The 109,929-nt window shown below is 36.9% G+C and overlaps 9 protein-coding genes, 1 long non-coding RNA gene and 8 other non-coding genes across 23 annotated transcripts; 8 read left to right on the top strand and 10 right to left on the bottom strand.

Annotated features, from left to right (window-relative positions):
• Positions 1-16,419: 16,419 nt before the first annotated feature.
• ccl39.2 (chemokine (C-C motif) ligand 39, duplicate 2) lies at positions 16,420-20,103 on the top strand. Its single transcript, XM_003201411.7, has 4 exons — positions 16,420-16,545; positions 18,071-18,163; positions 19,686-19,788; positions 19,918-20,103. Exons 2-4 carry the CDS (start codon positions 18,088-18,090, stop codon positions 20,000-20,002), a joined length of 264 nt encoding a protein of 87 aa, XP_003201459.1. The 5' UTR covers positions 16,420-16,545; positions 18,071-18,087; the 3' UTR covers positions 20,003-20,103.
• Positions 20,104-22,683: 2,580 nt separating this feature from the next.
• On the top strand, positions 22,684-23,264 carry ccl39.1 (chemokine (C-C motif) ligand 39, duplicate 1). Its single transcript, NM_001113639.1, is given in 3 exon segments — positions 22,684-22,765; positions 22,924-23,047; positions 23,134-23,264. Coding segments are annotated over 3 exon segments (285 nt in total). The 5' UTR covers positions 22,684-22,701; the 3' UTR covers positions 23,231-23,264.
• A 14,930-nt stretch (positions 23,265-38,194) lies between these two features.
• On the top strand, positions 38,195-45,472 carry LOC103909828 (uncharacterized). Of its 4 annotated transcripts, XR_012400296.1 has the most exons (4): positions 38,195-38,355; positions 38,560-38,678; positions 39,893-45,198; positions 45,403-45,472. XR_012400296.1 is itself a non-coding variant. In XM_073942943.1 (3 exons), the coding sequence occupies exons 1-3, from the start codon at positions 38,284-38,286 to the stop codon at positions 43,221-43,223; spliced, it is 3,522 nt and encodes a 1,173-aa protein (XP_073799044.1). In that variant the 5' UTR covers positions 38,195-38,283; the 3' UTR covers positions 43,224-45,472. The 4 variants fall into 4 exon arrangements, 2 of the variants coding, with proteins under 2 accessions (XP_073799044.1, XP_068073604.1); XR_011008753.2 differs by having other exon boundaries at positions 38,560-45,198; XM_073942943.1 differs by having other exon boundaries at positions 39,893-45,472.
• A 2,495-nt stretch (positions 45,473-47,967) lies between these two features.
• ccl39.3 (chemokine (C-C motif) ligand 39, duplicate 3) lies at positions 47,968-48,529 on the top strand. The gene is given in 3 exon segments (NM_001115103.1): positions 47,968-48,053; positions 48,207-48,330; positions 48,417-48,529. Coding segments are annotated over 3 exon segments (285 nt in total). The 5' UTR covers positions 47,968-47,989; the 3' UTR covers positions 48,514-48,529.
• A 15,100-nt stretch (positions 48,530-63,629) lies between these two features.
• Positions 63,630-64,819, top strand: LOC100538242 (uncharacterized). The gene is made up of 3 exons (XM_003201414.6): positions 63,630-63,900; positions 64,055-64,178; positions 64,270-64,819. The coding sequence occupies exons 1-3, from the start codon at positions 63,837-63,839 to the stop codon at positions 64,685-64,687; spliced, it is 606 nt and encodes a 201-aa protein (XP_003201462.1). The 5' UTR covers positions 63,630-63,836; the 3' UTR covers positions 64,688-64,819.
• A 2,879-nt stretch (positions 64,820-67,698) lies between these two features.
• ccl39.6 (chemokine (C-C motif) ligand 39, duplicate 6) lies at positions 67,699-109,639 on the top strand. Of its 2 annotated transcripts, none has more exons than XM_073942941.1 (4): positions 67,699-67,922; positions 108,459-108,597; positions 109,139-109,265; positions 109,350-109,639. In XM_073942941.1, exons 2-4 carry the CDS (start codon positions 108,525-108,527, stop codon positions 109,447-109,449), a joined length of 300 nt encoding a protein of 99 aa, XP_073799042.1. In that variant the 5' UTR covers positions 67,699-67,922; positions 108,459-108,524; the 3' UTR covers positions 109,450-109,639. The 2 variants fall into 2 exon arrangements, with proteins under 2 accessions (XP_073799042.1, XP_073799043.1); XM_073942942.1 differs by lacking the exon at positions 67,699-67,922 and adding an exon at positions 93,209-93,533.
• Positions 71,175-76,636, bottom strand: LOC137489334 (uncharacterized). 2 transcript variants are annotated; one of them, XR_011008752.2, is made up of 4 exons: positions 76,555-76,636; positions 76,137-76,200; positions 75,725-75,850; positions 71,175-74,759 (listed from the first exon to the last, which is right to left on the bottom strand). It is a non-coding gene; the product is annotated as an uncharacterized lncRNA (long non-coding RNA). The 2 variants fall into 2 exon arrangements; XR_011008751.2 differs by having other exon boundaries at positions 76,137-76,636.
• LOC141380920 (uncharacterized) lies at positions 80,075-81,412 on the bottom strand. Its single transcript, XM_073942940.1, has 2 exons — positions 81,132-81,412; positions 80,075-81,047 (listed from the first exon to the last, which is right to left on the bottom strand). The coding sequence occupies exon 2, from the start codon at positions 80,702-80,704 to the stop codon at positions 80,093-80,095; it is 612 nt and encodes a 203-aa protein (XP_073799041.1). The 5' UTR covers positions 80,705-81,047; positions 81,132-81,412; the 3' UTR covers positions 80,075-80,092.
• On the bottom strand, positions 85,081-86,241 carry LOC141381042 (uncharacterized). Its single transcript, XM_073943487.1, has 2 exons — positions 85,248-86,241; positions 85,081-85,166 (listed from the first exon to the last, which is right to left on the bottom strand). Exon 1 carries the CDS (start codon positions 86,237-86,239, stop codon positions 85,421-85,423), a length of 819 nt encoding a protein of 272 aa, XP_073799588.1. The 5' UTR covers positions 86,240-86,241; the 3' UTR covers positions 85,081-85,166; positions 85,248-85,420.
• trnaf-gaa (transfer RNA phenylalanine (anticodon GAA)) lies at positions 87,962-88,034 on the bottom strand. The gene has a single exon. It is a non-coding gene; the product is annotated as a tRNA-Phe (tRNA).
• trnaa-agc (transfer RNA alanine (anticodon AGC)) lies at positions 88,454-88,526 on the top strand. Its single transcript has one exon. It is a non-coding gene; the product is annotated as a tRNA-Ala (tRNA).
• On the bottom strand, positions 88,918-88,990 carry trnaf-gaa (transfer RNA phenylalanine (anticodon GAA)). The gene has a single exon. It is a non-coding gene; the product is annotated as a tRNA-Phe (tRNA).
• On the bottom strand, positions 89,079-89,152 carry trnai-aau (transfer RNA isoleucine (anticodon AAU)). The gene has a single exon. It is a non-coding gene; the product is annotated as a tRNA-Ile (tRNA).
• Positions 89,872-89,944, bottom strand: trnaf-gaa (transfer RNA phenylalanine (anticodon GAA)). Its single transcript has one exon. It is a non-coding gene; the product is annotated as a tRNA-Phe (tRNA).
• Positions 90,033-90,106, bottom strand: trnai-aau (transfer RNA isoleucine (anticodon AAU)). The gene has a single exon. It is a non-coding gene; the product is annotated as a tRNA-Ile (tRNA).
• On the bottom strand, positions 91,486-97,754 carry LOC141380996 (uncharacterized). The gene is made up of 11 exons (XM_073943212.1): positions 96,958-97,754; positions 96,777-96,860; positions 96,592-96,695; positions 95,822-95,958; positions 95,430-95,630; positions 95,021-95,348; positions 94,141-94,942; positions 93,695-93,901; positions 93,204-93,556; positions 92,621-93,126; positions 91,486-92,536 (listed from the first exon to the last, which is right to left on the bottom strand). The coding sequence occupies exons 1-11, from the start codon at positions 97,736-97,738 to the stop codon at positions 91,486-91,488; spliced, it is 4,554 nt and encodes a 1,517-aa protein (XP_073799313.1). The 5' UTR covers positions 97,739-97,754.
• On the bottom strand, positions 99,458-99,530 carry trnaf-gaa (transfer RNA phenylalanine (anticodon GAA)). The gene has a single exon. It is a non-coding gene; the product is annotated as a tRNA-Phe (tRNA).
• On the top strand, positions 99,949-100,021 carry trnaa-agc (transfer RNA alanine (anticodon AGC)). Its single transcript has one exon. It is a non-coding gene; the product is annotated as a tRNA-Ala (tRNA).
• Positions 109,640-109,929: the final 290 nt, after the last annotated feature.

The following is a 109,929-nucleotide window of genomic DNA, read 5'->3' as shown; positions in this document are numbered from 1 at the left end:
CGTCTTACAGTGTGATGCATTAATGCATGAGTAAGGCTTGGTTCAAACCAATCAGCGCGCTCTATTGTGCAACTTCATTAATATTCATTACTGTGTTTACACGACATAGACGCCATGTTGTGTTGGCAAAACAAGCGTGAAGTGTTGCTTTTATAGTTTGCTGCAGTTAAGTTTTGTTTTCATTTTCTCTCTGTGAGAGCTCATCTGGATCACGTGTGGATTAACAGTGTACGCGACGCTCGACAACAATAACTTACGTGTCTAAGGAGGATTATTGTTTACCTGAGAGCTGTTCTCATCTGCAAACGCTGAGATCGGATTCGCTTGTAGTATTCTCTACATAAAGACGCGGCTCTAGTTGCTGGGGATTGTCCTGTCTCTAGAGATTTGGTAAGTGAGCGACCAGTGCTCTTTGTTTATTCAGTTTGTTTTACCGCATTTTGTGACTGGAATAACACACACGGCTTTCTGACGCTACCTGCCGTGTGCATCTAAGTTTCCGGAAAATGCTGAGGAATTCCCTGAATGAAAGAGCCAAACTGCAGTTAAAGTTCACCATTTAATAATTTGGCAAATAATTCGACTACAGATGTCCATGTAGGTTAAACACCATCACTTTCTCCTGTGTGTGAGTATTTTGACTGAAACTCGCGCGTGCCCAAATAGACACTCCCACACCCTCCCACTTTAGTTCCTCCGACACTCCCCCCTAGACAGAGCTGGGCACGCCCACTTTTCTGACTTTTTCCAAAGTAGAGGTGTGAAAACACCCTGCTGAAACGAGGGGGTTTCATGACCCTTTAAGGTCCCTATCATACAGCCGGTGCAATGTGGCGCAAGGCGCGGCGCAATTGTTAGTTGCTAGTTTTAGCTCGGCACAAGAGTCGTTTTGACATTTTGCGCCACGCTGTTTAAATAGCAAATGCATTTGCGCTCATTTGTGCACCCATAGGCGTTCTGGTCTAAAAAAAAGTAGGCGTGTTTTGGCACATTGCTATTTTGAGAAACTGTAATAGTCTGTTCTTAGACCAGAACAAAGCTGGTCTAAAGTCCGGCGCAGAGTGCACCTCGTTTACACACTGCTTAATACACACAAGATGTAGAGCAATACGCAAATATCTTTACATATGAAAAAGAATTAAATATTAAGGATACATATAGAATATAATAAGGATATATATAGGATATTGTTGTGATGAGTCAGACGGCATTGAATCCATTTGCAAGCTTTATGGAAAGCACACATACAAACAATAACAAGGGGCAATCCAGGAATCAAAACAACGGACAGGCTAGAGTTCAAAGGCAGGCAGATATCTTACTTAGTCGGAATAACAGGCTGGAGTTCAGGGCAGGCGGATGTCTTTCTTAATCGTAGAGTCGGGCAAAGGGTCAAAAGCACAGATCAATCGGAGATGTGGAGTAGAGAACGCTCAGTAATGACAGCAGGGCAAATCAAGACTTCGAAATGAGTCAGAGCGTGAGTGTGGTATATAAACGCTGAGCTGATGAGAAGCACCTGGACCGCAATTAGTGACAGGTAGAAGGGCTTATGGGAATTTGAGTCTGTGAGTCGAATTGGAATTCGGGCGATGGCTCCCTCTGGTGGTGCACGAGAGGATTGGCATTGCCATTATTTACAACAGATATAAATATAAAGGATTAAAATATTACAAAACATTATTTTCTAGCCTACATAAATTTAAAAACCACTGCCTTGAATCCTTCTTCATCTCGAGAGGCTTTTTCAGTTCATTCAATTTGCTTTTGTATAATGTTATTATTATTAGCAGTATTATTTATTATATGCATATTAATACTTGTTTTATTAAAAACAAGCTTAGATTTGTCCACCTGTCAGGTTTTACACCATATGGGGCATATCATGTGTAGTAGGATATAACTCAGTATATTGACCACACTTTGTTATTATTGTTCATTTATTCGTTTGTTTGTAAATTAAAAATGGATTTAGAAATAGTTTTGAAACAAATATTTGCGCTTAACAAACTAAATTAATTATTTATAGGCTAATTGATGTCTGTGCGTACAAGGTTTCCCTATCCACAAGAGCGAAAGTGAAAGTGAATTATGAGATGCCTTATCTCTCATTCTCGCGCTGTAGATGCTATGTTTAACAATTTTCTTGCTAGTGAAATGCTAAGTTTTTCCACGTACACTTACTTTACGTTATGTAAATAGCAAATGCGCTTATGGCGCGACGCAACTGGCTCTTAAAGGGAATGGGAGTTGAGCCTCTGATTGGCTTATTCTCAAAACACACCTATAACTCATTAAGAAAATAATCTCAACCCTTTTAGATCATGCGCCACGGCGCAAAGCGGATTTTCCCATCCTTAAAATAGCAAAAGTGGATTCTGACACGCTCTGAATGCATTTGTGCCCTGCGCTTTCCGCTTTGCGCATGGACCGTTAAAATAGAGCCCTAAATTTCTGAGCTCTGCCAACACTAGCTTAAGGCAATTTGACTTTTTGATTTAGTGGTTAATTCGTTTGAATTTCTACAATCTCATTTGTTCAGTTTAGTATGATTTGCTTATCCCCAATGACGGTTTGATTTAGAAGAGGGGTTTGGTGCTACGCCACCTTTTAAAATATTACATTTTCGTACGACTAAATTCACACAAATTAGCCACTAAACTGGCAAAACATAAAATAGTTGCATTAACTCATGGGAACAGGATGGCTCTGGCAAATTTATATAAGCTTGGTTATCAAAATGATCTACGGGATTCCAATGCCATTCTTATGCATTAATGACTGTGAATGCTGTGTTCACACCAGATGCAGAACGCACGAAGAAATCGTGCTGTTCGTGTGTAAATAGACAGCCTGATCTCACGAGAAAACGTAAGTATTTTACGTTTTGCCAGTTTAGTGGCTAATTTGTACGAACTCGTACGAAATGGTACGATTTTAAAAAGGAGGCGTGGCACCTGACCCCACCCCTAACCCCAACCATCATTGGGGGATAAGCAAATCGTACTAAATTGTACGAATTAGATCGTACGAATTCATACGAATTAGCCACTAAATGAAAAAGTTACGAATTGCCGTGAGATTGTGTTGAAATAGACGCATGAACATTTTCAGTTTCTTTGCTTCGATCGTGTGTCAAATTCTCTTCAGAATAAACGCAGATTCACATCATGGGCAGCGCTTCTGTCTGCCCTGTGATTCTAGCTTTGTTGCTTAATGGCTAACATGGATTTTACTGAGAGAGTAACTGTGCCTCGGGAAAGCTAAAAAAACAGCGTATATTTGTTCGGTGTCATGTCTGCGTTAACTAGATCCTTTCAGAGGTGCACCCAGCTCTGTGAGTTCATCAACTCCTCCAGAAACTATACTTGGATGATGTAGGCTTTCAGCTGTGCTTAGCGAGCCTAGTTTGATTAACTGTTGTCTGGTGTCAGCAAGAGGATTTCTCCTTGGGACACCAACAACAGGCACTGGGTCATAATCACTCCCCTACAAGAGCAAGCTCATGATTAGACAACGCAGCGCAAATGTCGACTGAAGTTTAGTGTTTGCGACTTGAGCGATTTGCACAAAATGTGCGATTTACGCGTTAAGAGAATCAAACGCGCAAAACGCTTAACTCACACCACAGGATGTGTATTTGCATCTTTGCATTGACTTAAGGTGTAAATAATTTGTGCTTTGCACATCATCCGCGTCTGATGTGAACACAGCGTTAGAACTTTGGTTAATTTGAATAAAAGGCAGCATAAAAGAAGGACTGTTATTTAATTAACCATCAAAACACTCTATATAGCTACCTGTCATTCAATTTGCTTGTTCAAAATAAAGACATTTCGTATTTGGTAAGCAGAAAGATTTTACATTTCATAGTTCAGAACACATGAAATGATCCTCTCTAGTGTTGTCATTAGCTTTTCAAAGGTCAAACAGGCCTAATAAGATTTTTTTTTTATCTAAAATTGAATAATGAGCCAAAAATAAGACCATAAATAAGCAAGATTTAAAAACTGTTTACATTTTAAATCGATGTAAGTGTTTCAACACGCATAAAAAGCAGCAGAAATTGCCCAGATTCTGCTATTCAGGTAAGAATAAATTGATTATGATAGCTTGCAAAAGAAGATTAAACAGCTTTTGGCTTAATGTTAAGACCTCGTGAAACATCCAGCAAATATAAATCACACAGACGAAAAGTTGCCTGGAGTAGAGGTTAAACCAGAAACAAGGCACACGTCCTTAATATTTAATGGGGCCAGGGTTTTCCTGCAGAAAGAATTATAAGGCGGCCATCTCCATTAAACTTTGTACCAACTCCTTCTTTTGACAAATCAGGAAGGCAGTCATGGCTACCAACAGACCCCAAGTGATGCTTCATGTATTTCATTACATTTAATGTTAGCCTTTTTAAATAAGTAAATGTTTAGCTTAATACGATAACAAGAATTATGCTAATTGTCTTTGTTTCAAGTAGCAAAAATGTCATGATTGGGATTCCACCTCATTTTAAACCAGGAAAAACCCTTGAGGCAGTTTATTTATTAATTCAAAAACAAGCCATACTGTATGTATCATTACAAGCCATCAACATTAGTATATTTTAATGGTCTCTAATGCATTTTGCGACATACTCCATTATGATAGAATAGTTTTAGCAAGCTACCATAAAAGGCAACCTATTACTATTTGTAAAGTACCACAGGGCCATTAGCCTACTGCTTACAATAAAACCATGATTTATATATAAAAATATATATATTTTTTTTTTTTTTTCGTTGTATTATTATGAATCTGACATAGAGTGACTGTTTTCAATGATGTATGTTTGTGGTCATGTAAAGTTCTACCAAATTTGAGAAGGCACATCTTCAAATAGAGCCAGGCTTTTTAGTTTAGTTCTCTTTTCTGGCCACAGACAAACGTAATGATGGTCATAGGAAGTGACGCAGTCTGTTTGAGATTCCATTACCTGTTGTATACGTATGAATAATAAAAAACTATATATGTACAGTATGAATTAATTTGTTTGATTGGACCACATAGAGAAAGTCAAGACCGTATGAGTAAGACAAGGATTCAGGATTAAGCCTGACTGATCTAGAGGGCTTAGTCATAATCATAATCATGCTGTGTATTTCCCTTTCAACAATAAATGATGATCAGCCTAACACAATCTTGTTCAGATTAAGGACCCTTGAGAGCTGCATTTTAAACAGGCCTGTAATAACATCTAGCATAGCATAATGATGGATTTATATTACATTGTAAAGGCATGAGAAATTACCAATACACACTTGTACTGTGTTTTACATTTAACCTTACTAAAAACCTTTTATAGTAATGTCACATCTGCAAAATGCACATTTTCTTATTTCCTCTTATAAGCGTTGGCCTAACCATTGGATTTCAAGTTGTTTATTTAAAAAGAAAAAAGGAAATGATGTGTTTGGGGGATGGATTTGTAACAGACTAGTAGCAGTTCCTAAAAAATGACAGAAACACTGCCTCGTGTATTTCTAGACATCCTCGGCTGACATCTGGCGATGTGTTTTCAGCAATTCCTCATCTTTTGTCAAGTAAACATACCAAGGATAATTCTACAGTTCTTTGCTGCCACCTGCTGATAAAAGTTTGAATTAAAGAATGAAGAAAGTAATATTGTAAAATATTTTATAGTCATTTAAATCATGCTTTAATTTATGGCTATGAAAGAGATTTGAGTAGGTCTGCAGCAAAAAGGTTTTTTATGCAATTTTTTATTTATTTTTTGCGAAAAAAACAAACACTATTTTAGTACAAATTGTTACATACTATCTTTGTTGTTGTTGTTGTTTTTACAAAAAAAAGAGGAAAAAATAAAAAGGGGGGAAAAAATAATAAGAAAAGAAAAATAGAAACAAGAGTGTAATAAAAATGAACAGAAAATTATGACCAATTAAATACAGTCATTCAACAATCAAAGTAAAATGTTCAGATACATTGTCAATGTTGAAAGAAACTATTTACAATTAAATAGTATAAGATAATAATAGTTAAAAACAAACAAAAAGCTAATTATTACAAAATAAATATATTTAAAAAGAAAGAAGAGAACATCTACTAAATGGAATGCAAAATAAGAGAGTTAAAGTAAGTTATAAAACATTGCCACTCAGAAATTAGTTTTTCAGAGCATCTAACCTTTTCTATTTTCCAACTTTAAAAATGCATAGTATCCATAAGTCATTGGGATGAAGTTGGAGGCTTATTTAATTTCTATAAAATGGACCAAATCTTTGGAACCTCAAAAATGGCTACATCAGGGGATATAGACATACATTCCATATTAACCTGCCACAATAGTTTTTATTTTTATTGTGTATATATATATATATATATGTATATATATATATATATATATATATATATATATATATATATATATATATATATATATATATATATATATATATATATATATATATATGTGTGTGTGTGTGTATGTGTGTGTGTGTGTGTGTGTACAGTATGTCACAAAAGTGAGTACACCCCTCTGATTTCTGCTAATATTTATTTATATCTTTTCATAGGACAACACTGCAGAAATGACTCTTTGACTCTTTGAATAGTAGTCAGTGTAAAGTGTGTATAGCAGTGTACATTTATTGTCCTCTCAAAATAACTACAAATACAGCCAATAATAGCTGAACCCCTGGCAACAAAAGTGAGTACACCCCTAAGTGAAAATGTCAAAATTGAGCACAATTAGTCATTTTTCTTCCCCTGTGTCATGTAACTCATACGTGTTTAAATTTGGTATAAAAGCTCTTCCACTCTCTCAACCTGTCAGGGTTCTGCCACTCTGGTCATGTAAAGTCTTGTTTTAGTGGCAGAATCCGGACACTAGTCATGTCTAGTCCTGTTGTGCTCGGCTCGAGTTTTCTTCTGTCTCTGTGTGCGCATGCGCCATCGTGGGTGTACGCAGAGTGTTTGTGTTTTCGTCTGTCTGCAGCGTGGTGTTTCATTCCCAGCGTCTCAGTCTAGTTGGTTTTGGTCGGCGCTGAGATGAAGCATGCACGCTGCGTGTGTGAGCGCACGGTGAGTGTTTTCATTCATCGTGTGCTTGTGTCTTGCGTCTGTTGTCAAAGCACGTGGCTATGTGTTTACATTGAGGTCACGTGCTTTTGTCGTGTGCTTCAGTGTTGTGCTTGTGTTGTCATGAACATGCGGTTAATGAGTTCTCTCATTGGCTGCATGTTCTTGTCCTGTTTTATGTGAGCGCATGGCTTGTCTTGTTGCTGTGTCTCCCGTCTTGTCTAGTCCCAACCTCCTTGTTAACCCATTATTAGTTAATTGTGTTCACCTGTTAGTGTGTTAATTTTCTACAGTTTATAAACCCCTCACGTTTGCTGTCCTGTGCCAGTTTGTCATCACATGTTGTTGTTTAAAGTCTTGTCCTGTTGTGTTTCCAGTCCTGACCCTTGCCAGCCTGCCCAGTCCAGTTTGTTTGTGTATGTATTTGTTTTGTTTATGTTTTCCCCCTTGGGGTAGTTTATTTTGCATTTTATTTTATGTTTATTATTTAATAAATTCCCCATTTTTCCTGCACTTGAGTCCTCGCTCCTTTTTTTCCCATTTCCCATCCACAACCCTGACACAACCAGGCCACTGAAAGTTTAACATGGCACTTCATGGCAAACAACTCTCAGAAGACCTGAAAAACAAATTGTTGCCTTACATAAAGATGGCCTAGAGCAGTGGTCACCAAACGTGTTCCTGGAGGGCCGGTGTCCAGCAGATTTTAGCTCCAACCCTTATCAAACACACCTGAACAAGCTAATCAAGCTCTTACAAGGTATACTTGAAACATCCAGGCAGGTGTGTTGAGGCAAATTAAACCCTGCAGGGACACCGGCCCTCCAGGACCGAGATTGGTGATCCCTGGCCTAGGCTATAAGATGATAGCCAACATTGAAACTGTGCTGCAGCACAGTGGCCAAGACCATTCAGTGCTTTAAGAGGACAGGTTCTTCTCAGAACAGGCCTCGCTATGGCCGGTCAAAGAAGCTGAGTGCCCGTTTTCAGCGTCACATCCAAAGATTGTCTTTGAAAAACAGACAGATGAGTGCTTCCTGCATTGCTGCAGAGATTGAAGATATGGGAGGTCAGCCTGTCAGTGCTCCGACCATACGCCGCACACTGCATCAAATTAGTCTGCATGGCTGTGGTCTTAGAAGGAAGCCTCCTCTAAAGAAGATGCAAGAAAGCTTGCAAACAATTTGCAACAGAAATGCAAACTAATGACCGGGATTACTGGAACCATGTCCTGTGGTCTAAGACCAAGATAAACCCACTTGGTTCAGATAGTGTGAAGTGTGTGTGGTGGCAAACAGGTGAGGAGTACAAAGACAAGTGTGTCTTGCTTACCATTGAACGTGGTGGTGGGAGTGTCATGATCCGGGGCTGCATGAGTGCTGCTGGCATTGAGGAGCTACATTTCATTGAGGGAAACATGAATTCCAACATGTACTGTGACATACTGAAGCAGTTCCCTCAGGAAACTGGACTGCAGAGTAGTGTTCCAGCATGATAATTTCCCCAAACATTCATCCAGGATGACCACTGGCTTGCTAAAGAGGCTGAGGATAAATATGATGGACTGGCCAAGCATGTCTCCAGACATTAACCCCATAGAACACCTCTGGGTTATCCTGAAAAGGAAGGTGAAGGAGCAAAAGGTCTCATATGTCTACCACCTCCATGATGTTGTGATGGAGGAGTGGAAGAGAATTTCAGTGGCAATCTGTGAAGCTCTGGTCAACTCCATGCCCAAGAGAATTAAAACCATGCTGGAAAATGAAGGTGGCCACACAAAACATTGACATTTCACATTTTCACTTAGGGGTGTACTCACTTTTGTTGCCAGGGGTTCAGCTATTATTGGCTGTATTTGTAGTTATTTTGAGAGGACAATAAATTTACACTGCTATACACACTTTACACTGACTACTATTCATTGTGTCAAAGAGTCATTTCTGCAGTGTTGTCCTATGAAAAGATATAAAATATTTGCAGAAATTGCTGGGGTGGTCTCACTTTTGTGACATACTGTATATATATATATATATATATATATATATATATATATATATATATATATATATATATATATATATATATATATATATATATATATATATATATATATAATTAAAAAATGGATGTTCTATGCAGATTTATGTCATGACATAGTCAGCCTTTTTTAAGACCCTTAACATAATTATTTTTTCTATGCACTGTTAAATTGTGAAATACTGTGTACAAAATACCAAGATTAGGTTATTTTGGCTCACTTATGTGGAACTCTGGTAAATAGACAAAATATGGTCAGCTGTGTCAGCTTTATCAAACCATCAGTGAAAATAGGACAAGTCCAAGGCCAGCGTTGCAAGTGAATAACCACACTTAAAGGGTAACTTATTGTAAAATAATTTCAGCAAAAATATTGTGCTTACATTAACAGCACTGTTTCCTTTGTATGTACTGCATTTACAGTATTGTAAATCTTTACTGTAAAAATACAATAATTTTTTTTACAATCCAATATTGAAATACAGTAACATACCGCATAACTGTCCTACAATAAATTTCAGATTCAAATTCATATTACAGTTAAATACTGTGTCATTTACAAAAGTCGTTAACAGTGTAGATATGATTTAATTTGGACATTTCAGCACAAAAGGCACAACTCCTTTTAATTATTAACTACTTCTGACATTACATAAACAGATCGGCTGGATAATGCAATGATTTATGTGATGAGGCAGGCTATAATTTTCAGGTTTTCAAAAAAAAAGTATAATTCTAATCCTATTGTATTTTAATTGATTAAAAGGGCTCTATTGTGTAATTTGTGGTGTTGTAGTTATCGCTAAAGTGTATGTAGTTATTAAATGCTAAGACGGAATCCCCCTGTGACCTTTGTGTTTTAATGTTAAGAATTAAAGGGATAGATCACAAATAAAATGATTTCTGTTATAATTTACTCACTATTTACTTGTTTCAAACCTGTTTGAGCTTCTTGCTTTAGTTGCACACAAAAGGGGGTTGGTATCCTTTAATTATTGACTTTCATAGTATTTGTGATTCCTATGGAAGATCTGCCAGGGGAAAGCCATCGCGAGGAGGGAGAGTTCTGACATCCAGGTCCGGTTGGGCCAGAGGGGCGCAACTAGCAAGACCTGCTACTCGTCCTCCCTGACCTTGCACAATAACTGTGCGAGCAGGAGCCTCTGAAATAATTTCAGTAGGACCACTATTTTGCTGTCGAACTCTCTCAGACAGTTCAGCATTAGCTGAGCACTCTCCGTAGAGTCACGCTGTCATGGTGACCGAGTCCAGCTCCAGCCTGAAAAAAGAGATCCTCTGCACGGGGGCGAGTTTGCTCTTTTCTCGGTTGACCTGGAGCCCCAACAGGTGGAGGTGCTGGAGCACCTTGTCTCTGTGCATAATTAATTGCTCCCGAGAGTGGGCTAAAATCAGCCAGTTATCGAGATAATTGAATATGCGGATGCCCACAAGCCGAAGGGGCGAAGGGGGCCGTTTCATGAAATGAATCACATAGCCGAGTCTGATTGTGCGAATGAGCCACCGCGAAGGGCTGGTCCGCGCTCACCAGGCAGGCAAAGCTCTTACTAATGGACTCATCGCTACAATCACTGACGTTCTAGCAGTGTGGCACTGCGGAGTGGGTGTGCTGATCAGGGAAACGTGAGGGCGAGACATTCATTCTCACCTCGCACACAAGCCCCAGTGGGGAGGCTTGAGGGGTGAGAGAAAGTAAAGGAAAACCTTCTTCCCAGGGCTTGTGAGCCACTGGTGAAATTCACAAAACCTGCGAGCTGGAAGGTATAGCGTCCCAAACTGGCAGAGTTCGGGCTGTCACATGCAGGGAAGTGGAAAAGTGCTCTTTCATTGATGTTTTTCTGGCACTCAAAAGTGCCGTTCGACATGGGGCCCGGCCCTCCAGTGGGTAAAAAGCAAATTCCCTCTTCTCTGGATGGCCTGTCTCAGGGACACTTCACGGTCCGTTTACCGGACTTAACAGTGCCCTGGGCAAGGGGGCTGCCTGCTTCCAAGGTGCTCGACCTGCTCGAATTCCTGGATGAAATCACCAAAGGTGTCGCCGAACAGTTTAGCCAGAGTTGGCACTCCTGGACCACTAATGAGGACATGAGGAAATGAGGACCCCTCCCCAATAGACATGCAACGGACTTAGCAAGCATGGGTCAGACCCACTCTCATGCACCTGTGCTTGGTAGTGCTGGTAGGTGGCCATAGTGTGCAAAGCGGAAGCAACCTGGCCTGCAGTCTTGTAGGCTCTTGCTCCGAGGGAGGCAGATAACCTACAGGCTTTGGACTGGAGATGAGGCAGACGCTGCCAAGAGGAGGCGCCACGTGGACAATGATTGACCGCAATGGCGCGCTCAACCTGAGGGATCGCCTCATACCCCCTGGCTGCTCCACCATCAAGAGTGGTGAGGGTGGGGGGGGCAACACAGCACAGGCAGAAACAGTTGCCCTTCAGGACTGTGTGAGCCTACAGTATGCCTCCGAGAAGAAGGGGACAAGAGGCTTCGAAGGCTCTCTTGTCTTCAATGTAGCACTTATCTAGTCAGTCCGGCCGCGGTGCAGTGGAACAGCTGGGGTGGTTCGCCCTTTTGCTTGAACTAGCGACGATCTTAACTGTGCAACTGACATGCCATTGCAATGACAACAGGAACTGCCCGCAAGCACAGCATTAACATGCTGGACCCCAAGACATGCAACGCAGTGCTCGTGCCCATCATCAGGGGACAGGAAACCACTGCATCCAGAAACGCACAGTCAGAGTGCCATCCTGAAAAGGACGTGCTACACGACTGTGTTGCTCTTTTAGGAAATTTGCAACTATACGCACCGCTCTGGATGACCAAACCCAAAGAACGCTAGTCAAGGGAGAAAGCCCAGTTTGACCCTCTGCCGCTGCATGTACATACTCTGGACAGGGAGACCTCTCTCATACTGCATCTTTACAATTTATTTTTTGTTTAACCAATCTGGATGACCAGATGACTTCCTTAAGAAGTTTTCAGAAATGTTTGTTTAAACTTTCTCTGTTTCAAGAGTTCACACTCTGAGATACATGAGCTCAGGGCTACCGCCTGGTCATGTAGCATGACAGGGGGTTCTAGATTAAATAGGTCTCAAGAGCTCCCTCTTGTAAGAGAGAAAAGGGGGGAGGTGAAGTGGATGGGAGTTTTATCAAAAATGAAGTTAAAAAAATTGGCTTATTTATTGGAGGCTAGAATTAATCTGATTGGTCTGTCAATGATATCTGATTGGACTATGAATATTGATGTGATATGACTGATCAATCATATCATGTGCTCTTCTCAAAATTATTTAGTAAAACTTCATGGCTTGTTCACAGTCAGATTCAAATACAGGGAACACATTCCTCTTTTACTAATCTTCAGTGTAGGTTTGTGCTTTGTTTTTTGTTTAAATAAAATTAGTAAAAAATTCAGAAAATAGATTATATAAGACTATAGTGTTTCGATAAATGTTTTGACATAACATTTTAAAGTGATTGTAAAAGTAATATTTTGTGTTAATGTGTGTTCCCAGTATTGGGTTGCAGCTGGAAGGGCATACGCTGCGTAAAACATAAGTTGGCGGTTCATTCTGCTCTGGCAATAAGGTTATAAGGTTATAAAGGGACTAAGCTGACAAGAAAATGAATAAATGAATGTTTATATGTGTTACAACAATTAAGTTGCCAGCTCTCCCCCAAAAAACATAAAAATGTGTAATCTTTTTAAAAATGTCGTTGTGTAAACATGAAACTTTTAAAATGCAATTAAAAAAAACCTTTGCATTTTGGGCTACATTGTTGTTGTGTAAACGTAGCCTTAAACGTAAACTGTAAGTGAATATTTTCAGTTCCTTCATTTGGAAGTTGAGAGTAAAAGCTCATGCAGTGCATAATGGGATTAAAACCAAAACCAGTACTGAGCACAGATTTGAAAAATCATGATCGGGATACCACCTTCGCCTCATTTTGAGCCTGGAAAAACCCAGAATGCAGTTTATTTTACTTAAAAACAAACAAACAATACAAGCCATGAATACCATTACTAAATACCATTACAAGCCATCTAAGTCAGTAAATTATTGTGATTTTGAATGCATTTTGGGACATACACTCATTAGGATTTGTTGGTTTTAGCATGCTACTGTTAGTAGAGACCCACCTGACAGCCTACAGCTTTCCATTATGTTTTTGAAAGATTTCTATTGCTTTTTTGTTTTTCCTGCAACAGCAGGAATAGCCCGTTTTTGCACATTTAGGTTATTTGTGGTAATTTTGTGGGGGAAAAACACATTTATTATAAATCTGACTTAGAGTGACTGTTTTTAAACTATGTACTTAGTTTGTTTTACTTTTAACCTTACTAAAAGTGTTATTTCCTCTTATAAACTAAAGTGGGCCTAACCATTGTATTTCAGGTTGTTTATTTTAAAAAAAAAAAAAAAAAAAAAGGAAATTATGTATTTGAGGAGATTCGTAGTAGACTTGTAGCACTTCCTTAAAAAATTACAGAAACACTGCCTCATGTGTTTCAAGACCTCCTCAGCTGACATCTGGTGATGTGTTTTCAGCAATTCATCAAAAATTGTCAAATAAATATACCAATGATAATTCTACAGTACTTTGCTGCCACCTGCTGATAAACTTTTTTTTGTCACATGGTACATGTGTGACACCACAAGCCAAGGATTTTTGAATGAAATGTTTTTTTTTTTTTTTTTGCAGTTCAGCAAGGCGACATTTGTGATCTGGACTTCAATTTTAAGTCTAGTGTCTAGTGTTTGAATTAACGAATGAAGAAAGTGGTATATAATACTGTAAATTTTTTATAATCATTCATAAAACATTTTTTAATTTATGGTAATGAAAGAGATTTGAGTGGATTTGAAGAAAAAAATGTTTTTTTAAATATAAATGTGATTAAAATATGTATTTTATATGAAGATTTACGCTATGACAAACTCATTGAAAAACCTTAGCATCATTTCTATGCACTGTTGAGTTGTGAAATACAGTGTAGCCTACATAATACCAAGAGTAGGTTATTTTGGCTCACTCGTGTTAGATAAACTCTGGTAAATAGACAAAATAGGGGTTACTGTGTCAGCTTAATCAAACCATCAACCACATGTTTTTAAGTCCAAGGTCAACATGGCGGGCGTATGAACCTCACTTAAAGGGATAATTCACCCTAAAAGAAAAATTAACACTATTTAACTCACTCTCAAGTGGTTATACTTGTGTTTATATAAATTTCTTCTGTTGGACACAAAAGAATATATTTGATGATAAAACCAATACTATGATGTCAATGGTTGCAGGTTTCCAGCTTTTTTCAAAATATCTTATTTTGTGGTCAACAGAAGTAAGAATAACCATTTGATGCTGAGTAAATAGAATGTAAATCTTTATTTTTTAAGGTCTGTGACCTTAAAAGTAAAAATCATAATCACCTTAAAAATCATAATCACAATTATTTTGGCCATAATTGTAATCACGATAATTCAAAATGATTATCGGTTGAAGTCAAAATTATTCGCCCTCCTGTGATTTTTTAAATATAAATATTTCCCAAATTATGTTTAACAGAGCAAATAATTTTAACAGTATTTCATAATATTTTTTTATTCTGGAGAAAGGCTTATTTGTTTCATTTTGGCTAGAATAAAAGCATGTTTAAATATTTTGAAACCTATTTTAAAGGGGAGATGAAGCACGCATTCAAGTTTACCTTATTTTGTACATTGGATTCCACTTTATTGAAAATATATTAAACAAACTTGATTAATGTAACCATTTAGATGAAACGGCATGTTTTACTATAGATTTTAGACCTAGGGCGCAGCCATCTTGAAATGTCGCTGTGTTTGACGTCACAGGGTTGGTTTAGTTCCCTCCGCTTAACAGATACAGTGGAAGGAGACTGTAAAGCCTAATTTAACCTAATGCGTGAAGTTGTGGGTGTGGAGCTGGTGCGAATACAAGCATCAGATGTGTGTCTAATGTAAAAGTATATATATTTATTCTATTTTTCTTTTTTCCCCTTTTAATTACTAATCATTTGATGCACTTTAATGCTCTCTGTATTACGCTATAATCATTAGAAGCCAAAATCGAAATTGAAACCGGATTTTCGATTAATTGTACAGCCCTAACAGTCAGGCTGTGTTAAGTGAAGTTTATTTATAAACTAGTTTCGAGAGGGTCATATGCTTGTGATTGCTTGCAGCCGGCCCCACATTATTCAATTTATGATTCACCAATCAGTTGATTCCTTAGCCACTATAAATAGAACTATAAACAGCCATCTTCGTTTTGAAGAATCCCCCCCTCCACCCCTACTCCTCCTCCCTTCCTTAATAAGTGGCACGGTGGCTCAGTGGTTAGCACTGTTGCCTCACAGCAAGAATGTCACTGGTTCTAGTCCTTACAATGCCAGCTGACTTTTTTGTGTGGAGTTTACATGCTCACGTGGGTTTCCCCCGGGTATCCCGGTTTCCTCCCGCCATCCAAAAACATGCAACTTAAGTTAATTGACTAATCCAAATTGGCACCATAGCCATGCTCCTGGTAAACAGTTATCTCTTAAGAGCAATCCCTATCTGTTCATTAGTTACTACAGCAGGGGAGTTCTCAAGATCTACCTGAGCTCAAACTCCCCTCTCGCCTTGCAAACGGGAGGAAGCCCCTGGTTCAAGAATCTTATGAGCTCAGGGCTCTCTCCCAGGACAGGATGCCAAACAAGCTTTAAGAAACTTGTATCGAAACATTTGAAACGGGAAGGCAGTCACCTCATAAGTCATGTTTGGATTCAAACTTTTGAAATTGGAGAGGATTATTGAGTGTCTTTGTGATGGATGATTTGTTACTTGCTGTTTTATTTATGTTTCATGTTGGTATTAGCTTTTTTTTTTTTTTTTGCATATTTTCAAAATTCTTACAGCTTATAATCAAGGCTTAATGACAATGCGAAAATGCAGGTCTCATGTCCAAACCTATCGGTCCAAACTAGTACACAGGGTAGTTCATTTTGCCATGTTTGTGTTGGAATTAATGAATACTAAGAAATCAGCATAAACTCTGTCAGCTCCATCAAACCATCATACATCATTGTTTATATAAGATAAGTTATAATCTGTTTTCATGAAATTCTCCTGTTTGCCTTATGTGAAATAATCCTACAACAGAAATTATCTTTTATTATTTGTGAATGAAGATCTTGAATAGTGTTTAAATTTCTATATGCAGTGCAGTAGAGTTGTGCAATGACTTTAGTATAAGGGCAAAGAGTAGTGTGTTTTGGCACACTTGTATTGAAAATCACACATAAAACAGATTCTCCCTAACTTCAGCAGCAGCAGAGGAGCTGTGAATGAGCAGACATTAATATCCTACTCTGTTTTATATCACCTCCTGTTCTTTTCCTACAGGTATGTTCCATTCATTTCTAACTAAAAAAAAAATACATTTAAAAAGATACAGAAACAATGTACAATGCATTGATATTTAGCAAATTCTGTAGATTTTTCATAATAAACTTTTTAGTGGAATAATCCAACAGAATCTCACGCCAATTCATATTTTTCATTTACTAGCCTTTTTTTATTCATTTGTACACTGTTAACAATTTTCTTTAGAATCTAAAATAACTTATGCTGTCAATTTTACAATGCAATTTAAAATACAGCAATGTACTCCATAACTGTCCTACAGTAAAATTCAGTTCATGTTACAGTTCAGTTCACCAATAACTTACTGTAAATTAAATACAGCAAAATACTGAATTTATATTTACAGCACTTTTCCTTAGTATGGATTTACAGTTTTGTATAGACCTTTACCCTAAAAATACAGTAATTTTTACAATGCTACATTGAAATACAGTTACATGCATAACTGTCCTACAGAAAAATTCAGTTCATATTACCGTTCAGTTCGGCAGTAAGTTACTGTAAATTATTTACAGCAAAAATATGGTATTTACATTTACAGCACCATTTACCTTCCTTTGTATGTATTTACAGCATTGTTTATCTTTACTGTAAAAATACAGTAATTTTCACAATGCAACATTGAAATACAGTAACATACTGCATAGCTGTCCTACTGTGTAATTTACAAAAGTTGTTAACAGTGTAGCTATGATCTAATTTGGATATTTCTGTAAGACTTGTTTATGCACTAGTGAATGAGGGGGTTTAAAGGCACAACTTCTTTAAAATATTAGCCACTTCTGATATTGCATGAAATAAATTGGGCTGGAATATCCAATGATTTATGTGTTGAGACAGGCTGTAATTTTGAGGTTTTCAAAACAATAACGGATATTACTAATCTTATTATTATTTGAATAAAGTGTAATGTATTGTCTAATTTGTTGTGTTGTAGTTATCGCTAAAGTGTATGTATAGGTATCAAATGCTAACACGAAAATTCCATGTAACCTCTGTGCTTTAATGTGAAAAACAAAGGGTTAGTTCAAGCAAAATATAAAGTTCTGTCATCATTTGGCCTACTCACCAATTACTTGCTTATACCTGTTTGAGCTTCTTTATTTTGTTGAAGACAAACGAAGACATTTTGAAAATTTTGGAATCCCTTTATCCATTGACTTTCATAGTATTTGTGATTCCCACTATAAAGTCAATTGTACAGGTTTTCAGCATTCTTCAAAATATATTTTTCATTTGAAAGAAAAATGAAACTCATAAGGTTTAAAATGAGGGTGACTAAATGATCAGTACATTTTCATTTTTGGTGAACAATACCTTTAACCCTCAGAGAAAAAGATAATTTCCACACACAAATTAATATTCCTCATTTGGCTGTTAATATTTTTTTTAAATTATTATTCGTTTTTTGTAGCTCCAAAGCCAATTTTGTTTTTGAAAAACCCAATATGTTACATTGACTCATAAGATGGTTACAGAATAAACCATGTTACTTTTTTTACAGGACAAATATCTTCAAGAATGAGAATCCCGGTGTTTCTGCTGTTTTTGGTGTTCACCATGTGTTCAATTCAGCTAGTTCCTGCTATGCCTGCTAGTGAGTCAACTAACAATTATTTTTAGATTATTTTATGAATGTGATATAATATACTTATATATCATTAAACTACTACATTTTCTAGGCTGGATTTCACAGCATTGGGTAATTCTCATTTAAAACACTTCTGTTAAAGCATAACTAAATGTTCACTTTTATCATTTGACTGTGTGTGATGATTACAACATCATTATCTCAATAAATAATCTGTTAACATGGTCTTAACAAAGCAATGTGCTTTTGCATGTCAAAAAAACAAATAATTAGGTCAGTGTTACAATGTTAAAGGGCACCTAGGTTACCCCTTTTTTTAGATTTAATATAAGTGCTTTGCATCTCCAGAATGTGTCTGTAAAGTTTCAGCTCAAAACACCCATCAGATTTTTCATTATACCTTTTACAAGATTCTATTTTATACATTTTTACACTAGGGGGCAGTTTTGTTGTACTGCGCCTTTAAGGCTAGTCCTCCCCGCCTACCATTTCTACGTGCCTTTCTGCATGCCTTAATCTCCACCCTCGGATGCGTCAGACAACAGACAGACTTAAAGGAAGATCTCACGTAACATTTGTGAGAAATACTACAGTAAGAACTTTACCAATGAGTATTTGTTGTGGAGCTGCATCGATGATAAATATAAATAATATAACCTATATAACAAAAATAAACCTGATTTAACGTCCACAAACCAGGATTGAAGTGTCTTCCTTTATAATTGTTCTGACACACGGCTGTGCTGATGAAGTAAAGCTGAAGTAATCACTGTACTTTATTACACACATGCACTGTTTAAAAACATTTGAAATGTGAAACTTACTCCTGATCACATTTGATCATAATTTATGATCCTAGCAAACTTAGCAACCTTAGTACCTTTCATTCCCAGTTGCTTTGCGCACGTCTGGTCTTGTTAATATGATTATACAAATGACTACTGGGACATGTTAATACGCGCAGTTGTCAATCATTTTGGTGGGCGGGGGGATCGCACTCCTATGTCAAGTTGCGGTCGTTTTAAAAACCCCTTCAATTGGTCCATCCATTTTTATGTTGTTCAATTAAAAAAGAGAACGGGATGTGTTTATATCACCCCAAAATGACAGTCTATACACTATATCTACACATATGTCTGTCCAAACAGCTTGAAAAGTATATTTTTCACCATAGGTGCTCTTTAAATTTCACTTTTGTGCCTCCATTTGGACATTTTACATGACATTATTTTACTGATCATTGACTTATACAAGGCTGTTAAATAATCTCCTTAGCCTTTAATGGATGGACAATTGCTTTATTTTCTTTTTTTAATAAACAACATTTTTAATATTAAACTATTTTTGTTTTTCTTTTATAATAGTTTTTTAGGGCAAGGCATCAATTTAAGAGATCAGGACTGATGCTGGTAAAAATAGAAAAAATAATTAAAATTTTTCACTAGGTCAAATTTAGATCACTCACTCACTTAGTTTAATATTCCATAATAATTTCAAATAAAATTCCTTATTATAATTTTTTTTTCAGTTCCAGAGTTTTGTTGCATCAATTTTATTGACTTCCCAATTCCAGCCAACAAAATTGTGAGTGCTGTGATAACGCCTTCACGTTGCTCTTCAAAAGGCATTATGTAAGTACTTAACTAAAATCTATGATTTAGAAAAAAAAATCTTAAAAATTTGTGGCAGATGATAGAAAAATTGATTTTATGTATGCCAGCAATGACCTAAAATCTGAATGTAAACCTTTCTGTGCTCAGGGTTACTACACCAAGGACTCAATTTTGTGTAAAACCAGATGAGGACTGGATAAAGCCTATAATGGAGAAACAGTATAAACGCTAATAGGAAAAGGCAATTTTGTATTCTATTTGTATGTAATTCTATGTAATCACGTATTCTGTAATCTAAATCGCATCTTAATGAAATAAAAGACCAACATTTGATTTTTTGGACTTGTGTGTTTGTACATTAAAAGCAAATTTTGATACAGGAGATACAGTGCAGCTCAGTCGATATAATGCTTTATAAAGTCAAAAATTAAGGATGTAGCATGTTTTTGTAATTTGCCATTTAAGACAATACTGTCTTGATGATTTTTTTAAATACTTCATGTTCTTCTAAACACTCACTGCATCTTCACAAGATTTTATTTCTTGGTACTTATTCTCAATGCCTGAATTGACCTGGGGAAATTTTCAGAAACGTTTGTTCCTCCTTTCTCTGTTTGTTGGACTCGTTCACTGTCAGATTCAAAAATAGGGAACACATTCCTCTCTTACTAATCTTTAGTCTAGGTCTGTGCTTGAATTTTTTTTTATTTAATAATTTACAATAGTAGAAATTTAATATTTATTTATGTAAAAATAAATTATATAAGTCCAAAGTTTCTCAATGAAAATCTTTGTCTAACTAAACATTTTAAAGGGCGCCTGTATTACCCCTTTTGCAAGATGTAAGACAAGCCTGCTTCTATTGCGTTACATCAGAAAAACAGCAGTCATAGAGATAGACACTAATGAAGCTGAAATATAGCTTGTTCGTTAAAAATGCATAAAGTTGACTTCATGTATTTGTGGTGGAGTTTATTCAAGCCTTTCTGAAAAGATGAGTCTCACACAAATGCCGTTTGTAGTACAAACACACATATGTGCGTTTACTGACCATACGGCTGTGGTGATCATAGTGGTTAAGAATTACATGGTGATTTTACTGTCTTTATTACAAACATGCTCGGTTTTAAAAACATTTTAACTTATAGAACTTTAAAAAATGACAGAGAGTTGAAACAGATTTTTGGTGTTATATTTGTGTATCCATGTTATTAGAGAAACATGCCACATGCCTGTTTCTCACTTTCATCACTTCAGTGAGCGCGGAAAACCGCACTACATCACATTGCAGCAGGCCTCAAAATCATTAGGATTTCGGTCCTATTTTACCGTCAGAACATTTTTAAAAAGAGACTTGTTGAGTTTATATCCCTCCAATATGACAGTGGACACACTATACGTGTGCGCTCAGCCACTAACTGTGAAATTAAACCACTTTTCCTGTCATTACATTTGCATTTTAGTTCTGTGAAGCAGTTTAGCTGGGTTATGCTGTGAAAATGCTGGGTTCTACACAATCCCTTCATGTTGTTCCAGCACAAATCAATTAAGTATTAACTTAATGTGTTTACAAAATATATTACAAATTTAAGTGTTACAAAAATTGTTATATTAATGTTATATTTAAAATAAAAACAGCATAAACACTAATAGGAAAGGTTAATTTTGTATTCTATTTGTATGTAAATCTGTGCAATGTATGTTAGCATAGAAACATGGCGCCTGTCAATCACTATAAAGTTGGGCGGGGGAAACCGCGCTCCTACGTCACGTTGTGTTATGTGGGCCTTAAAATCACTGGGATTTGGGACCTATTTTGATGTCAGATAATTAAAAATTACACTTCTTCTGTTTATAACACTTTAATATGACAGTGGACACACTATACCTTAACACAGTTCTGTCCAAACATCTTACAAAAGTTGATTTTCATCAAAGGTGCTTTAAAGATACTGGGTCCCACACAATCCCTTCAGGTTCTTCCAACACAAATCAATAAAGTGTTAACTTAATGTGTTTTTATTTTATTTTATTATTATTTTTTTTTTACAGATTTAAGTGGATTGAACATTAATAAATCAGTAAAGTTGCCACCACTCCCAATTAAAAACAGACAAAATTCAAGAATTGGGTTGTTTCCGCTAATTTTAAATAAGTTTGAACAAACAGCAAATACTTTGAGTGTATACTGACTTTCCTATTAAAATGGAAAAAAAAATACAAACAAGAACTGCTTGAGTTTTCTCAGAGCATGTCTTGTTTCTGTGGGCAAATAGTGGGAGTAGTGGTTTAGTCAAACCACAAAACTAATGAATCAGGGCCTTTACTAACACTGTACAAAAATGCTGGCTTCTACACAATTGATTTGTGTTGGACAACATGGAGAAATTAAGTTAACTTGTGCATTTTTACAAATTTAAGTGGATTAAACATAAAACAATTAAGTTGTTTCCACAAATACTCAAGAAGTGTGTTGTTTCAGCTCATTCTAAACATATACATTAGTTTGACCAAACAGCAGATGTCTTTTTTGGTGTATAAATGAATATTTCAAGGTTTAGCAAATTTTTTTTATGATAGCAAAATGTTTATATGATCATAAATTCTTCATATTTAGTGCAGAATATGACGGTCCTGAAAAGAGGAAGTTGTGTGTTGTATTCTTAAAGCTTGTTTTCAGTGAATTGTGAAAGAAAAGTACCTTATATGTGCGCAATAAAGCAGAAAAAGGATCCGGAAAAGAAAGAGCTAAAAACGAAATTCTTATTCTTCAGAAATGGATTTACATGGATGTGTTTGTGAGGAATATCTTTCAGATGTGTATATAAGGAGATGCTCAGACCTCATTCTAGACACAACAGATTTAAGATCTTCAAGCTCTACAATACATCTCCTGATTCCTTCTGTGATTGAGAAGAAACGTCTAAAAAAATGAGAAGCCTGATGTTTCTGCTGGTCCTGGTGCTCTTCTGCTCTTTGCAGGACACTTCAAGCGGTGAGCGCCCTTTATTATCTTGAATATAAGGTTCTCTGATTGTTTTTCTGGTTGATGATCACTTGTGCATTTTGTTTTACAATATAGACCAAGATACAAGATGTTATCTCTTTTTTAATGTGCAGATTTGTGATATTATGCATGTCTTCATGTTTCAGCTATGGAAGCAACTATTTCAGCAAATTCAGTCTGCTGTGAAGGGTTCACTCATAAAAAGATCCCTCTGAGCAAGATAGTGTCTCACCACTTGACCACCAGTAACTGTGCCAAAAAATTCATTGTGTGAGTGTCATCTTACACATTATTTCATTTTTAAACAACATTCAATTGCAATTCAATTTAAATCCTGGTATGTGATTTTCCTTCAGGTTTACAACAAAAGCAGGAAAAAAGATCTGTGTAGATCCAGAGAACACCTTTGTGAAAAGACAAGTCGCTGAGCTAGACAGCAGAACACGAGTCTAAAAGCCTTTATTTGAACTGTACTTCATCATATGTTTGACCTTTTGTACTATTTCTGATGTGATTTATTGTGAAAATAATTTATGAGATTGGTTCAGTTGTTTTAATAAAATATAAATAACTTCATCATCATGTTGTAATTCTTATAATGTTTTATTTTAATTCATTTTTTAAAGATTTCAAAAGACTAACATTAAAGAATATTTAAAAACATATTCTAACATATAACATATAATTACATCTATTTTAGCAAGAAATTTCCTGATTCTTTTTTCATTTTAGTTAGAAAACTTGTAATGTTATAATGTTATAATAAAAAATAATATTTCCCCAAACTACAAGAAGTGTTTTTATAAATTATATTTGTGTAGGATAGAAGATAAATTAATGGAAAATGTCAGAAGACTAACATTAAAGAAGCAACATAATTGTAATAATTTTATCAACATATTTCCCCTCTAATATAAATAGAAATTTCCAGATTTTTTGCATTTATTTATTTATTTTTTGGACCATAGTATTAATAATAACAGTGTAGTAATAAATATTATTACACTGTTAGTGGAAAATCAGGGTTAAGCCAGATAAAGCTTTGAATCAACCCTTTTGACTAGGTAGTTGATGTGATAAAAAGCAGTGTTGAAAACTGGGAGCCTCTAGGCTGCCTTGAGACTTTTGCATTTTTAGAAGATTAGAAGATTAATGAGTCTAATGTCTTAAACCATTGATCTGTGGGTGTATCTGAGGCTATATTTTTATGTTCATGAAGATTTCTGAAACTGATGAAAGTACAATAAAAGAATAAATATTAAGCAATAAATGTATAATACAATTACAATATAGAACGAGAATTTACACTTGAATCCAGACACAATGGCACAAAATATCACAAAATATTAATTATTACAAAGTGTTTTTGTAAAAAAAGTTATTGATTGGAAATTTGGCATCAAAGAGGTTTGAAAAACACAATAAATAAATTAGACAAATGAATAAATGAACATATATAAAGTTAGTTCCTTCATTAGAGGATCTAAACACACTACACTGTTTTTGATCTTGGAGGGAACAGAGGAAAGTCTCTGATTGACTTTCCAGTAGGTGGTGGTAATGAACTTTCTAGTGTTCAACTAACCGTTAAAAAGACAAAAGAAGAAGAAAAGAACAATTTGCATACTCCAACCAAAACAAAAGAAAAAGACGAAGAAAAATAAACATCTAGAAGAATGAGAAGCCCTACGGAACCCCGGAAGAGACAAAAGAGACAAAATGGTTGTTGAAGTTTAAAGAATGAAGTTTGTTGGTTTCCCCTTCAGGTTTATGACAAGAACAGGAAAAGAGATCTGTGTAAATCCAGAGAACGCCTGGTTTAAGAGCTTTTTTACTAAACTAGACAGCAGAATGAAAACCTAAAAGAAGCTAGAAAGTATCTTTTTGAACTTTACAGCATACATTTAACCCATATATTACCTATGTGTGTGATTATACAGCAAAAATTATATATTGTCAACTAATTTTATGTGAATGATTGACTTGTTTATAAACATTCTAAATATAAACTTTTAATTCATTTCTTTTTGAGCGTGTTTGTTATTATTCTTAAATATCTTAAGGAGGTTAATGTTTTAAGTTTGTTATCTAAACCTATATTTAAATATAAATACTTATAAAAACCATGAGAATAGAAAATAAAACTATGTAAAGCCTCTTGTTCACTGCTGCAGAAATAAACCACAAATCTGCAACTGTAAAATAGATGTTTTCTGAAATATCTGTATCCTAAGTAAATTTCACAGTAATTTTTTTTTTCAGTTTTCAGATTGTCAGCAAAATGAAACTTTTGGTCATTAATTTTCCACAAGATATAAAAAGTGGTTTGACTTGTACTTTCACAGTAAACAAGCAATCAAAACAAGAAGTACTGTGTTCCAGTAACATTAAGCCTTTATTTCAGACATTTGAGATTGAGATTTAAGTTTTCCTGGTGTTTTTATGAAATACAAGCTTCAAATCAATCCAGATGTGCTGAATCATTCATAAAAGAACTCGGATGATCTTTTCAAGTTCATCCTTTTTATCTGTTATATTATATACCCAGATAGTTACAAATATGAATTCAAATGACCACTGACTGTGCAAATACTCAAACACTGTAAAATATAGCTGTTAATCAACAGTTTCCGTATTTTATGATTCACAAGGGTTTTCTGTTTATTTATGGTTGTGAATTGCATAATGGGTACTTGATCTTTGTCCACTTTTGATGTTAAAAATCCAACTCTACAGTTTAATAAAGTGACTTTTATTGACAATTTTAGTAACTTAAAAATAGTATATCTGCGGGCCCGGGGTCTTAAAAAGTGTTATGTCTTAAATCTCAAAAGCTGAATTTTAGGTTATAGGTCTTAAACCTTTGTTAACAGGCATTAATTTTCTTTTGTTCATGTATAGCTACCCAATCTGACTGTTAACACCCATACAATCACCAACAATCCCAACTTTTTATTTAAAAACAGCATTTAATTACTTTCCTTACAGTAACTTTTATTTAAAAGTTTATTTACTGCTGAGGATACTGACCTAACCTATATTTTTTATTATTATTAAATGTATTAAATTATGATATTTTTAAAAATCTTTTCCAACCTGGATATTCAAGAAAAGAAAAAAAGTCTAAAATTTTATTCATAATGGTCTTAATGATGACTTCAAAAGTCTTAAATTTACCCTGGTGAAACCTGCAGAAACTCTGAGTATGTATAAAAAGTTATATATAGAAAAATAAGTGTAAAATACAACACCAACACAGACAATAAATCACTTTAAACTATTCAAAATGTAAATAAAAGTAACTTTTTTGAACTTCAATTTCGAGGTTAAAAGTTATTGGAAAAAAGATCAAGGTCTCATAATGCAATTCAAATGCATAAATAAATGGTGGGAAATAAAAACATAAATCAAAAAATGCAAAAAACTGCTGATTTATGGATATGTTTTACAGTAATATCGACATAATGTATGAATGAAAAACTGTTGTTGAAAAACTCTTGCAAACTGCTGACAAGGAACATTTAGACCTTATTGTCTGACTTTTTATGATGCGCTGGGACATTTTTCACTGTAACAAAGTTTTGTATCATTATTATTATTATTATTATTATTATTATCATTCATATATATATATACATATGTGTGTGTGTGTGTATATATATATATATATATATATATATATATATATATATATATATATATATATATATATATATATATATTAATTATTGTTGTTGTTGTTGTTTATCATATTTATATATATAATAATAATATTATTCATATTTATTATTATATCATATTTATCATATCATACTTATTATTATTATTATTATCATTATTATTATTGTTTTGTATTTTATAACTTGTGTATAAAATTATTTTTACTAAACATGCATACTCCAAAAATAAGTTATAAAAAATAGAAACTGACTGTTAAGTTCTCTGTTTGTTCTGTTAGTTATTATGTTTTGTTGACATGTTATGACACAACAAATCTGATTTAAAAACAGTTCACTTAAGTATACTTCTGCCCTAAAGCATGGTTTAATTCAGTGCTACAGTGTGAGTAAAACCGACAAACAGAGAGAGGAAAATGTACTTTTTACAGAATATTGCAGAGCAAACTTCAAACAGCGCTTTAAATGAAAGTAAAAATTACTCAATTAAAAAAAACAATGTTACATTTACATAAACGAGTTAAGCAAATCTGACTTGTACACAAAGAAATTCACATATGAAAACCTTGTAAAACCTCCAAAACAGTATACTTTTTTGGTCCCACTTTATATTAAGTGTCCTTAACTATTTTGTACTTCAAAATATAAATACAATGTACTTAATGTGTTTATAATGTACGGCAAAACACTTCTGAAGCTATTGAGGTGGGATAAGGTTAGGGAAAGGTTTGGTGGTATGGGTAGGTTTAAAAGTGGGTTAAGATGTAAGGGACTGTCAAAGGTGTCATTAATTGCAAATGTAATTACATATAGCCAAGTATTGGTACAATGTAAAAACGTATTTACACTATAATCACATTGTACGAGATTATTGGTTTCAGTGTGAGTACATACTAGTTAAGGCCACTTAATATAAATTCCTATGCAGATAAAGGGTGAGACTTTAGTACTGACCACTAATCATGGTCTAAGAATTTATATGTGAGCAATGGCTCTAATATTTAGTGTACAAAATTCTGATTTGATTATAAAATCTTCAGATTTAGTGCTGAGCATGACAGAAAAGAGGAAATTGCATGTTGTATTCCTAAAACTATTTTTCAGTTAATTGTGGGGGGAAAAAGAGGACCTTCTACTTTAACATGAACCATAAAGCGGAAAAAGAATGGGGAAAAGGAAGAGCTACTCCACTCCTCAGAAATGGATTTACATGAATGTGTTCATGAGGAATACCTCTCATGTGTATATAAGGAGACGTTTAGACCTCATTTAGAACACATCAGCTCTGAAATCTTCAAGCTCTCCAAAACATCTCCTGATTCCTTCTGTGATTGACAAGAAACGTCTAGAAGAATGAGAAGCCTGATGTTTCTGCTGGTTCTGGTGCTCTTCTGCTGTGTACAAGAGACTTCATGTTGTAAGTGCTCTTTTTCATTTTGAATATAATGTTCTCTGATTATTTTTATGGTCGGTTTTTTATTTGTTGAATTTTGTCTTACAATATAGACAACAAGATGTTTTGTCTTTTTTAATGTACAGATTTCTGATATTGTGCATGTCTTCATATTTCAGCTCCAATTCCAATAAATTCAGCAAAATCAGTCTGCTGTGAAGCGACCACTCATAGAAATATTCCTCTGAAGCAGATAATGTCTTACCAGTGGACCACCAGTATGTCCTATAAAAGCCATTGTGTGGGTGTCATCTTAAACATTATTTCAAACTGTAAAGCCAACCTGAATATTTGAAACCTAAAATTGTCTTATTTCTACTTTTTGTTGTTTTTTCATTAGGTTTAAGACAATTGCAGGCAGAGAGATCTGTGTAGATCCTCAGAACACCTTGGTGAAGAAACAAGTTGCTAAACTGGACAAAAGAAGATCTACTACAGCTTTATCTCCTAAATCCACATCTACAACAGCAGAAACTCCAGCAGCCACATCTGGTACAACATCTTCTTCTGAATCCACATCTGCAAAATCATCTCCAGCATCCACATCTGCTACAGCATTATCTCATGAATACACATCTGCGTCAACAGTAACCTTTACTACAGCAGAGTCTCACAGCACCTCAGTTTAGATGAATCTGCAGTTATTTGAAAACATTAATTTTTATATTGCATATTCACTCTATTTCTAATGTATATTTGAACGTCTAATATTTAAAAAAATTGTTTACGCTAAATGGAATTTTGTTCATCTTTTTTAATAAAACAAGCAAGCATCATCATCTAGTGATTTAATGTCTTCTTTTCTGGATTTCCTGTAAGCATCTCTTTCTTTAAACTGCATTTGCATGTATTTTTCATTACACTTTTTAAAAAGGCTGTTTTTAAATAGGAACAGACACAACTATCTGACAGTTTTTTTTTTAGATTACAAACACTCTGCAGCACAGTAAAGACACTTGGGTTCAGACTACACAATTGTGTCTATTACAAATCACTATCATATTTCATTCTATTAGTTTTGACTCCTAAATCCTAAATTCTTGGTAAGTTACAGACAAGAAACACATCACACCATAAAACAATAAATACAACAAAAATAAACAGTTGTACTTGTGATTCACAGGTGTTTTCCATTTAAGCTTTTTACGTAGTTCATGACTTCTTTATTTTGGTCATTTTAGTAGTTTGAAACAATATATTGTACAAGAAACATTATATATAGAAATAAATGCCTAAAATAACAGTACTAGTAACCTTATTCAATATTTGTACCCTAATATACATGACCAACCCAGACAATATCATTTCTAAAATATAAAACCTGTCAGTAAATGTTGCTGTGTTAAATTATAGAGCATCAAAAGTTGTCTAAGCAGTGGTCAAGGTCTCATAAATTAGTATGGAAAAATATATTCATTCATTTTCTTTTCGGCTTAGCCCCTTTAATTATCTGAGGTCACCACAGCAGAATGAACCACCAACTTATTCAGCATATGAAGAGCATGCCATTCCAGCTGCAACCCATCGCCGGGTAAACATCCGTATACACTTATTCACACACATACTCTACGGCCAATTTAGCTTACCCAATTCACCTATACCACATGTCTTTGAACTTGTGGAGGAAACCCACACAAATAAGGGGAGAACATGCAAACTCCACACTGAAATACCAACTGACCCAGCCAAGGCTCGAACCTGTGACCTTCTTGGTATGAGGCTGGGTACTTTTGGCTAATTCTGGGTACTTTGATTTTAGCAGAATACATCTGGGAGAAAGGAAGGAACGAACGAACAAAAGAAAGAAAGAAAGAAAGAAAGAAAGAAAGAAAGAAAAAAGAAAGAAAAAATAAGAAAGAAAGCATACTTTTGGAATTTTTAATAACATGTGTTACACTCTCAAAAAATTTGTTGAACTATTTTAATTTTTAAAAACATTTACAAATGTTTTTTTTAATGTTTACTTGTAGATACCAGTCACGGCAAAATGTGTGATGTTATCAAGAAGGCAAAACAATAGTAACTACTGATTACATTCTTTTTACAATTTTTGTATATAAAATTTAATTTTATAATTTTTATATTATATTAAAGTTGCCATGTGAACTTCCTAATTAAATAATATTAATAAATACATAGAAAAAATACTTTAATTGTATCAATAATTATATATATTTGACATTTTAAAATGTACTTACAATAACCATTAACATAAACAATCTAACAAAAAAATCCCTTAATAGTAAAATATGTGTCCTAATAGTGTTTTTTTAGCAACATGCCACACATATACATATCTGACGGCATCTAAAAAACATAATGTGTTTTAGAGTTTCATGACCCTTTAAAAATCTGGTTAATTCAGGTTTAATTCAAACATTTAATATCAGGTTTTTTTGTGTAGCTCAGCATTTAAACAAACAAACAAAAGGTTATGTAAATTTAGAAATGATAATCCCTGTTTGAGGGATTCGCCCCAACCTTCCCCATCATTTGTCCATGTCTTCTCATATTGGTTGGATAGGCCCCCTATGCCCTACTAGGCCAAAGTGTGCCAAAGGTCTAGTGTGCCAAAGTTGGCCCATGGTAACCTTTAATTTGGCCCCTAGTTTGGGCATCTCTAATTTAGAGCATTTATTTTCAGACTATGACAGTGAAAAATAACAATAAAAACATATGTTTATAACAGTTTTTTTCAGTTACTTTGGTGCATTTCTCACAACACTATTTACATTTGCACAAAAGTTAATGCATTTCTCAAAACAATTAGTGCAAACTGCAAAACCTAGCTGATAACCTGCCAAAGTGTGCCACTTGCTTAAAATGGATTGTTACTTCCTCAAAAGCAAGTATCCATGTCAATGAAAGTGTCAGTGTCATCAAAATGAAAAGTCCTGACATCATTGTTTATGAACAGGATAGTCAAATGACTGTCATGTTTTTATTATGTTAACTCTCTACATTTTTTATATGCGAAAAAGTAAGATTTTGGTGACACGTCCTGAAAATGCTCAAGACAGCACTATTTGCAACAGTTTTTCTCAGTCGCTTTGGTGCATTTCTCACAACACTATTTAAATTTGCACAACAGTTAATGCATTTCTCAAAACAATTAGTCCTTTGTGCACATCATAGTAGCAGTTTCTCATTCCTTCTAACAAATTGCAAATGCTTTTGAACATGCATCAGTTGCTTTTATACAACTCTCTGCTGTTTATAGCATTATCATTTGCTTATGTCATGTCAGTCAAAATGAACTAAACTTGTGAATGCTGAATAGTCATTCCATATAAATCTAATGCCTAGTTCAGACTGCGTGATTTTAGCCCCGATTTTGGCTCGCCGACAGGTTTTGAGAAATCGCCGACAAATGCCTGACATCACAGGCAAATCGGTGCTCGTGCACGTGAGTGACAATCACACAATATGAACGATCAAAGACGCGATCTGAGAGAATCGCCGATGAGTCGCCGATGCCTGTGAGATATTTGGCGTGCTAAATATCTGGAGCTGTCGGCGATTCAAATCATGCCGTGTGAATTGAGTTTTGACTGAAAATAACCCATGAAATGGAGGAAAAACTAGTGGAGGTTTGACAGGACTGAGGACCAACCGTGTCTGTTTGACGTTTCATATACAGAAAGAAATTAGATTAATATTAGCGTTGAGGAGTAATGGCTCATTCCCTTTAAACCCAGGTGAGCAAACATGTACATGTTCTACCCCATTAAAGGCTTCTTTCTCATTGTGTAGTTAATAACAAAAGATATACTACATGTTTTTGGCTGTGAGACGTAGTTTGGACAAAGTTGTCGGCGATTCTCCCTATAGTAAAGTCATGCAATGCAGTGTTCACAAAGCAGCGACGAAACGCTAGCCCAGATAGTCATGCAGTGTGAAAACATCTGTGACTGTGACACGACTAGTTGGAAAACCATGCAGTCTGAACTCGGCTTAAGAGTCCTCCTTGACTCTTGAACCTTGAATTTACTTTGCACAATATTTCCTTCATAAAGAGGGTAAAATGCTGAGAGATCTATGACACAACACCATCACCTTCAGTCACGTCCTCTTTTCTTCTTATAAGTGCTCCATCTGAATTATCTGGGTTAAAGTTTTACTTTCAAGTCATTATTTGTTTTTCCTAAAACTTTAACAGGCAACAAGTAGTGTATAGACAAAATACAGTAAAGTAACTGTAATATAGAGTGGAGTCAGCTTTGCTGCTCATGAATGAACACGTCTCCTTTGAATATTTGCAGCTGTGAAAGTTAATACTAAGAAGTAAAACAGAAGTAGAACGCGGATGAGGGAAGGAAACAGCTCAAACCTGTCAACACGCTAATCCTCAGAAGAGCATTTACTTGAACAATAATAAACCTACTCAGTAGATCAGTAACAAAAGGTTATTCTGTGAAATAAATATGTTTTCCACTGTCAAACTTTCAGATTGGTTTCTTTTCAAGTCAAGTTTATGTGAAATTAGAAGATTAGGGTGGCATGGTGGCTCAGTGGTTAGCACTGTCGCCTCACAGCAAGAAGGTCTCTGGTTTGAGTCCCTGCTACAATTGGATTTAATAAGTTGGCCGTAGTGTATGTGTGTGAATGAGAGTGTATGAGTGTTTCACAATACTGGGTTGCAGCTGGATGAGCGTCCGCTGCATAAAACATATGCTGGAATAGTTAGCGGTTCATTGAGCTGTGGCCGCCTCTGAAATAGAGACTAAGCTGAAAGAAAATGAATTAAATCTTGATTATTCACTCAATCTGTTTTGATTATTCACTCAAACTATTTAGAAAGTGCTAGTAAATTTAGCTAAATAATTACAAAAAAGCTAATAAAAATGAATAAAATATTAAATTCTGAAGTAGAAAAACTCTATTTTAATAAGATAAATTTTACTACTGTTCAATTGAAAAGGAATAGATTCATTTAGACTATTACTTAGGGTATTTATCACTGAATACTGATTTACACACACAACTGTTGTTGTTATTATTAATTTATCAGTATTTATTCATCCTCCGTTTTTTCCTTATTCTCTTTACCAGGTAAAATTGTTATTATTTTATTATCAGTATTTATTTATTCATCTACAGCATGATTATTACCTCTATCATTGGTTTGGTTTAAATTTTAGAATAGTTTGGCAAATAAATTGCTTAATAATAATAATAAAAACCAAATGATAACAGCTACTCCCATATTTAATTGTCAATCATGAAACATTACAACCAATATCGCGACAGCTAGCTCTCTCATGGTCATCCAATAAAGCTAAGCAGGACTTTGCCTGGTCAGTACCAAGATGGGAGACCACATGGGAAAGCTAGGTTGCTGCTAAAAGTGGTGTTAATGAGACGTGTATGTACAATTAGTGTTTTTCAGCCAATGAAAAACTTCCGAAAGCTTTATGTGACTATTTTTCAATTTCACTTGGTTCCTTTTACAGCATCCATTATGTAATATAATTCAAATATAATCAGTTAAATAGACTTAAGCATCCATTTGGTTGTTAAATAATAAGAGGCAGGGCATCATCATTAGCAGCAGGCTATAGCGCAAAAACTTCATTCAAATTAAGGGAGATAAAATGATTAAATTATTATTCTTAAATTATTAAATTTCCATATTTTAAAGACATGGCATGGAAATATATAATTTAATGCAGTGCGTCTTGTTTAGTCTGATACACACTTCATGGTTTCCGCTACATTCATTCTTCCGTGGTGGGGCACCACACCAAAATTCATCCTGCCATTGCAACATTAACTTTACAGCATCTCATTCAAAACCTTCAGTTGTGTTTTTTAAAATTATAATCGCACCAAAATGTTTTAAAAAGCAAGTGAATTATAACTTTTCTGTAACCGTAGTAGTGCTGTGTGCTAATTGTTTAACATGTAAAGGTTACGTGCTGACAGACTGACAGCTGCGTGATGCATGAGGCCAGCAAACACAATGTAGCTTTCAGTTAAGATGAACACAGTTTCTATTAAATTATAAATTTATACTTTAAAGGTAAAGGTCTAGGGCTCTGCATATTATAACTTTATAGCATATTATAAGTTTATAGTCGTTTCACTTTACTTCAGGATGCATTAATGCCGCACTGTAGGTGCACATTATGACATACATAAAAATTCCTAGCAACTCTAATAAACGTTGGAGACATACTTGTTACATAAACGCACTAAATTACAATTCTGCAGTGTTTATTTGAGAGCACACCTCAAAATGCATCTGAGCAGCATATATTTGAGGGTATGCAAGAAGTTTTGTGCACAAACAGAGGAAATCGGCATGCAAGCAAGGAGATTCACATGCTCATATTACATAAATGCGATCTCGACTTGTAATACTGCGCTCACAACATTTGTCATTGAAATAACGCCATAGGTAGTTGGTAGATCTGTGTAAAAAAGGCCTGCCTCAACGGCTGAAAAAAGTCCTAGAGGAACCACTGCACTTTATATCTTATCTCAGCCTGGCAGTTATATGAGCACTGTTTTTTTAAGAAATCAGATCTTAAACGCAGTGATTTTGTATGGGATGACAATTAACTGGAAATTAAAAGTCCGTGTGCATATACCCCATTAGTATGCAAGTGACTGTGATCGTGGTGCTTGAGGTGATTGTGATTGGGAAGAACCTGGCCTGGCTGTGACAATCTCCTGTTTCACTGAAGAAATTCCCACATGTTTAGAATGAGATAAGTCAGTTAACGGTGACAGAATTAATTCTCTTTTGAACCATTTTTAATTAATCCTTGTACCCTATAGACGTTTTTGTCTTTTTTTTATATCATAGTTTTACTCTTTTGGCCATTACTGCAAACTTTTTGGCATAAGTAGATTTTTTATTATTGATTTGTTGATTTATTGATCAAATTTGGCCATTTTTCCTATCATAAACCTGTTTAGCAGTTTGGAACAAAGGGTCTAAAAATTTTTTTTGAATGAATATTGGCATTAATTTTACTAGTCAGATCTACAGTACAATACAGTATAGCTTTAGATGTATTGCAATTTTATGAGCAAATGTGGTCCTTCATCTTGATGTTGGATAACTTTAGCACTTTATTAAGCAAAAAATTAGCTTGGTTTTGTTTGTCTCTTGATCAGAGAGTTCACAGTAACTGGTGTTCAGGGGTCCGTTCTTCGTACCTCGCTTAAATGATCTAAGATGATTTGACAGATCCTGGATCTTTTAATCTTGATAACTGATCTCTGGATAATTTGGTTCTTCAAACAAGTTCGCAAATCAGATTAGAATGTCTGGATAAACTGATCTGAGATCGCTGCGTGTTTTGTGAAGGACAGATCTATCGATCCTCGAAATCATGATCAGCAATGCAACGATTGGCTGACGGCAAAGCAGCGTAATGACATCATCTGATTAATATTCAATTATCCATGTGAGCACAATTACATCAAATTAGCAGTAAACAGTTTGTTAAATATGACACGCAATAACCTTCCACATTTGTTGTGAGCTGGGGTCCGTTCTTCGTACCTTGCTTAAATGATCTAAGATGATTTGACAGATCCTGGATCTTTTCATCTCGATAACTGATCTCTCGCTAATTTGGTTCTTCAAACAAGTTCGTGAATCAGATTAGAATGTCTGGATAAACTGATCTGAGATCGCTTTATGTGTTGTGGAGGACATATCTATCGATACACTACGAACAATTTAGCCTAATTTAACTGTATCGCATGTGTTTGGACTGTGGGGGAAACCAGAGCACCCGGAGGAAACCCAAGCGAACCTGGGGAGAACATGCACACAGAACTCCACACAGAAACACCAACTGAACCAGCCGAGGCTCAAACCAGCGACCTTCTTGCTGTGATTCAACAGCACTACTGTGCCACCACGTCCCCATCATGAATTATGAATTTATAATAAACTAATGTTTAGTTTGCATATTAATACATCATTATTAATGTACTGTTATTGTAAAGTATTACCAAATCAATTATATAATATAAAACCGTATATAATTACAAATAAATATTATATAAATAAATTTATAAATATATGATTTAATTATATATATATATATATATATATATATATATATATATATATATATATATATATATATATATATATATAAAATCATTTTCAGATAATGATAACTCTTATAAAGACATCATTTTATTAATTTTTTTTTTAATAATGCAGTGACACATTTAGTTGGTTCTTATATGAAAGCAAGCAGCATGACTAGAACACTATTAAAATGATTTTCACTCCAGTGTGGTGATACATTAAAGTATTTAGAGACCTAAAAACACCAATAATGCACATGGCCACATCTTATAGTACACATATATCACACAGAATAATGGAAATATAAATACATTGTGCATGATGTACTCAAATAACTGTAAATATGATTTGATATCAAGCCATATAAAATGTAAATATCTGCAAAGTATATGAAATACAAGTTCATATTTAAATTATATATATATATATATATATATATATATATATATATATATATATATATATATATATATATATATATATATATATAATTTTTTTTTTTTAAACATTGAAAAAATGGGCAACACGGTGGCGCAGTGGGAAGTACTGTCGCCTCAAAGCAGGAAGATTACTGGTTTGAGCCTCGGCTGGGTCAGTTGGTGTTTCTGTGTGAAGTTTGCATGTTTACATACAAAATTGTAATCTGTATTTCATTGGCTTTATGAAAATGGTTTTATATTTTGTATCAAAATACTTTAGTGTCTTGTATTTTGTATTTTTTAAATACTGTAAAATACTTTGAAAGTCTACATAATAAAATAAATCGCGGCCTCTGATTGATGTTTTCTCAGTTGTTTGCCCAGGCTTGAGATCAGAACAGAAAATGTATTAAGAAGGTCATCAATGCTTGAAGTATTGATGGAAATTATGCTCATATAAAGAAAATAACAGACAAATGACAGGGGTATATTTGAGAGCAAGGCAACAATCATTGAAAATCGTATACTGCACAATGCCATGAAAAAATATAATATAATGGGAAAAAAAACACCTAAAGACTGGAGTCCACCAAGGGGGTAAACGAAGACAGTAAGTTAAAGAAGAACTGAAAAATTCTTCAGAAAATGAGTAAACTGCACAAATAATCGTAGTTCTGGATGGATTGCTGATGTAGATGCCAAGACAATAAGACACACCACATAAAAATAAGCCCTACAATGGTGACACCTATACTTCATTGATTCTTTCAAATGTCAGAATTTTGATCTGCAGGTGCACTTATATAGTTAATGAAGAGGAAAGATGTCAGTCTAAAGATAGCAAAGTGGCACAATACAGTATATGAGACACATATTTAATAATACTCCAGCCTATATAGACTGGTCAAAAACTCCAGATTCCAGACTTCGCAAAAACAGATAAGTCCATTTTTACAGATGTCATGTTTTATGTTTTGCATTTGTTACCGCCAAAACATATTTTTATGTGTAGGCCCTGCATATTGTGTTGTGCTCCACCCTGCTTTTCTCTCTGTCTCTCACCAGCTCTCAGGTTAATTAGTTCCCAGCTGCTAATCATTATGAATCTGCCTGAATCAGAGTGTTTTGGCTTTAAATACAGCCCTCTGAAGCTAGAAAGCTGAGGAACACTTCTCCCCTAGATCTTAAGTGGAATAGGAATAGGAATAGCAGCAGTAATTGATTAATTAATTAATTAATTTTATATTTTTTTATAATTTTATTGTTCACTTGTGGTTGTGATATTGGTCACTAGTGTTTTTATAGTTGGATCAAGCCTTAAAGCCAAATAACCTTTATTGTACCATTATTGTGTATCCATTGCTATATAATATTTTGTGTACTTTGAGATTTACTTCCAAGAGTGACTAAAGGGTGAGTATCTTATTTTATTTTGTATATCTTTACACCTGTTTATAGTTGAGAGGAAGCTCCGGGAATTTTGTAATTTGATTTTCATCGTTGTTGTGTTTTTAATTTTATTTATTTAATTATTTATTTTTGTATTAGGTAAGCTAGTCCTCTGAGCTTTGTTAGCTGCTTGTAAATAACCCCAAGTTATTTAAGTTAGGTTTCAGTGTTAATTATTTATGCTGCTTTTAATTACTTCTCTATTTCTTTAAAAATTGTTGTGTTTTTGTTATTTATTTGAACTCCGCTTTGCACTAAGTTATTTAGCCTATAGAGGCCCTTATTTTGACGCGCGGCTTGCCGGAAGTGGTCAGGTGCGCGAGCGCGCGCAGATCACGGAAGCAGGGAGATTGGAGAAGCGCGCCTAGCACGAGGGAGAGAGCGATCGCTTGTACAGAGAAATGCACGGAGCTAAAGTTACATTTAAGGACTGATTTAAGAGAGATTTAATGCATATTTGGGTTTGTTTTTTGTTCTGTTCATCTTCATTGTTTGAACACCTGGTTGGAAGGGAGAACAAGGTAGATGAGGACATTTATATACATATTGCTAAAAGTTGATGCATCTGTTAGCTTGCTAATAATTTAAATTGCTATTTTATCGTAAAATTAGTCATATATTTGCAGATACTTTATAATATTGTCACTAAGTTTATTGTTTTGTCTTATTATGTGAACTATTATTCATTACATCTTTTCTATTTGTGTTTATTCATCTGTTCTTAGCTCTTACGGTGTTGTACAGTCTTTAAGGACGGCTATCACAACAATAAAGGCACAAAGGAGGACAGTGCAACATCAGTGCATGAGTTTATTCCTTTTATTTCTCCAACCGGGCTGTTACAGTAAGAGCTTGCACCCACTGACATTATTTGCTGATGTAAATGATGACGGATCACGGTTCCAATTTGTGCACTCCTGCAAAAGTAAACGAACAAATTGATAATGTTCAAAACAAAGAAGTTGATGAAGAAATAGAAGTTCAATCTGAAGAATTAGACACAAATGTACGTCGCTCTACCCGTGAACGAACTCAGACAGACAGGATGCTTGCATATCAAAGGGAGGAGTCTCACAAAGCAGAAAGAAAGCTTATGCATGCATATGAAAAATGGAAGGCTGAGGCTCGGAAAGCAAGAAGTCAGTTGAAATTAGACATTTCTGAGAGTGAATTAGCAACACTCATAGACTCATTGGAAAGGGAAAAGGACAGTGTGATGAATGCATACATAAAGGTTAGAAGTAATGTAACTCCACCCACTGATATGAGAAGGAAAATTGATGCTTGTGATGCTGTTACAAAGGATATCGTAAAAATTGCATATGAGAGGATCTCAGGGGTAGATGGAGGCTTTGACAATGAAACCGTAAAGGGGCATTTACGTGAGCTGCTTGAACGAGACTACGCTCGCTCTGTTTATGGTTCTACTGTTTCACGCATCAGCTCCAAATCCAGTACACCTATAAGTCAACCCTCTCTGAATTCTATACTAATGGCTAAACGCATAGAGGCAGCAGCAGAGCTAGCAGCTAAGGAAGCAGAATATGCTACTGTAATAGAAGAAAGGGAGCAAAGAGAAAAATTACGACTTCTAGAAGAGAAGCAAAGAAAAGAACTTGAGGCTCAAAAAGGCGAGTTTGAAAGGCTTCAAGTGATGAAGGAGGTAAGAGCAGCTAGAGCAAGACTGGAGGTGTATGACAAGGAAGAAACTGTTGACACTGTTAATCAAGATGAAGGGCTGCAGCAACCTGTAAGCCCTCCCATGCATAAACCAGTATACTTATCCTCCGTTAATCCAACGCCTAACATTTCATCACAGAGTCCCAATGCTGATGTGTCTCAATTAGCGCAGGCTGTCCAAGATAGCATAACACTAAACAGACTTCCTATGCCAGAGCCCACAGTTTTCAGTGGCGACCCCATTCACTTCATAGAGTGGAAGGCTTCATTTCAATCACTCATTGATAAAAGACATATCTCTTCAGGAGACAAGTTATACTACCTGAAGAAGTACGTTACTGGGCCTGCTCTGAAAGTGCTAGATGGTATCTTTTACAGAAATGATGAGGAGGCTTACAAGGACGCGTGGAAGAGGCTTCTAGATCGCTACGGACAGCCATTCATCATACAACGAGCATTCAGAGAGAAACTCGCATACTGGCCTAAAATTCAATCTAAGGACTCGGTAGGACTTCGAAATTTCTCTGATTTCTTGAACTCATGTAAGGATGCAATGCCACATGTAAAGGGACTGGAAATATTGAATGATTGCGAAGAGAATAGGAAGCTTGTAAGCAAACTCCCTGATTGGGCGGCTGCCCGCTGGAATCGTCAAACCACACAAACGTTGAGTGAAACACAAGATTTTCCAACTTTTCAAGAATTCGCCCATTTCATGTCTGTTGAAGCTGAAGTTGCCTGTAATCCAGTCACATCCTTTCATGCCCTTCATGTTTCAGAACCTAACAAAGAGAAAATTTATTTCAAGGTCAGTAAACCTAAAGCTAATGTCTTCCATACAAAGACTGTCACACAGCATGATAATTCAAAGCCCACTGGAAAGGTCAATAAGCCATGTCTGTTCTGTCAAAATGGTGAACATCAAATTCATGAATGTTCTAAATTCTCTGCAAGGTCTCTTGAAGAACGTAGACAGTTCGTAAAGGATACAAGATTGTGCTATGGATGTTTGAGGCTGGGTCACAGTGCCAAGGACTGCCGCTCCCGACATTGCTGCAACACCTGTAAGGGAAGACACCCTACCTGCCTACATGACGACAGCTTCAGTAGAAAGGTGAGGTCTTCTTCTGCTCAGAGCCCAGAAAATGTCCATGAAGGAGTTGCGACAATGTCATTGAGTGTAGAATCTGGATGCACGCCTGTTAACACCTCTATGATTGTGCCAGTGTGGTTGTCCACACATAAAGACCCAGTTTCTGAGAAGCTCGTCTATGCTCTGTTAGACACACAAAGCGATTCAGTCTTTATTGAATGTGCAGTATGCAAAAGTCTTAAAGTTGACTCCTGTCCCGTGACGCTTAAACTCACTACTTTAGTTGGAAAGGACTCCTTGATGTCAAGTGAAAGGATTTCTGGTCTTCGAGTTAGAGGTTTCAATTCCTCACTGATTATAGATCTACCCCCTGCATACACCAAAGAATGCATTCCTGTGGATCACGCACACATCCCTACAATGGAGACTGCAAGTCATTGGAAACATCTAGCCACTCTAGCAGACAAAATTCCCCCACTTCAAAATTGTGAGGTTGGACTATTGATAGGATACAATTGTTCCAGAGCGCTAGCGCCCCGAGAAGTAATTCTTGGAACGGAGAATGAACCATATGCTGTTCGCACGGACCTCGGATGGAGCATTATAGGTCCTTCCTTAACACATTTTGAGACCCAAAGCAGTGCTGCAATGTGTCATAGAGTGTCTATCAAGGAAATACCTGCAGTAACTCCCACAGATGTGATAAAAGTGCTGGAATCTGATTTCAAGGACACAGAAGGGCACACAAAAGTGACGTCTCAGGAGGACATCATGTTTCTGAGAAAGCTGGAAGAGAATATCAGATTGAACAAGGATAGTCATCTGGAAATGCCCCTGCCATTCAGGAAAAGACCATATCTTCCAGATAACAAACCTCTTGCTGTCATAAGACTTCAACATTTGAAGAGGAGATTAATGAGGGATCAGGAGTACAGAGAGCATTATGTAACATTCATGGAGGAAGTAATAGAGAAGGGTAATGCAGAACAGGTGTTTGAGGAAGGACGAGAAGGAGAAAGATGGTACATACCACATCACGGAGTGTACCACTCGAAAAAGCCAGGGAAATTGCGTATAGTTTTTGACTGTTCAGCCAGATACAAGGGAACTAGCTTGAACGACCATCTTCTAACTGGCCCAGATCTGATGAACAGCTTAACTGGCATCCTTTTGAGGTTCAGACAGTACCCTGTAGCCCTAATGTGTGACGTGGAGAAAATGTTCCACCAATTTCATGTAGACCATGCGGATCGTGATTATTTACGATTTCTATGGTGGAGAAATGGAGATTTCAATTCACAGCCTCAAACCTTCCGCATGACAGTGCATTTGTTTGGAGCCTCATCGTCCCCTGGATGCGCTAACTATGGGCTGAAGCATCTTGCAAGAGAAGGTGAACGTCTGTATCCTCTGGGCTCGCAATTTATTATGCAAGATTTCTACATGGATGATGGAGTTTCCAGCATTGAAAACACAGAGAAGGCCATCAAATTGGCTGAAGAAGCTCGTCAGCTTTGTGCACTAGGAAGCTTAAGGCTTCACAAGTTTGTGTCTAATGACAAGGAAGTCTTGAAGACAATACCACCTTCAGAGTGTGCGGTGGATGTTACAGCTGTCGATCTTGCTCTCACTGATCAGCCTTTGGAAAGAGCTTTGGGCATTTACTGGAGTCTGGAACAAGACAATTTTAAATTCCGTATCACTGTTAAGGACCAACCAGCAACCCGTAGAGGGATACTGTCTATAGTGGCCTCATTGTTTGATCCCTTAGGCTTTCTTGCCCCCTTTGTACTCAAAGGAAAGACTATTCTGCAAGAAATGTGCCGAAGTGGTATGGGTTGGGATGATAACTTACCCGCTGATCTACAATCAGCATGGGAACACTGGAAGTCAGAGCTAGTTAATCTAGAAAAGATTGAAGTGCCTCGTTGTATTGTGCCTTCTGGCTTTGGGAGAATCATAAGGAGAGAGATTCACCACTTCTCAGACGCCAGCATGAGTGGATATGGTCAGTGTTCATATCTCAGACTCGAGAACGAGCAAGGTGACATCAGTTGTTCGTTGCTCATGGCAAAATCTAGAGTGGCCCCACTCAAGATCACAACAATTCCTCGGCTAGAATTGGCTGCCGCAGTGGTGTCAGTTGCAGTGAATGACATGTTGAAGGAGGAAATGAACCTGGCTGATGCAGAAACGTTTTTCTGGACTGACTCACAAGTGGTGTTAGGCTACATAAACAATGAAGCCCGCCGTTTCCACACGTTTGTGGCAAATAGAGTACAAAGGATTCACCGCACCACAACTCCTCAACAGTGGCGGTACATTTGCTCAGATGAAAATCCAGCCGATTACGCATCGCGTGGTCTAAGTGTTAACAATCTTGTCACTTCCAACTGGTTTAGAGGACCTAAAGTTTTATGGGAAAGGCAAATACCACCACCTATGGAAATCAGCAAGCAGCTTCCAATTGGCGACCCTGAAGTCAAGAAAGTTCAGTCACTCAACACGCAAACTGTACAGTATTCATGTTTGTCAGACCGTCTCACCAAGTTGTCCTCATGGTCCAAAGCTATCCAAGCTGTTGCACGTTTAATACGTCGTGTCAGGAAAGACTAGTCACATAATCACAGTACATTGGCGGAACGGAACGATGCACAATGTATCATAATCAAGGACTTACAGAAGCAGACATATGCAGAGGAGATAACTTTACTCTGTAAGGGCAAACAACTACCTCGCAGCAACAGACTATACAATCTTGACACCTTTGTCGACCAAGATGGATTGCTGAAGGTGGGAGGGAGACTTTGTGAGGCATCTATCCCTAATGCTGTTAAGTATCCAGTGATACTTCCGAAGGAGCACCAACTTACAAAACTCCTGATTGCTGATTGTCATGAGAAGATGGCTCATCAAGGAAGGGGAATGACTATAAATGAAATCAGATCAAGAGGATTCTGGATTACGGGAGTTAACAGGACTGTAGCTTCCTTTGTACGACAATGTGTGAGATGTCGCAAGTTACGTGGACCTACGGAAGAGCAAAAAATGGCTAACTTACCCTCAGAGCGCATAGAGCCATCCCCTCCATTCACATACAGCGGGATGGATGTTTTCGGTCCATTCATCACCAGCAAAGGTCGCAAGTCAAACAAGAGGTATGGACTTCTTTTTACCTGTTTCTGTTGCAGAGCCATCCATATTGAGATGCTGGATGACATGTCCACAGATGCCTTTATCAATGGCCTGCGTTGTTTCATCGCTATCAGAGGAGCAGTCCATCAAATAAGGTGTGATCAAGGTAGTAATTTCATTGGAGCCAGGAATGAGCTCACCAAAGCTATGGAGGAGATTGACACCAACCGTCTGGTAACATTCTTAGCGGGAAAACAGTGCGACTTTGTTTTTAATGCACCTCATTCAAGCCACACTGGCGGAGTTTGGGAAAGACAGATTAGAACTGTCAGAAGTGTTCTTCGCTCCACCCTGTCACAGTCATCTGGAAGGCTCGATGACTCTTCTCTGCGAGCATTCTTTTACGAGGCCATGTCCATTGTAAACAGTCGTCCGCTCACGGTTGATAGTCTAACTGACCCAAGTAGCCCTGAACCTCTAACCCCTAATCACCTCCTCACTCTAAAACCTACTCAAGCCCTACCACCTCCTGGCAAATTTGTCAGGGAAGATGTGTATGCCCGTAAGAGATGGCGGCATGTCCAATACTTAGCGGAACAATTCTGGGGACGTTGGCATAAGGAGTATGTGTCTAACATCACAACAAGACAGTGCTGGCATACACCAAGAAGGAACATGCAAGTAGGAGATATTGTCTTGGAGAAGGCAGTGGATCTGCCCAGGAATGAGTGGCGCTTGGCAAGGATTATTGAGGCAGTCACTGACAAGGACGGATTGGTGAGAAGAGTGAAAATACAGTTCGGAGACAGAAATCTGGGGAAGGATGGTAAACGTCCACATAAACCATCTGTGGTGGAACGTCCAGTGCAGAAGCTGGTCCTGCTGATGGAGGCAGCCTGAACATACTGACATATCCTTTGAGTAAACAGTTCATAGTAATATATGTTTTAGTGTTGTTTACATCTAGTCTTAAATGGTTATAGTAGTAGTAGTAGTAATTATAATTCATTTAAAATCATTCGTGATTAAAAGGTTAAAATTCATAATCTCTCATGATTGGTGGGAGTGTAAATAACCCCAAGTTATTTAAGTTAGGTTTCAGTGTTAATTATTTATGCTGCTTTTAATTACTTCTCTATTTCTTTAAAAATTGTTGTGTTTTTGTTATTTATTTGAACTCCGCTTTGCACTAAGTTATTTAGCCTATAGAGGCCCTTATTTTGACGCGCGGCTTGCCGGAAGTGGTCAGGTGCGCGAGCGCGCGCAGATCACGGAAGCAGGGAGATTGGAGAAGCGCGCCTAGCACGAGGGAGAGAGCGATCGCTTGTACAGAGAAATGCACGGAGCTAAAGTTACATTTAAGGACTGATTTAAGAGAGATTTAATGCATATTTGGGTTTGTTTTTTGTTCTGTTCATCTTCATTGTTTGAACACCTGGTTGGAAGGGAGAACAAGGTAGATGAGGACATTTATATACATATTGCTAAAAGTTGATGCATCTGTTAGCTTGCTAATAATTTAAATTGCTATTTTATCGTAAAATTAGTCATATATTTGCAGATACTTTATAATATTGTCACTAAGTTTATTGTTTTGTCTTATTATGTGAACTATTATTCATTACATCTTTTCTATTTGTGTTTATTCATCTGTTCTTAGCTCTTACGGTGTTGTACAGTCTTTAAGGACGGCTATCACAACAATAAAGGCACAAAGGAGGACAGTGCAACATCAGTGCATGAGTTTATTCCTTTTATTTCTCCAACCGGGCTGTTACACTGCTTTCTGTTTGTTCAGGCTATACGCACTCAGTTTGACAGTTTAATAGAAATATAGAAACTAATTCTATGGTTTATTTTTTTTTTCAAACCTTGTGCTAACTCTTAGCTCTGGGGCTGAGAATTGAAGTGTTCACCAGTTTTGTTTTTTTTAAGTTCTAATTCCATATTATTTTACAAATATATTTTATATGTATTTTTACAAATTCTTTGTTACACCTTTTAAACAAAACTAGACTTAAAGTAAACAATTGTAATAACCTCTTTATATAACACCCTTTTAAAATATAAGACTGTTAAGAGATGATGTCAATTTTACTGGCCACTCAATGGATGAAAACACAATGATGAGATCTAGTCTAACTCATTATCTGCAATACATGTTTTTTTTTTTTTTTTTAAGAGATCATAAAGAGATCATCAAGCCCTGTTGCTGTCAAACATTGTTTACTTAATTTAGTCAGTGTAACTGTGACCAAATATTTTGCGACGAAATTTCCTGCTCGCTTGTAAAAGTATTTTGTGTATTTTAAAATAAAAATATATATAGAATTTTACTTTGATACATTTGTGGCTGCTGTATTTTGTAGTTTATATTGATACACGTAAAATTGATGGATTTGGGATTTTATTTTAAAATGTGGTTCAGTGTATTTTTGCCCATTCCTGCTCCCCGTGTTGGCTTGGGTTTCCTCTGGGTGCTCTGGTTTCCCCTACACGTTCAAAGGTTTGTGTGTGTGTGTGTGTGTGTGTGTGTGTGTGTGTGTGTGTGTGTGTCCATTTATAATTACAAATATGTATATGAATGTTCAATTATGTAATACATTTTAACTATATCAGGTTTTATTATATAAAATATTTAGAGAATTGTTACACATTTAGATTGTTTTTTTTTTTACCGCCTGTTGTTATGTAATTTTTACAGAATTATTCAGTCATAAATTTGAGTTATTAAATCATTATTTTGACTTTATCTTGTACTTTTGATTTAGTAAATCATAATTTTGGCTTTTTTTTTTTTTTACCTCAATCGTTTGCACAAAGGAGTGTTTTGTCTTGGTGATTGGAGCTTCCAGTACAGAGACAAAAATATCTAGTGCAAAGTTCTGCAAACAAATATATATTACATGCATAAATATATATTATAAATAAAACAGGATTGCTATAAAATGTTAGTCATACAATGTGTCAATTATTTGCAGACATAAACCTCACCAAGATAGGTTACTCTGCATTTAATAATTTGTGCTTAGTAATTTATGACATGTTATATACAGTATGAGAATGTAGAATCTGCAGCCACTTCATCTGACAAAAATTCAATTACTGTCTGGTTTGGATCGGCCACCAAATCAGACATAAGACTGCAGCGGACTGTCAGCACAGCGGAGAGGATTATTTCTGTGCACCTGCCTGACCTTTCTACACATCTTTATCTCTATAGATCTTCATTATTAGATCAGTTGCTGCCTGTTTTTATAGTCATAAATATACACAACCCTTACTGTTTATGATTTTGTTACCAAAATGTTGTATTTACTTTATCCACTTATGTCATTCTGTTTTCTTGTGTTGATTTGTATGTATATACTGTATGTATCTGTGCTCCTGAGAAGAAGAAAAAAAAAACATTTCTTGTGTGTTTGCACACCCTTGTCAAATAAATCTCATCTGATTTCTCTGGACACATTTTTCAAAGAAATCTCAGCAGCTAAATAACAAACATTATTATTATTATACATTATTATGCCATCAAACATAACATTACAGAAGATGTCTGGCCTTTCATAATACTAAATATCTGCTACAGATCATTGACTGCAAAACATTTATTGTGATTTTAGTGAAATGACATTATACATTTTAAAATAAGCAGTTTGGAGAATGAATAAATGATAGCACTTTAAAAAATGAGACTAGTTTAAAAAAAAAACGTGTTTACACGTAAATGACGTGTTAACGCGTAAATTACGTGTTAACACGCAATTACGCGTTAACACGTTTGTTACAGACGTTTTGGCCCCAACGGCCTTCCATATTATTTCACTCTCCGAGTCAGAATGAAAAATGGCATCTTCAAATTTCCCACTATAGTGCAAAAACACGGAAGTGCGTCACAAAGCGCTAGTGGTCGAAAGTATGCGCGCATGCTCTCTGTCTCACACACACATGTCAACATACTTTTCATCTTTGGGCTTTTTATAGAAAGTAGCAAGTCTTTACAAGTCAATAGGCGCAAGTCCAAGTGAAAGTCCGAGTCATTCATGTTCAAGTCCAAGTCGTGTTGCAAGTCTTTTGATATTTTGTCGAGTCTAAAGTCATCAAATTCATAACTCGAGTCCAAGTCACATGACTCGAGTCCACACCTCTGATACTCAGACCTCATTCTAGACAACAGCTTTGAGATCTTCAAGCTCTACAATACATCTCCTGATTCCTTCTGTGATTGAGAAGAAACGTCTAAAAGAATGAGAAGCCTGATGTTTCTGCTGGTCCTGGTGCTCTTCTGCTCTCTGCAGGACACTTCAAGCGGTGAGCGCCCTTTATTATCTTGAATATAATGTTTTCTGATTGTTTTTCTGCTTGATGATCACTTGTGCATTTTGTTTTACAATATAGACGACAAGATGTTATCTCTTTTTTAATGTGCAGATTTGTGATATTATGCATGTCTTCATGTTTCAGCTATGGATGCAATTATTTCAGCAAATTCAGTCTGCTGTGAAGGGATCACTCATAAAAAGATCACTCTGAAGCAGATAGTGTCTTACCACTGGACCACCAGTAGCTGTGCCAAAAAAGCCATTGTGTGAGTGTCATCTTACACATTATTTCATTTTTAAACAGCATTCCATTGCAATTCAATTTAAATCCTGGTATGTGCTTTTCTTTCAGGTTTACAACAAAAGCAGGGAAAAAGATCTGTGTAGATCCAGAGAACACCTTTGTAAAAAGACAAGTTGTTATACTGGACAGCAGAGCAAAAGTCTAAATGTGTTTATTTGAACTGTGCTTCATCATATGTTTGACCTTATGTACTATTTCTGATGTGATTTATTGTGAAAATAATTTATGAGATTGGTTCAGTTGTTTTAATAAAATATAAATAACTTCATCATCATGTTGTAATTCTTATAATGTTTTATTTTAATTCATTGTTTTAAAGATTTCAAAAGTCTAACATTAAAGATTATTTAATAACATATTCTAACATATAACATATAATTACATCTATTTTAGCAAAAAAAAATTCCTGATTCTTTTTTCATTTTAGTTAGAAAACTTGGATAATAGGTTTAATAACAATGTTATGATAAATAATAATATCTCCCCAAACTACAAGAAGTGTTTTTATAAATTATATTTGTGTAGGATAGAAGATAAATTTATGGAAAATGTCAGAAGACTAACATTAAAGAAGCAACATAATTGTAATAATTTTATCAGCATATTTCCCCTCTAATATAAATATAAATTTCCAGATTTTTTCCATTTATTTATTTATTTTTTGGACCATAGTATTAATAATAACAGTGTAGTAATAAATATTATTACACTGTTAGTGGAAAATCAGGGTTAAGCCAGATAAAGCTTTGAATCAACCCTTTTGACTAGGTAGTTGATGTGATAAAAAGCAGTGTTGAAAACTGGGAGCCTCTAGGCTGCCTTGAGACTTTTGCATTTTTAGAAGATTAGAAGATTAATGAGTCTAATGTCTTAAACCATTGATCTGTGGGTGTATCTGAGGCTATATTTTTATGTTCATGAAGATTTCTGAAACTGATGAAAGTACAATAAAAGAATAAATATTAAGCAATAAATGTATAATACAATTACAATATAGAACTAGAATTTACACTTGAATCCAGACACAATGGCACAAAATATCACAAAATATTAATTATTACAAAGTGTTTTTGTAAAAAAAGTTATTAATTGGAAATTTGGCATCAAAGAGGTTTGAAAAACACAATGTATAAATTAGACAAATGAATAAATGAACATATATAAAGTTAGTTCCTTCATTAGAGGATCTAAACACACTACACTGTTTTTGATCTTGGAGGGAACAGAGGAAAGTCTCTGATTGACTTTCCAGTAGGTGGTGGTAATGCACTTTCTAGTGTTCAACTAACCGTTAAAAAGACAAAAGAAGAAGAAAAGAACAGTTTGCATACTCCAACCAAAACAAAGAAAAAGACGATGAAAAATAAACATCTAGAAGAATGAGAAGCCTGCTGTTTCTACTAGTCCTAATGCTCTTCTGCTATCTGCAGGCCACTTCAAGCTGCGAGCGCTTTTTTTTTATCATCTTGAATAAAATGTTCTCTGATTATTTTTGTGGTCTGTGTTCAATTGTTGCATTTAGTTTTACAATATAGATTAAAAAATGTTTTGTATCTTTTTAAGGTACAGATTTTTGACATTGTGCAAGTCTTTTTTTTTCAAATTGTTTTTTTTAGCTATGGAAGCAATTAATTCAGAAAAATCCGTCTGCTGTGAAGGGTTCACTCATAAAAAGATCCCTCTGAAGCAGATAGTGTCTTATCTCTGGACCAGCAGTAACTGTGCTGTAAAAGTCATTGTGTAAGTGTCATCTCAAACATTTTCTTTTTTTTAAACAACATTTCATTGCAATTCCATTTTGAATTTGAATCTTGTTTTGTGGTTTTTCCTCAGGTTTACGACAAAAGCAGGAAAAAGATCTGTGTACATCCAGAGAACAACTTTGTAAAAAGACAAGTTGTTATACTGGACAGCAGAGCAAAAGTCTAAATGTCTTTATTTGAACTGTGCTTCATCATATGTTTGACCTTTTGTACAATTTCTGATGTGATTTACTGTGACAATAATGTATGAGATTGGTTCAGTTGTTTTAACAAAATATAAATGATTCCATGATCATAATTTTGTCATCAATGTCTGTTCTTGTAATGGTTTATTGTTTTAATTATTTCAGAAGACTAAGACAAGAATACTAATTAAATTAAATACTAATTTAATAAATATATTTTAATAACGATAAAATAATATTTTTTTCTCACTAAAGTTTATTTCCAGATACTATTTTTCATTTTTTAGTTTAAAAAGTTGAATAATAGTTTTAATAATAGCAGTGTAATAATAAATAATTCCCCAAAATACAGGACCTATTTTTATAAATGATATTTGCGTCTGATAGACAATAAATTAATTAGTTTTTTAAAAGCAGTATTTTTTTTTCTTGTCGTGAAAGTAGATTTTTTTTTTAAAGCTGGATAATATTTTTAATAACAATGACATAATAATGATGAATAAAAATATTGCCCTAAAATACAAGAGTTTTATAAAATTATATTTGTGCTTGCTAGAAGATAAAGGAAATTTGACATCAAAGTAAAAAAAAGGTGTATATATATATATATATATATATATATATATATATATATATATATATATATATATGTATGTATGTATGTATATATATATATATATATATATATATATATATATATATATATATATATATATATATATATGTATATATAGTTGAAGTTCCGATTTTTAACGCTCCTGTTTTCTTTCCCCCAATTTCTGTTTAACGGAGAGAAGATTTTTTCAACAGTTTATAATACAGTTAATAGTTTTAGTAACTCATTTCTAACATCTGATTTGTTTTAGCTTTACCATGACAACAGTAAATACTATTTGACTAGATATTTTTCAAGACAGGAGCTTAAAGGGACATTTTAAGGCTTAACTAGGTTAATTAAGCTAACTAGGCAGGTTAGGGTAATTAGGCTAGTTATTGTATAATGATGTTTTTTTCTGTAGACTATGAAAAAAAATAGCTTAAAGGGTTACGTTTGATCTCAAAATAGTGTTTAAAAAAAATAAAAACTGCTTTTAATCTTGCCAAAATAGAACAAGACATATTCTCCAGAAGAAAAAAAAATATTATCAGACACACTGTGAAAATTTTCTTACTTTGTTAAACATCATTTGGGAAATATTTTAAAAAGAAAAAAAATCATTGGTGTCACCGACTCGGTCCCAGTCATTCCCCTCGCTGGCCAGCAGAGGCCACCATCTCCGGACTTCTAACCATTACGTCATCCTTTCACCCTGATTCTAGCACACCTGTTCTCCATTCCACTAATGACCCACGTACCACATATAAGCAGCTCTCACTCACACCTCAGTGCGAAGTCTTGTTTAGCCCCAGCCAGCATTTCCGAGCGTTCTATCCTGCCTGATCTCCCGTTTACTACTACAGCCCGTTTCACGACTCTGCTCTGTCTTCTGCCTGCCCTCGACCAAAGCCTGTTTCCTCGGACTCTGATTCTCGCCGCCTGCCCCTGACCAAAGCCTGTTACACGGACTCTGAATCACGCTGCCTGCCTCTGACCCAAGCCTGGTAATCACACTGTGTCTGTCATCTGCTACTTCCCCCTTGATGTGTATGTTGTATGTCCGCACAGCCGTGCGAGTTGTTGATGTTTAAGCGTGACTTAATAAATACTGCAAAATGGATCCCTCCGTGTCAGTCTCCCCGTTACAATTGGGGGGCTAATAATTCTGACTTCAACTGTATGTTCACTTCTAGTTCACTTTTAGTTGTTTGTTTCTTCTTTTAACTTATGATACGCCTCATATTCCTGCTGTGGTCTTCTGCTCTCTGCAGGACACATCTAGCAGAATTAAGGATAAATTTATGCAGGTTCATTTATTCATTTATTTTCTTGTCGGCTTTGTCCCTTTATTAATCCAGGGTCGCCACAGCGGAATGAACCGCCAACTTAACCAGCAAATTTTTACGTAGCGGATGCCCTTCCAGCCACAACCCATCTCTGGGAAACATCCACACACACTCATACTGTAACGAAGTGGCTGACACAGAGGGATCCATTTGCAGTATATTTATTAAACACAGTTTAATAAAGAAAAGCACATAGATGTAATGTGTGTGCGAACTCACATTAAACACAATAGTGTTACGTTGCAGGGTTGATGGCAGGTAACCACAGTATGGATGTTCAGGCATGGGTCTGAGGCAGGCAGCGAATATCAACGTCGGTGTTCAGGCTAGAGTTCAAGGCAGGCGGCTTGGTTCAAAGTCGGTAATCAGGCAGAGGTACAAGGCAGGCGGCTGGCAGGACGAGGTCGAGGAACAAGGCAAGGTAAGCAACGGGAAAGCAGGCAGTGTAGAGAACCGCTCAGTAGTGTTAGCCGGGGCAGAACAAGACTTCGCAATGAGTGAGTGTAGTGTGCTGCTTATAAGCGTGAGCGTGGGTGATCAAGTGGATGCCCTTCAGGTGTGCAGGCTATTAGTGTAAGTGGATGACGTAATGGTTAATAGTCCGGGGAAGGTGAACTCTGCTGGCCAGCAACGGGAATGACTGGGACCGAGTCGGATGACACATACACTACGGACAATTTAGCCTACCCAATTCACGTGTACCACATGACTTTGGACTGTGGGGGAAACCGGAGCACCCGGAGGAAACCCATACGAATGCAGGGAGAACATGCAAACTCCACACAGAAACGGCAACTAAGCCGAGGCACGAACCAGCGACCTTCTTACTGTGAAGCGACAGCACTACCTACTGCACCACTGCTTCGCTTTATGCAGGTTTTCATTAGTTAAATTTGTTTAAAATGTAGATTTAAAATTTACATTTTTATTTAAAAATGTAGATGCAGATGTGTTTATTTTTTTTATGAGCATGCATTTTATGTGTTGAATTATGCATAATAGAGAAGTCATACCTACTGTATGTCATTTTGGGTACTTACATTGTAAACTACAAAAACCTACACACACATACCTATTTACACTAGATGTAATCTGCCCAAAAGAACACACATTATTTCCAGAATAATTACAAAAACCGATATAATTTCGGCAACACCATGGATTTGAAAAAAATAATTTAAAAATTATTTGCTTACAAAAAAAACTGACGTGACATTTTGATCACACTTACTCTTGATCAAGCAGCCTTCAATTGGACAACAAATCGTTAATATGACTTCACAGGTGGAAACACAGCTCTGAAATGAGTAGATGCTAACTAGCTAACTATGTAGCTTTCAAGTAAAATGCCCAAAATAACAACATTGAACTTAAAACACAGACTTAATTTAGAAACCTTCATTAATATGTGAACTGATTTTACTTATTGTAGATTCCTATTTAGGGCTTAATACATATCAGATTCTGCATCTGACTTGATAGACAGAGAATGAAACACACTCAAAAGTAAACAAATCAATCAAATGCATCCTTTAAAAGGGCGACACCTTTATGCTTAGACACAAACAGACAGTCTCTGTATGTGTGTGTGTCAACGAGGTCATCATCACCGGACTTCTAACCATTACGTCATCCACTTACACTGATAGCATGCACACCTGCAGCTCATCGAGTTGATCAAATTCTACGGTAATCCTTCTAAATGTAAAGGTTTTCTGCTTCAATGCAAGCTGTTTGTCGCACAACAACCCCATATGTTTGCAGATGAGAACAGTAAAATCGCCTTTGTGTGCTCGTTGCTCTCTGGAAAAGCCCTGGATTGGGCTACTGCGTTCTGGCCAGAAAACACTCCCACTTTTCCCACGTTTAAAGAGTTTCTCCAGCGTTTCTGTGTGGTTTTCGATCATCATCCAGAGGGAGGTCGAAACGCAGTTGAAGAATTACTTACGATTCAGCAGAACAATCAACCAGCGGCTAAATTCGCTCTTCAATTTTGCACTTTGGCTGCACAAACTGGCTGGGCTGACGATCCCTTAAAGACCCTTTACCACAAAGCCTTAAATCCTGAGTTACAAACTGAACTAGCATGTAGAGATGATGGGAAATCACTTGATCAGCTCATTGAGCTCTCTATCAGGCTGGACAATCTGCTCTGCACTAGAAAACCCTCACCTGTTGTTTACTCCTGTCCAGTCAAGAGTCCGCTCCAGCTTCCACAGTTCCTGCTGAACCCATGCAATTGGGTCGTGCTCAATTATCCCATGAAGAACGAGAAAGACGTTTGAAGAATAATCTCTGCCTATATTGCAGACTTGGCGGTCATACGAAGGCTAAATGCCTTAATAAACCACCTTCCAAGACATTGTCGGTGAGTGCAACCTCAATCCTCTCTATTAATAATAATGCTCTTATTGTCCCCATCTCGGTGTGTTTTGGGAACAGCACTGTTCACACTGTTGCTCTGGTTGACTCAGGAGCTGCTGGCAATTTCATGGATGAGACATTTGCCCGTAGGAACGTTATTCCACTAACCTCTTGTGATTCGCCCTTAGCTATCACGGCAATAGACGAACACCCCCTAGGGGATGGAAATGTTACTTACCGCATTACTCATCTATCAGTTCAAACAGGCTCGCTTCACAAGGAAGAGATGGAGTTTCTGATCACTAAGTCTCCCCAACTTCCCATCATTATTGGGTGGCCGTGGCTACAGACACATAATCCCCTCATCTCCTGGAAAACTAGTGAGATCTCTAAGTGGAGTGAATCATGTTTGAGAAATTGTCTATGTTCTGTCATCCCTGTTCAGCTTAATACCATTGCTACCAGCCATGAAATCCCTGAAAGTTCCATGATCCCCGAAGAATACAAAGATCTATCCGAAGCGTTTAGCAAGAAAAAAGCCACAAAACTTCCACCAAACCGTGAGTATGATTGCGCCATGCTCCCTCGTGGGAGAATCTTTCCTCTGTCTCAAACAGAAAACGAAACGATGAATGCATACATTAAGGAGAAGTTGGAGAAGGGATTCATCCGGCCGTCCACTTCACCCGCATCCGCCGGTTTCTTTTTTGTTGAAAAGAAGGATGGAAGCCTGCGCCCCTTCATTGACTATAGAGGTTTGAATGAAATTACTGTGAAGTACCGCTATCCTTTCACCTGATCCCTGCTGCCCTGGAACTATTACGCTCAGCCAAGTACTTTACTAAACTTGATCTTCGCAGTGCCTACAACCTCATACGCATTAAGCGGGGTGATGAATGGAAAACCGGCTTCTCAATGACCACCGGCCACTATGAATATCGGGTGATGCCCTTCGGCCTGGCAAACAGTCCTTCAGTCTTCCAAGCATTCATTAATGAGGTATTTCGTGACATGTTGAACCAATGGGTTATTATTTTTATTGATGACATTCTCGTCTATTCAGGGATGCTAGATGACCACATTCACCATGTACGAGCCGTACTACAGAGACTCATTAAACATTAGCTTTACGCCAAATTGTCCAAGTGTGAATTTCACCAGACTTGCACTTCTTTCCTGGGGTACATCATCAGTGCAAATGGAGTCGCCATGGATGAAGATAAGGTGAATGCTGTTTTGAACTGGCCAAGACCCAACACGGTGAAGGGGTTCTGGGGTTTGCTAACTTCTATCGCCAATTCATACGAAACTTCAGCTCTGTAGCCGCACCACTCACGTCTATGGTGAAAACAGGAAATTCCAAACTTAAGTGGAACCCCGCACTGTCCGAGCCTTTAACCATCTCAAAGCCCGATTCTCCTCAGCACCCATCCTCTGTCATCCCGATCCCAAGTTACCCTTCACTCTTGAAATCGATGCCTCTAATACGGGCATCGGAGCCGTATTATCACAGAGACAAGAGTCGTCTAACAAGCTCCATCCCTGCGCCTTCTTTTCATGGAAGCTCAACTCAGCAGAGAGGAACTATGATGTAGGCAACCGGGAACTCCTCACTATGAAAGCAGCCATGGAAGAATGGAGGCATTGGCTAGAGGGAGCCCGACACCCTTTTACTGTGATCACCGATCATAAAAATCTGGAGTACATCCGATTAGCTAAGAGACTAAATCCTCGGCAGGCTAGATGGGCTCTATTCTTTACACGTTTCAACTTCTCTGTTACATATATCCCCGGGCCAAAGAACATTAAATCAGATGCACTCTCTTGCCTTTTCAAAGACGATCACAAATCAGAGGACGAACAACCCATTCTTCCTGAATCTCTTATTCTGGCATCCATCTCCTGGGATATTGATGCTGAAATCGCCCAAGTCGCAGACAAACATCCCTCACCTCCCTCCTGTCCAGCAGATAAGGTCTTCGTTCCACTGCTACTCAGAAATCAACTCATCGAGGAAATTCACTACAACCCCTGTTCCGGTCACCCAGGCATAGCAGGCACAATAGACCTCATTTTGAACCGTTACTTGTGGCCCGACATAAGAGCAGACGTCATTAAATTTGTCAAAAAATGCTCCCCCTGTAATATACACAAACATTCCCATCCCGCTCCAGCCGGCCTTTTACAACCCCTAGAGGTCCCTCGTCGCCCCTGGTCCCACATTGCCATTGACTTTATCACAGATCTTCCCCTGTCTCTTGGTCACACCTCTATACTCACAGTCATCGACCGCTTTTCAAAAGCATGCAGATTGATTCCCATTCCTAAACTCCCCAAAGCTCTAGAAACTGCAGAACTTCTGTGCAATCAAGTAATTCAATACTATGGGCTACCCGAAGACATCGTGTCTGACAGAGGTTCCCAATTGAAGTCAAGAGTATGCTCTGCATTCTTCAAAAATCTAGATATAAATGTCAGTCTCACCTCTGGGTACCACCCCCAATCCAACAGGCAGGTTGAGCGGCTAAACCAAGAGATTGGGTGTTTTCTCCTTACGTACTGTCACCAACATCAGGAGAACTGGAGCCGTTTCTTGATGTGGGCCGAATATGCCCAAAACTCATTGCGGAAAGCAGCAACTGGCCTCACCCCATTCCAGGTAGTCCTAGGCTTCCAACCCCCCCTGTTCCCATGGTCAGGAGAGCCATCTGAACTCCCAGCCCTAGATCATTTGTTCCAACAGTGAAATTGGGTTGATAATTAAATTTTTCCACAAAAGTTGAGTTCAGGATTTCCACTCTGAACAAGCAAGAAGCGAGTCTGGACAAGTTTTAGTCAGACTGTTTGGCACAAAGGACATTTTAAGGTGAGATATCTGAGTTTTATTTAATTTCCAAATCAAATTTCTCCATTTCACTTGAGTGTTGGCGACTACTGGTAAATACAGTTGATGTTAGCAGTGTTTTTTGACTCAAAAATGTTTTTTTCTTGCTTTTCAAGAATACACAAGAATTTGAGGAGGACCCTAATGAGGATGCATTAAGGACCTTAATGAGGAAGCAAGTAATGGCAATTGCCATTATTGGTGAACAGTCTACTTTGGAATTGAACTACAAGACGGAAACCATCTTTGAGGGCATGAGAATCCTAAATGGTATTTTTCATACTGATTATATAAGACAGTACATATTTTTGTTTTGAAAAATACTGAAAGACTGGTTTAAAACAAATGAAAAAAAATTACTGGAAAGCAAAATTGTTGTTGAATGTGTTTGTTACAAGCAACTACATGAACAGTAAATTTGAAAACATACAATTAACCATTTCAGCTATTTAATTTATTTGAGGTTCTAAACTTGAAAACTTGCATGTATAATTATGGGAATTAAGTACATAACACTGAATCTATTTTAAATTTTAATTTAAAAAAGTAGTTGAAACAACTTAATTCACTCAACTACTCAACTTAAAACATTGAGATTATGCTATGCAAAAGTGCCACTGATCGAAGGGGAAAAGGCCATTTGGCTTCATTTTGTTAGATGTTTTTGTAACTTGAATGTATTGATGCAAACTGTTGCGTTATTTATTTATTTATTTATTTATTTATTTTTTGTCTAAACAATATTTTTTAGAGTGTACCTGTAATGTACATAAAGTAATTTACTGTAATTTATTATTTGCACTACACAATTTCAAACAAATGCTACTCATTTTACACTAAAATACTTTTTTATTACAGCAAAACAACAGCTATTGTAATATTATTTAAAGCATATAGTTTTTCTTTAAAAGCATGGCTTATTCACATCTACATTGTTTGAGTAAAACCGAGAGAGAAAAAAACTTCAAATGGTGTTTCAAATAAAAGTAAAAATGACTCAACAAACTATTTTACATATAGATAAGTGAGTTAAGCAAATCTGACTTGTATACAGAAATGAAATTCATTGATAAAGACCTTGAAAACAATGTGCAGATAAGGGGTGAAAGTGTAATCAATGTCTTTGAATTCAAATGTCTTTGGATTTATGTGAGAAAGAGCTGTTTTGTTTGTTGAACAAAATTCAAATTTGATCATAAACCCTTCAGATTTAGCGCTGAACATGACGGGTCTAAGAAGAGGAAGCTTTGTGTTGTTTTCCTGAAGCACATATTCACTGAATCTGAAATACAATTACCTTCACTTTCATATGTGGTCAATAAAACAGAACACAGATGTGGAAAAGGAAGTGCTAAAAATAAATTCTGCTTCTACGATCTTGATACTCAAGAAGAAAAACAAGCCTTGATTCCTTCTGGTATTGAGAAGAAACATCTAGAACAGGGAGGTCAAACTCAATTCCTGGAGGGCCGAAGCCCTGCACAGTTTAGTTCTAACCCTGCTCCAACACACTTACCTGTAGGTTTCAAACAAGCCTGAAGGACTCAATTAGTTTGATCAGGTGTGTTTAATTAGGGTTGGAACTAAACTGTGCAGAGCTGCGGCCCTTTTGGAACTGAGTTTGACACCTGTGATCTAGAAGAATGAGAAGCCTGATGTTTCTGTTCTCTGATTATTTGCCAGTGTTTATTTACATTTTGTTTTACCATATAGCTCATCATATGTTTTTGTCTTTTTGTGATATTGTGCATGTCTTTATTTTTCAGCTACAGCTGCAATCGAATCCGCACATACAGTCTGCTGTCTAGACTTCGCTGATGTAATGTTGCCTCTGAAGAAAATAGTTTCTTACTTCTGGACCTGCAGTCCCTGTCCCATAAAAGCCATTGTGTGAGTCTCATCTTAAACATTATTCCAAACAGTAAAGCCAACCGGAATCAGAGACTTTCTCTTAAAATTGTGTCATTTCTTGTTTTTTTTATTTTCACATTAGGTTTAAGACAATTTCAGGGAGAGACATCTGTGTAGATCCTGAGAGCACCTGGGTGCCAAGCCATGTCGCTAAACTGGACAAAAGATCCTCTCCTGTATCCACATCTGCTACAACATTTCTTGCATTCATAACTACAACATAATCTCCTGCATCCGCATTTGCTACAAAAGAAACTCCTTTATCCACATCACATTCTCATTTGAAAGGCATTATGTAAGTTTTAACTTTAAAATATTCTCATTTTGAAATTTGTGACAAAAGATGGCAAAAGGGATTTTGTTTAAGCCAGCAATGAGCTAAAATCAGAACGTAAACTTTTCTGTCTTCAGGGTCACAACACCTTGGACTAAATTTTGTGTAAAAGCAGTCAAGGGCTGGATACACCTCTGATGGAAAAACTAATGTAAATGGAACATCTTAAAATTTCATCAATAGTTTTTATTGATTATTTGATGAAATATATATATATATATATATATATATATATATATATATATATATATATATATATATATATATATATATATATATATATAGTAGATGTCATAATTATTAGGCTCCCTGAACTATAAGCCCCCCAAACCCAACCCCCCCCCCCCCCTTTTATTTTTTTCCCAATTTCTGTATAACAGAGAGAAGATTTCTTCAACACGTTTCTAAACATAATAGTTTTAATAACTCATTTCTAATCACTTATTTATTTTATATTTGCCATGATGACAGTAAATAATATTTGACAAGATATTTTTAAGACACTTCTATACAGTTTAAAGTGACATTTAAAGGCTTAATTAGGTTAATAACAGTAGGTTAACTGGGCTGGTTAGGGTAATCAGACAAGTTAACAATGGTTTGTACTATAGACTGGCGAGAAAAATATAGCTTAAAGAGGCTAATAATTTTGACCTTTAAACTGTTTTATATATATATATATATATATATATATATATATATATATATATATATATATATATAAAAGCTGCTTTTAATCTAGCCGAAATAGAACAAATAAGAGTTTCTCCAGAAGAAAAATGAACATTAACGTTGTTAAAAATTATTTGGGAAATATTTAAATAAGAAAAAAAAGTTAAGGGGGGCTAATAATTCTGACTTCAGAATTATATATACAAATATATTAAAGTAACACAATATGCTATATTAATGATATATTAAAAATGAATGAATAAATAAATACTAATATTGTAAAATAATATCTGTAATCAAGTACACTGTAACAACTTAATGAAGAAAAAAGACAAACATTTTAGACGTCTGTTGTTTGTACATTCAAAGACAAAGTTTGAAAGATACAGTGCAGCTCAATTGATTTATTGGTTTATATAATAAAAATAAATGATTTGGAATGTTTGTATTTGAGACAAAATTGTTGTTGAAGTTTAAAGAATGAAGTTTGTTGGTTTCCCCTTCAGGTTTATGACAAGAACAGGAAAAGAGATCTGTGTAAATCCAGAGAACGCCTGGTTTAAAACCCTTGTTGCTAAACTAGAAAGCAGAATGAAAACCTAAAAGAAGCTAGAAAGTATCTTTTTGAACTTTACAGCATACATTTAACCCATATAATATTACCTATGTGTGTGAATATACAGCAAAAATTAAATATTGTCAACTTATTTTATGTGAATGATTGACTTGCTTATAAACATTCTGAAAATAAACTTTTAATTAATTAAAGCGTGTTTGTTATTATTCTTAAATATCTTAAGGAGGTTAATGTTTTAGGTGTGTTATCTAAACCTATATTTAAATATAAATATTTATAAAAACCATGAGAATAGAAAATAAAACCATGTAAAGCCTCTTGTCCACTGCTGCAGAAATAAACCACAAATCTGTAACTGTAAAATAGATGTTTTCTGAAATATCTGTAAATTTCACAGTAATTTTTTTTTCAGTTTTCAGATTGTCAGCAAAATGAAACTTTTTATCATTAATTTTCCACTAGACATAAAAAGTGGTTTGACTTGTACTTTCACAGTAAACAAGCAATCAAAACAAGAAGTACTGTGTTCCAGTAACATTAAGCCTTTATTTCAGACATTTGAGATTGAGATTTAAGTTTTCCTGGTGTTTTTATGAAATACAAGCTTCAAATCAATCCAGATGTGCTGAATCATTCATAAAAGAACTCGGATGATCTTTTCAAGTTCATCCTTTTTATCTGTTATATTATATACCCAGATAGTTACAAATATGAATTCAAATGACCACTGACTGTGCAAATACTCAAACACTGTAAAATATAGCTGTTAATCAACAGTTTCCGTATTTTATGATTCACAAGGGTTTTCTGTTTATTTATGGTTGTGAATTGCATAATGGGTACTTGATCTTTGTCCACTTTTGATGTTGAAAATCCAACTCTACAGTTTAACAAAGTGACTTTTATTGACAATTTTAGTAACTTAAAAATAGTATATCTGCGGGCCCGGGGTCTTAAAAGGTCTTAAAATGTCTTAAATCTCAAAAGCTGAATTTTAGGTTATAGGTCTTAAACCTTTGTTAACAGGCATTAATTTTCTTTTGTTCATGTATAGCTACCCAATCTGACTGTTAACACCCATACAATCACCAACAATCCCAACTTTTTATTTAAAAACAGCATTTAATTACTTTCCTTACTGTAACTTTTGTTGAAAAATTTATTTACTGCTGAAGATAATGACCTGACCTATATTTATTATTTAAAATATTTATAGAATATTTATTATTATTAAATGTATGAAATTATGATATTTTTAAAAATCTTTTCCAACCTGAATATTCAAGAAAAAAAACTTTATTTGTTCATTTAGCCATGTATAAGTCTAAAATTTCATTCATAATGATCTTAATGATGACTTCAAAAGTCTTAAATTTACCCTGGTGAAACCTGCAGAAACCCTGCGTATGTATAAAAGTTATATATAGAAAAATAAGTGTAAAATACAACACCAACACAGACAATAAATCACTTTAAACTATTCAAAATGTAAATAAAAGTAACTTTTTTGAACTTCAATTTCGAGGTTAAAAGTTATTGGAAAAAAGATTAAGGTCTCATAATGCAATTCAAATGCATAAATAAATGGTGGGAAATAAAAACATAAATCAAAAAATGCAGAAAACTGCTGATTTATGGATATGTTTTACAGTGTAGTAATATCGACATAATGTATGAATGAAAAACTGTTGTTGAAAAACTCTTGCAAACTGCTGACAAGGAACATTTAGAACGTTTTGTCTGACATTTTATGATGCGTTGGGACATTTTTCACTGTAACCAAGTTTTGTATTATTATTATTATTATCATATATATATATATATATATATATATATATATATATATATATATATATATATATATATATATATATATATATTGTTGTTGTTTATCATATTTATATATATTATAATATTATTATTCATATTTATTATTATAACATATTTATTATCATATCATACTTATTATTATTATTATTATTTTGTATTTAGAACTTTTGTGTCTAAAATTATTTTTACTAAACATCCATACTCCAAAAATAAGTTATAAAAAATAAAAACTGACTGTTAGTCAGTCAATTAAAAACTCTCAGTTTAAAACTCTCTGTTAGTTCTGTTATTTATTATGTTTTGTAGACATGTTATGACACAACACTGTACTGCAGAACACTTCTGAAGCTATTGAGGTGGGATAAGGTTAGGGAAAGATTTGGTGGTATGGGTAGGTTTAAAAGTGGGTTAAGGTATAAGGGACTGTCAAAGGTGTCATTAATTGCAAATGTAATTACATATAGCCAAGTATTGGTACAATGTAAAAACGTATTTACACTATAATCACATTGTACCAGATTATTGGTTTCAGTGTGAGTACATACTAGTTAAGGCCACTTAATATAAGTTCCTATGCAGATAAAGGGTGAGACTTTAGTACTGACCACTAATCATGGTCTTAGAATTTATATGTGAGCAATGGCTCTAATATTTAGTGTACAAAATTTTGATTTGATTATAAAATCTTCAGATTTAGTGCTGAACATGGCAGAAAAGAGGAAATTGCATGTTGTATTCCTAAAACTATTTTTCAGCTAATTGTGGGGGAAAAAAGAGGACCTTATACTTTAACATGAACCATAAAGCGGAAAAAGAATGGGGAAAAGGAAGAGCTACTCCACTCCTCAGAAATGGATTTACATGAATGTGTTCATGAGGAATACCTCTCATGTGTATATAAGGAGACGTTTAGACCTCATTTAGAACACATCAGCTCTGAAATCTTCAAGCTCTCCAAAACATCTCCTGATTCCTTCTGTGATTGACAAGAAACGTCTAGAAGAATGAGAAGCCTGATGTTTCTGCTGGTTCTGGTGCTCTTCTGTTGTGTACAAGAGACTTCATGTGGTAAGTGCTCTTTTTTATTTTGAATATAATGTTCTCTGATTATTTTTATGGTCGGTTTTTATTTGTTGAATTTTGTCTTACAATATAGACAACAATATGTTTTGTGTTTTTTAATGGACAGATTTCTGATATTGTGCATGTCTTCATATTTCAGCTCCACTTGCAATGAATTCAGCAAAATCAGTCTGCTGTGAAGCGACCACTGATAAAAATATTCCTCTGAAGCAGATAATGTCTTACCAGTGGACCACCAGTACATGTCCTATAAAAGCCATTGTGTGAGTGTCATCTTAAACATTTTTTCAAACTGTGAAGCCAACCTGAAACCTAAAATTGTCTTATTTCTACTTTTTGTTGTTTTTTCATTAGGTTTAAGACAATTGCAGGCAGAAAGATCTGTGTAGATCCTCAGAACACCTTGGTGAAGAATCAAGTCGCTAAACTGGACAAAAGAACATCATCTACTACAGCATTATCTCCTGAATCCACATCTACAACAGCAGAAACTCCAGCAGCCACATCTGCTGCAGCATCTTCTTCTGAATTCACATCTGCAACATCCTCTCAAGCATCCACATCTGCTACAGCATTGTCTCATGAATCCACATCTGCAACATCATCTCCTGAATCCACATCTGTTTCAAAATCATCTCCTGAATCCACATCTGCAAAATCATCTCCAGCATCCACATCTGCTACAGCATTATCTCCTGAATACACATCTGCGTCAACAGTAACCTTTACTACAGAGTCTCACAGCACCTCAGATCAATCTGCAGTTATTTGAAAACATTAATTTTTATATTGCATATTCACTCTATTTCTAATGTATATTTGAACGTCTAATATTTTAAAAATTTGTTTACGCAAAATGGAATTTTGTTCATCTGTTTTAATAAAACACAAGCAAGCATCATCATCCAGTGATGTAATTACTTCTTTTCTGGATTTCCTGTAAGCATCTATTTCTTTAAACTGCATTTGCATGTATTTTTTATTACACTTTATAAAAAGGCTGTTTTTAAATAGGAACAGGCACAACTATCTGACAGTTTTTTTTAGATTACAAACACTCTGCAGCACAGTAAAGACACTTGGGTTCAGACTACACAATTGTGTCTATTACAAATAGCTATCATATTTCATTCTATTAGTTTTGACTCCTAAATCCTAAATTATTGTTAGGTTACAGACAAGAAACACATCACACCATAAAACAATAAATACAACAAAAAATAAACAGTTGCACTTGTGATTCACAGGTGTTTTCCATTTAAGCTTTTTACGTAGTTCATGACTTCTTTATTTTGGTCATTTTGAACAATATAATGTATAAGAAACATTATATATAGAAATAAATGCCTAAAATAACAGTACTAGTAACCTTATTCGATATTTGTACCCTAATATACATGACCAACCCAGACAATATCATTTCTAAAATATGAAACCTGTCAGTAAATGTTGCTGTGTTAAATTTTTGAACATCAAAAGTTGTCTAAGCAGTGGTCAAGGTCTCATAAATTAGTATGAAAAAATATGTTCATTCATTTTCTTTTCGGCTTAGCCCTTTTATTAATCTGAGGTCGCCACAGCAGAATGAACCACCAACTTATTCAGCATATGAAGAGCATGCCCTTCCAGCTGCAACCCATCACCGGGTAAACATCCCTATACACTTATTCACACACATACTCTACGGCCAATTTAGCTTACCCAATTCACCTATACCACATGTCTTTGAACTTGTGGAGGAAACCCACACAAATAAGGGGAGAACATGCAAACTCCACACTGAAATACCAACTGACCCAGCCAAGGCTCGAACCAGTGACCTTCTTGGTATGAGGCTGGGTACTTTTGGCTAATTCTGGGTACTTTGATTTTAGCAGAATACATCTGGGAGAAAGGAAGGAACGAATGAAAGAAAGAACGAAAGAAAGAAAGAAAGAAAGAAAGAAAGAAAGAAAGAAAGAAAGAAAGAAAGAAATAAAGAAAGAAAGAAAGAAAGAAAAAAAAGAAAAAATAAGAAAGAAAGAATACTTTTGGAATTTTTAATAATATGTGTTACACTCTCAAAAAATTTGTTGAACTATTTTAATTTTTAAAAACATTTACAAATGTTTTTTTTAATGTTTACTTGTAGATACCAGTCACTGCAAAATGTGTGATGTTATCAAGAAGGCAAAACAATAGTAACTACTGATTACATTCTTTTTACAAATTTTGAATATAAAATTTAATTTAATAATTTTTATATTATATTAAAGTTGCCATGTGAACTTCCTAATTAAATAATATTATTAAATACATAGAAAAAATACTTTAATTGTATCAAAAATTATGTATATTTTACATTTTAAAATGTACTTCTTACAATAACCATTAACATAAACAATCTAACAAAAAAATCCCTTAATAGTGAAATATGTGTCCTAATAGTTTTTTTTTAGCAACATGCCACACATATATATCTGACAGCATCTAAAAAACATAATGTGTTTTAGAGTTTCATGACCCTTTAAAAATCTGGTTAATTCAGGTTTAATTGAAACATTTAATATATATCAGTTATCAGTTAATATCAGTTTTTTTTTGTAGCTCAGCATTTAAACAAACAAACAAAAGGTTATGTAAATTTAGAAATGATAATCCCTGTTTGAGGGATTCGCCCCAACCTTCCCCATCATTTGTCCATGTCTTCTCATATTGGTTGGATAGGCTCCCTATGCCCTACTAGGCCAAAGTGTGCCAAAGGTCTAGTGTGCCAAAGTTGGCCAATGGTAACCTTTGATTTGGCCCCTATTTTGGGCATCTCTAATTTAGAGCATTTATTTTCAGACTATGACAGTGAAAAATAACAATAAAAACATATGTTTATAACAGTTTTTTTCAGTCACTTTGTTGCATTTCTCACAACACTATTTACATTTGCGCAAAAGTTAATGCATTTCTCAAAACAATTAGTGCAAACTGCAAAACCTAGCTGATAACCTGCCAAAGTGTGCCACTTGCTTAAAATGGATTGTTACTTCCTCAAAAGCAAGTATCCATGTCAATTAAAGTGTCAGTGTCATCAAAATGAAAAGTCCTGACATCATTGTTTATGAACAGGATAGTCAAATGACTGTCATGTTTTTATTATGATGTTAACTCTCTACATTTTTTATATGAGAAAAAGTACGATTTTGGTGACACGTCCTGAAAATGCTCAAGACAGCACTATATGCAACAGTTTTTCTCAGTCGCTTTGGTACATTTCTCACAACACTATTTAAATTTGCACAACAGTTAATGCATTTCTCAAAACAATTAGTCCTTTGTGCACATCATAGTAGCAGTTTCTCATTCCTTCTAACAAATTGCAAATGCTTTTGAACATGCATCAGTTGCTTTTATACAACTCTCTGCTGTTTATAGCATTATCATTTGCTTATGTCAAGTCAGTCAAAATGAACTAAACTTGTGAATGCTGAATAGTCATTCCATATAAATCTAATGCCGAGTTCAGACTGCGTGATTTTAGCCCCGATTTTGGCTCGCCGACAGGTTTTGAGAAATCGCCGACAAATGCCTGAAATCACAGGCAAATCGCTGCTCGTCCACGTGAGTGACAATCACACAGTATGAACGATCACAGACGCGATCTGAGAGAATCGCAGATGAGTTGCCGATGTCTGTGAGATATTTGGCGTGCTAAATATCTGGAGCTGTCGGCGATTCAAATTATGCTGTGTGAGTTGAGTTTTGACTGAAAATAAAATCAGAGATCGCCTACAGCCAATGAGAGAGTGGCATTCACTTGCGTGTGCGTGTGTGTAAACCTGCTGCAGGCCAGCGGGAGGCTGGGGGAGAAGTTAAAAGCGCTCTTTTTCGGTTTATTTGGACACACGAAATGGAGGAAAAACTAGTGGAGGTTTGACAGGACTGAGGACCAACCGTGTCTGTTTGACGTTTCATACAGAAAGAAATTAGTTTATTATCAACGTTGAGGAGAAATGGCTAATTCCCTTTAAACCCAGGTGAGCAAACATGTACACGTTCTACCCCATTAAAGGCTTCTTTCTCATTGTGTAGTTAATAACAAAAGATATACTACATGTTTTTGGCTGTGAGACGTAGTTTGGACGAAGTTGTCGGCGATTCTCCCTATAGTAAAGTCATGCAATGCAGTGTAAACAAAGCAGCGACGAAACGCTAGCCCAGATAGTCATGCAGTGTGAAAACATCTGTGACTGTGACACGACTAGTTGGAAAACCATGAAGTCTGAACTCGGCTTAAGAGTCCTCCTTGACTCTTGAACCTTGAATTTACTTTGCACAATATTTCCTTCATAAAGAGGGTAAAATGCTGAGAGATCTATGACACAACACCATCACCTTCAGTCACGTCCTCTTTTCTTCTTATAAGTGCTCCATCTGAATTATCTGGGTTAAAGTTTTACTTTCAAGTTATTATTTGTTTTTCCTAAAACTTTAACAGGCAACAAGTAGTGTATAGACAAAATACAGTAGTAAAGTAACTGTAATATAGAGTGGAGTCAGCTCTGCTGCTCATGAATGAACACGTCTCCTTCTTTGAATATTTGCAGCTGTGAAAGTTAATACTGAGAAGTAAAACAGAAGTAGAACGCGGATGAGGGAAGGAAACAGCTCAAACCTGTCAACACGCTAATCCTCAGAAGAGCATTTACTTGAACAATAATAAACCTACTCAGTAGATCAGTAACAAAAGGTTATTCTGTGGAATAAACACATATTTTCTACTGTCAAACTTTCAGATTGGTTTCTTTTTTTAAGTCAAGTTTATGTGAAATTAGAAGATTAGGGTGGCATGGTGGCTCAGTGGTTAGCACTGTCGCCTCACAGCAAGAAGGTCTCTGGTTTGAGTCCCTGCTACAATTGGATTCAATAAGTTGGTCGTAGTGTATGTGTGTGAATGAGAGTGTATGAGTGTTTCACAATACTGGGTTGCAGCTGGATGAGCGTCCGCTGCATAAAACATATGCTGGAATAGTTAGCGGTTCATTGAGCTGTGGCCGCCTCTGAAATAGAGACTAAGCTGAAAGAAAATGAATTAAATCTTGATTATTCACTCAATCTGTTTTGATTATTCACTCAAACTATTTAGAAAGTGCTAGTAAATTTAGCTAAATAATTACAAAAAAAGCTAATAAAAATGAATAAAATATTAAATTCTGAAGTAGAAAAACTGTATTTTAATAAGATAAATTTTACTACAGTTCAATTGAAAAGGAATAGATTCATTTAGACTATTACTTAGGGTATTTATCACTGAATACTGATTTACACACACAACTGTTGTTGTTATTATTAATTTATCAGTATTTATTCATCCTCCGTTTTTTCCTTATTCTCTTTACCAGGTAAAATTGTTATTATTTTATTATCAGTATTTATTTATTCATCTACAGCATGATTATTACCTCTATCATTGGTTTGGTTTAAATTTTAGAATAGTTTGGCAAATAAATTGCTCAATAATAATAATAAAAACCAAATGATAACAGCTACTCCCATATTTAATTGTCAATCATGAAACATTACAACCAATATCTCGACAGCTAGCTCTCTCATGATCATCCACTAAAGCTAAGCAGGACTGCGCCTGGTCAGTACCAGGATGGGAGACCACATGGGAAAGCTAGGTTGCTGCTAAAAGTGGTGTTAATGAGACGTGTATGTACAATTAGTGTTTTTCAGCCAATGAAAAACTTCCGAAAGCTTTATGTGACTATTTTTCAATTTCACTTGGTTCCTTTTACAGCATCGATGGTGTAATATAATTCAAATATAATCAGTTAAATAGACTTAAGCATCCATTTGGTTGTTAAAGCATAAGAGGCAGGGCATCATCATTAGCAGCAGACTATAGCGCAAAAACTTCATTCAAAATAAGGGAGATAAAATGATTAAATTATTATTCTTAAATTATTAAATTTCCATATTTTAAAGACATGGCATGGAAATATATAATTTAATGCAGTGCGTCTTGTTTATTCTGATACACACTTCATGGTTTCCGCTACATTCATTCTTCCGTTCATCCTGCCATTGCTACATTAACTTTACAGCATCTCATTCAAAACCTTCAGTTGTGTTTTTTTAAATTATGATCGCACCAAAATGTTTTAAAAAGCAAGTGAATTATAACTTTTCTGTAACCGTAGTAGTGCTGTGTGCTATTTGTTTAACACGTAAAGGTTACGTGCTGACAGACTGACAGCTGCGTGATGCATGAGGCCAGCAAACACAATGTAGCTTTCAGTTAAGATGAACACAGTTTCTATTAAATTATAAATTTAAACTTTAAAGATTAAGGTCTAGGGCTCTGCATATTATAACTTTATAGCATATTATAAGTTTATAGTCGTTTCACTTTACTTCAGGACTCATTAATGCCGCACTGTAGGTGTACATTATGACATACATAAAAATTCCTAGCAAATCTAATAAACGTTGGAGACATACTTGTTACATAAACGCACTAAATTACAATTCTGCAGTGTTTATTTGAGAGCGCACCTCAAAATGCATCTGAGCAGCATATATTTGAGGGTGTGCAAGAAGTTTTGTGCACAAACAGAGGAAATCGGCATGCAAGCAAGGAGATTCACATGCTCATATTACATAAATGCGATCTCGACTTGTAATACTGCGCTCACAACATTTGTCATTGAAATAACGCCATAGGTAGTTGGTAGATCTGTGTAAAAAAGGCCTGCCTCAACGGTCCAAAAAAGTCCTAGAGGAACCACTGCACTTTATATCTTATCTCAGCCTGGCAGTTATATGAGCACTGTTTTTTTAAGAAATCAGATCTTAAACGCAGTGATTTTGTATGGGATGACAATTAACTGGAAATTAAAAGTCCGTGTGCATATACCCCATTAGTATGCAAGTGACTGTGGTCGTGGTGCTTGAGGTGATTGTGAGTGGGAAGAACCTGGCCTGGCTGTGACAAGCTGTTTCACTGAAGAAATTCCCACATGTTTAGAATGAGATAAGTCAGTTAACGGTGACAGAATTAATTCTCTTTTGGACCATTTTTAATTAATCCTTGTACCCTATAGACGTTTTTGTCTTTTTTTATATCATAGTTTTACTCTTTTGGCCATTACTGCAAACTTTTTGGCATAAGTAGATTTTTTAATATTGATTTGTTGATTTATTGATCAAATTTGGCCATTTTTCCTATCATAAACCTGTTTAGCAGTTTGGAACAAAGGGTCTAAAAAATTTTTTTTGAATGAATATTGGCATTAATTTTACTAGTCAGATCTACAGTACAATACAGTATAGCTTTAGATGTATTGCAATTTTATGAGCAAATGTGGTCCTTCATCTTGATGTTGGATAACTTTAGCACTTTATTAAGCAAAAAATTAGCTTGGTTTGGTTTGTCTCTTGATCAGAGAGTTCACATTAATTGATGTTCAGGGGTCCGTTCTTCGTACCTCGCTTAATGATCTAAGATGATTTGACAGATCCTGGATCTTTTCATATCGATAACTGATCTCTCGCTAATTTGGTTCTTCTAACAAGTTCGTGAATCAGATTAGAATGTCTGGATAAACTGATCTGAGATCGCTGCATGTGTTGTGGAGGACATATCTATCGATCCTTGAAATCATGATCAGCAATGCAGCGATTGGCTGACGGCAAAGCAGCGTAATGACATCTTCTGATTAATATTCAATTATCCATGTGAGCAAAATTATTTCAAATTAGCAGTAAACGGTTTGTTAAATATGACACGCAATAACTCTCCACATTTGTTATGAGCTGCAGGCTTTAAACTGTCATGTATCAAGAGTATTCATCATGTATTTCAATATCATTGTATTTAGTTCTACATTTAGAAAAGATTTTCTTTATTAGTTGCCGTTTTTTTAATCTGTGAATAAAGAAGCATTAAATCGCTGTCATATTAACTGTCAAAACATGTTTGACTCCTTAAATGTTTTATTGCTTTTAAAAAAGTCACATATTGTGCATTTCTATTATACACAATTTGTACTAAAGCGATCTAAAAAGTTCATATCAATAAGTTTTCTCTTTGCACCACCAGGTGGCCGTCTTTGTACTTTCATTTCGAGTGTGCAGATTGCATAAGTTTTATTAATATGTATAACTTTATTCATTTTATTAATAACTATAACTTTATATAGGCTATATAGTTTAAAAATATGTACCATTTTCCCAAGTGTATATAACTACTACTGTAAGAAAATATCAGAAATTGGAACATACTTTCTGTATTATCTTTCTGTATTATCTTTGCTTGAACTGAGCCGATCTAATCCTGTTTATGTGATTTGAACCTGCTCCCGATCAGGTTTGACCTAGCAGAACTGTTGCTATGACAACAACTCGGATCACCTTTGAAGAACGAAACGATCCTGGATCGTGTCAAATCATCAATATCCAAATCCAGCTAACTGAGTAATCCACGTACGAAGAACGGACCCCTGTAGGCTTACACGCAATAACTCTCCACATTTGTTATGAGCTGCAGGCTTTAAACTGTCATGTGTCAAGAGTATTCATCATGTATTTCAATGCATATCATTGTATTTAGTTCTACATTTAGAAAATATTTTCTTTATTATAGTAGCCATTTTTTAATCGATGTACCCAGCCGGCATTTCAACGGTGATTCAACGTTGAATCAACGTCAGGTCAATGGTTGGATCAACGTTGAATTACCTTTCGATTTTGCAAATTGGATCAACGTTTATATAGTGACGTTGTTTCACCGTCGGACCACCACCGGTGATTCACCGTTGAAATCACAACGTTGTTTCACTCTTACCTTCTTCATGGGTGAATTGTGGTCGTTTTGTAGACGTTGAATGAAGGTTGAATTATCTTTCGATTTTGCAAATTGGATCAACGTTGATACCGTGACGTTGTTTCACCGTCATACATTTCAACGCAAGTTAAATAGAAATTACATACAACGCAAAGTCCATAAATATAGCAAACAAATTGTTACTAATAAAAATACACGACAAAAATACACAACTTAGCCTGTGTATCAATTTATTTAATACACACCTCATTATTTCATTTATTCTAAATATACAGCAACATTTACAGCATACATAGTTCATTAAAACCATGCAGGTTACTATACATGCTGTACACTCAAATACAGAAAAAAAAAGGCATACAATTAAAGAGTCACTTTTTAATTAGGTTTCATGAATTAAAGTTAATGTTTACTAACATGAACAAAGAACAAATACTTGTACAGCATTTATTAATCATTTAATTAATTGAAATATGTCCCGATGCTATTAAAATCAAAATGTATGCTTGTTAACATTAATGCACTGAGCTGACATGAACTGTACTTTCTTTATATGAAAGATACTTCATTGTTCTGTTCATGTTAGTAAATACATTAACACTTACTAATACAACCTTTTTGTAAAGTGTTACCATCTTCAGAAAGACAGATACTAACTAAATGAAACTAAGTAACTAAACTACGCTTCAACCATCACAGTCTCCAAAATACAATTCTGTTTACAAAGTTTACAAAATACCCATTTTTAAAGTGGCTGCAGTAAAAAAAATAAATAAAAAACATCACTCACAACTAAGAATCACAAGTGAAATACATTACATCTGTTTGAGGTTTTATAAGTTGAGAGAAACACTTGAGGTAAAAGATGGCACTGGGGACAAAGAATCATGTGTAAAACACTAAAACATCTATATCAGTCTAGCAGTTAAATACATATTTATTTCTCAAACACCAGGTGAGTTTCCTACAAAATCAATAACGAGGTTTGCTATTCCAATTCATTGTGAATGAATGGCTTCACTTTCACAATAGTGAAAACTCATGCTATAATCTAAACCTGACATTACTCCTTCACTTTGCAGGTCTGCATGCTAAATATTTAGTAGTTTTTTTTTTTTTTTTTGCATAAAGTACATCTATTGTGTTTAGCATTACTGCAGCAAAACTTAGCACCTGTGACAGTGGAACATGTAGACAATTATTTCAGTAAATCATCAAGAAAATGTGTAGAATATATGGTTTGATTCTCTCTCACAAACACAACAGTAAAAGCAATTTGTTATTCCATTATTATTAGTATCATAAAAATTGCATGTTCACAGTGGTCTTATAATAATGGCTCACATTTGTGAATGTAGGACCACTATTTCACTATTACATGTCACATTAAGTGTTCATATAGGTTCTGTTATTAATTACTTGTGTCATCCCAGAGACCTGTTAATCTTCAGAACACAAACTAAAATATTTTAGATTAAATGCTCCTCATCCTCTACAGACAGCAATGGTCCCAAGATGGTCATCGTCAAGATAAGGCACAAAACACATTGTCAAAACGTTCCATGTGACTTCAGTGATTTCAACTGTGAACATACCAAGCTCCAACAACACTTTAGTGAGGCAAAACAAAACAGTAAATACAAATATGTTTGCATATATCTCTCCCGCATCAGATCAGCGTGTGTGTTTACTACGAGCAGTATGCACACACCATGACCTGTTGTGGCAAAGGCAAACAAGTTATTTTTACAGTACTTACTGTGATTTAACCTTTATGACAAATGTACTGGACCTGTTACACATATATCACTATCTTTTATGAACACAAATTTCACTGTAACGGATGCTGTTGTTTTGCTCCAGTTATACCTTTAGAGAACACCGTACTAGTCAGACATCCATACAAAAGCAGAGAGTTTGGTCTTGTGTAGCAGAACTGCAATAGATGTCTGTCTGTCTAGGCTGACACTGGTTTAGGCCATCAGTATGTCCTTGATGCCCTCAAATGGAGCTTCCAGAAAACCTGCAATAAATGAAATACGAGGTTACAACTAAGTTGGTATCTGCTATTATACAAAGTGAAATTCAAATATTTATTTTTTATTGAATCCAAATTTGTCTTATAATAATCGCCACACTCAATAATTTTGACTCATCCATCTGAATATTCCTAACTAAGAGAAGTGAAGAATTAGGTGTGATATCGTCAGGAAGCCCTTCGCCACCACCGGTGCCAGCATTTCCAGAATTCAAATTTCAGATTCTCGAAAAAATTTCTTTTTTTTTTTTTTTTTTAACAAAGGCTGCAGTAAAGAACCATGAAACATTCAACACATATAATAATTACAAGTTGTTGTAAACCATTACATGTACTGTAAAAGCTGTTTAAAGCTTTTTAGACATATGGTTGAGAAAAACTCTAGAAGGAGTAGCACTTCTGCAAAACTCTGCATGTAGGACAGAAAATTAAAGCGATAGTTTAAAATTTGTATTCTGTCGTCATTTACTGACCACGTTGAACACAAAAGAAGATATTTTGAAGAAAGCTGCAAATCTATAACCATTGAATTCTATAGTATTTTTTTTCTACTATGGAGGTCAATGTTTACAGGTTTTTAGTTTTTTTTTCAGAATAGCCTCTTTTGTGTTCAACAAAATAAACTCATAATGGTTTTAAACCATTTGGGGAGTAAAATGTGAGTAAATTTTCATTCTTGAGTGAACTATCCCTTTCAGTTGGGAAACACCAGAATTCTTAAGTAGACCCTTTTCGCAAGACAGATGATGCATTTCATTTCTCATCTTAATCCTCAAGTTTTTAATATTTAGATTTATTTAAATAGCATGTTTATTTATTTGTTTTAATGACATTTAATAAAAACAACTTCTCAATGACATCACATGTACTGGACCTGCTACACATGTATCACTATTTTTATAAATACAAATTTCACTGTAACGGGTGCTGTTGTTTTGCTCCAGTAATACCTTTAGAGAACACAGTAGTAGTCAGACATCCATACAAAAACCTTGGCGTGGAGTAGCAGAACTGCAGTCTGTCCAGGCTGACACAGGTTTAGGCTATCTGCATGTTCTTGATGCCCTCAACTGGACCTTCCAGAAAACCCAGAAAGTTAAAACCCATTACACCTCTTATTTGCTACTATTCAAAGTGTAATTTAAACATTAATTTCTCACTAAATACATATTTGTTCCCCAATACTGTCACATAGTAACATCACAACATGATTTCACAATAATAATATCAATATAACAATATAATATCACAACATAGCCTAACAATCAATAAACAAACAGATTAGAAAGAGAATATCACCAACCAAAGCACCAAGAAGATTTAACAGATAGGCTAGCTTAGTTAAAGGTAAAGTAAACTTACATGGACAAAGCCTTTTCCATTCAGTGCTGTGCAAGTTAGTGCGTCTCTGGAGTACGTTACATGTCTAAAAGCAAAAACAACAACAACAGTGAAACGAAAGCAGTTCACTTTGTAATAATAACACTAATGATACAGCGTATAAAAATGATATTGTTTTATAACGTTGCTCAGTAACTTTAAACTGCGTTTGGAGTTTATCGCTTTGAATTTGCCATAAAAACGCTCATTTAGACTAACGTTACACATGTGACATTACCTCGAGGTTAGCTGCGTCACCGGAGCGCAAACTAAACCAAACTGGAAAGTTTTAAATGCTTCAAAATTCGAAACACTACACTAAGTCACATTTAAGATACACTGTGTGTAAAACAAAATCGGGGGGTAAATAAAACATTAAAGCATCTAAAAACACGCTTACCTCTGAATTCTGCTGCACTGCAGGTCAGGTGTTCGTAATGGGCTATATGCACGCATTACTTCCGCGTTTTGTCTAAGGCCGCGGTCCAGCTTCCGGTCTGGGTGATTTTAAGCGGAGGTAAACAGTATTATGGCAGAGTCGTCAATATTTACTCACTGTTTGCGAGTAAATTATGGTCAACGATGTGCAAATGATTGTCCGGATGTGCTCTACAACACCGCAGAGCAAAGCTTGAGAAAGGTTTCAAGTTTTATGCATCTTCCTACCTGTGCAATTATGAAGGTAAGTTCAGCTAGCCTGAAGGCTAACTTTAGTGTTAATACTCTTACGATACGTCCATCGGCAGCTTTATCACGTAAGTAAAAATAATCATATGTGTACGTAATTCTGTCTCATAGTGTCAGGTAAAAACAGGGCAGGAATAAGATCTCAGTGAGAGCTCATTACTACCGATAGATCTATGAAGAAATCGGAGTCTCCTCACCAGCTGAGAGTAGGACAGCATACATGTGAAGTTCTGTCCCATTCATATTTTTACTGTTCTAAAGTGACCACCACTGTTCAGTTCGGATAATTACAGAAACACAGATGCTGTCTTAGCTTGTAAGCATGATTATTGAGCAAGATATATTAGGAATAAAGTAATACAATGCCGTTCCATCCACAACAGACAAATAGCACTGTGTCAATGCTGAGATTTATTGCTGAAACAGTGGAGATGACAGATGCAGTGTAACAGTGTAGATAGCATGCTTTCTATTTAGTCGATAACATTGTAATTAAATGGGAGGGTGACCCAAAACAATAAGGTGTCATTAGTTAATTTCACATCAACAATTTGTCTATTGCAATATTTATTAGTTTTTTTATGTTAATGAACAAATGCTTATTCATTGTGCTTGTTATCTCACAATGTAATAGCTAATGTTAACAAGCATGACTTTGGATTTTTATTCATTAGTAAATTAGTTTAACAATGCTAAATATTAAATAGTTATTTAATAGTGAGCAAATACATTAACTAATGAAACCTTATTTTAAAGTGTGACTAAAAGGAGCTACTTTTAAATAATTTAAATTAATGATTTACTGTGTAGTTTAATCTGATGATATTGCTGCAGATGCCTTTCAAAAGAAGATATTTTGAAGAAAGCTGAAAACCTGTAACCATCGACTTCCATAGTAGGAAAAAGAACTACTATGTATATCAGTGGTTGCAAGTTTCCTGCTTTCTTCAAAGTATTTTTGTTTGTGTTAAACATCAGAAAGAAACTCAAAACAGGTTTGGAACAAGTGAAGGATGAGGAAATAGAATTTTCAGTTTTGAGTGAACTGCCTTTAATGACTCTTTAAAAACCTATTAATATTCTTGTTTCTGTTTTCTAGGTAACATTATGAGATTCAGAGCTAGAAAATTTTATGTGTTACTTCATCCTGGAGTGGACATCCGTCAGAAGATCCATGCCATCGTCTGCTAGTTAATAGCTCCTGTTCTTGTGTGGCTGAGAGTGGGATATGCAAACATTTGGTTGCTTTGCTTTTCCAGACAGCCCATTACTCTGAAATGTGTAATGTGTGTTGTCACATGAACAATTGTTTGGAATGGATCAATTATGTGTTAAGTTCCATGAAACAGATGGGTGTTTATTTATTTATTTAATACGTATCAGCCCAAATACCTCTCTATGCACAAGTTACAGAAGAAGCACCTGATTCAAGAAAACAACTGATTCAATGTCATTGTTTCTGTTCATCTGAATAAAATATTTTTTTCAAAATGTTACATTTTTTTGACAATTTTTATTTCAAATTATATATAGTGAATTATATTTTATATGTACAGTGAATAAAATAAAGGTCTTTATTCTGAATTAAAAAATTGCACTTAGAAAGTAGCTTAAGAAATGTTTATGTATATTAATGTTCAGTTTTTTTTACTTCAAAGGCAATGAAAACAAACTATTATTTGCCATAAAAGCTCCTTTCTTTAAATGTCTGCATCCGGTTGGCACTCGACCCTTGATCAGTTTGCTAGACTGAAATTATCAGCTACACTCTTGTCTTTTTCTGTTTCTGTAAAATTCTCACGTTTAATATCAACAACCCACCTCTTCTGCACAACTTTGTCTTTTGGAAACGAGTGGAAACTAAGGTAAGAATTCAATTTTTGACGCTGTGCGTTGCTGAACACAGCAGTGGTATCTACAAGTACTGTTCTTACGTCTTTGAAATGACACTTGTAAACGTTTAGATGTCATATTTATGTAGCTGACATAAACATATATAAGTGGGCTATAATGGCATAAAACATTAAGACAACTGTCCAAAACATTACTCGTTTTTATCAGTAGCGGTCCTGTTGTAGTACTGTACTGTACGATCGGCGGAAGTAGGCTCGGGGTCTTAAATTTTACCGGAAATGCGTCACGCGCCGCCGTGCATAGAGCCCATTAAGTGAAGTGAAGCGCTGCGCGTGGCCGCGTGCGCCGAGTCCTCCGATACCATGGTAACCAAACATGTTGAATATTGGGTGAAGCCATGACGTTAATTCAACATACAGATCATGATAAAAAAAAAATGTCAACGTTGATTTGTACAAGGATTTCTGTAACTTTTTTCAACCATTTATCATTCAACATTGTTTCAACATTAAAGCAACAACTGACGTATTTTCAACCACATTTCAACGTTGAAGCCTTGTCATATGCAGGCTGTTTTTCAACCGTTCAACATTAAACGTTCTATCAACATTATTTCAACGTTCAAAACACATCTGACCTTATTTCAACCATATTTCAACGTTGAAGGTCGGTCGTGTGCCGGCTGGGTAAAGAATAACTGGTTGTTTACAAAAGCATTTTGATATTGGTAAAGGCGTCTGCAAATTTTGTGAAGCATCAAATCACTGGCATATTAACTGTCAAAACGGGTGACTATAAATGTATTATTGCTTTTAAAAAAGGTCACATATTGTGCATTTCTATTTTACACAATTTGTACTAAAGCGATCTAAAAAGTTAATGTGACGGCCTGTCATATGGCCACACAAGACTAAGGGTAACAAACACACGCACACTCATTCGCTCAGACACTCACACGCACATTTGTTCACACACACACAAACACACACACTTGCATTCGCCCAGACGCGCGCGCTTACACATACACGCACGTTCGCTCAGACCCAATACTCATGCTCCTTCACCAGTTGCGGTTTAAGATTGGGGGCACGTAATATAAAAAATATAGTATTTAAGCAATGTATAAAAGGTTATTTTTTAAAGAAGTATAAATATATTTTTACATAAAATGCACACAAATATTAAATAAGTACACACTAGACAAAATAAGAGTGGGCCTATGTAATATATAAGTGCTACTTTAAAAGGCTACATATTAACACACAAAAATTAAATAAAATGAGGGAAAGAGAGAGTACCCATGTAACATTTACAAAAATATATACAGCAATTTGTACTTTATTCTGGAGCTGGAGTTTGTCCTATATTTTGCTGGCGCTGTTCTGCCAACCAGTCCTCTAAGGATTTGCCATTTGAAGTTTGCAGGCAAAATGTGGCATTACCAAATCGGCTATGGCCAAACTCCTTAGTCTTGGGTTGCCCACATTTGCTGCAAACATCAAAAGTAACCGCACGCACATACTTCCTTTTGTGGACTCCACTTTCCTTCTCCTGTTCCCGTCTGCGCCTGTTCCTCTGGGTGTAACGGGACACAGGAACAGCAGGCCGGGTGGAGCAGGTGCAGGTGGAGGAACAGCAGGTGCAGGTGGAGGAACAGCAGGTGCAGGTGAAGCTGGGACTGCACTGGATGTTGGTGCAGCAAATGATGGAATCACCATTGACACACTCATGTCTGGGTTAAAAACAAGTGTGCCAAACAATGATCCAGGTCCTGAAATGGGCTTCACAACACCTGGTGCTGTGGGGGGTGGTGCAATGGGGCACACCGTGCTGGGGGCCGGTGGAAAGGAGCACACCGTGGTGGGGGCAGACACAATGGGGCGCACTGTGGTGGGGGCCGGCGCAATAGGGCGCACTGTGGTGGAGGCTGGTATGATGGGGCACACTGTGGTGGAGGCTGGCGAGATGGGGCGCACTGTGGTGAAGGTCGGTGTGACGGGGCACACCATGGTAGGGGCCGGTGCAATGTGGCAGACTGTGGTGGGGGTTGGCGCGATGGGGCATACCGTCGTGGGGGCCGGTGGGAAGGAGCACACCGTGGTGGCATCTGGCAGGAAGGAGCAAACTGTGGTGGTTGCAGAAGCAGACTTTCGACCAGGTCAAAGAAGAGGTGCCTGTCCTTCTTTATTTAGAGGAAAGACAAACTGGTGTTTGGGGCCTGATGTTGATGGTGCCTTGTCCAATTTTTCCCTCGGCAAAGGAAGCTGCGTATCTGCCACAGCAATTGGATCAAGTGGAGTCAGTCCCTGAGTGAGTACACTCATTTCCTGATCCTTTTGCCTCCGTTGAAACCTGATAATAAATGATATGTATTATACATATATATTAATTTAGAAGTATTCAGGTAATTTAAAGAAAATAATGTGCTTTGCTTACCACTGAATGAGCGTCTTCTAGTTTAGCTCAAAAACCTGGATCACCGTTTCATCCATCAGCCTGCGACTGCCAAGCACCAGATCCCGGATGTGGTGGTAATCGGTCAGTATTTTAGACCACCTGGGGGTGCGAACACCAGCCTTCTTGGAAGTGGACTTGTGTACGGCACACAGCTTTGTACAAATGGCCTCAACCAAGCGGCTGGTGCTAGGCCACTGTGCTGGACCCCCAGGATGTCCAATCAGACAGCGCTTGACGCTCTCCACACCTGGAGTGACTCCGGAGCGCTTCGGTGCCTTAAAGCGCCCATGCGTCAGCTGAGGCTGATGTCGAGGCTGGTAGTTGATGCGCTGTTTATCAACATCCAGGAGAGCTGTCCACAGCTGGATGGCCCCTGTCACCTGCAGGTCAGTGAGGTAAGGAGCCTCACGAAGATCTACCAAATAAGCAGCCAGATCCTGGACCTTGTCCCACCCAGCAATGCCATCAGGTCCAATGACTACTCCCTGGTAAATACAGAATAAATTTAGTATATGTGGAATAAAAAAAGACTAAATCAAATTAAGTTCTTAATGTATCTTACCTGAGCCTCAACAGAGAGACTGTCTCCAGAGTCGGATGGCTGTGACGGCACTGAGGGGGCTCGGCTAGGAAGCTGTCCTTCTCCACCAGCTGATGTGGACGGCTCAGCCAGTGATGCTGGGGACTGAGGCAGAGGCGAAGATGAGGGGCTGTTTCTGAGATCACGGCAGGGGTCATCCTCATACAGCACTGGAACTGTGATGTCCTCCATGATCTCCTCCTCAAACCCCTCATCTTGTAGATCCTCGTCATCTACTTCCTCCACCAGCCTGTCTTCCTCCTCTGGGTTCTGGAGCACCGGAGTCAGGGTTTTGCCGGTCTGGCTGTAAAGGTACTCTATTCCCAGCAATTCACCTTAAAGAATAAAACAATAAAAAGAAAAACAGATATTAAATAAAACTAATAATAAAGTAAATATTTAGATAAACATTTTGTGAAGTACATTAAAGCTTAATAAATCACTTATATAACAACTAGTTAATGAATTTCTTGCCTGTATATGCTCCAGGAGGGTGATAACGGTTATCCCAGGGCTTCCCTAAGACTGCTCGGCTAAGCCTGTCCACAGCCTCTCTCATGGCACTGCCATATGACCGTATGGAGGATGCTCCTTTTATGGTGCTTTCCATCCGGTCATCATTCCAGCACATCAAGCCCTCAAGGAGATAGGCCTGAAAATGCGCATCACTGGCACTGGTCCCTGGAAATTAAAATAGTTAAAAATATGTGAAGAAATAATTAACATGTTATTAGGTTATGTACTAACATTAAAATTATTGTCATTATAAACAGAGTTACTTGTCAGGCAAGACAGCTTTGTCAATGCTGATAACATCACAAATGTTATTTAAATGTTTAATAATCTTACATTAAAGCAATGGAAGTTATCACAGTGCTTATATGTTTTACAAAATAAAACGATCCAAATGTATGTAATACCTGAAATAAAACGGTTTAGGTGGAGGTGGAAGGACTCCAAAGATGTAGAGCCACGGGCACACCTGTAACAACACAGCTCCACACCGCCTTTCTTCAGTATCCCTGTCTTCATGTACAGTGGAAAGTTCTCTGGGTCTTGAATGCACTGTATATGCTTCTGCTGTTCCTTCCATATCTGCTGGATCCGTTCGTGGTCCAGCAGAGGAACACCCAGAGTGTCCTTCCCATGCTCGCTGTCAAAATGGTCCAACAGCTTTCCAATCAGACAGGTGGTCTCCTCCACACCTCTGGTCCTCCTACGGCAGTGCAGTGCTAGCTCCCTCCGGTTTATGCGAGCACTGAGAGCCGTTTGTGAAATGTGGCCAGTCTTTTTTGCCGCCAGCTTACCTTCCTTTGCCTGGCGAAGAGCGGCCACATCTTCTGGATCCCACTGAAAGATGCACGTGGACAGACGTGCCATGAAGATCCCGTAGAGCGGATGAGCTTCTGTCGTGACACCTGCAGCAAACCGACGCATAAAATGCCAGATGTCAAGGCGCACTTCAAGCTCATCCCACTCCCGAAACATGATCTTCACCGGAGACTGGCCGTGCTGACTGCAGCAATCTCTGTCCACGTACATTACTTTCGGGGCTGCCTCTCCTGCCTCCCGGTAACGCTTCATCAGCCCGGCCGCCATTGGGTCCAGTCCATGACCCTCGGCAGCTGACAGCACAGAGACAAGGACTTGACCGTGTTCGTTCCCCACATTAGTGCACCAGGCAGCTGTTCCCGCAGCAGCACCTGCAAGTTTCTTTGTGATCTATTAGGAAAAATAAAACTGTGTTAAATATGTGCGCACACATATCCATATCTGGCAAATGTCTGGATATAAACATACCTTTTTTGTGGAGTCCATCTTTAGAACACAGCCAAAGACGGAGGTGATTTTGTCCTTGACCTCGTGCAGTCGCCCCAGAACATCCCTGGCATAGACGGCTAACAGCCACTTAGGTTTGGGTATGGCAGGTAAGAGGGGAGGCTCAGCAAACACAGGAGGTTGCACAAGGGAGGACCTTGTGAATGGTTCACAGGCAGTCAGGTACTGCAAGACTCGCTGTGTCCATGCCTCGCTGTGTTGCTCTGTTGCCCAGTGTCCTCTCCCTCATCATCCTAACTACCCGGTTGTCACATGAGTATCTAAGGAACCAACATTATAATCAGGGAAATGCTTTGTTTGCTAAAACTTAACACAATTAAAATATTGGCATCATGAATTACCTGTATGTCAGCAAAGCTGGAAACTGACTATGGTGGACAATATCCTAAGATGTCCTCGGACCAGGCAGGATACTTCTTTTTGCACCGCTTGCACTCCAGATACTCAGTGGCAAGGTCATACCAGCCGTCGATGTCGAGGACCTTGCGCACCGTGCGTTAAATTCCTGCAGCTGTTAGTCTGTGCTTACCACAGCTTAGGCGAACACAGACAAGTGGAAACAACCACATCTTCAGCGGCATCCACAGAAAAAGTGGTCGGCAGAAGAAGAGGTCAGGAGAGGCAGGTGGCTGCGTGTTAATTAGAGGGGGCTGGGGAGGATACCACCAAAGCTTCAGCTGGGACACTAGCTCTGGCTTGCCGGTTTTTAAGTTTGTTTTAAATACCGTGTTCCGGATCCACTCATGCTGGAAAGGGGGAAGCTGATCTTTCCAGTGAACTGGAAGCTCAACTGGTGGCAGATGATGTTGAAGATCTGGTGTTTTTGCTGTTTCCGCTGATGGAGACGGATTGGCACAGGCCTCTGAGTGAATAGTAAAAAACAATTTATGGTTAACAATATTAAGATGACTGTTGCTTTTGATAGTAAGGTGCCACAAATTATGCCCATGAACAGCCAGTGAAGCAATAGTTTTGGATAAGTATTATTATTAATATGGGTATACTTAGAAATACAAGTTAAGAGAATGGTACTGTTAGAAAGCAAAGAAATTAGTGTGCACTTTATTGATGAAAGGGATATGGAATTAACACAATTCTCTGCGAATGAGAATCATATGAAATGGAGTAAGTAAAATGAGGCATGATTAGTATAAATTATTGAAGCACAAAGACATGAAGCACACAGATACAGTAAGGAAAAACTGCTCAGCTGATAATGACAGCAATGAATCACCACCATCTAAGAGAGTGAGTGAGAAGAGCAAGCGACGTGGAAAAGTTATCTGATGAATGTTCAATAATGATTAGTTCGGAAACGCAAATAAATACACTGAAACCTTTGAATATCCTTAAGGTTTTGAAGAAGTGCACTCAAAGAATGCATCCCGCTTGAGGCATGATGTGACAACTCTGTACTGTAGATAAAAATTTGATTCATTATTTTTTGTAAAAAAAAATACTTAGTGTGTTTTCACAAAATATTGTTATAACATTTTCATTTGTGTCGTGTGCCACACCTGCAAAGAGCTGTGCTTCACATTGTGATGCAGCAAACACCAGTTCTTCATCATCTTCAGCTGTGGATCTGGAAGTGCCTGGAGCATAAATCTTATATTTACAATATTACTGTGAAAAATACACACAGCCAAATGTACAATACGATGGTGCTTACTTACCAGTAGTAAAAAGCTGCCTTTGGGCCATACGTTTGGCTGGGGGTTCTGCTGTAGGAGGAGATACAGTGGACTGCAGTTTTGGATCTGGAAACAGAAAGTTTGACATAACAATAAATAAACACATATATAACTGCTGTTGGGATAATTCTGTATCATGCTCAGTATTCACTCTCCTACTTACAGGGTTTGACAGGTGACATCAGTTTTTTTGCCAGCTGTGAAGGAGACAAGTGCTTGCCCCTTGCCAACAGCGATTTCACAGTGGCAGTCTGCTGTACACCTGTTTGGATGGCTGCAGGTGGAGGAGCAGGGACACTGGATGCTGCAGGTGGAGGTGCAGAGACACTGGATGCTGCAGGTGGAGGTGCAGAGGCAGCAGCAGAAGCCAGTCTTTTCAGGACATACGTCTTGAAAAGTGCCATGTTGGTTTTTGGCCTGGCATCTGCCTTAACCAGGTACCTGATGAGGGCTTGGGCCTCCTTGCTCTGGTCCTCAAACACATCTTTCATGGACCGGCCCTTAAAGTCACCAAACTCCACCATCAAGCACCCTGTATCTCCTTTTGCCCTGGCTTCTGCTTGCATTTCCTGTTTCCTCTGGTACTTCTCTACTTCTTCTGCAATCTCCCTGATGGAGGAAGTGTACTGAAGAAACAGGTGTTTGTTTTCTGACAAGGGTGTTGTCTGCAGCTTCTCATCAGAAATGCTAAGCACCAGGTACACCGCATACCCCAGAGCATGCTCTAGGAGCCATCTAAATCTTTGGCCCTGGTACTTGCCAAACTGAATCTTGCAGTGAGCCAGAACTAAAAACTGGTCACTGGAGTCTCCACCATTGCTGCTGACGAAAGCAGTGGCCTCTGCCAGCACCTCTTCCTTGGGTTTGGCCCTTCCAGACTCCCTGCTTACAAGGCGCTCTGCCTCTGCAGATGGCCTCAAGAGGAGTCTGCTTGATGTCGCTGATTGGCGGCGGAAAATCGGGTATGCGTACATTTTTCTGAAAAAAAAAAAAAAAACATTAGAGAGAACATTACCTAGAGCAATCAGAAAGATACATTTACATTAAGTGTGAAACAATAATTTAACAAGGTAGATATAATCCATATTATTGCAGTAGTAAATATGACCATGACCATAAAATGGACTTCTGGTGAATTTTCTACACATATGCCTAATATATGCATGGTAGTACAACTTAAAATCCATATAAATAAATGAGAAACAACAGAAATTAAAACATTAAGTTATAATATACACATTAAACTCTTAAGTCTTTACATTATGACTTTTATAAATAAAATGTTTGTACTTCAGCTATTTAATATAACTATTCTGTTGTGTAATATATCTGAAAACACAAGTAATAAAATAAACAAAATACAATATATGCTTATAATATTTTTACAATAGATTTATAAAATACAATACAATCTAATTACTAAATATATATCATATATTGTCATAAACAAGTGTTAAACTCAAATGTTTTTAAAGTTTGTGCAGTCGTCTTTATAAATATAACTTTGTTTTACCTAAAATAGAATTATTTTAAAATTATAGAATTATTTGCTAAATTAAATGTTTAAGAAAAAACTGTTTAACTCTGTATTTCATGCAATTACATTATAAGTAACTGTAACTGTACATTTAAGTACAGTAACGTTAACTTTTTAGAGTGTACACCGCGATTATAGGGCCCAATATTGCTAGGTCGAAGGGGGGCATTATTATTCTAAACAAATATCAGAACATTTTGTTTAATCATTTAACCAAATGGCGATGATTCCACCTTTTCTGATCACTAGCGACATGTTGCTCTGTATTTATCATGGGAAACATTACCGTTTTACAAGTTATAAAGAAAACATCTGTTATAACGTTAACTTGCTGTCGATTGTAACTTATTATTTAACAGAAATACACACAGTATAATAAACTAATAATAAACTAATAATAAAGTAGTGTTACATCTGGCTTACCTGATTCAAAGATGACGATTATAATAAAAGCGTCGTGTGATTGGTCAAAAGTAAGCCATCGAGGAGAAACGCGATTGGTCAAACATACATCACAGCAAAAAGAAATGCGATTGGTCAAGAGTAAGCCACTGAAGTGAAACGCGATTGGTCGAAATGACGTCAGCGCAAAGACAAACGTGATTGGTCAAAGTAAGCCACAGGGGTTAAACTCTATTGGTCAAAAGTAAGCCACCGAGGTGAGACGTGATTGGCTCATGTGGGCTTACTTTGGGCTTACTTTGGCTCTGTAGACGGGATGCTGCAGGCGCAAGCGAGAGGTAGCGGGATCGATGCCCGCATTCTCCACATGAATCTCCGCATCTGTTTTCATGCCTTTCACACTGGCTTTCATTGCATAGCTGGTTGCACCTTAAGACTTTATAGTGAAACTTCTTATGTCAGCTTTGCCGGTTCCTGTCTAGGGCTTATCATTGCAACCCTTCAGAAGCCCTATCAAGTCACAGTTTTCTTTTAGTCAATGGCGTGTCCGCAGTGGGACATCAAAGCGCTAAACATATTGAAGATCGCTGTCGATTAGGCCATTGGAATCATCACCAGAAGCGACGTGACCGTCTGGGAGGAAGATGGCGTTTTGGTCAAGTGGAAGCAGGTGGACTTAAGTGTGAAGCAGCTAGGCTTTTTGAGTGACTTTCGGTTCCCTGACCCTCATGCCAAAAACTGAACAACAACACTGCTTTGCCGAAACCCGGCATTGAACCAGGGACCTTTAGATCTTCAGTCTAACGCTCTCCCAACTGAGCTATTTCGGCTGTCTTGTCTCAGCTGCTCTGCAGCATGGATGCCGGTGAGACCGAGCAGAGCTCTTGAATGCGTCTGAGGCGTAGGAGGGTAAAAGATTGGCCAGTACGGGTATCGAACTTGCAACCTTGGCGTTATTAGCACCACGTTCTAACCAGCTGACCTAACCGGCCATTTTCTGCACGCTAACATAGAAATCCAGGGCAGTGCCAATGTGGAGTGATTTAGGGATAACTCGTCATTCGGCATGCAGGACTCCTCACAGGTTCCCTGGAGCAGGACCGGGTAGGACCTTTTAAAAAAAAGCATGCTATTCCAAGCAATTTGACGAATAAATATCAAGCAGGGCAAAGGGGCCACCGCAGAGCAGATGTGATCTTTTTTTTATTTTTTGATTACGTCGAAAATAGCCAAATTTTTTTCCCAGCAAGGGGAATTAGCTCAAATGGTAGAGCGCTCGCTTAGCATGCGAGAGGTAGCGGGATCGATGCCCGCATTCTCCACATGAATCTCCGCATCTGTTTTCATGCCTTTCACACTGGCTTTCATTGCATAGCTGGTTGCACCTTAAGACTTTATAGTGAAACTTCTTATGTCAGCTTTGCTGGTTCCTGTCTAGTGCTTATCATTGCAACCCTTCAGAAGCCCTATCAAGTCACAGTTTTCTTTTAGTCAATGGCGTGTCCGCAGTGGGACATCAAAGCGCTAAACATATTGAAGATCGCTGTCGATTAGGCCATTGGAATCATCACCAGAAGCGACGTGACCGTCTGGGAGGAAGATGGCGTTTTGGTCAAGTGGAAGCAGGTGGACTTAAGTGTGAAGCAGCTAGGCTTTTAGAGTGACTTTCGGTTCCCTGACCCTCATGCCAAAAATTGAACAACAATGCTGCTTTGCCTAAACCCGGGATTGAACCAGGGACCTTTAGATCTTCAGTCTAACGCTCTCCCAACTGATCTATTTCGGCTGTCTTGTCTCAGCTGCTCTGCAGCATGGATGCCGGTGAGACCGAGCAGAGCTCTTGAATGCGTCTGAGGCGTAGGAGGGTAAAAGATTGGCCAGTACGGGTCTCGAACCCGCGACCTTGGCGTTATTAGCACCACGCTCTAACCAGCTGAGCTAACCGGCCACTTTCTGCATGCTAACAAAGAAATCCAGGGCAGTGCCAATGTGGAGTGATTTAGGGATAACTCGTCATTCGGCATGCAGGACTCCTCACACGTTCCCTGGAGCAGGACCGGGTAGGACCTTTTAAAAAAAGCATGCTATTCCAAGCAATTTGACGAATAAATATCAAGCAGGGCAAAGGGGCCACCGCAGAGCAGATGTGATCTTTTTTTTATTTTTTGATTACGTCGAAAATAGCAAATTTTTTTTCCAGCAAGGGGAATTAGCTCAAATCGTAGAGCGCTCGCTTAGCATGCGAGAGGTAGCGGGATCGATGCCCGCATTCTCCACATGAATCTCCGCATCTGTTTTCATGCCTTTCACACTGGCTTTCATTGCATAGCTGGTTGCACCTTAAGACTTTATAGTGAAACTTCTTATGTCAGCTTTGCCGGTTCCTGTCTAGTGCTTATCATTGCAACCCTTCAGAAGCCCTATCAAATCACAGTTTTCTTTTAGTCAATGGCGTGTCCGCAGTGGGACATCAAAGCGCTAAACATATTGAAGATCGCTGTCGATTAGGCCATTGGAATCATCACCAGAAGCGACGTGACCGTCTGGGAGGAAGATGGCGTTTTGGTCAAGTGGAAGCAGGTGGACTTAAGTGTGAAGCAGCTAGGCTTTTTGAGTGACTTTCGGTTCCCTGACCCTCATGCCAAAAACTGAACAACAACGCTGCTTTGCCGAAACCCGGGATTGAACCAGGGACCTTTAGATCTTCAGTCTAACGCTCTCCCAACTGAGCTATTTCGGCTGTCTTGTCTCAGCTGCTCTGCAGCATGGATGCCGGTGAGACCGAGCAGAGCTCTTGAATGCGTCTGAGGCGTAGGAGGGTAAAAGATTGGCCAGTACGGGTCTCGAACCCGCGACCTTGGCGTTATTAGCACCACGCTCTAACCAGCTGAGCTAACCGGCCACTTTCTGCATGCTAACAAAGAAATCCAGGGCAGTGCCAATGTGGAGTGATTTAGGGATAACTCGTCATTCGGCATGCAGGACTCCTCACACGTTCCCTGGAGCAGGACCGGGTAGGACCTTTTAAAAAAAGCATGCTATTCCAAGCAATTTGACGAATAAATATCAAGCAGGGCAAAGGGGCCACCGCAGAGCAGATGTGATCTTTTTTTTATTTTTTGATTACGTCGAAAATAGCAAAAACTTTTTCCAGCAAGGGGAATTAGCTCAAATGGTAGAGCGCTCGCTGCGCAAAGGAAGGGGCCCAATCTTCTCGCTCACTCGCAAGCGAACAAGTCGCAAAAAACGGAAAAATGCGACAAATTTCGCTTGCAGTAGTGTTCGCGGCTTTGTGACTGTGCATAATGTGGTATTTTGGTTGCATATTGCATGTCATTCTAAATGTCATTTTTTGCGTGCTGGATTCGAACACACGATCTGTGTAACACAATATCCAATCATTGTCGGTTTCAGCGGAGCCAATCAGCTGCGCTCTTGTTGAAATTTTACTGACGTAACACAGGCAATTATATTGATATTACTATTATGTGGATATTGTTCTTAAAAAGCTTATTACGTTAATTAAAAACGAATGAAAATGTTTCAATTAAACATATTTATGCATGCTTATGTATATATAAGTATTATATATATATATATATATATATATATATATATATATATATATATATATATATATATATATTTTTTTTTTTTTTTTTTTAATATTTCTTTATGTAATAATAACTTTAAATGAATGCACACAAAAACAAGTAATATGCAAAATGGTTTATTAAAATGAATACAAATATATATAAATTGTAAAACAATGTAAAAAAACTAAATAAAAACATATCTTAATATATAAACTATATAATATACAATAAATAAAAACAATACAATATATATTTATTTATTATGCACATATAATATATTAAAACAATACTATATATAAATATATTTATTTATTATACACAATATATAAAAACAATACTCTCTATATATATTTATTTTTATACACACAATATATTAAACAATAATATGAATAAATAATAAAATGCAAGAGTGGGGGCACGTAATATATAAAATATAGTTTTTAAGCAATGTATAAAATGTTATTTTTTTAAGAAATATAAATATATTTTTACATAAAATGCACACAAATTTTAAATAAGTACACACAAGACAAAATAAGAGTGGGCCTATGTTATATAAAAGTCTATAAAGTCTATAAAGTGCTACTTTAAAAGGCTACATATTAACACACAAAAATTAAATAAAATGAGGGAAAGAGAGAGTACCCATGTAACATTTACAAATATATATACAGCAATTTGTACTTTATTCTGGAGCTGGAGTTTGTCCTTTATTTTGCTGGCGCTGTTCTGCCAACCAGTCCTCTAAGGATTTGCCATTTGAAGTTTGCAGACAAAATGTGGCATTACCAAATCGGCTATGGCCAAACTCCTTAGTCTTGGGTTGCCCACATTTGCTGCAAACATTAAAAGTAACCGCACGCACATACTTCCTTTTGTGGACTCCACTTTCCTTCTCCTGTTCCCGTCTGCGCCTGTTCCTCTGGGTGTAACGGGACACAGGAACAGCAGGCGCAGGTGGAGCAGGTGCAGGTGGAGGAACAGCAGGTGCAGGTGGAGCAGGTGCAGGTGGAGGAACAGCAGGTGCAGGTGGAGCAACAGCAGGTGCAGGTGAAGCTGGGACTGCACTGGATGTTGGTGCAGCAAATGATGGAATCACCATTGACACACTCATGTCTGGGTTAAAAACAAGTGTGCCAAACAATGATCCAGGTCCTGAAATGGGCTTCACAACACCTGGTGCTGTGGGGGGTGGTGCAATGGGGCACACCGTGCTGGGGGCCGGTGGAAAGGAGCACACCGTGGTGGGGGCAGACACAATGGTGCGCACTGTGGTGGGGGCCGGCGCAATAGGGCGCACTGTGGTGGAGGCTGGTATGATGGGGCACACTGTGGTGGAGGCTGGCGAGAAGGGGCGCACTGTGGTGAAGGTCGGTGTGACGGGGCACACCATGGTAGGGGCCGGTGCAATGTGGCAGACTGTGGTGGGGGTTGGCGCGATGGGGCATACCGTCGTGGGGGCCGGTGGGAAGGAGCACACCGTGGTGGCATCTGGCAGGAAAGAGCAAACTGTGGTGGTTGCTGAAGCAGACTTTCGTCCAGGTCGAAGAAGAGGTGCCTGTCCTTCTTTATTTGGAGGAAAAACAAACTGGTGTTTGGGGCCTGATGTTGACGGTGCCTCGTCCAATTTTTCCCTCGGCAAAGGAAGCTGCGTATCTGCCACAGCAATTGGATTAAGTGGAGTCAGTCCCTGAGTGAGTACACTCATTTCCTGATCCTTTTGCCTCCGTTGAAACCTGATAATAAATGATATGTATTATTCATATATATTAATTTAGAAATATTCAGGTAATTTAAAGAAAATAATGTGCTTTGCTTACCACTGAATGAGCGTCTTCTGGTTTAGCTCAAAAAGCTGGATCACTGTTTCATCCATTAGCCTGCGACTGCCAAGCACCAGATCCCGGATGTGGTGGTAATCGGTCAGTATTTTAGACCACCTGGGGGTGCGAACACCAGCCTTCTTGGAAGTGGACTTGTGTACGGCACACAGCTTTGTACAAATGGCCTCAACCAAGCGGCTGGTGCTAGGCCACTGTGCTGGACCCCCAGGATGTCCAATCAGACAACGTTTGACGCTCTCCACACCTGGAGTGACTCCGGAGCGCTTTGGTGCCTTAAAGCGCCCATGCGTCAGCTGAGGCTGATGTCGAGGCTGGTAGTTGATGCGCTGTTTATCAACATCCAGGAGAGCTGTCCACAGCTGGATGGCCTCTGTCACCTGCAGGTCAGTGAGGTAAGGAGCCTCACGAAGACCTACCAAATAAGCAGCCAGATCCTGGACCTTGTCCCACCCAGCAATGCCATCAGGTCCAATGACTACTCCCTGGTAAATACAGAATAAATTTAGTATATGTGGAATAAAAAAAGACTAAATCAAATTAAGTTCTTAATGTATCTTACCTGAGCCTCAACAGAGAGACTGTCTCCAGAGTCGGATGGCTGTGACGGCACTGAGGGGGCTCGGCTAGGAAGCTGTCCTTCTCCACCAGCTGATGTGGACGGCTCAGCCAGTGATGCTGGGGACTGAGGCAGAGGCGAAGATGAGGGGCTGTTTCTGAGATCACGGCAGGGGTCATCCTCATACAGCACTGGAACTGTGATGTCCTCCATGATCTCCTCCTCAAACCCCTCATCTTGTAGATCCTCGTCATCTACTTCCTCCACCAGCCTGTCTTCCTCCTCTGGGTTCTGGAGCACCGGAGTCAGGGTTTTGCCGGTCTGGCTGTAAAGGTACTCTATTCCCAGCAATTCACCTTAAAGAATAAAACAATTAAAAAAAAACATATATTAAATAAAACTAATAATAAAGTAAATATTTAGATAAACATTTTGTGAAGTACATTAAAGCTTAATAAATCACTTATATAACAACTAGTTAATGAATTTCTTGCCTGTATATGCTCCAGGAGGGTGATAACGGTTATCCCAGGGCTTCCCTAAGACTGCTCGGCTAAGCCTGTCCACAGCCTCTCTCATGGCACTGCCATATGACCGTATGGAGGATGCTCCTTTTATGGTGCTTTCCATCCGGTCATCATTCCAGCGCATCAAGCCCTCAAGGAGATAGGCCTGAAAATGCGCATCACTGGCACTGGTCCCTGGAAATTAAAATAGTTAAAAATATGTGAAGAATTAATTAACATGTTATTAGGTTATGTACTAACATTAAAATTATTGTCATTATAAACAGAGTTACTTGTCAGGCAAGACAGCTTTGTCAATGCTGATAACATCACAAATGTTATTTAAATGTTTAATAATGTTACATTAAAGCAATGGAAGTTATCACAGTGCTTATATGTTTTACAAAATAAAACAATCCAAATGTATGTAATACCTGGAATAAAACGGTTTAGGTGGAGGTGGAAGGACTCCAAAGATGTAGAGCCACGGGCACACCTGTAACAACACAGCTCCACACTGCCTTTCTTCAGTGTCCCTGTCTTCATGTACAGTGGAAAGTTCTCTGGGTCTTGAATGCACTGTATATGCTTCTGCTGTTCCTTCCATATCTGCTGGATCCGTTCGTGGTCCAGCAGAGGAACACCCAGAGTGTCCTTCCCATGCTCGCTGTCAAAATGGTCCAACAGCTTTCCAATCAGACAGGTGGTCTCCTCCACACCTCTGGTCCTCCTACGGCAGTGCAGTGCTAGCTCCCTCCGGTTTATGCGAGCACTGAGAGCCGTTTGTGAAATGTGGCCAGTCTTTTTTGCCGCCAGCTCACCTTCCTTTGCCTGGCGAAGAGCGGCCACATCTTCTGGATCCCACTGAAAGATGCACGTGGACAGACGTGCCATGAAGATGCCGTAGAGCGGATGAGCTTCTGTCGTGACACCTGCAGCAAACCGGCGCATAAAATGCCAGATGTCAAGGCGCACTTCAAGCTCATCCCACTCCCGAAACATGATCTTCACCGGAGACTGGCCGTGCTGACTGCAGCAATCTCTGTCCACGTACATTACTTTCGGGGCTGCCTCTCCTGCCTCCCGGTAACGATTCATCAGCCCGGCCGCCATTGGTTCCAGTCCATGACCCTCGGCAGCTGACAGCACAGAGACAAGGACTTGACCGTGTTCGTTCCCCACATTAGTGCACCAGGCAGCTGTTCCCGCAGCAGCACCTGCAAGTTTCTTTGTGATCTATTAGGAAAAATAAAACTGTGTTAAATATGTACGCACACATATCCATATCTGGCAAATGTCTGGATATAAACATACCTTTTTTGTGGAGTCCATCTTTAGAACACAGCCAAAGACGGAGGTGATTTTGGCCTTGACCTCGTGCAGTCGCCCCAGAACATCCCTGGCATAGACGGCTAACAGCCACTTAGGTTTGGGTATGGCAGGTAAGAGGGGAGGCTCAGCAAACACAGGAGGTTGCACAAGGGAGGACCTTGTGAATGGTTCACAGGCAGTCAGGTACTGCAAGACTCGCTGTGTCCATGCCTCACTGTGTTGCTCCATCAGCTTTTTGAAAAGCTGAGTCACACTGTTGCCCAGTGTCCTCTCCCTCATCATCCTAACTACCCGGTTGTCACATGAGTATCTAAGGAAACAACATTATAATCAGGGAAATGCTTTGTTTGCTAAAAATTAACACAATTAAAATATTGGCATTATGAATTACCTGTATGTCAGCAAAGCTGGGAACTGACTACGGTGGCCAATATCCAGCTGTCCTAAGATGTCCTCGGACCAGGCAGGATACTTCTTTTTGCACCGCTTGCACTCCAGATACTCAGTGGCAAGGTCGTACCAGCCGTCGATGTCGAGGACCTTGCGCACCGTGCGGTAAATTCCAGCAGCTGTTAGTCTGTGCTTACCGCAGCTTAGGCGAACACAGACAAGTGGAAACAACCACATCTTCAGCGGCATCCACAGAAAAAGTGGTCGGCAGAAGAAGAGGTCAGGAGAGGCAGGTGGCTGCGTGTTAATTAGAGGGGGCTGGGGAGGATACCACCAAAGCTTCAGCTGGGACACTAGCTCTGGCTTGCCGGTTTTTAAGTTTGTTTTAAATACCGTGTTCCGGATCCACTCATGCTGGAAAGGGGGAAGCTGATCTTTCCAGTGAACAGGAAGCTCAACTGGTGGCTGATGATGTTGAAGATCTGGTGTTTTTGCTGTTTCCGCTGATGGAGACGGATTGGCACAGGCCTCTGAGTGAATAGTAACAAACAATTTATGGTTAACAATATTATGATGACTGTTGCTTTTGATAGTAAGGTGCCACAAATTATGCCCATGAACAGCCAGTGAAGCAATAGTTTTGGATAAGTATTATTATTAATATGGGTATACTTAGAAATACAAGTTAAGAGAATGGTACTGTTAGAAAGCAAAGAAATTAGTGTGCACTTTATTGATGAAAGGGATATGGAATTAACACAATTCTCTGCGAGTGAGAATCATATGAAATGGAGTAAGTAAAATGAGGCATGATTAGTATAAATTATTGAAGCACAAAGACATGAAGCATGCACACAGATACAGTAAGGAAAAACTGCTCAGCTGATAATGACAGCAATGAATCACCACCATCTAAGAGAGTGAGTGAGAAGAGCAAGCGACGTGGAAAAGTTATCTGATGAATGTTCAATAATGATTAGTTCGGAAACGCAAATAAATACACTGAAACCTTTGAATATCCTTAAGGTTTTGAAGAAGTGCACTCAAAGAATGCATCCCGCTTGAGGCATGATGTGACAACTCTGTACTGTAGATAAAAATTTGATTCATTATTTTTTGTAAAAAAAAATACTTAGTGTGTTTTCACAAAATATTGTTATAACATTTTCATTTTTGTCGTGTGCCACACCTGCAAAGAGCTGTGCTTCACATTGTGATGCAGCAAACACCAGTTCTTCATCATCTTCAGCTGTGGATCTGGAAGTGCCTGGAGCATAAATCTTATATTTACAATATTACTGTAAAAAATACACACAGCCAAATGTACAATACGATGGTGCTTACTTACCAGTAGTAAAAAGCTGCCTTTGGGCCATACGTTTGGCTGGGGGTTCTGCTGTAGGAGGAGATACAGTGGACTGCAGTTTTGGATCTGGAAACAGAAAGTTTGACATAACAATAAATAAACACATATATAACTGCTGTTGGGATAATTCTGTATCATGCTCAGTATTCACTCTCCTACTTACAGGGTTTAACAGGTGACATCAGTTTTTTTGCCAGCTGTGAAGGAGACAAGTGCTTGCCCCTTGCCAACAGCGATTTCACAGTGGCAGTCTGCTGTACACCTGTTTGGATGGCTGCAGGTGGAGGAGCAGGGACACTGGATGCTGCAGGTGGAGGTGCAGAGGCAGCAGCAGAAGCCAGTCTTTTCAGGACATACGTCTTGAAAAGTGCCATGTTGGTTTTTGGCCTGGCATCTGCCTTAACCAGGTACCTGATGAGGGCTTGGGCCTCCTTGCTCTGGTCCTCAAACACATCTTTCATGGACCGGCCCTTAAAGTCACCAAACTCCACCATCAAGCACCCTGTATCTCCTTTTGCCCTGGCTTCTGCTTGCATTTCCTGTTTCCTCTGGTACTTCTCTACTTCTTCTGCAATCTCCCTGATGGAGGAAGTGTACTGAAGAAACAGGTGTTTGTTTTCTGACAAGGGTGTTGTCTGCAGCTTCTCATCAGAAATGCTAAGCACCAGGTACACCGCATACCCCAGAGCATGCTCTAGGAGCCATCTAAATCTTTGGCCCTGGTACTTGCCAAACTGAATCTTGCAGTGAGCCAGAACTAAAAACTGGTCACTGGAGTCTCCACCATTGCTGCTGACGAAAGCAGTGGCCTCTGCCAGCACCTCTTCCTTGGGTTTGGCCCTTCCAGACTCCCTGCTTACAAGGCGCTCTGCCTCTGCAGATGGCCCCAAGAGGAGTCTGCTTGATGTCGCTGATTGGCGGCGGAAAATCGGGTATGCATACATTTTTCTGAAAAAAAAAAAAAAACATTAGAGAGAACATTACCTAGAGCAATCAGAAAGATACATTTACATTAAGTGTGAAACAATAATTTAACAAGGTAGATAATCCATATTATTGCAGTAGTAAATATGACCATGACCATAAAATGGACTTCTGGTGAATTTTCTACACATATGCCTAATATATGCATGGTAGTACAACTTAAAATCCATATAAATAAATGAGAAACAACAGAAATTAAAACATTAAGTTATAATATACACATTAAACTCTTAAGTCTTTACATTATGACTTTAATAAATAAAATGTTTGTACTTCAGCTATTTAATATAACTATTCTGTTGTGTAATATATCTGAAAACACAAGTAATAAAATAAACAAAATACAATATATGCTTATAATATTTTTACAATAGATTTATAAAATACAATACAATCTAATTACTAAATATATATCATATATTGTCATAAACAAGTGTTAAACTCAAATGTTTTTAAAGTTTGTGCAGTCGTCTTTATAAATATAACTTTGTTTTACCTAAAATAGAATTATTTTAAAATTATAGAATTATTTGCTAAATTAAATGTTTAAGAAAAAACTGTTTAACTCTGTATTTCATGCAATTACATTATAAGTAACTGTAACTGTACATTTAAGTACAGTAACGTTAACTTTTTAGAGTGTACACCGCGATTATAGGGCCCAATATTGCTAGGTCGAATGGGGGCATTATTATTCTAAACAAATATCAGAACATTTTGTTTAATCATTTAACCAAATGGCGATGATTCCACCTTTTCTGATCACGAGCGACATTTGCTCTGTATTTATCATGGGAAACATTACCGTTTTACAAGTTATGAAGAAAACATCTGCCATAACGTTAACTTGCTGTCGATTGTAACTTATTATTTAACAGAAATACACACAGTATAATAAACTAATAATAAACTAATAATAAAGTAGTGTTACATCTGGCTTACCTGATTCAAAGATGACGATTATAATAAAAGCGTCGTGTGATTGGTTAAAAGTAAGCCATCGAGGAGAAACGCGATTGGTCAAACATACGTCACAGCAAAAAGAAATGCGATTGGTCAAAAGTAAGCCACTGAAGTGAAACGCGATTGGTCGAAATGACGTCAGCGCAAAGACAAACGTGATTGGTCAAAAGTAAGCCACAGGGGTTAAACTCTATTGGTCAAAAGTAAGCCACCGAGGTGAGACGTGATTGGCTCATGTGGGCTAACTTTGGGCTTACTTTGGCTCTGTAGACGGGATGCTGCAGGCGCATGCGAGAGGTAGCGGGATCGATGCCCGCATTCTCCACATGAATCTCCGCATCTGTTTTCATGCGTTTCACACTGGCTTTCATTGCATAGCTGGTTGCACCTTAAGACTTTATAGTGAAACTTCTTACGTCAGCTTTGCCGGTTCCTGTCTAGTGCTTATCATTGCAACCCTTCAGAAGCCCTATCAAGTCACAGTTTTCTTTTAGTCAATGGTGTGTCCGCAGTGGGACATCAAAGCGCTAAACCTATTGAAGATCGCTGTCGATTAGGCCATTGGAATCATCACCAGAAGCGACGTGACCATCTGGGAGGAAGATGGCGTTTTGGTCAAGTGGAAGCAGGTGGATTTAAGTGTGAAGCAGCTAGGCTTTTTGAGTGACTTTCGGTTCCCTGACCCTCATGCCAAAAACTGAACAACAACACTGCTTTGCCAAAACCCGGGATTGAACCAGGGACCTTTAGATCTTCAGTCTAACGCTCTCCCAACTGAGCTATTTCGGCTGTCTTATGTCAGCTGCTCTGCAGCATGGATGCCGGTGAGACCGAGCAGAGCTCTTGAATGCATCTGAGGCGTAGGAGGGTAAAAGTTTGGCCAGTACGGGTATCGAACCCGCAACCTTGGGCTTATTAGCACCACGTTCTAACCAGCTGAGCTAACCGACCACTTTCTGCACGCTAACATAGAAATCCAGGGCAGTGCCAATGTGGAGTGATTTAGGGATAACTTGTCATTCGGCATGCAGGACTCCTCACATGTTCCCTGGAGCAGGACCGGGTAGGACCTTTTAAAAAAAGCATGCTATTCCAAGCAATTTGACGAATAAATATCAAGCAGGGCAAAGGGGCCACCGCAGAGCAGATGTGATCTTTTTTTTTATTTTTTGATTACGTCGAAAATAGCCAAATTTTTTTCCAGCAAGGGGAATTAGCTCAAATGGTAGAGCGCTCGCTTAGCATGCGAGAGGTAGCGGGATCGATGCCCGCATTCTCCACATGAATCTCCGCATCTGTTTTCATGCGTTTCACACTGGCTTTCATTGCATAGCTGGTTGCACCTTAAGACTTTATAGTGAAACTTCTTATGTCAGCTTTGCCGGTTCCTGTCTAGTGCTTATCATTGCAACCCTTCAGAAGCCCTATCAAGTCACAGTTTTCTTTTAGTCAACGGCGTGTCCGCAGTGGGACATCAAAGCGCTAAACATATTTAAGATCGCTGTCGATTAGGCCATTGGAATCATCATTAGAAGCGACGAGTGACCATCTGGAAGGAAGATGGCGTTTTGGTCAAGTGGAAGCAGGTGGACTTAAATGTGAAGCAGCTAGGCTTTTTGAGTGACCTTCGGTTCCCTGACCCTCATGCCAAAAAACTGAACAACAACACTGCTTTGCCGAAACCCGGGATTGAACCAGGGACCTTTAGATCGTCAGCTTTGCCAGTTCCTATCTAGTACTTATCATTGCAACCCTTCAGAAGCCCTATCAAGTCACAGTTTTCTTTTTACTAAAGACTACTAATTAAAAGTTGATTTGTCTTCTACACCCACAAATTTTCTTTTAATGCAGCTTTACCTATTTAGTTGAATATATGTAAAAACTAAACTTATTTCATGCAACGAGTTCCCACGCAACAATCTAGTAAAGTCAACTAATTTGGGTTTACAGTGCACTTGATGGTCATAGATACACAGAAAGGGAGATACAGAGTAACAGGATGCAAAGGTTCAACCAAAGGAAGGTGCCCAAAACTCTGTCCTGGAGTGTCCTGCAAAAATTTTTGTTGCCAACCTGTCAATACATTTCCAGTATGCTAGTTAGAGCCTGAGTAGCTGGTTCAGGTGTCTAATTGGGGTTAGAACTATGTACCACCAGGATCAGGTTCGGGCACCCCTGACCTAAAGCCAAGTGACAAAAATGTGGCACCCATATTTGCTTCACAGGTCCCACAGTGAATTATAAACATTGGTAAATAAGTACATTCATTCAGTACGCCACAGGAACATACAATACATCATGGCTAGTTATTAATGAAATATTACTTGTTGATGTTGTTTATGTTAAATGAACACTTTTTCTAATGTATTTATGGGTTGTTTGTACCTCATTTTACATATAATAACATACAAAAAAACCTTGGTGTTTTAGTGCCCTAACTGCACGTTGTTGTCTTGAGGCAGCAAACCAAAATGTGGTGGGGCTAGGTTGGAGCACATTTTATGATTGATTTATTATAAGGAATCCCCAAGCACTTAAATATTCATTCATTCTCTTGTCTGCTTAGTCCCTTTATTAAACCGGGGTCGTCACAGCAGAATGAACCACCAACTTATCCAGCAAGTTTTTATGCAGCGGATGGCCTTCCAGCCACAACCCATCTCTGGGAAACATCCACACACACACACATTCACTACAGACAATTTAACCAACCCAATTCACCTGTACTGCTTGTCTTTGGACTGTGGGGGAAACCAGAGCACCCAGAGGAAACCCACGCAAAGGCAGGGTGAACATGCAAACTTCACACAGAAACACCAACTGAGCCGAGGTTCGAACCAGCAACACAGCAACCTTTTTGCTATGAGGCAACAGCACTACCCATTGCATCACTGCCTCGTCCCTCTAAAAAAATGTTAATTTTATTTTTTCTTTATCAAAAATATCATGCCATTGTCTCAGAAAATATTGGATAACTCCCACTTTATACTCTTTTAAAAGAAAGGTACCAGGAAGAGCCAAAAAGGTTTTATTTTAAAAGATTTGTTTTTAAATAAAAAGTTTCTATGGTTGTTAAAGATATTATGTAACAATCAATAAAGAACTGAGTGTATTTAAGGAATAAATCTGTTTATTAATCTATTTTAATTTTAGATCCAACCACCTTCAATTCACACAGTCTCTAGTAGTCTCGAACAGCTTGATTAGTTGGATCAGCTGTGTTTGATTATAGTTGGAGCCAAACTGTGAAGAGCTTTGGTTCTCCAGGAATACAGTTTGAGACCAATAAATTTAAGATTTTCAGTTAATAATTATTTTACATAACTGGTCATAACACTAGTAAAGTGATCATTTCCAAATTCAGCAATCGATTTAAATGAATGATAATTAAACAAATATCATGTCATCAAATGTCATCATTGTATGTGGTTCGATATACATCCTCTCTGTGCATAAAATCAAACAGACATGCGGGGATCAGAAAGAGGTCATGAAGAGTAAAAAGTGAAAAACCACACAAAGAAAGAAGACACTTTAAGAAGCAGAAGTGAAATATTGCTAAATTCCCCATCTGTCCAGACCTCCGGTCGGTTCATCTGTAAATACACTGTAAAAAATTCCAGGTTCCAACAATGCATTCATGTTGTCCTAACACAAATCTAATAAGTTAACTTAATAAACTGAAGTGGACTGAACATGAAACAATTAAGTTATCCCTATAATTCAAAAGGACGATGTTGTTTTAGTTAATTTTAAATAAATACAACCAAATCAGTAAAAGTTGGGACCGTATGGAAAAAGCAAATAAAAAAGAAATTAGTGATTTCTAAATTTACTTTGACTTACATTTGCAGACAATATGAACACAAAATATTTACTCAAAATATTTTGTGTTTTGTCTGGTCAACTTCATTTCATTTGTAAATATACATCCTTTCCTGTCGTTCAGACCTGCAACACATTCCAAAAACAGCTGTGATAGGAACAGTTTTGAGCTAGTAATTGGGTAAATTGGTTAAAAATGATTTGATTTGAAATAAGTGATGTCGACAGCTGATTGTAATTATATTTTGGAAGAAAAGCAGCATCCAAGAAAGGTCTAGTCCTTTAGGAGCAAAGATGGGCCAACGATCGCCAGTTTGCCAACAAATATGTGAGAAAGTTATTTAAATGTTTAAAAACAATGTTCCTTAAAGAAAGACAGGGAGACATTTGGATATTTCACCTTCAACAGTCCATAACATCATTAAAAGATTCAAGGAATTTGGAGGAATTTTTGTAAAGACCAGAGGCGCAAACCAAAGCTGAACAACCATTATCTCCGATCCCTCAGATTTTATTAGTCTATAAGTAATATCACCATGTGGGCTCAGGACTACTTTGGAAAACATTTGTCAAGTATCACAATACATAATTACATCCACAAATGCCCGTAAAAACTGTACTGTGGCAAAAGGAAGCCCTGTGTTAACAGTGTCCAGCAGTATCATCAACATCTCTGGGCTCAGAGGCATCTTGGATAGACCCTCACAGTGGAAACGTGAACTGTGGTCAGATGAATCAGTATCCCAGGTATTTTTTGAGAGAAATGGACGCCGTGTGCTCTGGACCATAGAAGAAAAGGATCATCCAGAATGTTACTAGCATCGAGTAAAAACCCAGGGTCTGTTACGATATGGGGTTGTGGTAACTTGCACTTCTATAATGGCACTATTAATGCTAAAATGTACATAGAGACTTTGGAGCACAAGATGCTGCCTTAATTTTTCCCTGTTTGTCTGCAATGAAATACAAGTCAAATTAAACTTAGAAATCACTTTTTTTTTCTTTTTTTTTTGCGTTTTGTTTTTGTCCCAACTTTTTCTACTTCGGGTTGTAGTTTGATGAAGCACAACAAATATTTTTTGCATGTACATTGTGTACACAATTGCTTCATGTTGCTTAAACACAAATTGATTGAGTTAACTTAATTGTTTATACAAATGTAAGTGGATTGAACACAAAACAATGAAGTTGTCCTAAACACAGCTCAGTAATTCTGTTGATTCAGCTCATTTTAAATACATACACTGAAAAATTTTTGCAAGCAGAACTGTTGCAAACAATTTATTTGTGTTGAACTTAAACAAACAAATTAAGTTTAATAATGTTCAACTTAATTTGTTTGTTTAAATTCAACACAAATAAATGGTTTGCAACCACTAAACTTAAAAAAACTAAGTAAATCCAAGGAATCATCTTTGAATATTTTTTTTTAGTGTAGTTTGAACAAGCAGCAAAAACTATTTTTGGAGTGTATAATAGTTTGTTTTATTTATGACTATTATTTGTTGAAGTGTTGGTTGAGGATGGCCTGGGCGACTGTGGAATTTTCCGGCCTAAAATCGTGTAACATCCGCCCCTGTCCTCATTAACAGAGGTGTTATGATAAGAAAAGCAGCCTCCCCCTCAGACCCATGCCCACCTCGCCAACCAGCCCACCAGTTTCATGCCCAGGCATAAAAAATTCCTCTTCTCATGCTGCCCAAAATAACGACACTATGTAATCCCCCACCCATCTATTTACCTTCACATGATTGTGTTTTACCGAGGACTGTTTTCGTTTAAATTTTAAAATATGCTATGTTGTTTTTATTTCTTTATTATTGGAGAATATTTCTACATCTAAAAAACCTGAGCAATAAGATCATGATGTTGAATCACATTTTAGCATCTTTAACTCTTGTTTAGGATGAGATTTAGATGAGATGGTAAAGGACAACTGCACTATAAAAAGGCTAGGTTGCACATAATTAATTTGTGTTGGTACATGTAGTAATAAGGTTAACTCATTAGGTTGTTCAGATTTAGCTGGATTAAACGTGAAACAACTGAGTTGTCACAAAAAAAAAAACCTCATGAATTGTGGTGTTTCAGGTGACGCATTGGCGCAGTAGGTAGTGCTGTCGCCTCACAGCAAGAAGGTTGCTGGTTCGAGCCTCGGCTGGCCCCTGGGTACCGGATTAATAAAGGGACTAAGCCGAAAAGAGAATGAATGAATGAATTGTGTTGTTTCAGCTAGTTTTAAATAACTAGTTTGTAAAATCTGCAAATGCAATTTTTTTCAAGTGTGTGATGAAGCAACCTCTGTGAGAATTGCTCTGGAATACAAGTTTTACTATTGAGCAAGACTCATATGCCCCATCAGACCTGCATGTTTCTCTCCTATAGTATTTTTGTTTGTTTCTAGGACTAAAGCTGCTGCATGAATGCTAAAGGTTTAAACAAAATTGAAACCATCAACTAAAAGACAGAGCCTCCTAAAGTTTACAAACACAAGCTCAGTCATTCAAAGGATAGAAAATAGAAAATTAGGAAAATAGTAATTAGGTAAGAGTTTATGGAGTCCATAAAAGTATAGACTTCTTTTTGAAATGTGGGCCATTTCCAAGCAAAATATGTGAGGAAGTTCGTTTTTGTACATTACTTAGTAAATAAAAATTCTTTCAGTTCCCCCTAAATGTTCTTTTGAACAACATCTGTCATATTATATTTAGACCTCCTTCCAGTTTTCAATGAAAAAAAAACTGTCCGCAATTTTAGTTAGGACAACACACTCCAAGTTAGTCTGGTGTTTATTTTTATTTGCATTAAATCAGACTAACAAATGAACCCATACAGGTACAGAGAACTATGCATCTATAAATAAACATTCTTATTTGAAAACATGTTCAGTTTTCAAAATCTAAATTGGCTTATTTTTATAGAATATCTGATCAGCGAAAAAGCTGGAAATATGTTGTTTGTGTTTTTGTCAATTATATAAAGTCATAAATATTTGACGATGGACTCGCATTTTTAATCATTTTTAGTTGTATACAAACAGGATTCAGTTATTCTGCTTATTGTTGAGATGTTGTTTTGTGATACATTTTTCAGCTACAGTGTATACACAGTAAAAAATGCTGTAAAGTTTACATTATTACTGGCAATTCTGGATGCCAGTAATACTGTAAAATTTACAGTGCACTTGTAAATTTACAGAATTACTGTAAAAAATAGCCAGTAATACTGTAAAATCACCAGTAATACTATGAAAGAGCCAGTAATACTGTAAAATTTGTCGGTTAAACTGTAAAATAGCCAGTAATACAATGAAAATTGCCAGTAATATTATAAAATAGCCAGTAATACGGTAAAATTTTGCCAGTAAAACTGTAAAATAGCCAGTAATACTGTAAAATTTGCCAGAAAAACTGTAAAATAGCCAGTAATACAGTAAAATAGATAGCAATACTTTAAAATAGCCAGTAAAACTGTAAAAATTGGAAGGAATACTGTAATAATTAACAAATGGGCTATAAAAGAATAATTACAATTGTGCTGTAAAACTACCAGTGCAATTGTAATTGTTAATTTGCAGTGCTCTCGTACATTTTGCCAGTGATACTGTAAAATAGACAGTAATACTGTAAAATTGGCCAGTAATCCTGTAAAAAAGCCAGTAACACTAAAATTTACAAACGCGCTATAAATTAATAACTACAAATGTATTGTAAAACTACAGTGCATTTGTAATTGTTAATTTGCAGTGCTCTTGTAAATTGTACAGTAATGCTGTAAAATAGTCGGTAATACTGTAAAATTTACCAGTAATACTGTAAAGATTGCCGATAATGTATAAAATTTACAAACACGCTATAAATTGATAATTATGATTGTGTTGTAAAACTACAGTGCAGTTGTATTTATGAGTTTGTAGTGCTATTGTAAATTATGCCAGTAATACTGTTAAAATTGCCAGTAATGCTGTAAAATTTACAAACACACTATAAATTAATAATTACTATTGTGCTGTAAAACTAAACCGCAATTGTAATTGTTAATTTGCAGTGCTCTTGTAAATTTTACAGTAATACTGTAAAATAGCCAGTAATATTGTAAAATTTACCTGTAATACTGTAAAGATTAACAATAATTTATAAAGTTTACAATATATAATTATTTATAAATTATAACCATTTATAATTATGATTGTGTTGTAAAACTACAGCGCAATTGTAATTGTTAATTTGCAGTGCTCTTGTAAATTTTACAGAATGATTGGCAACTAAAATTGCCTAAAAAACAAATAGAAAAATCTAAAATTACATGTAACTTCACAACTTTTTTTAGAAATTAGGATTGTTTTTGAATTTAGGGCCACTAAAAATTAATTTGAATTATAGGGAAGGCTAATATATGTTGTAGAACTGTTTGACAGCTTGTAAATGTATTATCATTCTCTGGTTAAACAAGTGAGACTACAATACATTATACACTAGCAGACATCAGTCGGGTTGGGTTATCAGTTACACAGGACATTATTTGTCAGCAAATATCACAGGTTTTAGTGGCTTATTCCAGAAAGTGAAAACCAAATGTATAATTTTGATTTTTCACTAAATTTAATGTCAATAGCTTCTGGGTGCCATTTGCTGATGTCACCTAATCTTAATATAGTTGTTTAACCTTTGCCGGCAGCATGTTTGACACCTCTGGTAGCCTATAGATAGATGTATAGGGTATTTCCTATATGAAAATAGCACTTACATCTTCAGGCAGAAGATAAGATAAAAGACCCCGTGTTATTTTCTACCCAGAAGAAGGGTGCTACTGGTTTACTGAATCAGCAATTGGTATTTCTTTCTATCATCTATACTGGCAGTACATATTCATCATATTTTGTTCTCTTGAGGTAAATCATGCCTGAATAATTAAAGGTTCAATCATGTTTCTGACACTGTGTTGTGCTCAGTTTGTGAGTCTAATTATGACATATTTGGTTATAAATGTTAGTCTACATGTTTGCAAGATTGTTTCCTTCATTAAAACAAAATTTAAAAAATTGTATTTCTGAAATATAGCTATTCGTTTTTATGCTCTTAAAAATTAAGGTTCCAGGAAGAACTAACAAGTTTTTTTTTAACAATGACGCCACTGTTTTGGTTCCTCAAACAATCTTAAAGTGAAAGGTTCTTGAAAGAACCATGATCTAAAAAGTCTTTTGGAGAATTAAATAGTTCCATGAATGTTAAAGTCTCTTGAATTATCAATGCCAATAACAAAACTTCATTTTTTATTCTGGCTGAAATAAAACAAATAGGACTTTCTCTAGAAGAAACATATTATCGGAAATACTGTGAAAATTAATGCTCCATTAAACATCACTTGAGAAATATTTTTAAAATAATATTTCAGACCAGGGCTAATAATATTGTCCTCAATATGTTTTTAAAAACATTGTAAACATTTAAACACTGTGATCCAAATGTCACACAATATACTAAATATTTTGCAGAGATAAGGTTACTGAAATGTTTTACATGTTGAAAGGGAGCAATGTGAATCATACATGGTGTTTGTGTTTACATTTCACTTTCAAGATGACGCTCACACTTTAATTAGCTGATGAACGAAGAGAAACTGGGCTTGTCACTTTCACACGCATCTATATTTGGATATTTGTAGGAGGTCATTTTAATTAGAAAGCTTCAGTACTGTAGGCTCGGGGTATTTCCTTTGTAGTTTGCACTATGCTGAATAATCTATATTTATATATTGCACTTTAAAAATGCAGAGGAAGACGGGCATTTTTTTTCCTACTCAAAAAAGTTTGCGTCACTGATCCAGAGATTTAGAGCAGGGGAATTCTTTCAGAATTGACATTAACTAATGTTCTCTCTCTATATAATGGAGCTCTGGCAGTTCACCAGACACTCAGACTCAGTATCTCTCAACTGGTTCATCAAGCATACCTGAAGAATGAAGATCATCATGAAGACCGCTTTACTGTTTGCAGTGCTGTGCTGCGCTCTTCTGCCTCAACCCTCAGATGGTAAGTCTGATTCTGATCTCTCTCCTCTTTCATGGGATGTAAAGTGCTTCTTGCTCCAGATTTCCCAAAGCAAGGCAGTCTTTCTCCTTAAAAAACAATCATTTCTCTGATTTAACCATTATTAACTAAGTAAATTATATTGTTTGACCAATTTTATACAAAAATAACTGTATAAGCCCTTGACTCTAATAATTTAAAATAATAATAATAAAATGTAGAACCTGAATTTATCCAATTAATTTGAATTTTGTGTTAGAATTGTATGAAAATTAGCACATATTTAATACATCATGCCTGATTTTTATATTTAAGTCAAATGTTATGAGCATGTAATTAAACAGTCTTTAATCCTTAATGTAATGTGTTCCTGAATTTGCAATATTTGCTATACAGAGAGAGTCCATGCATTCATTTATGTTTCCTTATTTAATGGTTTTATTTTTATTTAGCACCCCTTTGAACTGTTAAGTCCCCCAATTAGCACCACCAATGAACAAACAGGCTGAATCCCATTTTACATGTAAACCTTTTACATTTTAAGGTCAAGAATCTGCTGATGCTGCAAACAGTATGTGCTGCTTTGGTAAAGGCAGTAACATCAAAATTCCTCTGAGACGACTGGAGTATTTTTACTGGACAAGCAGCCGCTGCCCCCTCAAACACGTTGTGTGAGTATCTCTTCTATATATTACTGCTAACAATATATTCTCACTTCATACTCATGTTTAAAGCTTTATTCTCATCTGCTTTAGGTTTGTTACAATAGCAAAGAAACATCTCTGTATGAATCCAGACAATGAGTGGGTCCAGAAGGTCATAAACATGAAATCAGGTTCAGGCTCATCAGTATGAAACTTGGAAGATATTTTCTGCACTTACTTGGATACATACCCCATACATATGACCATTTGTAAAATAAAGCTGCAAAATAGTATCTCAACATTTCAGAGTGTTGTTATTGTAATGTATTGCATGTATTATTATTCTGTATTATTCAAATGTGTTGATCTTGTTTATGTGTCAATAAATGTTCATGATCTCATGCAAATGTTGAGTGTTACTATTATTCCTTATTAAAATAGTCTCATGTTAGTTGTCAAATACTACTACTGTTTCTTTTTCTGTATAGTTTGGGTCAGCTTTACAAACCGGAGCCTCTGAAATATTTGGAGATTTTTTTTAAATAATTAAAGTATTGCAAAATTATTTAAATAAAATATAATAAAAAATAACAATAAAATCTAAAAATATACCAAAGTTTTTTAAATAGATTCAAATAAATATGCAAACTGTCTATTTTAACAAACAAATAAATACAGGTAAAATAATCAA

This window comes from Danio rerio, chromosome 25, assembly GCF_049306965.1.
Source record: "Danio rerio strain Tuebingen ecotype United States chromosome 25, GRCz12tu, whole genome shotgun sequence".
Lineage (NCBI taxonomy): Eukaryota > Metazoa > Chordata > Actinopteri > Cypriniformes > Danionidae > Danio > Danio rerio.
The sequence above is the reverse complement of the archived record's forward strand: the minus strand, read 5'-3'. Positions and strand labels throughout refer to the sequence as shown.

Coding starts and splice junctions, on each gene's coding strand:
- LOC141380996 (XM_073943212.1), bottom strand. CDS start 97,738: ATGTATGCATACCCGATTTTCCGCCGCCAATCAGCGACATCAAGCAGA. Junction 93,557..93,694: donor CCCTCCTGGAGCATATACAG/GCAAGAAATTCA, acceptor TTATTCTTTAAG/GTGAATTGCTGGGAATAGAG. Junction 93,127..93,203: donor GTCTCTCTGTTGAGGCTCAG/GTAAGATACATT, acceptor TGTATTTACCAG/GGAGTAGTCATTGGACCTGA.
- ccl39.2 (XM_003201411.7), top strand. CDS start 18,088: ATGAGAATCCCGGTGTTTCTGCTGTTTTTGGTGTTCACCATGTGTTCA. Junction 18,164..19,685: donor AGTTCCTGCTATGCCTGCTA/GTGAGTCAACTA, acceptor TTTTTTTTTCAG/TTCCAGAGTTTTGTTGCATC. Junction 19,789..19,917: donor TGCTCTTCAAAAGGCATTAT/GTAAGTACTTAA, acceptor TTCTGTGCTCAG/GGTTACTACACCAAGGACTC.
- LOC141381042 (XM_073943487.1), bottom strand. CDS start 86,239: ATGTACGCATACCCGATTTTCCGCCGCCAATCAGCGACATCAAGCAGA.
- LOC141380920 (XM_073942940.1), bottom strand. CDS start 80,704: ATGGTGTGCCCCGTCACACCGACCTTCACCACAGTGCGCCCCATCTCG.
- LOC100538242 (XM_003201414.6), top strand. CDS start 63,837: ATGAGAAGCCTGATGTTTCTGCTGGTTCTGGTGCTCTTCTGTTGTGTA. Junction 63,901..64,054: donor TGTACAAGAGACTTCATGTG/GTAAGTGCTCTT, acceptor TTCATATTTCAG/CTCCACTTGCAATGAATTCA. Junction 64,179..64,269: donor TGTCCTATAAAAGCCATTGT/GTGAGTGTCATC, acceptor TTTTTTCATTAG/GTTTAAGACAATTGCAGGCA.
- LOC103909828 (XM_068217503.2), top strand. CDS start 38,718: ATGATGACGGATCACGGTTCCAATTTGTGCACTCCTGCAAAAGTAAAC.
- ccl39.6 (XM_073942941.1), top strand. CDS start 108,525: ATGAAGATCATCATGAAGACCGCTTTACTGTTTGCAGTGCTGTGCTGC. Junction 108,598..109,138: donor TCTGCCTCAACCCTCAGATG/GTAAGTCTGATT, acceptor TTACATTTTAAG/GTCAAGAATCTGCTGATGCT. Junction 109,266..109,349: donor TGCCCCCTCAAACACGTTGT/GTGAGTATCTCT, acceptor CATCTGCTTTAG/GTTTGTTACAATAGCAAAGA.